A 144,179-nucleotide genomic window follows, 5' to 3' on the forward strand; every position below is an offset into this window, starting at 1 on the left:
GAGTGCAAGAAGTTCTCCAAATCAATCAGAGAGACGGTTGGAAGCCAGAGTGATTTGAGTGAACCAGTTTGATGTTAATTACATATTTTTGCAAAAACACAAAACACAGGAATCTTTCTCAGGTTGCCAAATGTAAAGCAGGCATTAGCCTACATGAATGTGAAATTTACACTTTTATTGTCCCGTTATCCACAGCGTACCAGTGTGTCATTCCAATATTGACTATTCATGACCTACCATGGGCTGACTGCAGGTTCTTCCTTACCGTGGAAATAAAAGCATTTAACTGTTTCCCTCTATATCCTCCCACTCGTTTTGCTGCAGTGCTGTCACCGTGGTGACTGGCCTTCACAGCTATTGTGGTTTTTATTGCTTGTCTGCTTTGCTTTGTCATCCCATCAACTCAGTAGCATCTCTCTGGTGGCCGTGCATTTACAGTGTTTGTATAATCTACTGCAATCGAACCACCATAGTCATAATGGCTTTGTATCCACAAAATCTGAACATAATTATTCCAAGCCACAGTAGCTTCCTTTCCGGAGGAAATAGCTGGCTTCTTTTATTCATCACCACTAAGGTGACAACCCAGCACATTACCTCGGTTACATTCACCCCTACATTCAAGCTCATTTGACCACCTCCTCCTCTCCGCAGCAACCCCAGCAGCTGACCGATATCAGCTCTCTGGAGATACGAGTCACGGCACCACTGTAACCGATTTCCATCAAACCTTGGCTGTCAACGCTGCCACTGTTTTAGGTCCCAGGCAAGGTTGTAAATACTGAGCTATTGCAAAGACTGTCTTTAAAAGGGGCAATCTGCAATGCAAACAACAAAAAAGCAGCCACCCACCACTGCTTTGGGAAACAGCTGAGGGATGGGGCTGTAGACATGTAAACACTCTCAAATGCATATACAGAGCTTCGGATTGAAGGACTGACCATCCATCATCCGAATTGTAGTTTGAACCTGTCACGCCCTGATCTGTTTCACCAGTCCTTGTGCTTGTCTCCACCCCCCAGGTGTTGCTCATCATCCCCCCGGTGTAAATAACCTATGGTTTTCTGTCTCTCTGTGCCAGTTCGTCTTGTTTTTCAAGTCAACCCGAGTTTATCTCCTAGCTTCTATTTTACCCAGTCTCTGTTTTTTCTAGTATTCCTGGTTTTGACCCTTGCCTGTCTTGACACTGACCCCGCCTGCCTGACAATTCTTCCTGCCTTGACCTTGAGCCTGCCTAATGCCTTGTACTGTTTGGACTCTGACCTGGTTCATGAACTCTCGCCTGTATCCGACCTGCCTTTTTTCCCACCCCTTGTGTTATAATAAATATCGGAGCTCAACCATCTGCCTTCTGTGTCTGCATATGGGTCTCGCCTTGTGCCCTTATAGAATCATGTTTTGATGCTATACAATGTAAGTTTACAATTACATTGCTTACAAACAATGAAATAAAACAAGCTCATGGGTTTTAATGGGGTATGTATGGGGTATGTAAGCTTATTTATAAGTTATATGCTTCAAGAATCAATGGATGTATATCATTCATTTAAAAGTCCAACATTGGGTGTACCAATCGCAGATTTCCTCTTAAATGACTTTGAACCTTACTTGCGTCACATGTTGTCGCACAGTCTATTGTTTTTGTATTGTAGTAGGTATTTTTTCCCAAAAGTGTAAACCGGTCTGGAGAGCTGAAGTCTGGCAAAAGCTCCCATGTCTGTATTGTTTTTTGGAAACTTGCCAGCTTTACAGTTGTAACTCGTAGGCTAAAAATGATCCTATAAATTGTTTTCAGAATATAATCCCCCGTCTCCCAACCATCATTAACGTTCCACTCAAGTAACGTATTGCGTGAAAAGGGATCACAAAAAGGCGTCAAATTCAACGATGCATTTGAAGAGCAGGAGGGATAAGGGAATAGACCAATAAAAAGAGCTGCTGATGCAAGTCTTCCTTTCACCGGGTCTATGATCTCTCCGAAAATGGTAGCGGCGCACACCTCTGGCCATTCCTCTGCCTCTGCAGATTGGATTATTTGCCTTGATAAAAGGTAATTCCACATTTCTTTAAAATGTCTTTTGAAACCAACTTCGTACTTTTCACACTACGCTGTGTTTTCGTCTGAATTTGGAGATGACTACTACGTTTTAGGCATTTCCTTGCAATGGGACCAGTGTAGCCTGTTTGCTTGCCTCACAGAAGCAGGTTATCCTCCGCAATGCACTCTTTTTAGGCTACCATATGTTGTCTAACGGGTGAATTTGATACAGTGAATATCGCTAGGTTTATGCCTATATAATATGTCTTCATAAATATGCCATATGAAACACTGCTCTAGCCTACGTATGTTTATATTCTAGATACAGCCCATTTCTAAACACGATATGAACTGATTCAGAGCGTGGATGTGCCATCATTCCTAATTAACATATAATACTACTAACTGATGATTCTGAAAGTAATAGTAGGTTACGCTCTTTAATTACGAGATCGTTTACACCAAATGTCACGAGAAGATGGACAAGAACCAGTGATGTATTTACAAACACACTGCTATGCTATGGTCCCCCACTGTGGGTGCACCCCATGCGGTCTATTGAGTGACTATGGTGTACTACTGTGTAAATTATTAGATGGAAATATCAGTCATTGAGAGTTGAATGTTCATCCTCTATTTATGACTGACAGATACAGAACTCCCCATGATGGTCACGAGTTGGAAACCAAGGGATGATCCTTCTAGAAAATCAATGTTGCTATTTTCCTACTTCTACTGCACTACTCTTCATGCAGAATGTAACCTTAGGTCAGAAATACTCTACACGGACTTATTTGATTCTTATTGTCCAGTGAGAATTTGTAAACACAAGCGAATACTTCTTGGATTATATGTGCTTTCTAACAGCATTTTAAATAGAAAGGGCATGTGTTGAACCACCAAAGACATCTATTAGGTGATACAGGTGGGAGGTTGTGGTCGTTTCACTGTTGATTGCTCTAGTCTAGAGCTTTAAACGTGCCATTCTAGCTTTGCCCCCCGAGGAGCATGATGCAACTTTACCTGTCTGGAAAATGACTTGTAACACAGGGAGGAGATGATGCGGTGGCTGACATGGTTTATTCCCGGGGGTTCTCTGGGCCCACTGCTCTAAATACGGAGCTGTGGATAAGGCTGCAGGAGAAAGGAAAGAAAGAGGCCCCAATGCTCCAGGAAACCTACTTCTCTACAGTCTCTCCATTCTGTACCATCACCTCCATGAGAGAGAGAGAGAGAGAGAGAGAGAGAGAGAGAGAGAGAGAGAGAGAGAGAGAGAGAGAGAGAGAGAGAGAGAGAGAGAGAGAGAGAGAGAGAGAGAGAGAGAGAGAGAGAGAGAGAGAGAGAGAGAGAGAGAGAGAGATACACAACCGTTCTAAGGGCAGGTTCAAAGTGCATTAGCCACACGGCCATCACAGCTTGCCAGATGTGTTTACACAATACATGTCCCTTTGTCACTGTAGAGAGTACTAGGCACTTTAGGCAGTGCAGCTTAAATGAGTTGCTTTTGGTGTGGCTCATTATCCCCCACCGGCAAACATGACTCGCCATATGATATAGACATTTGACATTTACAGTACAGACTTTTGATTTGACTTTGGTTGGTTGTGTCACTTTCCCCACCAAATGTAAGTGCAAATACAATGTGAATGGCTAAATATAGAATTTCATATGTGCATTGTTATACTCGGTCGTGCATTAAACACAACAGGTATCAAAGGGCCTATACCAGCTACCAAGACAGTTGGTAGTCTCTCAAATATGTTTGATCCCATAGTCGGCTAGTAAGGTACAGAACAAGCAGCTATAATATGCCACGAGGAAAATGTTTAACTCACATGATGCAATTTGGGGCTTAAAATATTGCCGGTGTGTAGGAAGGGAACGACAGGAAATAGGAATAGCTGAATATGCAGCTGTGTACCTCACATTTAGGAAGTATCTTCCCAAATCTGCGTCCAGTCATGTTGTTACACTTTATCAGTACTGGGAAGTTATTGCACCACTAGGGAGTTGAAAGTGTGCCAGAAAAATGATATATTTTTCCCGCACTTTACCCCCAGGCTATAGGTCAGTGAAATATGTTGTATTTTATATATATACATTACCTGTGGCAAGTAATTCAACAGTGTAATGTGAATGCAAGATAGTGGATCCAACACGGTCTTGTGAGGGGGTGCGAAGAATCAGGTGCAAAATGGTGGTATTTATTTACAGGGGCAGAAGGAGAGCTGGATCCATTAATATTTACAAGACGTTGACAACACTGACAAATAGACAGATAATTTAAAAATAACAGATAATTTACTGGCTTCTAAGGCAGAGTGCCTATAATTTTGACAGTCAAAAATGTCTTACACCACTGAGGCTGAGAGCCCTGGGACAACATGTCACTCCAGCCCAAGCTCTCCTGAAATAAGCACGGTGTCTCTTCCATGAGATGGTTGAGCTTACGTAGGCTAATGCGATGAGCATGAGGTTGTAAGTAACAAGAACATTTCCCAGGACATAGACATATCTGATATTGGCAGAAAGCTTAAATTCTTGTTAATCGAACTGCACTGACCAATTTACAGTAGCAATTACAGTGAAAGAATACCATGTGATTGTTTGAGGAGAGTGCACAATTTTTAACATGAAAAGTTATTACCAAACAAATTAGGCACATTTGAACATAAATACAATGGTTCATTGGATCAGTCTAGAACATTAGACATACACTGCTGCCAAAATCTACATTGCACCTGCGCTGGAATAATACATATTGGCCTTTCTCTTGCATTTCAAAGATGGTACAAAAAAAAATACAAAAGAATGGTTGTTTTTTTCTTTGTATTATCTTTTACCAGATCTATTGTGTTATTTTCTACTACATTCCTTTCACATTTCCATAAACTTTAAAGTGTTTCCTTTCAAATGGTACCAAGAATATGCATATCCCTGCTTCAGGGCCTGAGCTACAGGCAGTTAGATTTGGGTATGTCATTTTAGGCGAAAATTGAAAAAAAGGGGCTAATCCTTAAGAGGTTTTAAGGAACAAAATATTAAGACTACAGATTATTGTATGGGACAATATACAAACGTTTTTGAGAAAGATAATTTGTAAGATGCAATTTTATTGAGTAAATGTATTTATCGGTTTCTTTTCATTTTGATAAGAGATGAAAATGCAATGAATTGAAGGTTATTTGTTGATGTAAAAATCTAAATTTACCGATTTTAAGGTTGTTAAATTTAGAGTGGGATCGCAAGACATTCTGGGGGGGGGAAAATAGGGTCCTCAGAAATTCTGTCAGGAAGAAAATAGGGTCCCCAGAAATTATGTCGGGAGAAATGGGGTCCCTGCTGAAAGAGTTTGAATGCCACTGACATAGAACATTCTTTCTGGATAACTATGGTCTGGGTCGGCATGTGCTCTCCAAATCAGTACACAAACAATCCGCTGTGGTGAGTAAGCTACAAGTCGTCGATTTTATTTAACTTTAAAGTTTAAATTCGAATAAACAACGTTAACAACTTTTGTATAAAATAGTTTGACATGTTAAGCGATAGAAGTAAGTTTAAAAATGTAACATAAACAGCCATTTTGCAAACATTTTCAATCTGTTTTTGACTCTAATCGAGGGGATATGAATGGAGCTGAATGTCTGACGGGTGGGTGCTCTCCAGGGAGAATTGTCACAAACAATTATTTTCCTAATTCTCTAACGTTGTGCAGAATAACTGACCAATAAGGATATGTCCTCTCCATCTATCTAGACCCGCTGAACGCTCTGGGGAAGATGTGGACATCATCCTGGCCAGGCTGAAATGTGTGAAGGCCTTTGAGCGGTTCCACCCTAGCCTTCTACAGCAGATATGCCTGTGTGGATTCTACGAATGTCTAGAGAAGGGTATCACATGTAAGTCTTGGCTTCATGTTCAAAAGACCTGTATGCTAAAACAAGGCTCTAGAATATGAGAATCTGTTCTCACCTCGTGTATTTTCTTTTACAGTATACCGTCAAGGAGATATTGGTACCAGCTGGTATGCTGTCATCTCTGGCTCACTTGATGTCAAAGTGTCAGAGACAGCAAATCATCAGGTATATTGGGAGGGGGTTATGGTGGAGTTCAAACCAGACGGTGCATTACCTCCACCTGCTGGATTGGGGTATGGTGGAGACTGGAACTAGGTTCTTGTTGTTTATATTCTAGACTTGAAACCACAGGTGGTTAGGAATAATATTAAAGATGCACTACGCAGAAATCCCTTTGCCATTTCCTTGCAAAAAAATTGAATAGTTCACCCCATTTCTGTTTATTTGACAAAACAAGCATGTATAGCGTAGATAATCACTGTATCTAAACTGCTGTGACAAACAATATATTTTACCTAACCCCAATTATTATATTTTCAGTTGTTTAAAGCTGGTGTACAAAACTAAAAATAAAAGACTCAAAAACAAAACTTTTGAACGGGACCCATAGAAATAGTGCACATAGAACAGATCTACCGCATCTTAGACTTTCTTTCAATGAGAATGACAGATCTAGAACTCACATTTTTATGTGCATTTGGCCGGGTCGCCCAAAAAGTTACATATTACTGTTTAAAGCTTTGAGGATATCCTTGTCAGACTGTTGGGAGGAGGGGTTGATAGAGTAGCACAGTATTAGTCATAACACCCTAGCGGTCAAACAGGGAAATTGTTCCAATCGTTTTTCCACCACACATTTTTCCCATTTCCCTCCCAAAATGAAATGCTAATTGGCTATCATAAAGAACTACAAATACCATGATTTTCTGGATGAGACTGCCGAATCAAGGCAAAGGCTCGAATCTTGGATTAACTGTCTAATGTTAGCTAAATGTAGTAACAAATAAATTGGCTACATTTATTTGTGAACTGCCTTGTGCAAGTTTTAAATTGACACAATACCGTTTAGCAAAGGGGTTAGCTAGCGATGACGTACAGGAGCTTGCAGGGATTTGTAGTCTTGTATGATGTCTAAATTCATGCTAATTAGCATTTTCGAATCAAAGAGTAAATAGAGCCAAATATATTGATAAAAGTCAACTTGTCTGAGAGAGATTTACATGGTTATCAAATCTTTACGCCAGGGTTAGCCTACACAAAACACAGCCCTTATTGTTTGAGCTGTATGTTTTATGGGTATTTTGACACTTCCAATATGGGGCTCTATTGCTCTTTGCCGAGGGGGTGACCACCGGGAGATTTGTTTTGTAGAACTACTGAGGTCACTTCTGGTCACTTACAAAAAAAAAGATATTCTCCTCCAAAATGCACGAAACTGTAATTATGTTGACACCATCGGAAATATAACTGATGTGCGCCACAGCACTATAGGTGGCTGTGCACTTGTGTCTCTCATTCGTGCCACTGCTCGCTCTGTTTGCTACAAATAAAAGTTGTGATCTTCACACTGATCTTAAAGGGACAGTGGGAGATTTTGACTTAGCCAAAGTCAGTGTAGTTTGAAGGAAGTTGAAGGTAGTTTCGCAAGCCATCGACTGGAATTCTACAGGAACAGCTAGCATGCTGCTGCTAAATTAATATAGGGGAAACACTGCCTTTAATGAAAAGCGATATACTTTATTGAGTAGATGCTAAAAAACAGTAGATGGCATGAAAAATAGCAAATGAACAAGATTGCAAAATGAAACGGCAGAATGAAATGACCTCCCTTACTTTGAATTACTTTTCTGTGTAATATAAATCACTACCCTGTATTGTATTCAATCCATTCCTTGGTTCCAAAATAAATTGTACTATAGCAACAGTTAATATTTATGCATACAATCATTAAATACCAAATGAGATATATCAGAGGTGTGTCCACTTTCCTACAATAAATACATGATTAATATTCCTTATGGTTTGCCTGTAGTGTTGCAAAATTCCTTGAAGTTTCAATAATTTCTCAGGTTTTTCCTAATTCCCGGTTGGAGGATTCCCGGAATCAGAAGTTAAAAACCAGGAAATTCGGAATTCTCCAACCAGGATTTCTGGGAAACCAGGGAATTTATTGAAAGTTCCCAGAATTTTGCAACCCTAATTGCCTGACATGGGAGAAAATATTTTCAATACCTTCGATTCTATTAGTTAGTTGGTCTCCTCTCACGTCAAAGGATGAACTGCACTGTAACGTGTGCATGAGGAGATCAAGATGTACATTAACCCTGGAGCTCATCTGAAGAGCCAACTAGAAAGGGCACTCTACTTCACAGTGATTTGTATCTTCTGAGATTGGTAACCTTGGGGACACCAGGAGTCTTTTCCTATAATTACCAGCGCCCCATGTGCTCTAGTCTGCCTGGCAGGCCCTCTGTTGATTGGAGTGATTTTAGAAGCCCTCTGTCTAATGCAAGTGTTCAGATCTGCTAGATTGCGTCCCACCTTTTGGAGTGATCTGATCACTGCCAAAGCCAGCATTTTGAGTCCCATTTTTTAAGGCAAGGCCCATTTTTAAGGGGATTAAAAACATTTGATTAGCATAGTCCCCCTACCTCCTCCCTGTCTCTTCCTCTTTTGAAAACAACGAGGAACCATCCAAGCAGAGATCATTTTCAGTGTCTCTTGTAGGATGCTGTCACAATCTGCACTCTGGGTATTGGGACAGCATTTGGGGAGTCGATCCTGGATAACACCCCTCGGCACGCCACCATTGTCACCCGGGAATTCAGTGAACTCCTCCGCATCGACCAGAGGGAGTTCAAGTCTCTGTGGGAGGTAAGCACCTCAGCATTACGCCTTACCTTTGTGGATTCAGCTTTCAATACACCATCCAGTATGACTCACCTCAGATAGTGGCTGTAGCAAAGGAGGCTGCTGAGGGGAGGACAGCTCATAATAATGGCCGCAACGGAGCGAATGGAATGGCATCAAACACATGGTACCATTCCACTTATTCCACTACAGCCATTACCACGAGCCTGTCCTCCCCAATTACGGTGCCACCAACCTCCTGTGGGCTGTAACTATCTGGTAACTATCTGTATCAGTGGACTGATGATACCCACACTGGAAATAATGAGGCTTTGTGGGAGGTCTTGGATTTTCTTTGATATCTGCAAAATAAGCGTGCAGGCCTGCCATTTACATTCTTTGAGGTGTGTCACTGAGGCAGTGGATTTTAAGTTGTGTTTATACAATGTGTTTACATCACATGAGGAGGACATGAAAGTGCAAAGCAGGTTATTTACACCACAAGAAATATCCTTTTTGTAATATGTTAATTGGGATGGTATTTCTCTTCTCGAAACATCTGTTTGAAGTTCCAATGTGAGGCAGTATCATTTAGACATTTTGACCACTAGGGGGAAGTGCAGTGTTATAGACAATCGGTGCACTTCCTGTTGTGTGTGCGCTCACCGATCTCCATGATATGTTTTACAATTGAGGTTAGACCGCTGGCGTCATCACCATCATTTAAGCGGTCATCTAGAGCCATTCTTCCCTTGAATAATTAGTGTAGGAATAATAGTTTACCGCTGGGTAGATTTTTTTCCCCCCATATCTATGACAGATGGATCCTTGTGCTCAGGTCACAAGTAATTCCATGGGGATTTGTTTTGGAAGAGCAGTGTTGATGTTTGTATGTCTATCAGTGTCACCCATGTTGGTTTAAGACTAAAGGAGTAGAGCATGTCATTAGCAGGTTAGAAAATTATATCCCTTGCCAAATTGTCCCTTCCTGCTGCCCTGAGGAGCTCCCCTATCCCTCCACCCCCTCAGCCGTACAGGAAGGCACGAGTGAGCGAGTTGGCCAGGATAGGAGGTGCCACGCTGTCCAAAGGCCCCTGTCTGTCCTGGTGGAGCCACTACACTGGCTTCCTTTCCTCTGAGAGCGGAGGGCAGGCAGGGGGGGGTTGTTAGTTTTAAAGCTATGGACTCTACGTCACTCACTGGTCCTTCACACTGGAACTGGAATCTGAGCCCAGTTTGAATGTATGCTATGCTGCGGACAACCACGTGGAGATACTACACATCTCTAGTCAGAGGATAAGCTCTTCTGAGAGGTCGGTCTGAGGTGAGCCGCTCTTGGTGGGGAGGGGGGGGAGGCTTTTAGCTGCCAGACAGGAGCACCATCATTGTACATTTGCTCATGCTTCATTGATGGAAGATGTGTTTGTCCTGTCTTAAGATAATACTTTCTGCCCACGGTCGTGGTTAGCTTTTTAGAGCGGGGATAAGAGGAGTACTGAGTGATATAATGGCCTTCTATATTGGGGCTTTCCGTTGGATTTGTTGATGGGTTTCAGCTCAGAACCTTGGATGATTGTGTAGTTATGTCCAGCGACTTCTGCAACAGCAACGATTCAACAGTAACATACATTAGTGTCGAGAGAAGCGTCTGCATTTCCCTCACTATGAGGTAAGTGTTTAGTGCCTCATTGACGTGCTCCTATTTCATTACTAACACAGTCAAATCATTGGAGAGACTGTAGCAACTCACAGCCCATTGCTTAATTGCTGTCAATAGTGCTCAGTGAAAGCAATCTCTTTTGCCCCTGCCACTCTAGCCAATGCCCATGACGGCCATTTGGTTCCGCGAAACATCACTCCATCGTGGCGTTGTTGCTTGCCGTGCTGCGTTAGCTATGTCACACAAGCTGTGTGTGACTCAACTGCTATCAAAAGTGAACCCTGTGAACGTGCCCGTCGACAAGCTTTAGATGAATGATGGCGTTAGCGTGTCTCGATTGTGACTTTGGGTTGTATACTGGGCATGCCTGTCACTCGGTGTTTTGCTCATGATCACCGGATTTCGTTGATCCCGTTCAATTCTTTTGAGAATCTCCTCTTTGCTCAGCGTCAAGGTGCTAGACACGACGTGCGATAGGAATATTTAGCCATGCTGGTGCTCACCTGTGGAGCCTTGGTTTGAGACGGTCCAGGGGTGCCCATTTATTTCTGTCAGACATGCCGCAATGCAGAAAGTGCTCCTGATATCCTGTTACTAGCAGCAGAGGGCTTTCGAAATTCTTCATTTTCTCAAATGTTTATTCCCTGCCTGTTTACGATACATCACTTGTACTGTGCCGTAATTGATTGTAAATGCAGCCTAACTCCCTGCGGCATAGACAACTTCACCTTGTGTGTTTTTCTGATTGAGTCAAACGCAAAGCTAATTAAAGGCAAATGATCTCCCTCAGGCCATGACTACAGTAGTATTCAACCATGTATGAGTTGTATATCATTATTTGTCTGAAGAATCAAAGAGTAGTAGTTGCCTTAGGAGCTCCTTTGGGAGTTGATTGAGCACAGACCGATCTGTGAGCGAGAGGTCACCTTGAGGTGATGGTGACCGGAGTCGTCCGAGCCCCAGGTACATCCCCTGAGGAAGAAGATTTTTAGGTTGAGGGAGACCTTGATACACGCGAGCGTGCGCACACACACGCTCACACATGCACACACACACCACAGACCTCCACCCACACAGATCTGAGAAGTGAGCAGAAAGCCTTTGGCTCAACACTCCTACAGAGTGGTGGCAGACTGAGAACAGCTCAACACTCCTACAGAGTGGTGGCAGACTGAGAACAGCTCAACACTTCTTCAGAGTGGTGGCAGACTGAGAACAGCTCAACACTCCTTCAGAGTGGTGGCAGACTGAGAACAGCTCAACACTCCTTCAGAGTGGTGGCAGACTGAGAACAGCTCAACATTCCTTCAGAGTGGTGGCAGACTGAGAACAGCTCAACACTCCTTCAGAGTGGTGGCAGACTGAGAACAGCTCAACACTCCTACAGAGTGGTGGCAGACTGAGAACAGCTCAACACTTCTTCAGAGTGGTGGCAGACTGAGAACAGCTCAACATTCCTTCAGAGTGGTGGCAGACTGAGAACAGCTCAACACTCCTTCAGAGTGGTGGCAGACTGAGAACAGCTCAACATTCCTTCAGAGTGGTGGCAGACTGAGAACAGCTCAACACTCCTACAGAGTGGTGGCAGACTGAGAACAGCTCAACACTCCTACAGAGTGGTGGCAGACTGAGAACAGCTCAACACTCCTACAGAGTGAGAACAGCTCAACACTCCTACAGAGTGGTGGCAGACTGAGAACAGCTCAACACTCCTTCAGAGTGGTGGCAGACAGAGAACAGCTCAACACTCCTTCAGAGTGGTGGCAGACTGAGAACAGCTCAACACTCATTCAAAGTGGTGGCAGACTGAGAACTGCTCAACACTCCTGCAGAGTGGTGGCAGACTGAGAACAACTCAAAACCTACAGAGTGGTGGCAGACTGAGAACAGCTCAACACCTATAGAGTGGTGGCAGACTGAGAACAGCTCAACACCTACAGAGTGGTGGCAGACTGAGAACAGCTCAACACCTATAGAGTGGTGGCAGACTGAGAACAGCTCAAAACCTACAGAGTGGTGGCAGACTGAGAACAGCTCAACACCTATAGAGTGGTGGCAGACTGAGAACAGCTCAACACCTATAGAGTGGTGGCAGACTGAGAACAGCTCAACACCTACAGAGTGGTGGCAGACTGAGAACAGCACTGCCTGTATAAAATGGGAATGATTCTTTATTCATGGCTGCCATGTTAAGTGTTCAGAACATATTCTTCATCCAGTCTCAGCCTTCTCACTTCAAAGCATCATGAAAAAAACAAATGTCCAGACAGTACGTGTATATTCACTGATGGCCTTTGCTCCACGTTTGCTCCCAGTTTTGTGGCTTGCTGAAGTGAATGGGACACAAACTGTTTGTGATTATGGTGTGATATACTGTCGCACTCAGCTTGACATTGACTGTGGCGGAGTCACAGAAATATCTCTGGAACATGCCATGTTCATTGCTCTCTATTCCCCTGACCCCGCCTTCAACAACAATATCAACTGTCACGTCTACACTCTTAGAAAAATGTGTTCCAAAAGGGTTCTTTGGCTGTCCCAATAGGAGAACCCATTTTGGTTCCAGATGGAATGTTTTTTGGGTTCCATGTAGAACATTTTACACAGAGGATTCTACATGGAACTAAAAAGGGTTCCACCTGGAACCAAAAATGGTTCTTCAAAGGGTTCTCCTATGGAGGCAGGTTGTAGACAGCACATTTTTTTTCTAAGAGTGTATCAGGCATGGCTCCCGCTCTGCACATATCAGAGTCTGACTTATGTTATTGAGGCAGGCGGTGTGCTTGTTTGTTTAACAGAGAATACATGGGCTGGGCTCTTCACACACAGGAAAACTGGCTGTGGCCCCAATGACCTGATCATCAATTTCCCATACACTTTTCCTGCTTCCACCGTCCATTGAGATTGGAACAACACAATTGTGATTTGTGCTTTGCTTTTCCCCACTCTTCTTCTTTTCTTGCACGACAGCACAATCTGTATCGGTAGCTTATAACCAGTCTACCGCTGTCTGTTCCCTGTCCTTGATGCACATAGGAATGATTTTCATACCCAGGATTTTATTTGTTGCCCAATTTTCTGTTATTATTACACACTGTATATCTGTATATCTGTGCTGCAGGTTAGTGGAGAGACAGTGTTCAAAGGCGGGCGACCACCTGGGGGCTCAGTTTCTTGCAGGGCAGAGTGGGAGGTTCCTGGTAGAGAGCCAGACGCCACCCCCAGGATGGAACACAGGGGTCTCACTGCTCCTTCTGACGATGGATGGCTCTCGCTGGAGTCTCACGTGCGCATTTTTCCTCATCTATCGCAGGAGCCACGGTCTGCTCCGGGGTCCACGGGGCCCACGGGGCCAGGGCCGGCTGGAAACCCAAAACACACTGGAAGGGGGTCAACCCAGTGGAGGAGTGACGTAGGAAGAAAACGTGCACACTCACCCTGCCGGTCCTGACAGTGACTCCTCAGGAACCTCCCCTAGCTCCTGATTCATCCTCTCCACCTGTCCTTTAGACTGAGGCCTATACCTGGAAGTGAGGCTAACCGTGACCCCGAGCTTCTCCAAGAAGGCCCTCCATTCTTGGGATATGAATTGGGAGCCACAGTCCGAGACAATGTCCTCCGGGATGCCATAATACCAGAAGACCTGTTGGAAGAGTGCCTCAGCGACCTGGAGAGCAGTGGGAAGACAGGAAGGCAGGAAGAGGGATTTATCGACATGTCTTGGATAATCTATCCATGATGAATGGTCAAACCATCAGAAGGGGGAAGATCAGTAACAATGTCAATGGATAGATGGGACCGAGGTCGCTGAGGTACGGGAAGTGGCAGGAGCTTCCCTGCTGGAGCATTCCCGGTGGGACTTGGTTTGAGTACACACAGAACAGGACTTGACGTACCATGTAACATCCTGCACCAAGGTGGGCCACCAGTATTTCTCAGTGATGGAATGGATGGTGTGAGAAATACTTGGATGTCCTGCGACGACAGCTGTGTGTGCCCATGTCAGCAGCCGATCCCTTATCCCTGTGGGAACGTAGATGTGCACGGGAGGACAATTCCGGGGTGCGGGCTCCCTCTTTAGAGCCTGGAGGATGTCCACATCTACGTCCCAAACCCCTGGACCCATGACTCGGGAGTATGGGATTATGGGTGCCCTCTGGACAGGAGCCTCTCCCGAATTGTAGATATGGGACAGGGCATTGGCCTTGATGTTCTTAGAACCTGGGCGATAGTTGAACCTGGTGAAAAAGAGGGCCCACCTGGCTTGGAGCGGATTCAGTCTCCTCGCTGTCCGTGTGTACTCAAGGTTTCGATGGTCGGTGAGGATGATGAATGGTTCCTTGACCAGCCAGTGTCTCCACTCCTCTAATGCCAACTTCACCGCCAAGAGCTCCCGATTGCAGTCGTCGTAATTTCTCTCTGCGGTGGATATTTCTCTGGACAAGAAAGCACAAGGATACAATTTTAGGGTGTCCCCCTGTCTTTGTGACAAAACTGCCCCCACATCCACCTCCGATGCGTCTACCTCAACCACAAAAGGTAGCGTGGGATCTGGGTGTTTTAGCGAGGGGACGGGGGTGAAAGGCCCCTTGAGGAGATGAAAGGCCTCGTCGGCTACTGGAGACCAAAACAACCTACGAGGCCCACCCTTGAGGAGGGAGGTGAGAGGGGTGGTGACGGCGCTGAAGTTCCTGATGAAGCGGCGGGGTAAAATTTGGCAAATCCCAAAAAACTTTGTAATCTCTTGATGGTGATTGGAAATGGCCATGACCTTACCGCATCTACCTTCTTGTCCTCCATCCTCACTCCCCGATTTGGTAGTCCAAGAAGGAGACAGCCCTGTGGTGGATTTGGCACTTCTCCGCCTTGACGAACAGGTGGTTAGCCAAGAGGCGTTCCAGGACTGCTTGAACGTGAGTGATGTGATCTTCCAGGTTGGTCGAGAAGATCAGGATGTCATTGATGTACACAATCACCTGACATCCGAGCATGTCCCTGAACACCTTGTTGACAAATGCCTGGAACCCTGACGGAGCATTGGCTAAGCCAAAGGGCATAACCAAATACTCATATTGACCAGACATCGTGCATAGTCACTTTAACTATACATTCATGTACATACTACCTCAACTGGGCCGACCAACCAGTGCTCCCGTGCATTGGCTAACCGGGCTATCTGCATTGTGTCCCACCACAAACCACCCGCCAACCCCTCTTTTTATGCTATTGCTACTCTCTGTTCATCATATATGCATAGTCACTTTAACCATATCTACATGTACATACTACCTCAATCAGCGTGACTAACCGGTGTCTGTATGTAGCCTCGCTACTTCTATAGCCTTGCTACTGTATATAGCCTGTCTTTTTACTGTTGTTTTATTTCTTTACCTACCTATTTTTCACCTAATAGCTTTTTTGCACTATTGGTTAGAGCCTGTAAGTAAGCATTTCACTGTAAGGTCTACACCTGTTGTATTCAGCACATGCGACAAATAAACTTTGATTTGATTTGATTTGAACACCGTCTTCCACTCATCCCCCTCCCAGAAGCAAATGAGATTGTAGGCACTCCGGGGGCGATGAGGAGGGAGCGCGGGTCTTGGAGAATACCTCCCTTAGATCCTGATATTCCTTTGGGCTGGAGGGCAACCACAGGACTATCAACCGACGTGGAACGACAGGGGACAGGAAAGAAGGTCTTCCGGAATTCAGGTGACCAGTCGGTGATTCTCATCCTCGAACATGAGATGGTAGGGTTATGGCGCTGAAGCCAAGGTAGGCCGAGGATGATCTTGTGAACTGGTGCGCTGGTAATGAAGGCAATGTTTTCCTGGTGATTGGGCTCCACAGTGAGGATGGGTGGTTGGGTGATGTGTGTGATGGTTCCGGATCCTAGAGGCCAACAGTCGCGACCTTGAACCGTAAATGGAGAGGAGAACAGGTAGGTAGTAATATTGAGAGAGGAGGCAAGGGTCTGATCCATAAAGTTCCCCGCGGCGCCAGAATCCACTAAAGCTGTAGACACAGGGCATGAGGGACAGTCAGCCAGAGTGATGGGTACTAAAAAGAGTCTAACAGGAAGAGCAGTAGATGGAATACTCACTCCTGGTCCAGGGGATGTAACATCACGCGACCGTCCCTCTGCTCTAGTGGATCACAGATTCTGAAGTAACAGACACCACTGGCGCTTGTGCCCTCCCTGGCCACAGTACAAACAGAGCCTCAGCTGTATCCGTCTGTGTCATTCCACCGAGGGAAGGCGTGTGACCCCTACCGCCATGGGTTCAGGCTCTGATCCCGAAACACTCGCGGAAGGAGGGAGAGAAGCGATGGGGATGCCGACGCGCCCAGAGGAGGTTATCCAGACGGATGGCCATAGCAATGAGTGAGGTTGTCATCTCGGCAGGCCAGTTCCGTCTGGACCTCCTCGCGCAGACCTCTTCTAAATAACGTGCTCAGCGCCGGCTCATTCCAGCCACTGGAAGCTTATACTGTCCGGAAGGTAAGCACATACTCAGCAGCCGTCTGATTCCCCTGCTGGAGCTGAAGCAGACGCTTACCTCCCTCTCTGCCCTCTGCGGGAGGATTGAAAATACATTTAAACAGAGCCATGAACCCCTCATAAGACTCAAGCTCCTCCTCTCCTCTCTCCCAGACGGCCCATTCCAATGCCCGCCCAGTCAGCAGAGAAATAACCGTGGCAACCTTAGTCCTCTCGGTGGTGGGGGCTCCCATCTGATGTGTGAAATAGAGGGAGCACTGAAGGAGGAAGCCACGGCATTTGGATGGTGTCCCGCCATATTTCTCCGGGAGGGATAGACGGGTATCGATGACCTGAGCGGGTTGCTGGATGGGCTGGTGTGCTGACTCGTCGGGTAGACTGGCTCTAGAATGTCCTCCTCTGTTGAGACGTTGTAGAATCTTCCATGGCCGTCCCCAGTTGAGCCAGCTGATCATGGTGTTGACGAAGAAGGTCACCTTGTTCATTGATCGTCTGGGAGATGTCCGGTTGTCCTGCTGCTTCCATATTTTGAGTTGGTATTCTGTAATAATGTGGCGGTGAGTCAGAAGCACGTGAAACGTTTTATTAAAACAACAAAACCCAGAACACGACACTAACATAAGGCAGTACGCCGATAAACAAGAACAATACCAACCTGGTGAGTGAATATGTGAGAGTGACATGTAAAGGGCAGGAATTTAGGAAGGTAATGGAGTCCAGGTGTGAATCATGATGATTCACAGGTGCACGTAATGATGGCGACGTCGTACGCTGGAGGGGAGGAGCAGGAGCAGACGTGACAGATTGTAAATATGTTACTACCTAACAATATTGTCAAAAACACTTATTGGATGCTGTGTGGCTGTTGGTTACAAGGCCAGAACAGAGATAAAAGCTGCATACCTGTGTGGCTGTAATCAGTAGGAAGGTCAAAGATAAGATTCCATCTGCACACTGTCCTTGATGTAATGCAGAGAGGCTAAGTAATAGAACCAGGGGTACTTAATGTACGGAACGTTTCGGGGTCAGAACTCACGAAATAGAGGAGAAAGGATTCAGGGCCTTAAATAATGCTCTTTGTATGCCACCCTGCCACCCCTGGATAATAGGAGAACAAGAGCGATTCCTGAGTCCAAAAAGCTATTACTGCGGTTGGCTTTCTGCTTTGCTCTGGATGTAATGTCCCTTAATACCCTGCTGCAGGCCCAGTGTGCCTGGACAATACCATACTGTCCGATCAGTTTAGTTTCAACTGTAGGTTTGAACATGCAATTTGGAATAATTTGTCAATTTCACGAATGCCCTGCGTGCGAAATGGCAAGTTGGGTGCTGTAAATGTAATATGCCTTCATTAACCATTGGTACGTTGGAATTTAGACGTCACTCTCAACAAGAGAGATGTACATCTCTCTGGTAAGAAGACGGGGCGGGGGCGTATGTCTTATGGCCAACGTGACATGGTGTGATGAAGGAAACATACAGGAACTCAAATCCTTCTGTTCACCTGATTTAGAATTCCTCACAATCAAATGTAGACCGCATTATCTACCAAGAGAATTCTCTTCGATTATAATCACAGCCGTATATACCCCCAAGCAGACACATCGATGGCTCTGAACGAACTTTATTTAACTCTCTGCAAACTGGAAACGATTTATCCGGAGGCTGCATTCATTGTAGCTGGGGATTTTAACAAGGCTAATCTGAAAACAAGACTCCCTAAATTTTATCAGCATATTGATTGCGCAACCAGGGGTGGAAAGACCCTGGATCATTGTTACTCTAACTTCCGCGACGCATATAAGGCCCTGCCCCGCCCCCTTTCGGAAAAGCTGACCACGACTCCATTTTGTTGATCCCTGCCTACAGACAGAAACTAAAACAAGAAGCTCCCACGCTGAGGTCTGTCCAACGCTGGTCCGACCAAGCTGACTCCACACTCCAAGACTGCTTCCATCACGTGGACTGGGAGATGTTTCGTATTGCGTCAGACAACAACATTGACGAATACGCTGATACGGTGTGCGAGTTCATTAGAACGTGCGTTGAAGATGTCGTTCCCATAGCAACGATTAAAACATTCCCTAACCAGAAACCGTGGATTGATGGCAGCATTCGTGTGAAACTGAAGGCACGAACCACTGCTTTTAATCAGGGCAAGGTGTCTGGTAACATGGCTGAATACAAACAGTGCAGCTATTCCCTCCGCAAGGCTATCAAACAAGCTAAGCGCCAGTACAGAGACAAAGTAGAATCTCAATTCAACGGCTCAGACACAAGAGGTATGTGGCAGGGTCTACAGTCAATCACGGACTACAGGAAGAAACCCAGCCCAGTCACGGACCAGGATGTCTTGCTCCCAGGCAGACTAAATAACTTTTTGCCCGCTTTGAGGACAATACAGTGCCACTGACACGGCCTGCAACGGAATCATGCGGTCTCTCCTTCACTGCAGCCGAAGTGAGTAAGACATTTAAACGTGTTAACCCTCGCAAGGCTGCAGGCCCAGACGGCATCCCCAGCCGCGCCCTCAGAGCATGCGCAGACCAGCTGGCCGGTGTGTTTACGGACATATTCAACCAATCCCTATACCAGTCTGCTGTTCCCACATGCTTCAAGAGGGCCACCATTGTTCCTGTTCCCAAGAAAGCTAAGGTAACTGAGCTAAACGACTACCGCCCCGTAGCACTCACATCCGTCATCATGAAGTGCTTTGAGAGACTAGTCAAGGACCATATCACCTCCACCCTACCTGACACCCTTGACCCACTCCAATTTGCTTACCGCCCAAATAGGTCCACAGACGATGCAATCTCAACCACACTGCACACTGCCCTAACCCATCTGGACAAGAGGAATACCTATGTGAGAATGCTGTTCATCGACTACAGCTCGGCATTCAACACCATAGTACCCTCCAAGCTCGTCATCAAGCTCGAGACCCTGGGTCTCGACCCCGCCCTGTGCAACTGGGTACTGGACTTCCTGACGGGCCGCCCCCAGGTGGTGAGGGTAGGCAACAACATCTCCTCCCCGCTGATCCTCAACACTGGGGCCCCACAAGGGTGCGTTCTGAGCCCCCTCCTGTACTCCCTGTTCACCCACGACTGCGTGGCCATGCACGCCTCCAACTCAATCATCAAGTTTGCGGACGACACAACAGTGGTAGGCTTGATTACCAACAACGACGAGACGGCCTACAGGGAGGAGGTGAGGGCCCTCGGAGTGTGGTGTCAGGAAAATAACCTCACACTCAACGTCAACAAAACTAAGGAGATGATTGTGGACTTCAGGAAACAGCAGAGGGAACACCCCCATCCACATCGATGGAACAGTAGTGGAGAGGGTAGCAAGTTTTAAGTTCCTCGGCATACACATCACAGACAAACTGAATTGGTCCACTCACACAGACAGCATCGTGAGGAAGGCGCAGCAGCGCCTCTTCAACCTCAGGAGGCTGAAGAAATTCGGCTTGTCACCAAAAGCACTCACAAACTTCTACAGATGCACAATCGAGAGCATCCTGGCGGGCTGTATCACCGCCTGGTATGGCAACTGCACCGCCCTCAACCGTAAGGCTCTCCAGAGGGTAGTGAGGTCTGCACAACGCATCACCGGGGGCAAACTACCTGCCCTCCAGGACACCTACACAACCCGATGCTACAGGAAGGCCATAAAGATCATCAAGGACATCAACCACCCGAGCCACTGCCTGTTCACCCCGCTGTCATCCAGAAGGCGAGGTCAGTACAGGTGCATCAAAGCTGGGACCGAGAGACTGAAAAACAGCTTCTATCTCAAGGCCATCAGACTGTTAAACAGCCACCACCAACATTGAGTGGCTACTGCCAACACACTGTCAATGACACTGACTCTACTCCAGCCACTTTAATCATGGGAATTGATGGGAAATTATGTAAATATATCACTAGCCACTTTAAACAATGCTACCTTATATAATGTTACTTACCCTACATTGTTCATCTCATATGCATACGTTGATACTGTACTCTATATCATCGACTGCATCCTTATGTAATACATGTATCACTAGCCACTTTAACTATGCCACTTGGTTTACATACTTATCTCATATGTATATACTGTACTCGATATCATCTACTGTATCTTGCCTATGCTGCTCTGTACCATCACTCATTCATATATCCTTATGTACATATTCTTTATCCCCTTACACTGTGTATAAGACAGTAGTTTTTTTTTGGAATTGTTAGTTAGATTACTTGCTCGTTATTACTGCATTGTCGGAACTAGAAGCACAAGCATTTCGCTACACTCGCATTAACATCTGCTAACCATGTGTATGTGACAAATAAAATTTGATTTGATTTGATTTGACAGTTGTTGCATACAAAGTGGATGAACCACAGCATATAGAACAACAATTCCAATGTCAATATCAAATAATGAAATCTTCAAGTTGAGCAGGTGTCAAATTGAAGGATAACTGCATGAAAAGGTACTATGATCAGTGTTCCAGTCTTATGTGTTCACATTTCAAGGTTAGATGGTACTTAGGGTACACATCTGTATTTTCTGTGTAAGTACGACTTTAACCGGTTAAATAATCGAGTAAAGCTCCCGTTTGTCCCTGCCTTTTGGGACCACGTGAGCAAGTTACAGTAGAACTGTGTCTGCGCTGCATGTGCGTAGTGTACTGTAGCTGTGTGGCGCTGCGATGGACCGAGCGTCCACTCATGAGCGCATGATGATTGGAGGAGTAGAGTAATCGCCTAGCAACTGCTGCGTGGGGGAAGTAAGCTGGCAGGCAGGGAAGCAGGGAGGGAGGGAGGCACTCTGCTGGGCAAAGGGAGGCTGGGCTCAACTCACTCTGCTCTGCTTTGAGAGAGGGATGGAGGCTGGAGCACCAGGACTGGACCACACTAACAACCAGGGGATGTGGGGGGGGCGTTTAGACCAGTTACTGACACAGGGACTTTGAAAGGTTGAGTCTATTACTGGGACTGTGGAAGAAAGGAATCGTGTCTTTTTAAGATAACTATACAGTAACAGTTGTCTGCACATGGGACAGTGTGAACACTTTTAGGTGAGTCTTGCTTTATCAAGCGTCTGTGTAATGCTAATGTGGGGCTTAAAAATGGGATGATCTTCTATACGTTAACACATTGTAATACATAATTTGACAACATCTTATCATTTGTACAGAAACGTATCACAAGGATAATGTGCATAACTATAATGTTTTGGATACTTGAAATGTCCCTGTTTGGTGAGATCCTAAAGCTGAAGAACTTGAACTGAAACTCTTGGGAGGGGCTTCCCCGAATTCTTTTCCAAGCAGCCTGAAGTCTGCCAGTCAGTAGAAGGTATGTACTAGTTTATAAAACGTCTTGAGAGCAGGCAGCAGTTTGTATTATGCATGTTATGTAATCTGACGTGAATTATTCAACATACAAGTGTGCATCCATGCATAATGATGCGCAGAGTGCCAAATGTACTCATGACCTGTGAATTTAGTAATGTGACATGTTATATTTTTGTGTTTCTGGATTTTAAGATCCACTATTGGATCCCATAGCGTTCATTTAGAAATTATTCTGTATAATTTGAACAAATGCATAGTCATTTTTGAAGCATTATAGTATTTTAACACATGTATTTATAGAAAAATGAACATAGACAAGTCATAAGGGTTGGAGAGGTGAAGTGGATCATGTGTGTGTGTTTGTGAACAACAGTGCGCATCAGTTTGTCAGAGTGGATGTGGCAGATCAGATAGTAGTTGCCCAGACCTCCCACTTCTCCCCCCAGAGGGAAAGCACGTGAGAATGGACACATCTGTCATTGCAGACTCCATTGATAAAGCCTTTGTTTGTATGGAGGGTTAAGTGATGGTTATGGCGAGTCACAGAGTTATAGTTTCACTCCTCTTATGAGTGTATTATCACATAGATATGGGGCTTTTTGGGTCTGTGTTTATACTTGACATGTCACTATTTAATTGCGTTGGATAGTTTTTGCACAATATGATACGGTAGTCTGGGTTTGTGGGTTGGATTCACTTCTCCACAGTAATTTGCGTTCCCTTCTCCCAGACTCAAATCCCAGGTAACTAACTAACTTGATCTGGTTCGATCATGTCCTCCTATTCAGAGAACAGCTGTGTTGTTTCCTGTGTATGCCTTTAATTCCTTTCATTAACTCAAAGTAAATCCACTCGAACAATGTTTCTAATCATAACCTCCTAAGCCTACTGCTCTGATGGGATCACAAACGGTTTCATTATTTAAATCAGGCAAAGAGCATTTTGACTATTAAACCTTGGTTTTGGCTGTTGCCTTGTCGTAAAACGGTCTTTAAGGATTTCTGAACAGGGATTGCCCCCAAAGACTGCATTTACTTTGAATGGTGACCGCTAATCCTGTTGACTGCTTTGTTGGAGGTTAAACTGGATTCTGGATTAGACATCAGTGACTGACCCTTCTATAGATCGACTACAGGATTATCTGAACGAACAGCGGAGACGGAAAGCAATATGGAGTTTTATTAAATAGTTTGGGGTATGGCCTCGTTTCCAATGAATGCTCCTCGGAGCCAGATGCTGATTACAGGTAGCCCTTTGCTGGGCAGCTGGCATCAAAACCCCCCGCTGGGGGAAAGGAGTTCCAATGACGGGGCTTAAGGTTGTTATAGCTGGTGGTGGTGGGGAGGAAGATGGTCGTCAACAACTGTTGCTAAAAAAACAGCAAGAGAGAGAACAAGGGTATGTTGACATATAAATATACCCCAAGATATATGCCCATTGGTTGGGAGGAAGGTGATAATTACAAGAGTGAGCCCATGCAGTAGATTGAACAGCAATGATCGTGCCGTGCTTAGAGGTCTATTGGGAAAATAGGTGAATGACCTTCCATACATGGCTAATAGGAAAGAAGAGAAGAAGCAAGATGCTATGCTGATGTATTCATTCCCACTATGCCCATATAATAGGAAACTAAGTGATTGAGGTTGTGCTTACTTGATGAAGTTAAACGAGCGTTCAGAGCGGCCTTCCTGATTGAGCTATCGTAAACGACATTACCCCAACATGACAGTCCTATTTGCGTCTGACGAAAGTCATATTTAACGTGAAAACCATTTAGCATCTTGAAATTCTTATCGTCTTCTGAACGATCATCTGCTGAACCTTGCACCTCGTGTCTGACACTGTGGGAGGTGGGATGGATAGGTTTTTGCATGTGATTCATGCAAACCTTTGACCCCTATCTCCTCAATCTGACCTAGCCGAAATACGGTAGTGCTCCTAATGTACAGCAGAAAGCCTCTTTCAGTGAAGTCATACAGTAGGGCTGGCTAGGTAATCTGACACGGTGATTAGGACACTTCCTTTGATACCGTGGTAGTTGTGTCAGCCAGGCCGTCAATGAAGCTCTGTTGGCCTGTCATGCCCTGTTGCATCAAATCTTTGATGGTTGGCTTGTTGTGTAGTGGCACACACTTTCATATGAATAATGTGGTTTATCTATATGGTGTGAACGAGGCTTGCGGTTTTGACCGGCATGATGTAATGTTGAAAGACGCAAAACTTTACCAGTAGTTCCGTTGTTTTGAACTGGAATGGTCTCGTTTAAATGGACCAACCATTATGTGAAACCATTACCCGCAACAGACAGAGCTGATCATAGTGTCTTTCCAACCCTGATCATTCTGCAGTAGTTGGTATGTGAAAAATGAATTGATACTGTCCATTTAATCCTCTGTGAGTTGATATAATGGAGGCTAATTTGAGAGATCATTCTAATGGATATTGCAGTTGTGAAGAGCTCTTTGTAATTACAGAGCTGGATCTCTGTTGATGGAATTTGGGCTCTAATAAAATGAAGGGGTTAGAGTGACAAGAAAATAGGGAAATGGGCGAGAGTCCATTGCATTGTCGGGAACAGTCTATTTTTCAGTTGGTCCACAACTCCTACTGTGTTACTGTAAGATGAGCTGAGATAGAGTGTCTAAAGGCTTCCTTCCATACGCTTCGGTTCGGCTGGCGCCTAGCCAAACTCATCTAGGGCAACAGATAGAGCGTGCTCGCAGACTCCCTTAAAAGACATTCGCTTGAAAAACGAGAACAAAAACAGTGACAATAGTTTTGTTTATCCACGGTAGCCACTTCCTCACAATAGTCAGAACCAATCTAAGATAACTCAGGAAAGTTATCATTACTTTTTAGCCGCAAAAGTGTACACCTAAGTATTTGGATGCAGTATTTCTCAAGTGAAAAAATGTGCATGAAAATGAGTCGCTGAATGACAACAAACACTTTATTGAAGAATCACTACTGTTGACCAATGACCGATGTAGGGGTGTAGACTTCGGCTACCGAAATTCGCCTGCCTCGAAAACAATGTGTGTGCACGAACAGCTGGAAAAAAACCTTGCCGAAGACTAAAACGATCAAAATGTTGTCATTATACAGTATATGCTGAAACTGTAATGAACTGTTTCGTATGGGAAGCATGCAGATGCCTTTACTGAGCTGATGAATACATTTTCTACCCCCTGTTTTCACAGATGAAGAACAATCAAATATACTGTACATTATATTTGATGTTGTATCTATATTCCTTTTGTCAGGAGAGCATATTTTAAGGCTAACCTGGCAAAATAAATCATTGATCATGTATTTGATTGTTCCTCATCAGCATTGCTAAAAGCTTCCTATAGAAGCAAGTGCAGTAGGTCACAGGGGGAGAGTGTCGCTTTGTGTAAATGTAGTGTTTTCTGACACGCCTCCCACATAACAAAATACTACAGTTTACTATAGAATACTACAGTTCTTACTGTAGAATTCTGTAGTAAACTGTAATATACTGTAGGATACTATACTACACACTGTAGTATCCCTCAATCATGTGTAGTATTTTGTAAATACACTACAGTCCACAACAACACTTTTCTTAACGATAGTAAATACTACAGTATTTAATTTGTATGTAGTACACCCTGCCCATTCCCCTCCTCCATATCCCAATTTGTGCCACCCGTAAGTGAGAAACCTACGTGCGGAGTATAGACCATATATTGTGTTCCCTATGGTTATAGAAAATAGCAGAAGCTCTGAACTCTCCGTTCAGAACCCAGTCCTACTTACAGTAGCTACAGGTTATGGAACATTTGCTCTTTTAGTATTTCTCCAGTAGGTTTCCTCACAGAGAAAGCCCCCCACTTCTATGTCAAAGACAATAAAACAAAAAACACTTGAATAAATACTACAGTAATGTCCCCAAAAACACTACAGTGAATACTTAGCTATGGTATATTGACCATATACCACACGCCCTCGTGCCTTATAATTATACCGCACTACAGTTGGCAAGAACACTATAGTAAATACTACAGTATAACACTGCAGTAATTAAGATAGTATATACTATTTTTTTTACTACAGTATTTATACTAGAGTAAACTGTAAATACTACAGTATACTAAAGAATATTACAGTAAATTATTCAGTATTCACTGTAATGTTTTTGAGAAATACCTACCATAGTATACACTATAGTATTTTTTAAATGTGGGCACTAATCCCCATCTAAAATAACACCCTCACCCACCCTCCAACACCCCGCACTTTCTCCATCAGCCAGTACCTCTGGGGAGAGACTTATTGGTCCAGTAGGGTCATTTAAGTGTTGAAGGCATCTCATGTGCACTGAATGCTTATTTGTTGCTCAGTTTAAGTGCTCCTCTCAAGCCCAAGCCATTTCATTTTCAACAAAGAAAGATGGGCATGTTTACAGTAACTGATCCTGGAGGCTTTTTTTCTATTTACATTGAATAATTGATCGAAAAAGCATGCTGTTATATGCTTTTGCAGACAAATGTGATGATTAGGTCAGTTCTGAGATTGAATACATGCTGACATACAATGTAAGTCTCATGGTTTATGATACAATTTTTGCTCATATCTTGGTAACTCTCAAAGTGCATAGAGTTTTGGATTACAGTAAGGGAAATGCTTTTAAAATCGGAAGTCATTGAGACATTTTCAAAAGGCTTCCTAATTGGGGGGAAAAGCTGTTTGCTTTTTTTTTTTGAGGGGGTCTTGAAGTGATTAGCTCTGGGTAGAATTGAATTTAGAATTGGACCTCTGGGAGCAAACTGACATCTGGTAACAAATGACTGTCGGTTTGGCTTTCATTTGGTCTGTAGTGACCAAAAATACAAAGGATGGCAGGCAGCATTAATATGTTGCTAAATGCTCCTTAACCAGCTTCTACGGAGCCCCACCGTTCATTTAGGCACTTAGCCCATTGTATTATGCGAATGTCCATTGACCTGTTGTTGAAAGCCCTTTACCACATGTTGTTATAGGGTATTGATTTAACAGTGATCCATTCCAGGAATGCTAATGCTCCCACAATAGTATATGCATTGGTTGAAGCTCAATGTGAAATTCAAAATCTCCCTACTATCATACAGTAGCTAAGCCAATGTGACACCAATGATGATGATCATTTGCAAATCAATTTGATTGGAGGTACATAACACACTCCCCTCCTCTCAACATGAGCTGCCCGGGCGTTACTGAGAACCACATACCGAATTTTTAACAGGGTCATTAGCATTAGTAAAAAAAAAAAGAAGCAATTTCTTGCCTGACCTAGCTCGATATATTCGGTTAAGAACAAGACTATAGCGTCTATAAAGTGACCATTAGACTTGCCACCTTTCGGAATCAATAAATTTGTAGGGGCAACAGGTTTGATTACATTTTTAATTTGTCACTCTCATGTGCTCATTTCTGTCCATTAAGAACCAGAGATGTGCTACCCTTTTGTGGCATTTCTGACAATGCTAACATCTTTTCAGCCAAATCTCAGAGTCCTAAAACCGGACCAAAACAATTGGGTTGCACAGCAACAGTGCTAGTAGCTAGTTAACACCAGTCGGATGAGAGGCAAGGCACAAGCAAAGGAAGCTAGCTATATTTTTCACATGGCTGAAGTCACCTGTGTAAACTGTTGGCCTTGACAGTTGTGTGTAATCAGAGCACAAACAAATAAGATAGCAAACATCCTTGGCTGCTAGCCAGTAACGTTAGCTAGCTAGCTACAAGCCTTAAATAAAATAAAACAAGTATTTATTTAACCTTTATTTAACTAGGCAAGTCAGTTAAATAAACTTTCTTCCACAAAGCACAGCTAGCTAGCTAGTAGGTAAAGTTAGTCAACACCATACTTTGGGAAACTGCCATGCTGCTAATGTATAATAGAAGCAATGAGCATTGCTCATCTAACGCTAACGTTACTCCATACACTAGTCAATCTGGCTTGCCTAGCAATGTAGCGAGCTAACATTACAGCCCTTACTTTATGCATTTATTCAGTACTCTCACTCCTCTGTCAGTGCAATTGTCTTCTTGTTATTATAATCCAGATTTGCTCTGACTGATTGACACAGTGTCAAGTTGATTTTCAATGTATTCCTGAAAACCTGAAGTCGCCATCCAAGTAAAAATAGCCAAGGGAGTGCGGGTGCACCCAGGTTAAACAACACAAACATAATTTCTTGCTTGCGTTACCTTTGCGCAATCAAAAGAAAAAGCCATTCTTGCTTACTTGGTTAGCTATGTGACTGTTTTCAACACATCAACTTTTTTAGGATAGGGGGCAGCATTCGGAATTTTGGATGAAAAGCGTTCCCAAAGTAAACTGCCTGCTACTCAGGCCCAGAAGCTAGGATATGCATGTAATGGTAGATTTGGATAGAACACACTCTAAAGTTTCCAAAACTGTTAAAATAATGTATGTGAGTATAACAGATCTGAAATGGCAGGCGAAAACCTGAGGAAAATCCATCCAGGAAGTGCTATTATTTTGAAATGGGTGTTTTTCTATTGAAAGTCTATCCACCATATAAATGGTTATGACCCAGATTGCGTTCCCTATGGCTTCCACTAGCTGTGAACAGTCTTTAGACATTGTTTCAGGCCTTTATTCTGAAAAATGAGAGCGAATGAGCAGTTTCTTTGAGAGGCCAGTGGAAAGTCCCCAACCTGTTTGGTGCGCAATCCCAAGAGCGCGCCTTTCGTTGTTTTTCTTTTATAATGACGACGCTATTGTCCGGTTGAAATATTATCGATTACTTAGGCTAAAAACAACCTGAGAATTGATTCTAAACATCGTTTGACATGTTTCTATGAACTTTACGGATACTATTTGGAATTTTCGTCTGCCTCTTGTGACCGCATTTGAGCCATTGGATTACTGAACAAAACGCGCCAACAAAATGGAGGTTTTTGGATATAAAGAGGGACTTTATCGAACAAAACAAACATTTATTGTGTAACTGGGAGTCTTCTGAGGGCAACCATACAAAGATCATCAAAGGTAAGTGATTAATTTTATTGCTATTTCTGACTTTCGTGACTAGTCTACTTGGCTGGTAACTGTATGTAATGTTTTGTCTGCTGAGCGCTGTCCTCAGACAATCGCATGGTTTGCTTTCGCCGTAAAGCATTTGTGAAATCTGACACAGCGGCTGGATTAACAACAAGTTAAGCTTTATTTTGATGTATTGCACTTGTGATTTCATGTAAGTTAAATATTTATAGTAATTTAATTTGAATTTGGCGCTCTGTAATTTCACCAGAAGTTGTCGAGGTGGGACGCTAGCGTCCTAATACATAAGAAGTTTTAACCAAGCAAGAAAACATTCAATTAGTACTGAGTGAATGAACAACATCAAACACTTCCTGTCATCACCAGACTGTCCATTTAAATAGTGACAAGATAATGCGTTCATGGCAGGGTTTGGAGCGTAACGTTAGCATCTTAAGGTCTTGGGTTCGCCTCTGCGAGGAGACATTTTGACCATTTTCTTTCATGTATAGCTTTGACACCCCCCTCTCCCGATACACACACACTGGCCCGCACGTTGTGTGCTTATTTTCAATTATTAGGTGGCTCTTAAAAGAGCATCGTTGAGTGGCAATGGACAAGGACTGTGGTGTGCGTACTACTGCGCGTTTCTTGCCAATAGTGTGGGACTGCCCCCCCCCCACCATCGTCAACATAACTCCGGGAAAGCAGTGGCCGACAGGCGGGGGCAAAGAACACTGTCTATTGATTTCTTGCTATCGTTAGCTAGCTAGCTACTTATCCCACCTTCTGTGTACTGGAGTACTAGTTAGCTAGCTAACTAGCTAGCACCCAGTGTCTTTCACTGATGCCTGCCGAACACCTGCCCTTGCCGTCGTTAACAGAACTATGGGAAAAGTGCTCTACAGGCGGGGGCCAAGGACACTGTCTACCATTGTCCCTAGCTAGCTACCAGGTTTGTCCCCCCCCCCGCCTCTTCTTCTCTTGGGTCTGTCTGCGGTTCGAATATTAAGCAACCTGCATACACATTGTTTGAAGTACAATAGACCAACATACAGTACCTTCAGGAAGTATTCAAACCCCTTTACTTTTTCCACATTTATTAGGTTACAGCCTTATTGGAAAATGTAATACATTTTTCCCCTCATCAATCTACACACAATACAGGTTTTTAGACATTTTTGCAAACTTATTAAAAATAAAAAACAGAAATATCACATTTACATAAGTATTCAGACCCTTTACTCAGTACTTTGTTGTTCTTCTCTGCAGATCCTCTCAAGCTCTGTCAGGTTGGATGGGGAGCATTGCTGCACAGCTATTTTCAGGTCTCTCCAGAGATGTTCTTTCGGGTTCAAGTCTGGGCTCTGGCTGGACCACTCAAGGACATTCAGAGTCCTGAAGCCACACCTGCGTTGTCTTGGCTGGGTGCTTAGGGTCGTTGTCCTGTTGGAAGGGGAACCTTCACCCCAGTCTGAGGTCCTGAGCGCTCTGGAGCAGGTTTTCATGAATGATCTCTCTGCACTTTGCTCCGTTCATCTTTGCCTCGATCTGGACTAGTCATATTCTGACAGAGAAGCAGAGCTCTACTACACTCTCCTTGATATTGAAGCTCTTCACATATAATTAAACATGCAAATGGTTTCATGCATTTTTTTTGATTATTTAAATGATATACACTGAGTGTACAAAACATTAGCTATGATCCCTTATTGATGTCACTTGTTAAATCCACTTCAATCAGTGTAAATGAAGGGAAGGAGATAGGTTGAAGAAGCATTTTTAAGCCTTGAGACAATTGAGACATGGGTTGTTGTACAGTATGTGTGCCATTCAGAGGATGCAACTCAATATTAGGCCTATACTGCATTGTTTGTTACATAATAGTCATGCTGCATGGCACAGCTACACTATAAGCCACTTATAGCCTTATAGTCATACGCTGATTCCTCCGAGCAGGTATTCCCAAACTGGCGTATGAGTACCCCCAGGGATAAGCGCAATGCAGTCGGGGGTACCCCAAATAAAAATGTAATTCACATTTTTAAACAGTCCATTTATATTTTCCAACGGGGCTATACATTTGGGTAAGGTTTTTTCTCGCCTGAGTAGCCTTGTTTCACTGCCAAAAATAAAATGAAACCATCTAGTTTTCAGTGAAATAACAACACAATGTCAAATACAGGTAGCCTAGTCAAATAATTAACATCCAATCACATTAACCGTTACTCTCTCATGGGAATTCCACCAACGGTCCGTATGTAGCCAAAAATAGCTGCTGCTCATTCTGTTTGCTCGGAAATTGATAAATGGTAAAAAAAATGTAAGTCCATAGAGACACATACCAGCTCTACTGGTAGTACTGCTACTACCAGCAGTACGACACCTGCACCTGTCGACAACACAAGTTGTTCTGCTTCCACGAGCACATCCAGTGCTAGCATCAGTAATTCTAAATTTGTTGTTAGCCCAGCTAGCATGGACACTGACAGTTGTGAATCTGATGCAGCCAAAGAGCTACTGCCCCTTTTACCCGGGAACACACAGACAGGGACATTGGACCATCGAAGAGGTGCAAATATGATGAGAACTATATTGATTTGTGGTTCACTTATATTGTAAGTAGTGCCTTTCCTCAGCCACGGTGTGTTATATGTTCAAAAATATTATCTCACAAGTCTATGAAACCTTCACTCTTTCACAGACATTTAGAAACAAAACATGCCAATTTGGAAAATAAGCCACAGGGGTTTTTTGAGCGAGAATTAAGACAACTTTTGAGTAGTAAGACATGTATAAAAGCAACAGATACCATTAAGAAGAATGGGCTAGAAGCGTCTTACATGGTGAGCTACCGAGTGGCTAGGACAGGCAAGTCCCATACTATTGTGGAGGACTTAATTCTTCCTGCTGCCGCGGATATGGCTGGAACAATGCTGGGGGTAAAGGCCAAAAAAACTATACAGACAATGCCTTCATCAAACAACACTGTTTCACAATACATCAATGACTTGGCAGGAGATGCTTTGAAACAATTACTGCTTCGTATACAAGCCAGTGAATTCTATGCGTTTACAGCCCTCTTTACGGCGGCGGTGCGGGACAGAGACCCCGCTCCACCTCCGGCTTGGCCCACTTAGGTGGTGCCTCTGGAGAAGGGACCCTCGCAGCGGGCCCCGGACAGGAGGGCGACTCTGGAAGCTCCCTCCGGACAGGAGGGCGACTCTGGCAGCTCCGGACAGGAGGGCGACTCTGGCAGCTCCGGACAGGAGGGCGACTCTGGCAGCTCCGGACAGGAGGGCGACTCTGGCAGCTCCGGACAGGAGGGCGACTCTGGCAGCTCCGGACAGGAGGGCGACTCTGGCAGCTCCGGACAGGACACAGGCACAGGACTCACCAGGCTGGGGAGACCTACTGGAGGCCTGGTCCGTGGAGGAGGCACAGGATAGACCGGGCTGTGGGGGAGCACTGGAGATCTGGTGCGTAGCCTTGACATCACTCTTCCACGCTGAATGCCCACTCTAGCCTGGCACGTGCGTGGAGCTGGAACATGCCGCACTGGGATCTCCTGGCGAACTGGGGAAACCGTGCCTAGAGCCGGAGCGGGATATCCTGGCCCGAGGAGATGCACTGGAGGTCTGGAGAGCAGGGCTGGCACCATCCGTCCTGGTTGGATCCTCACCCTAGCCCGGCAGATGCGGGGAGCTGGAATGTAGCGCACCGGGCTAAGAACGCGTACTGGAGATCTGTAGCGCCAAGCTGGCACAAGACGTGCAGGGCTGGGGAGGCGCACAGGAGGCCTGGTGCGTGGGGCTGGCACAGTCTTCACCAGACGGCTAGCATGCACCTCAGGACAAGCATGGAGAGCTGACTCAGATGACATCAAATCGAGGACACGCTCCATCGGGCGGATGTCGTGCCTCATGCACCAACACAGCAACTCTCTCATTACTCTCTCCTCCAATCTCCCCATCAACTCCTTCACTGTCTCTGCTTTGCTTCCTTCGCTCACCTCCAATTTCACCCTGACTGGCTCTGGTTCCATCCTCGGCTCCGCCAACCATCCCGTGTACCTCCCCCAAAATGTTTTTTATTGGGGCTGCCTCCCCTGGCCACGCTGCTTTGTCCTTTGGTGGTGGGTAGTTCTGTAACGATGCTCTTCCTGTGAATGACTGGACCAAGGCGCAGCGTGAGACGTGTTCATGATATTTATTTAAAACCAGAACACTAGAACAAAAAACAACAAAGAGGAAAACTAACAGTTCTGTAAGGAAACTAACTATACAGAAAACAACTACCCACAAAACCCATGTGGGCAAGAGCTACCTAAGTATGGTTCCCAATCAGAGACAACGATAGACAGCCGGTCCCTGATTGAGAACCATACCCGGCCAAAAACAAAGAAATACAAAAACATAGAAAAAGAACATAGAATGCCCACCCTAGTCACACCTTGGCCTAACCAAAATAGAGAATAAAAGCCTCTCTATGGCCAGGGCGTGACACACGACTGGTCTATCTGAGTGATGTTTTTTCTTTCCTGAATGATCTGAATCTAGGATTACTATATTCAATGTGCGGGACAAAATTGAGGCTATGATTAAGAAGTTGGAGCTCTTCTCTGCATTGTCGGAACTAGAAGCACAAGCATTTCGCTACACTCGCATTAACATCTGCTAACCATGTGTATGTGACAAATAAAATTTGATTTGATTTGATTTTGTCTGCATTAACAATGACAACACACAGGTCTTTCCATCATTGCATGATTTTTTAGTGTGATAATGAACTCAAGCTTATGGACAATGTCAAATGTGATATAGCGAAGCACCTGAGTGAGTTGGGTGTGCAATTACGCAGGTGCTTTCCCGAAACGGATGACACAAACAACTGGATTCGTTATCCCTATCATGCCCTGCCTCCAATCCACTTACCTATATTTGAACAAGAGAGCCTCATTGAAATTGCAACAAGCTGTTCTGTGAAAATCAAATTTAATCAGAAGCCACTGCCAGATTTCTGGATTGGGCTGCGCTCAGAGTATCCTGCCTTGGCAAATCGTGCTGCTAAGACACTGATGCCCTTTGCAACCACGTACCTATGTGAGAGTGGATTCTCGGCCCTCACTAGCTAAATAAAGGCACAGAGTGTGGAAAATTATTTAAGACTGAGACTCTCTCCAATACAACCAAATTGCAGAGTTATGTGCATTCTTTCAAGCACACCCTTCTAATTAGCCTGTGGTGAGTTATTAACAATTTTCGATAAACAAATAAGGTTTTATATGAATAATGGTTAAATAAAGAGCAACATTATGGATTATTATTATATTATTATTTGTGGCCTGTGTCATTAAAGCTCTTTGTCACTTCCCACACCCCGGGTTGTGACAGAAACTCACACACATTCTTATGTTTAATAAATGTATCGTGTAGTGTGTGTGTGTGGCAGGCTTACAATGATGTAAAAAAAAAATCTACATTTGAGAGTGTGCTGACCCTGGCGCTAGAGGATTCCAGCAGCTGGAGGTTGAGTGTTTGAAGGGGTGCGGGTCTATAAAAAGTTTGGGACCACTGAGGATCTCTCCACAGGTAGGATGAATGCGCTAATGCTTACAGACAGATATGGGTTGAGGCTAAAGCCAAGTAGTAGGAATCTGTGGAGCGTACATAGATAGGCCTAATCTACAGTACAGACAGAAACCACTTGATCCTAGCTGTGTGTGCCTGTGCTCTGGTGGGAGGGACTACACACTAGAATATCAATGCAGTGTAAAGAGACTTATTTTCAGAGGTTAGGACGCTTCCCTCTTGTGTGTGTGCATGTGTGAGTGTCTGTGTATGCGTTTTGTGTGTGGCTTGTTAAATCTTGGTGTAATCTGTTTGTAATGCCTTCTTATCTGTAAAGACCACAGATTGAGGCGATTTGATCAACTCGTAAGTCAACTACTCTCTGCCACAATCTGCTCATCCCCCAGTAATGCCATCATTAGTCAAATATGGCATGGAAAGCAAGCGTAGATAGTTGAACATTTGCCCCATGTCTCACCATTGATTCCTTACTGTGGTTTTGTAGCCTGTTGTCCTGTATACACGTTAGGCTATTGTGGCCTACAGCAATAGGCTTTTACTTCAAATGAAGCGACATGAAACGTGTATTTTGCTCTGTCCTTTGAAATGCAGTGGGACACTGTGGAGCTTTTTGTGAGATGAAGGCTCATTTAAATGAGTTGTAAAGCTTCTGAATGCTCATAACTGCCAGCTGGAGGTCTCAGCTGTGTATTTACATAGTCCTCAATGGCCCATGTTGATACAGAGAGTACAGGGTCGAGCAGGAGCGGTGCGTGGGTAAAATCACCGGGGAAGCTAAGACAGAAAAAAAAGATGCCGCTGTTTGCGCTGTAACCTGTTAGTTCATTATGCCTTGCCACCATGATATATATGCCTAAGGCAGAGGCAATAAGAAGACACAGTGGCAAAATAAATTCAACCACACTTTTGTTTCATCACAGCAACCTCTGTCCGGTGAAGCCCACTAAGCATATTGCATGTAACAAACAGCACTGCCAAGCAAGTTAATGTTTCCGACATTTTCGGACTACAAAACAACTATTGATTTAGAACCACAGAGACTTACCGCAAGTCGAAAGAACAGAAGCTGCCTCCGCTATTCCAGCACCATTTCAACTTCAACATCATCTAATCACCTCTGCTTAGTCTAATACAGTGGCAACTAAAATATACCAAAAACGATTTAGTCCAGTCAACGTCAGCTAAATATGATGTGGCTGCCCATGGTTCTGATTTCTCTGTGTTTGTGTATGTGCGTGCGTGCAAGTAGATTCACATGTTGATTCACCCTACATGCCAATGTCATCCACCTATTTTTCAAGTTTACGAAACGGTCTTTGACTCTGTCATACAGTACACACTTTTAGTTTTTGTTAGGCCTTTTTGTTTTCCTAGGCTACCTGGCTAAAATGCTTGCTCGCTAGCCTAAATACCTTTCGTCTGCAACGAGTAGCCAGCTGGTAAACATTAGCCTACGACATCTAGCTACATATTAAACTTCCATCAGGGGCACAGTATATGAATTCATTGTTGGATCAGAATCTCAGTTTATAATCATTGGCTAGTACGGAGAGTTAAGTACAACCACAAGTCCAAATACCTATCTCCATCCATGGCTAATTTAGGAAAGGGATCATTTTAGCTAGCTAGCCACCAGAGGACAACAACACAACGAGATGCAACAATTCAAGTTTTGTCTGAGAATTATGTTTTGTCTTTGATGAGCTGTGATGTGGTGTGAAGCCAAATCCAGCCTGGCATCCCTTGACACTTTTTTTGGTGCGCCAGGACCATTCACAGATGAGCTCAGTTTCACTCAGGCCAAATGCTCGAAGGCTTTCCTTGCAACAATGTCATGCTCTTTTTGACCAGACAGCGTCAGATCGATGGGCTACACATACAGAGACAGAGGGACGCTGTTTCGCTCATTCGGATGCTTTTTCCGGTGAAACACATTCAGCCTCTTGTGAATTGAAGGAAAATTATGAAACACAGAGAGAGGAAAGATAGATTATTTTATGTTTTTTGTTTTTTTCTTGGTAAATGTTTTGGGGAAGACTGGCTTCCTTTGGCAGCCATGAATTCACACCAAGAGAGGGAGGGGGTCAAACACAGACACATAACACTACAATCCAAATAATTCTATTGACATCAACAGGTGACAGTAGTTGGCAGTGAACTGCATCTTGAATTGAATTGCATCGACACACTAAAATGAACCTTGTAGTGTTTAGGATTTGGCTTTTGTGGCTGGTTCCACCATGTGTAGTTATAAGACCGTTCTTCTGTCTTCTGTGTCTCTGTAGAAATATCGTCAGTGCATGGCTGGACTGCTTGCCCCACCCTATGGAGTTATGGAAAGTGGTGGACGTAGCACTGACAGTGAGTACAAGAACTACAGTGACATCCGTAATGTTCACCTACCGTACAATGCTCCGTACTGGCCTACCTCTCTCGCCTTTAATATGAAATAAGCAATATCAGCAGTCTTAAAGTCAAGTCTAAGAACAGCCAGGTATCTTCCCCTCAGATAAGGTTTTGAAGTGAAATGACTAATGATGTTTTTCCTGAAGGCTAAAACACACACACACACACACACACTTCTGACTGTACAAATCTCCCTTGGGGACTGTCCGATGATATTATGTAACTCACTCCTCAAGGAGATTCTAGTCCCAACATACTGTATCTACAGTACATTCAACATAGCATCGAGGTTATGTATTGACATCTGCCTAAGTATATTTGTGAACATGCACCAATTGTTGCAGATAAACAAGTGCTGATGTACAGTATGGGATTTATTTTGTCTTGCATGGGCTTTAAACTCAGACTTGACAACAAGTGTCATTTTTCTATTTTCCTATTCAGGAATGTCTGACAAAGAGAACATAAGCAACAACTCTTTTGGATCCATCTCTAAACATCTGAATAAGGTACGGTCGTCTCTCCTGAACACAGAACGGAGACTTCATCATCATATATCATAATGATTTAGTTTCACCATCAAACATTGTCCACTATCATCATCATCATCCAAACAGCACTGTATGATGTGGCAGTAATCATGTAATCTTGGCAGCCCAGAGACAATATCTAGCGTAGACAACCAGCTACTCATCCGTGTACAAGAGATTAGTGACCACTTTATGTCAAGTGAGTATCATCCAGATTGAACACTGTTGCGAATGGCAGAGTGACAGTGGGTGGTAAAGTGTTGGTGGTTTACTCATATGTGCTTGCTGCTGACGTGGATCCTGATCGAACAACATCCTCTTGCAGTTGCCAGAAGCTCGAAATAAGTCTGGAATGTGGAGTTTGTTTAAACTTTGACTAAATATAAACAGGGCTGCTGCTAAGACCTCGCTTCCGGTGGTGTGCATCACGTCCTTCATAGTTCCCGTTCCACCTTCTTAACCCCGTTGGGACTTCCTTACCTCCATGCATATAACATGGTGCTACTCTGGAGGGGATTGCACTATTTATTGCGGCTTGGACTTTGTTCTTTTTCAGACCAGCCAAAACATGTGCACTATAAATAACTACAAGGCCAGTATAATTGAGTGTCTTTTTATTTATTTTTTTGCAAACTCCCCTTTGGTTGTATTGTCTGCAAATTGTTGGCAAAACTCGACGGCTCTACATATTCCAGTCACAGAAGAAAAAAGAAATGCGGTGACGCTGTTTTTGTTGTGTAATTCGTACCTTCAGTTAAAGCTGAGTGCATCCATCTACAGGAATCCGTAGACCAGTGAACCCAAACCCTACAGGCACAGAATGCATACATTCCCACAGTAATACATGATTTAAGGGAACCCAGAGTCCTCGCTGACGTGTACGGTACGTGTGCATACTGTAGCTTATGCATTCTTCACGAGTCCAAATGATCAGTGATGCATATTAGAAAGATCTTGAAACGTCACCTACAGTATATGGACCTCCTTTGAACGGCATCCTTGTGTTCGTCCTCGCTGGTGTCATTTCATGGCCGCCATAAGACGCTGCGGCGAGAAAAGAGCAGCGCTCAGCAACATTTGAATCAAGATTAAAGGGGGCTTTGGCGTTAGTGCATTTCACCCTCATCGTAGGGTGAAAGAGTTGATGATGAATTTGTAGGGTGGTTAAGCATCTATGTAACTGTTGGTCATGGCTGTGAGAATGATGTTCGAAAAGAGGTTATGTAGAGGTTGAACAGCAGTCATTATGTCCGCTCTGTGGTGCATGTTGTGCTGGTTTAGTGCCTAGTCTCTGTTTGATCGTTCTCTGCTCTTGATGTTTTTACCTCATGAATACCACATCCCATACAGGACTAGTTCAAGGTGGTTTCTGTGCTGTGGATCCAAGGGTTCGGGATGTAAGCACCAACACCTGCTTGTGAATCTCGTAAATAACTGCCCATTTAAACTCCTTCAGGATTGGTGGGTCCCCTGCGGGACGTTGAGCTAACGTAGGCTAATGCGATTAGCATGAGGTTGTAAGTAACACGAACATTTCCCAGGACATAGACATATCTGATATTGGCAGAAAGCTTAAATTCTTGTTAATCTAACTGCAATGTCCAATTTACAGTAACTATTACGGTGAAAGAATACCATGCTATTGTTTGAGGAGAGTGCACAGTTTTGAACATGAAAAGTTATTAATAAACTATTTAAGCACATTTGGGCAAACTTTTGAACAGAAATATTATGGTTCATTGGATCAGTCTAAAACTTTGCACATACACTGCTGCCATCTAGTGTCCATAATCTAAATTGCAGCTGGGCTGAAATAATACATGATGGCCTTTCTCTTGCATTTCAAAAATTACAAAACAAATACAAAAGAACGGTTGTTTTTTTCTTTGTATTGTCTTTTACCACATTCCTTTCACATTTCCACAAACTTCAAAGTGTTTCCTTTCAAATGGTACCAAGAATATGCATATCCCTGCTTCAGGGCCTGAGTTACAGGCAGTTAGATTTGGGAATGTCATTTTAGGTGAAAATTGAAAAAAAGGGTCCAATCCTGAAGGGCCATGTTGATAGTGCTTTTGTTTTCCAATCCATGATGTTTCCTTGTGTGTTTTTTTCAGTCATTGTCATGTCATTTTATTTTTCAGAAGTCATTAATTGAAAGCCCAGGCAAACTCCGTCCTAAACCCATTTCTCAGGTAGTAAAGACCATCACATCAGTAAAGGCCAACTCCTCTGTTTCTATTGTAAAGCTCTGCCTCTACTCCATCCTTCTATTTTCTCCCAACAGGTCCCATCTGAGAAGATCTTGCGAGCAGGGAAGGTTCTCCGTGATGCCATCCTCTCCAGAGCTCCCCACATGATCCGTGACAGGAAGTACCACCTGAAGACATACAGGTGGGTTGTAGTATCTCATGTACAGTACCATGTACATGCTACTCTCATGTCAAAGAATTTGTACATCTGTGTGTGCGTGTATTTTTTATGTCAGATTTTTAGCTGTATCAAAACAAATGTTATTTGCCGAATACAACAGGTGTAGTAGACCTTACAGTGAAATGCTTACTTACAAGCCCTTCACCAACAATGCAGTTTTAAGAAAAATAAGTGTTAAAGTATTTACTCAAATAAACTGAAGTAAAAAAACATTTTTTTTAAACACAAGAAAAATAGAAAAATAACAGTTATTTACGAGATTCACAAGCAGGTGTTGGTGCTTACATCCCGAACCCTTGGATCCACAGCACAGAAACCACCTTGAACTAGTCCTGTATGGGATGTGGTATTCATGAGGTAAAAACATCAAGAGCAGAGAACGATCAAACAGAGACTAGGCACTAAACCAGCACAACATGCACCACAGAGCGGACATAATGACTGCTGTTCAACCTCTACATAACCTCTTTTCGAACATCATTACTCTCACAGCCATGACCAACAGTTACATAGATGCTTAACCACCCTACAAATTCATCATCAACTCTTTCACCCTACGATGAGGGTGAAATGCACTAACGCCACAGCCCCCTTTAACATCTTGATTCAAATGTTGCTGAGCGCTGCTCTTTTCTCGCCGCAGCGTCTTATGGCGGCCATGAAATGACACCAGCGAGGACGAACACAAGGATGCCGTTCAAAGGAGGTCCATATACTGTAGGTGACGTTTCAAGATCTTTCTAATATGCATCACTGATCATTTGGACTCGTGAAGAATGCATAAGCTACAGTATGCACACGTACCGTACACGTCAGCGAGGACTCTGGGTTCCCTTAAATCATGTATTACTGTGGGAATGTATGCATTCTGTGCCTGTAGGGTTTGGGTTCACTGGTCTACGGATTCCTGTGGATGGATGCACTCAGCTTTAACTGAAGTTACGAACAGGGGTACCGATACAGGTACCCCTGTATATACCGGTACCCCTGTATATAGCCTCATTACTGTTATTTTATTGTTGCTATTTAATTATTTGTTATTTTTCTATTTTCTTGTGTTTAAAAAAATGTTTTTTTACTTCAGTTTATTTGAGTAAATACTTTAACACTTATTTTTCTTAAAACTGCATTGTTGGTGAAGGGCTTGTAAGTAAGCATTTCACTGTAAGGTCTACTACACCTGTTGTATTCGGCAAATAACATTTGTTTTGATACAGCTAAAAATCTGACATAAAAAATGGGGGCACAGGTTAGTCGAGGTAATTGAGGTAATATGTACATGTAGGTAAAGGGACTATGCATAGATAATAAACAGAGAGTAGTGTAAAATGGGGGTGGGGGGGGTCAATGCAAACAGTCCAGGTAGCCATTTGATTAGCTGTTCAGGAGTCTTATGGCTTCGGGGTAGAAGCTGTTAAGAAGCCTTTTGGACATAGACTTGGCGCTCTGGTACTGCTTGCCGTGTGATAGCAGAGATAACAGTTTATGACTAGGATGGCTGGAGTCTTCGTCAATTTTAGGGCCTTCCGCTGACACCGCCTGGTATAGAGGTCCTGGATGGCAGGAAGCTTGGCTCCAGTGATGTACTGGGCCGTACGCACTACCCTCTGTAGTGCCCTGCGGGTGGAGGCCGAGCAGTTGCCATACCAGGTGGTGATGCAACCAGTCAGGATGCTCTCGATGGTGCAGATGTAGAACTTTTTGAGGGTCTGAGGACCCATTCCAAATCTTTTCAGTCTCCCGAGGTGGAATAGGCATTGACGCGCCCTCTTCACTACTGTCTTGGTGTGTTTGGACCATGATAGTTCGATGGTGATTGTGGACACCAAGGAACTTGAAGCTCTCAACTGGCTCCCATACAGCCCCATCAATGAGAATGGGGGCGTGCTCGGCCCTCCTTTTCCTGTAGTCCACAATCATCTTCGTGGTCTTGATCATGTTGAGGGAGACGTTGTTATCCTGGCACCACACTGCCAGGTCTCTGACCTCCTCCCTAAAGGCTGCCTCATCGTTGTCGGTTGTGTCGTCTGCAAACTTTATGATGGTGTTGGAGTCATGCTTGGCCATGCAGTCATGAGTGAACAGGGAGTACAGGAGGGGACTGAGCACGCACCCCTGAGGGGCACCCTGTGTTGAGGATCAGTGTGGCAGATGGGTTGTTACCTATCCTAACAACTGGGGGTGGCCCGTCGGGAAGTCCAATATCCAGTTGCAGAGGGAGGGGTTTGTCCCAGGGTCCTTAGCTTGGTGATGAGCTTAGAGGGCACTATTGTATTGAATGCTGAGCTGTAGTCAATGAATAGCATTCTCACGTAGGTGTTCCTTTTGTCCAGGTGGGAGAGGGCAGTGTGGACTGCAATAAAGATTGCATCATCTGTGGATCTGTTGGGGCGATATGCGAATTGGAGTGGGTCTAGGGTTTCTGGGATAATGGTGTTGATGTGAGCCATGACCAGCCTTTCAAAGCACTTCATGGCTACAGATGTGAGTGCTACGGTAGTCATTTAGGCAGGTTACTTTGATGTTCTTGGGCACAGGGACTATGGTGGTCTGCTTGAAAAAGGGACAGGTTGAAAATGTCAGTGAAGACACTTGCCAGTTGGACAGTGCATGCTTGGAGTACACATCCTGGTAATCTGTCTGGCACTACGGCCTTATGAATGTTGACCTGTTTAAAGGTCACACTCACATCGGCTACGGAGAGCATGATCACATAGTCGTCCGGAACAGCTGGTGCTCTCATGCATGCTTCAGTGTTGCTTGCCTCAAAGCGCGCATAGAACTAATTTAGTTCATCTGGTGTCACTGAACAGCTCGCGGCTGTGCTTCCCTTTGTAATGCGTAATAGTTTGCAAGCCCTGGCACATCTGACGAGCATCGCAGACAATGTAGTATGATTCATGTATTCATTTCCTGATGTGTATCTCCTACAGGCAATGCTGTGTGGGAACAGAGCTGGTTGACTGGCAGATGCAGCAGAGCTCCTCTGTTTACTCTCGCATTCAAGCAGTGGGCATGTGGCAGGTGCTGTTAGAGGAAGGTGTTCTCAACCACGGTGAGCCACAACAGTACAGTAGACAGTAGCTAAGGATACCCTTTGTGTGTGTGTGTGTGTGTGTGTTGGGGGGGGGCCTTTAGTGCCTTTTGCGACATTTCTCCAAGTTTCACCATCATTGTTAAGCCCTAGATATTTTGTTGCTTTGACAAAAGTCTTCTCTGATCATTGATATCATGTGATTAGTGATTCATTTATGTCTTTCCCCCATTTTAAGGTCAACAATTAAACATGTTTTGTGAAGCTTGCATTCAATTGCCACTCTCTGTTGCACACGACAAGCTTCCATTCCCTCTGTCTCAAGGGGATTTATGGCTGATTTAAGAAGAAATCGTCCAACCTGTTTATGGTCAACTCTGATACTTTATTTGGCACTTCAAATTTCACCTCTTGAGAAAACAACATGTTTTTTATGAAGTTGACAGAATGTTAAAATTAGATGAAAACAAACATTCCCCCCCACCACCAAGTTCTACTTCTCAAAAGGCACCGAATTGGTGGAACGACCTGTGTGTGAGTGCATGTAAAAGAGGCTCCATTTCTAAACCTCTAAACCTGTGGGATCTGTGTTGGTATTGTGCTGCAGTGGACCAGGAGCTGACCTTCCAGGACAAGTATCTTTTCTACCGTTTCCTGGAGGATGAACAGGAAGACGCTCCCCTGCCCACCGAGGAGGAGACCAGGGAGAGCGATGAGGAGCTGCAGGACACCCTCCTCCTCCTCTCCCAGGTCGGCCCTGACGCCCACATGCGCATGGTCCTGAGGAAACAGTAAGGAACAATCACAGAGATCGCCACCTGCTGGTATGATAGATATACAGTACCTGCAGGTCTGGCAGGGTTAGGAAAGATATATAAGATATGTAAGCTAAGTGCAAAGCTGATGCTAGCAAAGCTGATGCTAAAATCCTGTTCAAAGTGAATCGATTAGATTGTAGTCGAAGTCAAATGATTTTTTAATTGGTGCATATTTCCCCTTCCCCAGTCCAGGACAGAGGGCAGCGGATGATTTGGAGATCATTTATGAGGAGCTGCTTCATATAAAGGCCTTATCGCACCTATCCACCACTGTGAGTGCAGATTTGGTTACAATAATAACCCATTGTAGGCCTATATCAGGTGTCGGCAACAGGTTTTGGATGGTTTTTTTTGTGTGTTTTTTTTGGTCCCCAATGATTTTAGTTAAAAAACTTGTGGGGGTAAAAAAAGACAAAAAAAATCACCAGGAATTCAGCAAAAATAAAAATGTATTCAGTAAATCTGTCCCCAAGGATTCCTACAAGTAAAAAGGGAGAAGTATGTGATCGTGTCTCAATCTAATGAGGTGTGAAATTATTGCTATTTTCAAATACAATCAATTTTATTGGTTTACTTGTGGTCAATTTGCAGTGTACAGATGGTTATAATTATGCTCCGAAACCCCTGACCCTCCGCTTGGGCATAAATCGGACCACGGCTGAATCTAGTTGCCTACCCGTGGCCTATATGACGTCACCTCTAACCTTTTCCTCTGCTTCTACAGGTAAAGAAAGAACTAGCCGGCGTCCTGATCTTTGAGTCCCATGCCAAAGCAGGAACAGTCTGTAAGTAGTACAACACTGTCTCCATGACCGGAACTCAATCGATTTAACTTAATCAACGTTGCACGCAAGACGTCATTTTATAAATGCATTATCTACATGGAGGCAGAAAGAAAATCCCAGATTATATACTAAATCCTTTGTTTTGTCTATTTCAGTGGAATTCTTTGAAATGTTTTGGTGGGAAACCTCTTTATGACCTCTTTACATATCATTTTTGTTGTTGTAATCTTTCACTTGTTCAGTGTTCAATCAAGGGGAGGAAGGCACATCGTGGTACATCATTCTAAAGGGCTCTGTAAACGTTGTCATTTATGGAAAGGTAAAAAAATATATATTATTTGAATTTTTCATCTCATACAATTGATCCCCATTTGATCAGTACAGCTCATCACCATAGCTTTTTATAGAATATATGAGTGTGTAAGAGTTATATCATTTAAAAGATGCTTTACATGCTCTCACTCATCTCATTTTCCCTGTTTCACACATACATTCTTTGTTTGCTTGTTTCACAAAGGGGGTTGTTTGCACGCTGCATGAGGGAGACGACTTTGGGAAGCTTGCTCTGGTCAACGATGCCCCCCGTGCCGCCTCCATTGTTCTACGAGAGGATAACTGCCACTTCCTACGTGTGGATAAGGAGGACTTCAACCGGATCCTCAGAGTGAGTTATCTGGGGAAGTTAACATGGTCCTCCTCCACCTCTGCTCAGTGAAGTCCCACTATCCTTTTTCAATGGTATAGTCTCCCTCTATTGGTTGAGGTTCAGCATTGCACAATGATGCCAACATTAAAGGGTATTCTACTATCAACTTTGTGGTTCAATGTCGACAGATGTCTGTAGAAAAGGTACAGTATAAACCCTAAGGCCAAACTATCAGCTGCTAGTCTCTTGTCTCTCTACGTTCTCCCTCCACTGCCTATTGTTAGCCTGGCCCACGTGCAGCCTGCATCAGACTTTGATAGGGCATCAGGGTCTTGATTGTGTCTATTGAAAAGCGGATGGATGGATGATGGTTATCTGTGCAATCCACAGAGGCAGGCTCTCTGTAATAGGCTCACTCAATCCTCTGTAAATCTCCCGTTGGCTCTGGCCTGATGGGCTGCTAGGCCAGACACGGGTTGTGTCCCAAATGGCACCCTATTCCCTATATAGTGCCCTACTTTTGAATAGAGCCCTATGGGCCCTGGTCAAAAGTAGCGCACTACATAGGAAATAGGGTGCCATTTGGGATGATGCCTCAGTCAAACTGCTGACCTCCCAGTCTCTCTGTCAGTACTAGCATACTAATCCACCAGGCATACAGTACCATAGTCCTGATGGGATGATGTAGTCTGGCCTCAGACCAGGGGTCATATTTAAGTCAGATAAATATATCAACTACCCCCCCCCCATATTATTTTGGCTGCATGATGTGTGTACTGTAGGCCTATTCTACAGGATTTCCTTGTACTATATTACTGATATATATTATTATAATATAGAGTACATATAAACACTGTATATACACACCAGTTTATTAGGTACACCCATTTAGTACCAGGTCGGACCCCTTTTTTGCCTCCAGAACAGCGTTCCGAGATGCCGTTCTGCACACCACTGTTGTAGTACACAGTTATTTGCCTGTTTGTGGCCCGCCTGTTACCTTGACATTCTCCTTCGACCACTCAACAATGGGCTGTTTTCACCGCCGTCTGGATTTATTTAGTTTGTCACACCATTCTCGGGAAACCCTGTAGTGCGTGAACAGCCCAGGAGGCTGGCCGTTTCTGAGATACTATAACCGGCGCTCATGGCACTGACGATCACACCGCGAAGTCGCTTAGGTCACTCGTTTTGCCCATTATAACATTTAATCGAACAATAACTGAATGCCTCGATGACTGTCTGGGTGGTGTCCCTAATAAACAGAATGGTGTACCTAATAAACTTTCCAATGTGTGTGCATATGTATATATACTGTATATATATATATATATATATATATATATATATACATACATACATACATACATACATACATACATACATACATACATACATACATCTACAAAAGTATATGGACGCCACTTCAAATTAGTGGATTCAGCTTTTTCAGCCACACCTGTTGCTGACAGGTGTTAAAAATCAAGCACACAGCCATGCAATCCTCATAGACAAACATTGGCAGTAGAATGGCCTTACTGAAGAACTCGGTGACTTTCAACATAGCACCGTCATAGGATGCCACCTTTCCATCAAGTCAGTTTGTCAAATTTCTGCCCTGCTAGAGCTTCCCCGGTAAGTGCTGTTATTGTGAAGTGGAAACGTCTAGGAGCAACAAGCTTCTTGAAACGGATCATATTTCTGATGATATATTGATGAATTTGTGCCTGTGTGTGTGTGTGTGTGTGTCCAGGACGTGGAGGCCAACACGGTGCGTCTGAAGGAACATGATCAGGATGTTCTGGTCCTGGAGAAGAGCCCCAGCAGCATCCAGACCTCTACCCACGGGACCACCACCACCCCCTCCCACTACAAGTAGCCTACTGAGCTAACTCTGTCTGAATCACCTTTTCATCTAAACCACTTACTCTAGCAGCCCTGTTCAATAGAGTTAGATTTATATAGGAAGTTAAAGGGGGCTGTAGGTGTGTAAGATACACTAACCTCACTCCCTTCAGAAAAGAGGAGGAGAAACTCTCCTGCAGGCACAGTTAGGGGAGTGTGGTTTGTGAATTAGATACTCTCTTGAAGAGATTTGTGAGTGGAAGAAGTGGGTGAGTTTGTGAGTTACTCTCTGCTAAAGGGCGTGGAGCTAGAGACTGGGCATCAGTTCTAGGGTAAGCCAAGGCTGTGACTGCGAGGCTGCAGACGTGTGTTATCTAGTAGACTAGACTTAATGGAGGTTGCTGCCAGTGACCGCGGCTGCAGTAATGGAGAGAGACACATTAATGGTAATGACTGAGAGATGTGCTCCCGGGGAGAAGGCAGGCCGCACGGGTTACAATCACTCTGCCAGGGTTGGCCTCTAATCAACTACAGTGCCAGTCACATATGAAGAGTGTGAGGGTGTCAATCACCTCTCCTTCCCCCATGGAGTGCCTGCCACACATTCTGTCCCAAATTCCACCCTATTCCCTATATAGTGCACTATTTTGTTTTCTACCAGGGCCCTATGGAAGAAAAGGGTGCTATTTGGGGAACACACACCTTGTTATCTGTCTCCCCTTAACTAACCAATCACAACAGGCCTGGCTGTGCACTGTGTTGATTCTTAAGGTCAAGTGGTGGTCTCTCCTTCTGTTTACCTATGGAGAGGCTTCCACACCCTCTCTCCCCCAGCCAGCCCCTTATAATCTTAAACAGGGGTCAGGACCTCTTTTGACTGTAGTTTGGATTATTATCTAATGTAGTAATCACAGGCAGGTATTCAGATCACACAGCTCAGTGAAGTGTGGATGGAATAGGAACAGTAGTGAGAACTAGCAAGAACCTGTCTTGTTTAATTTATTAGGTGATTGATTGACACTGCCATTCCAGATACACTGTGATGTCAGGGGCACCAGAGAAGATTCTGGAGCACTTCCTGGAAATGATGCGACTGGACTCTCACCTCAACGAATCAGGTACGGTAGTGCACTCTGTCCCTCCAATAACATCTCTGGCCACTGTGTACCGTTGTATTTCAGTGTAGGGACCGAATTAACATTATTTCAACCCTATGTGATATTGACTAATGTACTGTAGATGGATGTGTTGTGTTCGTCATGGCTGTCGTGTTTAGATTGTCTCCTCTGTACCCTCACAGAGAGAGAGCATCCATCCTCCGTGCTGCTGCTGCTGACCTGTTTGTTCATGTCTATAATTAGCAGCGCACAACAGTGCTTATCTAATTACGCTTGGTTGTGTGGACTCTCCTGGCTGCTTTCATGCCTCAGCCGTCCACGGTGACAGAGCCATGTGTGATCAGGCCTATAATACTGTCAGCATGCAGGCCTGGCGTCGTTTCATCTGACATCACAGGTGCCTCATTCTCTCTCGCGCTCTCGCGCTCTCGCTCTGGCTCTTTCTCGCACTCTCGCTCTGCACAGACCCAGCTCTGGACGACTTTGTGCTCATGCACTGCGTCTTCATCCCTAACAGCCAGTTGTGCCCGGTGCTCATGGCCCAATATCCTTTCAGTCACTGAAAATAGCATTTGAGCGTATATGTTTTTGTGTGGATTTCTACTAATGTGTATCAGTATACATTATGTATCTTGTATGTATTAGGCATCTAAGAGTAGGATCCGAATCAGGATCTAGGATCAGGTCCCCCATGTCCAAATAATCATATTAGTTGTGACTTAAATGGCTAAACTGATCCTGAATCAACCCTGGAGTAAATGGGAGTCAAGCTGTAGCTCCTATGTGTTTCTGTCCTTAACGTCACTGCACCTACCACGCTGAGGCATCCCAGGGCTCAGAACAGGAGCGTCTGGACTACACTTTGAACAACAAGAGGAGGGTGATCAGGCTGGTGCTCCAGTGGGCCTCAGTACATGGAGATCACCTTCAGGAGGAGGATGCCTCACTAGCCTTCCTAGAGGTCAGTATATGCGTCCCAAATGGCACTCTATTCCCTATGTCGTGAACTACTTTTGACCAGAGCCCTAGCCCAAAGGGAATAGGGTGCCATTTTGGCCTTGTCTTCCTCACCCTTTTTTCTTGCGTACTGAATTCAGCTTGTTGTTTAAAAAGATACGGCTTGCTGTGAATTGTAGAGTATTAGGGATCGTCATCTGATAATCCAAATGAGTTTGGGCTCATTTTGAACCTCTCCTCATTGTGAGTGTGTCATGTGTTACAGGAGTTCTTTGTGTCTGTATCTGATGATGCCAGTGTGATTCCTGCTCTGAAAGATCAACTCCCAGAGTTAGAGAAGCTAGTTAAAAACAGGTAAGTGTGTGTAAATGTATTGTTACTGCGTGCACTTGTCTTTAGTGTCCCGGGCTTAAGCATGGTGTAATCTCACTTTCTTTACCCTTTCAGCTCTGACGATGCCAGATCCTCTCCACAAAAGGTATGTGACCCAGCTGTGACCCCGAGCACTGTAGTCGTATTCTGTGCTTTTGCTTTCATTGTCAATCCGTGCTATACATACATTTCTGTCTGTCCTGTTTCAGCACCAAGTCCTGTTGCGGCAGTTCAGCATGGGGGATGAGAAGCTGCAGAAACGACAGGCCATCAAGAGTAATGATGAGAGTAAGTGGGGCGTAGTGAATGTGTGAAATCATGCAGGATATGAGGTAGAAGAGAGCTATACATCTATAGAAAAGCACAGTGTAGTAGTATGAGTCTTTTGGCCTTGCAGCCAGCAGTGACACACAGTGTTTTGAACATCTACAATGGCCTGGACTCTAGTTTGGCTTCCCATCCCTTCATGTTAATGACCCTGAGTTGTGCTCTGTCCCCATGCAGTCCTGTTCAAAGTGTACTGCAGCGACCACACCTACACCACCATCCGGGTCACCGTGGCCGCCTCAGTCAGAGAGGTCATCAGCGCAGTGGCCGACAAGCTGGGGTCAGCGGAGGACCTCCTCCTGGTCAACCTCAGTTCGGCCGGAGGTGAGAAGGGCCACAGCCACATGCTAATCAAACGACGGTGGACGCCACACAGTCTTTCCACGCATAGATATTTGCAGATGCTATGATGCTCATTAGTCAAGGGCTGATTTACTGGGAAATGATTGGCTTTTGGTTCTGGATTATTCTGTTTCAATTACCCGGTATATGCTCAAGATAGTACCGTGACCTGCAGGAGAGCTGCATGGAGAAAAGCTTGGGGCAATATTGCTGTTCTTGCTTCAACTCATAAGATTCTACACCCGCTTGTTGCTGCCATTGGTTGGTACTTGCTGGATGGATGTTCCAGTGTCTCTGCCAGGGCATACTTATCCACCTCTCTCTCTGGCCCATGTTTGATCTGCTCTTTCCCCGTACCAAGTAAGGCCAGAGGCACAGCTGCTCCATGGTCTCTGAGACCCTAATCATATTGCCCATTAATCTAGTTATTTACTGGCATTTGTTTTTGCTGCTAAGAATCTGGGCACAATTCTCTGTTGAGGATTCAGATGAGTAAGGATGCCCCGTTCTGTCATATTCAATGCATGATTGCCAGTTCTAATGCAAACATAATGCAGCCTCTTCAGAGTCTTCTTGACCACTTTCTTTGATGATGAAGTTCAAGGATGACTGAGCTCCATGGCAACCGTAGCCAGTTAAACCCTGTAGCAGTGTAACCGTATCTACTCCTGGGATTAGGGATAACTCAAGTACTGGGGGGCAATACCGGGGGGCATCTTTAGCACCTTGCCCTTGTTGTGTGACTTTTGAACATAGCATAATAATATGTTTATGTTTTGATATGATAATAATAATAATTTATTGAACTTCTATAGCGCTTTTCATAACAGAAAGAAATCTGAAAGCGCTTCAAAAGTAAAAAACAAACAAACAAGCAATACATCATCCTGAGTAGGCTATAAGAATCTAGCTAGGTCAACCAATAGAGGCCATAGATGGAGTGGGACAGTTCATGGTGTGATCAGAGGAAGTTGGACAGAGAGATGGTTGATGAAGAAGTCTGGTGACGATCTTGTAGAGGGCTACTCTGGGAACAAGCTTGAGTTGTGAAGCCACTGGAACTTTTCCTCCTTCAGTCTGCGTAGCCTCAGTAGCTCTGGGCACCAGGAAGCTCACCACACACAGTTCAGAGTAGTAGCCAGTCGTCCTCCTTACGAACCCGCAGCACTGCATTCCTCTACTGCATCTCCCGTTCTCCTCAAATTATGTTTTCAAAAGATCAGGAACCAGCAGCCAGGTGAAACAAAAAAAGCTGGTAGCTGTGTCCAGATGAATAAACAAAACAAAAAATGAATCATCAAAAACATTAGCCAACTAACTTGCTAGCTACAGTAGCAAAGCCAAAAAGAGTTGACCTGCCTGTCAATCTGCAAATTTGTGGGTGAAAACTACCAGATATATGTGACAAAGACTCAATGTTATCAAAAACAAAACAGCTGATAAAAATCATAATAATTCAGTCACTTAAAAATAATGAAATATGTACACATTTACAGGAGCTCTTGGTCTCATGCCATCTCTTGTTTGTTGTTTTCCTTCAGATAAAGTGGTGCTGAAGCCCAACGATATTTCAATCTTCTCCACACTCAGCATCAACGGCCGTCTGTTTGTCTGCCCCAGGGATCAACTGGATTCATTGGTGTGTAAATGCCCCTCAGGAAGAAAAACGCATTCAGACTGACCCGACTGATTCCCAGAGGTTCCCCTACAAGCTGTACATCTCTTGCAGCTGTTACTTCATGTATTTCGCTCACGTAATAGTTTGTTTTAAATCAACAGACATATGTTCACTGGCCCGAGGCTACTGTTGAATTGCGACTTGTTATAGTTGTAGAACTGCCATTGTATCCATCAAAACGGTCCTGTATTTCACATGAGTGTTAAATGTATGATGAAGGATGATATACAGACACATGTAAATTATACTGTATATTAAGTGTGCGCTATATTTCAGACACCCTTGCCAGAGCAGGAAGGGCCCTCCACAGGCTCCCTGGGCAGCTTTGAGTTAATGAGCTCGAAAGACCTGGCCTACCAGATGACTGTCTACGACTGGGAACTCTTCCACTGTGTACACGAGGTGTGTCAAACCACTTAGGGAATGAGGAATTACTTAATTCTACGGTTGCGTCCTAAATGGCACCCTATTCCCGATATAGTGCACTACTTTCAGCCAGAGCCCTATGGGGAATAGGGAGCCATTTGGGGCTCCTGGCGATGAACTCTTCGACCAATATATTGATACATTATTATGGAAACTATCAGGGACACGGTAATTGACCTCCTCTCTTGCCCTGTTCTACAGCATGAGCTGATCTACCATACGTTTGGGAGGCAGAACTTCAAGAAGACCACAGCCAACATGGACCTGTTCCTCAGGAGGTTCAATGAGATCCAGCTGTGGGTGATCACAGAGATCTGTCTGTGTGCTCAGCTCAGCAAGCGCGTTCAGATGCTCAAGAAGTTCATCAAGATCGCTGCCCAGTAAGTGGCCCTTGCCTCGCCCCCTCTCTCTCTCTCTCTCATGCACGCACGCATGCACGTTGGCACACACATACATACCCACACGTGGCCCTGCTATTCTACAGCCTTCGAGGGCGTCAGCCATTGAGGAAATGATTCCTTTGAAAAGAAATGAAAGCTGCTCTACAGCCCTTGTTGTGCTTGCGTTGCGTTGCGTCACGTCCAATGGCAGCGTCCAAGCTCAAGAATGGCTGAGTTTCAGTTCTTGATGGCTGACGCACACTTTCATTATATCTTGTGAATTGAAATAATGAGAAATAGTCAGTTAAATATAATATTTTGATTTAAACGTTCACATGCTTTGCAAGAAGAACGATGTCCCTAATAATCCTGTTTACACGGACACATCTGAAAACAGGCTACCTGATGGGACTTTGATAAATGCAGAAAATTGCAAATCAAAATAAATGTTCGATTACACTTCTACCACAGCCACCGTGTTATTTTTGGGATTTCGGACATATAAAAGTTGTACAGAAAACTATTTTTAAGATGCATACTTTTCATTTTTCCCGAAATCACTTCACTCAAGCAGAAGAAGGAAACACACGCTGCTAGTGTTACGACAGTCGCAGATCTAATACACCGCTGTAACTCGGATTAAGGCCTTCATATGTCCTAGTAATTCAAAAGATTTCTCAGAAAACCAGTTGTTTTAATCGGCGTATGCAGAGTAAGGTGTTGACATGACTAATGCCATACTCGCCATATTGCCATAATCAGTTATAATCGACTCATTAGTGTGCATGTAAATGCACTCACTGACTATGTTCACAATGTAAACAAAAAGCAACTAGTGCAATTAGAGGGTAATTTAGTCCAACCACTAGCGACAATTTAAGGAGTACTTGCGAAAAACTGGACCAAAGCGATTCTACTTCCGCATAATGGATGAATGTGGTACAGTACAGTTGGGGAATAAAAAATAAAGATGCTCTTCCCTCTGGCCCTCTCCACTCTCAAAACAACACGCTTTGTGTAGCAGGTAGAATTTCACATTGACCCGACGCTGATGGGAAAGCAACCAAACGTGTACATACAGTGGAGCTGAAATAACACACACACACACACACACACACACACACACACACACACACACACACACTTAGCTGTAGGGTACAGGTCTATATTTCAAGACGAACAAATGTGTAAATGGCTGAACGTACGTGTACCATGTGTTTCCTCTCCAGACCCCTATGGTGACTTACATTAGTCACATGTAACATGTGACTTGATCCTGATTAATCATTGGACTATTTTCTCTCTGTGACAGCTGTAAGGAGTATAAGAACCTCAACTCCTTCTTCGCTATCATCATGGGCATGAGCAACCCAGCCGTGAGCAGACTGAGTCAGACCTGGGAGGTGGGTCTCTGTCTGTCTGTCTGTCTGTCTGTCTGTCTGTCTGTCTGTCTGTCTGTCTGTCTGTCTGTCTGTCTGTCTGTCTGTCTGTCTGTCTGTCTGTCTGTCTGTCTGTCTGTCTGTCTGTCTGTCTGTCTGTCTGTCTGTCTGTCTGTCTGTCTGTCTGTCACTGTGTCGGTCGGTCTGTCCGTCTGTCCCTCACTGTCTATCTGTCTGTCCAACAACACTCACCTGTGTTTAGCACCTCTGCCCAAGAATATGGAGATTTCAACTGTCTGTTAACCTTCCCTGTTATTTGTGTTGACAGAAACTACCCAGCAAATTCAAGAAATTTTACAGTGAATTTGAAAGCTTAATGGTGAGTAGCATGAACCATTTTAGCCCCATATCAACTATTCATCCACTCACAGTCTCTAGCCTTGCTTTCTATAGCTTCTCTTTATTCAAATATTGAATTGAAACTTTCTTGCACGGTCATTTGTCATCGAGCAATGTATGGATTGAGCAGCACCACCTTTGGCTGTGACTGTGATGTGCCCACTTAACAGGGTTATGGCAGATCTCAGAACAGTGTGAGTGTTTCCACAGGACCCGTCCAGGAACCACCGGGCGTACCGGCTCACTGTGGCCAAGCTGGACCCGCCCATCATTCCCTTCATGCCGCTGCTGATCAAAGGTCAGTGCAACACAACACAGCTCTCTCTCCACTGCCTTCATGACCCTCCATGTTGTTTACACATTATCTCACCCATTGATTGACTATTGAGAGGCTTATCTTCACTGCCTCTTGTGTGAAGAAGTTATGATCGGCGACTTTTGACCTCTTGTTTTGGAGTGTCGACCTGCGACACAGTGTAACTACAGTAGCTTCTATATTGTTTGCTCTGGTCAATTCTACTCCTAGGAACTGGGAAAGGGGGGATACCTAGTCAGTTGTACAACTGAATGCATTCATCTGAAATACGTCTTCTACATTTTTAGATTTTTACCTTGTCAGCTCTGGGATTCGATCCAGCAACCTTTCGGTTACTGGCCCAATGCTCCTACCTGCCAGGCTAAATATGCTCTCTCTATGTGTGTAATCATATTGCAATTATCTTTTCAGACATGACATTCACTCATGATGGAAACAAGACGTTCATTGACAGTTTGGTCAATTTTGAGAAAATGGTAAGGCCCTCCAAGATTAAATATATTTGTACATGATATTATTTTACATTGGGAGTCTACAGTCTTAATGGTACCCTGAAGAAGGCACAGTGATACCGAAACGTTGGTGTTTCACCCAATCAATTACTGGGCGCTTACATATAGTGTGTGACTCTCTATTTGTGTAAATTCACAATGATAACATCTAGTTGTGTTTTTTTTTTTCTTCCAGCGAATGATCGCTAATACAGTGAGGATTGTGAGATACTGCAGAAGTCTACCATTCGGTAAGTCAACATACGGTTCTTCTGTGTAGTCTTCACTTGACTGGCTTCCAACAGGACGTTGTTTTAATAAAAGTGGGTTTTCCTCGTCCTCTCTCAGGTGCAGAGCCGTCGCAGACCAGTAAGAACCACCCGGACGTGCGGAGCTACGTGCGCCAGCTGACTGTTATTGACAACCAGAGAACACTGTCTCAGCTCTCCCACAGACTGGAGCCTCGCAGAACCTGAATCCTCCCTGGACACTGGACAGACACATGTCACATGCGGCTGCTCTACTGCCAAAAAGAAGCTTGCTTTATACAGTATGTTATACCAGTACACACACATACCCACTCTGCTACATGGAACGTCACATTATTACATGTATAGTCAAGTATCATTTTAGATGCTACAGAGTTCATCAGCTCCACCTTCAACTGTATTTCAAATGTCAGTATCATCTATGCTTCTTTGTTTCCTTAAGTGTATTGTTTACATTCTTTTTTTGTAAACAACGGGCAGGCAGCCTGGTTTAAATTTCACAGCATTTTCAAATTCATCTCATTCTTATGTCCCTGAAGGTCTATTTGATACTTTGAAGTCACCTGCCCCATGAAAAGGACACAATGTATAAAGCGAAGGATCTTTTGGAAATAATCATCCATTAGATTGTTGCACAAATCTATGTCGGGTTGATGTTAGTTAGGAAACGTTTTCCGAATGGAAACATTGGCTCTTATTTCACTCCCTGACCTCATCAATTGCAAATCCTGATATTCAGTTGTGGTTTCATATCTTTTTTGTAAATCAGATTATATTTATACATATTTTAGTTTGTGGCTTTTTATTACACCTTGTACAATGTATTCCTCTATTTATTATGACCTCAGCATGCAATGATTTGAGATGTTGGGCTGGATATATGTGAGCACATTCCTCTATAACAATCTGTGAGGTAACTATTGTCAGCAAGATTTTTTCCCCATGTTTATTCTGTAAATATTAAAAACGAATTAGATGTATCTGCTGACGATGCTGTCCATTTGATTGTCCATTGATTCTTTTTTTTTTTTATAACTAATTATGAGCTGATGACATATTTAGAGTAGCCTGGATAATATTTCAAATGCCGTTTCATGCTGCCGTAGTAGTCTTTTGATGATAGGAAAACGAATTAAATTCCCTAAAACTGCAGGTTTTGGTTGTTATAAGCTGCTACGACTGTGTGGTGCTAATATCGTTTGGGGTGTACAGATTTTGTCCATGGAGTGGAGCTGTTGTCATCAGAATTTGTGTGAAAGTACTCGAAATATGTTGGGACCTTCTCTCTTGTGTGCTACAGCGTTTGGTAGCCCGGGTCAAGGAAGTTGGGTAACTCTAGAATTCACCGTATGGGGAAATCATAGACGTCACGCTCGGGTTCCGAAAGTGGGGTCTTTACAGTACTGTATTTGGTTATATGTTTACCTACAGAAGTTACGCTACACCTTGGATCTGTCAGACTGTGATTGGCAGTTTTATTTGTTGGAAAAGTCAAAGGTAGGTAATATCGCATTAGGTTTCATTGTAGCCTAGCCTATGAGATGTTTTCAATTACATAATTTTTTGAAAGCTGTAATAATCATTAATGCGTGATGTAAACATCACGTACAAGACCAATAACCTAAATCTTATGATTTCTATCTTTATTTTACAGTTGTCTTTTTTTTGGCAAACGCTTGGTCTCGTGTGTAAAAGTACTTAGTTATGCGCAACATGGGTGTCATCGAGGAAATGGGCTGTCTTGCCTCAAAAGCCTTAAGTTAATCCTTAGCTGCTGAAGTGTCTTTATCTTGCTAAATTATATTTGACACAATTAAGGGCTCAATTCAATAAAACCCAGATTTGACTAGTCACACATTAGGGATGGTTCTAAATGTACATAATGGGGACCTGACAGAAAATGGGGGAGGGTCATGCTTTTTCCATTTCAGTCAGGGCAACCTTTTAGTATTTTTTAACTCTAGTCCATGGTAGCGTCATTTAATTTGTCCGATACCACATCTCATCTCTGATTCTCTAATGGGTACACAATATCAAGTGCCTACAGGCTATTTAGTGTGGTCTCAATCAAATGATCCATAGCCATATAGGCTATACGAAGTGCTTGGAGAAGCTCAGAGCCAAGTCATATTTCTAAGAAAATGTACTTGCTTCCTGAGTCTTATGCTGCTGCAGAACACTTGTCCATTATGTATTTATTGGAGTTATTGACCTCACAATAAGCCAGATTCAATCAACTTGGTGCTGAAACTTGAAGTGGCAGCCGCTGCACAATCAATCTGAAATGGACAGCTCATGGTGCTGAAATTAGGCAAATTCGAGTAGGCATCATTCATTTAAACCATCTTCGTTTTACTAACAACAAGAGGGGTTTATGTTGGAGCCTATTTCTTCCTATTTAAGATATAAGAGATTAGCCTACCTGCTTGACAGACAGAATATGGCTATAGGCTGCTATCCATCGATTGTTCGACCAATTCCTCCACCCACAATGCACTCTTTAAATAGCCTATCTTCGTGTCAGTGAAGGGTTGTTAAGTTAAAACCAGGACTCGAATTGAGAAGGTATGCCATAGGCCTTCCTTATATTAAAGAAAATGGCAAAAGCATAGGTGTAACGTCTGCTTCCAACTCACACTCTCAAACACATAGATCCCCTGAACACAGCTCACTTTCCAGCCCACTTTCCAGCTCACAATCTCAAACACATAGATCCCCTGAACACAGCTCACTTTCCAGGCCACTTTCCAGCTCACACTCTCAAACACATAGATCCCCTAAACGCAGCTCACTCTCCAGATCCCAATCACCTGAATTCTGATCACCAGTTCACACACCTGTATGTCATTTCCACACACTATTTAGTTCAGTTCATTGCACCCCATCATTGTGAGGTATTGTTTGTTTTTGTACACATTCTATTCGGAGCTCTGTTTATTTCCATTTGACTTCCCTTCGTGTACCATAGTTTTTGGCTATCCTCACGTCCTTGCCTTTACTTTTGCTTATCAGATTTCCTGTTATCTTCCTATTGCCTGGTCTCCCGGACTATGTTATTAGCCTTTTTCCCTGCCTGTACTGTTCCCTTCTTGGATTCCCTGTGTATGACCTGTCCCTGGACCCTGCTAGCTGCCTCCTCCTGTGGTCATTTACTAAATAAACACCTCCTGCACCCTGCGCTTGAAACCAGCAGCCTGTCTCTGATCATACTCATTACAATAGGCCTACCCCTTGTTAGCTTAATTTACTGCAGTAGGCTAAATCAGGGTCACACTCTTGGTCGTCTTAAACAAATGTACTTTGAAACAAAAGTATACACCTTACACACATGTTTATGGGCTTAAAAAACACATCTGTACCATGTCAGATATAAAGTTGAAATGTATTATGTTTTTGAGTTTGCATCCCAATATTACACATTCTATACACTACCGTTCAAAAGTTTGGGGTCACTTAGAAATGTCCTTGATTTTGAAAGAAAAGCACATTTTTTGTCTGTTAAATGTCACGCCCTGATCTGTTTCACCTGTCCACAATCTGGCATACACGGTAAAACGCCTCCTGGGTGTTTCGACTACGAGGCAGGTGTTTCCAGTACCTGGTTGACGGGGAAGGTTACGGCCCGGAGGAGAGGTGCTGGGTTCCCGCTACAGACATCCAGGATCCAGCCCTCATCACCGACTTCCACCGCTGACACCCCGGTCAACCAGGTATGCGCCCAGGTAGGATGCCAGGTGGTGCCCCTAGAGGGGGGGGTACTGTCACACCCTGATCTGTTTCACCTGTCCTTGTGATTGTCTCCACCCCCTCCAGGTGTCGCTTATTTTCCCCGGTGTATTTATCCCTGTGTTTCCTGTCTCTCTATGTCAATTTGTCTTGTTTGTTAAGTCAACCAGTGGTTTTGTTTCCCAGCTCCTGCTTTCCCAGTCTCTCATTTCTCGCCCTCCTGGTTTTGACCCTTGCCTGTCCTGACTCCGAGTCCGCCTGCCTGACCACTCTACCTGACCTTGAGCCTGCCTATCGTCTTGTACCTTTTGGACTCTGACCTGGTTTATGAACTCTCGCCTGTACCCGACCTGCCTTTTGCCTACCCATTGTGTCATAATAAATATCAGAGCTCAACCAGCTGCCTGCCTTCTGTGTCTGCATTTGGGTCTCGCCTTGTGCCCTTATAATTAAAGTAACATCAAATTGATCAGAAATACAGTGTAGACATTGTTATTTTTGAAAATGACTTTTGTAGCTGGAAGCTAATTAAAAGGCTAATTGATCATTGGAAAACCCTTTTTCAATTGTCTTAGCACAGCTGAAAATGGTTGTTCTGATTAAAGAAACAATAAAACTGTCCTTCTTTAGACTAGTTGAGTATCTGGAGCATCCGCATTTGTGGGTTCGATTACAGGCTCAAAATGGCCAGAAACAAAGAACTTTCTTCTGAAACTTGTCAGTCTATTCTTGTTTTGAGAAATGAAGGCGATTCCATGCGAGAAATTGCCAAGAAATTGATGATCCCGTACAACGCTGTGTACTACTCCCTTCACAGAACAGCGAAAACTGTCTCTAACCAGAATAGAAAGAGGAGTGGGAGGCCCCGGTGCACAACTGAGCAAGAGTACAAGGACATTAGAGTGTCTAATTTGAGAAACAGACGCCTCACAAGTCCTCAACTGGAAGCTTCATTAAATGGTACCCGCAAAAGACCAGTCTCAACATCAACAGCAAAGAGGCGACTCCGAGATGCTGGCCTTCTAGGCAGAGTTCCTCTGTCCAGTGTCTGTTCTTTTGCCCATCTTAATCTTTTCTTTTTATTGGCCAGTCTGAGATGGCTTTTTCTTTGCAACTCTGGCTAAAAGGCCAGCATCCTGGAGTCGCCTCTTCACTGTTGATGTTGAGACTGGTGTTTTTGTGGGTAATGAAGCTGCCAGTTGAGGACATGTGAGGCGTCTGTTTTCTCTACATCAGACAACTGAAATATAACAAAAACCGTTTGATATAGAAACATCGGATTTTCAGCGTTGATTTTCTAAATGTATTTGCATCATGAAATGATTAAACATATTAATAACATTCCACCCATTAAGCCACTAGAGGGTGCTAAGGTCATTCGACTGCAGGAAAGGGTTAGATTTTGAAAAAAATAAAGCGGATCTGAATATAAAAAGTGAACCATAACAGCGCTTTGGTCCACGATGCTTTATGCTAGAAAGAAGTTGTGAAATACCTGGATACCATATTCACATTTATAATGATGCCTCAGATTTAATTATTTGCAAACAGGGACAGTTTCCTTGCAAACAAAACACACTGATTTGACATTGGGTAAATATGATAAGATGAACACAGCCTATTTCTCTGTCCATTCTCAGGCTGTAATGTGTGTGGTAATAAAACAGATTATACTAAGGTCTCCATGTAAAATGATGTATAATTGTATGAAATGTTTATAAAAGGGGGCCTCCCGGGTGGCGCAGTGGTCCAAGGCACTGCATCACAGTGCTAGCTGTGCCACCAGAGACTCTGGGTTTGAGCCCAGGCTCTGTCGCAGCCGGCCGCGACCTGGAGGTCCATGTGACAATGCACAATTGGCCCAGCGTCGTCTGGGAGGGAGGGCTTGGCCGGTAGGGATATCCTTGTCTCATCGCGATCTAGCAACTCCTGTGGCGGGCCGGGCGCAGTGCATGCTGACCAGGTCGCTAGGTGCACAGTGTTTCCTCCAACACATTGGTGCGGCTGGCTTCCGGGTTGGATATTTCCATCCCTACTCTTGTCCATGGTGGTCTGCGAACCCACAACCTTTATCTCGCAGCCTTGTGCGCTATCAAAATTCCTGCGTTTCAATGTACTGCTTGCAGGACGAAGAACAATTTCCAAAACTACATATCTAAGTCTCTGGTAAACAGTAGGCATGTTATCTGCTATTCACTTTATGTTTTCATTTTTATTTTGGGCATAGGGGAGAGTCACTTTTTTCAAGCATTTAGGGAGTATTTAGTTCAAATATGCTGAAGGGGGGGTCATCCATTTTCATTTCAGAGAGGTCCGATTTTCTCCCTTATGAAATCAGCAAAAAAATAAATGTCCTCTCACTGTGAACTGCATTTATGTTCAGCAAACTTAACATGTGTAAATATTTGTATGAACATAACAAGATTCAACAACTGAGAAATAAACTGAACAAGTTCCACAGACATGTGACTAACAGAAATTGAATAATGTGTCCATGAACAAAGGGGGGTCAAAATGAAAAGTAACAGTCAGTATCTGGTGTGGCCACCAGCTGCATTAAGTACCACAGTGCATCTCTTCCTCATGGACTGCACCAGATTTTCCAGTTCTTGCTGTGACATGTTACCCCACTCTTCCACCAAGGCACCTGTAAGTTCCCAGATATTTCTTGGGGGAAATGGTCCTAGCCCTCACCCTCCGATTCAACAGGTCCCAGATGTGCTCAATGGGATTGAGATCCGGGCTCTTTGCTGGCCATGGCAGAACACTGACATTCATATCTTGCAGGAAATCATGCACAGAACGAGCCGTATGGCTGGTGGCATTGTCATGCTGGAGGGTCATGTCAGGATGAGCCTGCAGGAATGGTACCACATGAGGGAGGAGGATGTCTGTAACGCACAGCGTTGAGATTGCCTGCAATGACAACAAGCTCAGTCCGGTGATGCAATGACACACCACCGCCCCAGACCATGACTGACCCTCCACCTCCAAATCTAGCCCACTCCAGAGTACAGGCCTCGGTGTAACGCTCATTCCTTCAACTATAAACACAAATCCGACAATCACCCCTGGTGAGACAAAACCACAACTCGTCAGTGAAGAGCACTTTTTGCCAGTCCTGTCTGGTCCAGCGACGGTGGGTTTGTGCCCATAGGCAACGTTGTTGCCGGTGATATCTGGTGAGGATCTGCCTTACAACAGGCCTACAAGCCCTCAGTCCAGCCTCTCTCAGCCTATTGCGGGCAGTCTGAGCACTGATGGAGGAATTGTGCATTCCTGGTGTAACTCGGGCAGTTGTTGTTGCCATCCTGTACCTGTCCCGCAGGTGTGATGTTCGGATGTACCGATCCTGTGCAGGTGTTGTTACACGTGGTCTGCCACTGCGAGGATGATCAGCTGTCCATCCTGTCTCCCTGTAGCACTGTCTTAGGCGTCTCACAGTACGGACATTGCAATTTATTGCCCTGGCCACATCTGCAGTCCTCATGCCTCCTTGCAGCATGCCTAAGGCACGTTCACGCAGATGAGCAGGGACCCTGCGCATCATTCTTTTGGTGTTTTTCAGAGTCAGTAGAAAGGCCTCTTTAGTGTCCTAAGTTTTCATAACTGTGACCTTAATTGCCTACATCTGTAAGCTGTTAGTGTCTTAACGACCGTTCCACATGTGCATGTTCATTAAGTGTTTATGGTTCATTGAACAAGCATGGGAAACAGTGTTTAAACCCTTTACAATGAAGATCTGTGAAGTTATTTGGATTTTTACAAATTATCTTTGAAAGACAGGGTCCTGAAAAAGGGACATTTCTTTTTAGGCTGTGTTTAAATAACCTACATTTCCTTAGGTCTTTTTTCCCATGGTCAAATGAACTCAGACTGGTCTTGGGTATTGTATAAAAAACTACTACCAGGGCGACTCCCCTCGCAGGTTTGCTTTAGCTTTCAGAATTAGAGGTGTGTGGGGACAGGATGAGTATTGTAAAGACACTGCGTAAACATTGCTGTGGCAGGTTGGAATGAATCCCAGCCTTGCACTACGTACTGGCCACAGACGTCATTTCAACAACTAGTTTTGATTTACCTTTGGTTGAGTCGTCAACTGACGTGAATTCAACAAGAAATCAATCAAACATGTCGCCAATGTCACTGAAAAAAAGTTACAATTCCCCGACGTCGATTACTTTTTGCAAATCCAATAAATGTTCCACGTTGTTTCAACATCCTCACGTGACATTTTCTTCTTGAACTGACGTGGAAACAACGTTTCAACCAGTTTTTGCTCAGTGGGTAGCTTATACGTATTTTGGGTGTGGTGCGTGCAGCAGCATAAACACCAATGAGCAATGGTCCCTTCCCATACAGTAGCTCACCCACTGTTTCCCTTGATATGGTGATCTCTCCCAACAGAGCACAGTAGTTGTAACCAGTTCGGTCCTCTTAGTAATATTAGTAATTATAGCGGTTTATGCCACAAATTGCGTATTACATTTTTCTTGAATCAAATGTATTATCTTAGGGTGGTGGAGAATTTGAGGGGAGTGAAGAGGACAATCTTGACCCTCCAACATTTTGTCCACAATACAATGTACTTGATACACGGTAGCCTATTCAGTGTAGTATCACTGTCCCGAACTTCAGCTGATCAAGTTTTGTTTCATCCTTAGTGCCGTTTTGCCCTGGCTGAATTATTGACTGCACATCCCAGGAGTCATTTTTATTACATACGTAATCAAGATGGTAGAGTTTAAACACTGCAGCTTCCCTGGAGCTGAAGTTAGGACTTCCTGATGGGACACTTACAGTGTTTGCTGATGTAGCTGAGTTAAACCTATATCAATATTTACAGTAATGACATCCAACACAGGGATGATATAGATGGGTAAAGCAGATGAGGTAACTCGATACATTTGATTATTTCCCCCCAAAATTGACTATCCGCAGAGTTTATTTCCACGTGGGTATTGGTCCATTATTTCAATGTCTGCAGCAGAGTGTTTACGCTCCAGTGAGGACAGGCAGAAACGAGCCCTAAAGTAGAGTGTGTGTGCTCCAATAACATCCAGCAACCCTGGCGTCTTGAGTGGCCACAGCAAATGTCAGAGCTGCTCATGCACTGGGAAGATTGGTGTGAGGCTAAGTATAGCAGGAATAGCCATAAATTAGCAGAGAGCATTGACTCCCCTCTGTGACAATGGAGGCATTTTCTGCCCGGGTTGGATAGCAATCCTGATTCAGGTCCAAGTAAGAGCCTCTTAAAAGCCATAATTGCTGAGCAGTAAATGGGTAACTTATGAACAACAGCCGAGCTACAATTTCCTGTAATGTAGGGATTGTTTCTTTACAGGATGCATTTAGGTTATGTGCAAACAAAATGTGCTCATTGTCTGTGGGCACAAGTTTGATGCTTTGGTCAGGTGTTCCCTCTCCCTAAAACATTGCAATTGATATGCATTAGGAAAACACAGTCACTGTTCTTTGAATATAGAATTAGAGGTGTGTAGCACCTTCTTTGAGTGTGATTTTTTAAAACAAGCGTGGAGTGATAGTGTGTCGTTCCAGGTTTGCAGTGCTTCATGGGAGACTAGAGGGTGCGATCCCTTTATGAGCTCTGCTGTGTCTAACTCACTCGCCTTACATGTCCAGACCACACTAGACTGTTCTGGAATAGTCTGTGGCTTTGGCCGCGTGTATTTTGTGCAAAGTGATCACAGCAGAGTGGAGAATGCATGCCAGGGATGCCGTAGTCCTTATTCAAGCTGACGGAGGATCCTGGGCCACTCATTCAGTGCTTACTGGTAGTGGTGACTGTGTGACGTAGGTCTGGGGCAGGCAGGCACGTTGAATGTCCCGTAAATCACTGGCTGAGATATCACGGTGCCACTCCGGGCAGGCATAGCCAATGGCACAGAGGCCTCCCTGGGGTACTGTTAGCAGCACATCCAGTCACACACTCTCTAATGGTGTGCTCTAGTGTACAGCTGTTCTTTTAGTGTGCCACCGGCGCAGGACTTTTACTTGAGGAATCAGAGGGGTCTTTTTTTGGGGAACAAACCTGAGACAGATTTGAGCGTTGGTTCTAAAAGAAAAAGTGTTTTAGTGAACTGTGCCTCTTCTTCTTCCTGCTCCACTGTCTCCTTCCCTGTGGTCCTCCAGACAGACAGACGTCGAGTTGGGTCCGAGTGTCATTATGAGATGTCGTCTCTCAGTGCCTCCTTCGTGCAAATCAGGTTTGATGACATCCACTTCTACGAGAACTGCGGCGGCGGCAGCTTCGGGAGCGTGTACCGAGCCAGGTGGATCTCTCAGGACAAAGAGGTGGCGGTGAAAAAGCTCCTCAAGATCGAAAATGAGGTAGGAGTCGTAATTGCAGAGGCTTTTCATATACTTTTTAATTGTCGGTGTAGCAATCATTGTAATTGCTCCCGTTTAGTGGGTTGTGGTGACGTTTGGGACGCATCAGTCATAGTCATTATGCTCCTCCTCGCCTTGTGCACAGAATTGGCACATACTGTATGCTTTAAAGAAAGATTATTGCCAAATGAGAGATCATATTAAGACCAATTAAAGCAAGTGTTTCTTAGTCTGGAGATTTCGTGTAAGTGATGGCCTCATTGTCTTAAGACAAAAAAACACATCTGATATACCTATTCATGCATATTCTATTTGATCTCCAGGCCTATGGCGGGGTGTGCATAACTTTGAGCCTTTACTTTAAGAAAGAGTTCACTGATAGCCATTGATCTTCAGCGGCTTAACATAATGCATAGCCAAGCCAATTCATTTTGAACGGAAATGCAACAGTCCCGTTTTGCAACAACATTTGCCACGCTGTTATGCCGTCTGTATCTTTTGCTTTCCGTCTTTTTTTTGTTCAGGCTGAAATCCTCAGTGTGCTCAGCCATCGCAACATCATTCAGTTCTATGGGGCGATCCTTGAAGCACCCAACTATGGAATCGTCACCGGTAAGTCCATGCAACCCTTATCGGGTTAGTTTGTCATCCAATAGTAACCACAGCTATTATCTCCACAGCAGCTTCAGACCACGTTTACATCCGCCGCGTTAATGGGAAACCAGGAATCACCATCTGTTCATGCTTGTTTCACAGCTATTTTGTTTGCTTAGAACTGAATGGGGCTGTGGTCTATATTAACAGTATTGGTAGATGACTTTAGGGGTCAGTAAGATAACATGCTGCTGGCTTTTTGTTCATGTTGAATGTTTCTGAAGTTCATGCCATGTGACAGTCCTCTCCCTGCTCATGCTCAGAATATCTTATCACATGGCAGTCATTGGCAGACTGAACGCTCCCATGATTAGGATGTTAGCTATGAACTTCTCTCAGCCAGTGAGTGGTGAATAACACTGCTGTTGATAGGAATAGGACAGTGCTCACTGTTCACTGTTCACTGTTCACTGTTCACTGTTCACTGTTCACTGTTCACTGTTCACTGTTCACTGTTCACTGTTCACTGTTTACTGTTTACTGTTTACTGTTTACTGTTCACTGCTTACTGTTCACTGATCACTCCTTACTGATCACTGCTTACTGATCACTGCTTACTGTTCACTGTTCACTGCTCACTCCTTACTGATCACTGCTTACTGTTCACTGCTCACTGCTCACTGCTCACTGCTTACTGCTTACTGTTCACTGTTCACTGTTCACTGTTCACTGCTTACTGCTCACTGCTCACTGCTCACTGCTCACTGTTCACTGTTCACTGTTCACTGTTCACTGTTCACTGTTCACTGTTCACTGCTCACTGCTCACTGCTCACTGCTTACTGTTCACTGCTCACTCCTTACTGCTCACTGCTTACTGTTCACTGCTCACTCCTTACTGATCACTGCTCACTGATCACTGCTCACTACTCACTGCTCACTGCTCACTACTCACTGCTCACTGCTCACTCTAGATATTTATTTACTATTGACTTGAATTTTCTACCTTCTTTTACCTACTCCATTTCCTCCCTAATCTCTTCCTTAGGGGGTTTTAAGCATGCTCTACACTCTCATTTTATGGTACTTTCTGGTATGCTTCAGACTTGATTCTATCTTTGTTCCCTATAACTCCTTGTTTGGGCAAGCTTAAGTCTTTGTGCTTTTGCTTGTGATCTCCTCTCACGTTCTGGCTTAACAGTGACCTAAGCAATCAGGTCATTTTGGAAGTGCTTTTAGAATGATTTAGACAAATGACATTTAACTATGACATGTAATTCCTTCCCATTCTACCCACCCACACTCACACGCTTACTCTGCCGGCTCCTGCTCTACTTTCATAGATCATGGAAGGCTGTTGTATGGAAACGTCCTGTCCTAGTTGGGAAAACCCTAAATCCCATTGCATAAATGTTGGGTGCTACTTCATGGATTGAGGAATTGGAAAATACCCTCATATCTTTGCAATCAGGAGACGTTGCTAGATGGAAAAAGATGCTCCTTTGATGTTTCTGCTTGCTTCCCTCTGTTGATGTCTTAAAATACAGTCTTATATTAGCCCTGTACTGTTATAGTCGGTTACAAGGCAGTAATGTTGAAATCTTTCACAAGAGTTCTCAGACTTGACATTTCACTCCTCCGGCCAGTGTTATGTGAGTGCGAGAGAAGGGGTTGGCTGGTTGTCAAGGAGCTGCTGTCTATATTTATCAAAGCAGAATCTAATTAGAAAGAGATAAAGGAAAAAATGTTAAAGACCATTCTGACCATGCCATATCCACATTCATCAGCTCTGTTATAAATGTCCCCTGTCTGCTCATATATCAGGGACTGTTGTCTCAGCAATCTAACAAACATTATAAACTGGGTGGCTTGAGCCCTGAATTCTGATTGGCTGAAGGTCTTGGTATATCAGACCGTATACCACGGGTATGACAAAACATTTGTTTTTCCTGCTCTAATTATGTTGGTAACCAGTTTGTAATAGCAATAAGGGGGTTTGTGGTGTATGGCCGCTTTGCGTCGTGCCTAACAACAGCCCTTAGCCTTGGTATATTGGCCATATACCACACCCCCTTGGGCCTTATTGTTTAAATATCTATCAGGTGAAGACATTTGTCTCTGCTGACCCACGTGGCAGAGAGTTTGTCAATAACTACCCACATTTACTAGAGAAAAGCTCACTTTTTAATGTCATAGCAGGTTATATCATTCCTTTCAGTTAACTCATGCTTCAATACTCACTTTGAGAGGCTAAACTGTGACTGATCGAAAAATGTTGTATGATGAAAGCAGTTCAGGGAGATGCATTATCTATGGAATTTGCCAGTCTTGTAAAAAAAGTACAAAGTACAGAGCCAAATGATAAAAAGTGAGCCTATCTAAGAGATATTATATTGAGATGGCTCAGTATTTGTTTTCCGGACCTAATCATGCAATACCATTACAATTAACCACTTTCACAGAACTGTTTTTTGTAGTTACAGCCTTCATCGGTCATTACCATTTAGAAGGAAAAAAATCCGTAGCAAGCCCTGGTGTTCGCTTCTAAAACACACACTGTAAATGACTAGTTCAATAACCAACATCTTTCCTGGATTCATAATAGGGCATAACATGGTCAGGTCAATGAATATTATTAATGACAAGTATAGGCCTGGTTCCTTCCCTCAAGGTTGATTCTTGTTTGCACTATTTTATGAGGTGACGCAGACGTTTTGGTCGCGCGAACATCCGACTCCCACCAGTCTAGCTGGTATCAGATAATATCAGTTTCAGCCATTTGTCTTTGCCAGGCCATTTTATAGTTCATGGAGCGACTGGAACGCCGTGTGTCTGTCTCTCTGTCTCCCCGGTACTGAAGTGTCTCAGTGATTTAACAATGTTTATTGGCAGGCTTTCTTTTTCTTTTTTGGAAGGAGGTGTTGCATTGAGTAGCAAAGCATTCAAGTCCACATAATGCTTCTATTTGTTCGTGTGTTTCCCTTCACCACTGGTCTGGGGAAACTATTGCATTTGAGTAATACGATTGGCCTGATCCTTCTTGAACATTATATCAACATTGTTTTACAGGGATGTTCTTAACAGTGCCATGTACCTGTCTGTAATCATGTACGGTATATGAGGACTTTGTGTGGCCGTACACCTTGGCTTCATTTGGATATGGCGAGTTACAGCTGGAATCACAATGACAGGAGAACTGTGCACAAGAGCGTAGGCCGCAGGTGTTTGAACCGTGAGTGTGAGTGAGGTTGATAGAGTAGTACCCCTTTCCGGCAGTCCAATGTCCAAAGTGTGACCGGGATTTTAGTCTTTTTTTTTTTTTTTTTTTTTTTGAATTTCATAATTAATCAACATGATTTATTTTTAAAACCTGGATGCTTTTTGTTATATTTTAGTCTTCTGTGATGTATGTAAAGTGTAATATTGGGATGCAAACTCAAAATGGAACACGCTTTAAGTCTATCTCTGACATGGTACAGGCGTCTTCCTGTTTTCAAGCCCATAGCCATGTGTGTGAGGTATATACTTTTGTTTCAAAGTAGATTTGTTTAAGACCAAGAATCACTCTGTGTGACCCTGATTTAGCCCGCCGCAGTTGAATGTTAAAGAGTATGTGGTGAAGGAACCGAGGAACAGAGACACACAGGGTGCTAAGCTGAGTCAGTAGCGTTTCCACAATGCATTGTGATCTCTTCTGACAGGTCAATGACAGAACAGAGGACAGGACTGTAAACCGGACTTCAACTGCTCTCTTAACTACTGTATAAAACCAAATGGTCTATTCACAAATAGAGGACATATTGTCTCACATATTTTTATTAACTCATGATTTCTGAACGAGATACGGTTGAAATGATACAGATATATTTGATATTGCACACTCTTAGAAAAAAGGTGCTATCTAGAACCTTGAAGGATTCTTTGGCTGTCCCCATAGGATAACCCTTTGAAGAACCCTTTTTGGTTGGAGGTAGAACCCTTTTGGTTTCAGGTAGAACTCTTTCGGGTTCCACCCTTTCTACAGAGGGTTCTACATGTAACCCAACATGGTTCTACCTGGAACCAAACAGGGTTCTCCTATGGGGACACCTGAAGAACCCTTTTGGAACCCTTTTCTCTACGGGTGCAGTGCAATGTAAGTGTAGATTTGGGAGTCTTAGGACTGTATGTGTTTCCCACAGAATATGCCGGTGGAGGGTCCCTGTATGACTATCTGTCCAGTGCAGAGAGTGAGGAGATGGACCTGGGACAGGTTATGACTTGGGCCATGGAGATTGCCAAAGGTACAGTCACGATTCATTGTAGGATCTACTTTAAACCAGGCAATGCTACATGTTGTTTAGGAATTTTTGCTTAGCCATTTGACTTAACTAAACCACCCGCTGAGATTCCACATTTGTTTTAGCTCATTACCAACTTAACAATAGAATATAATTCAGATTTGTCTGCTTATGGTCTGTTCCAACTCATTGTTATTCTAGGCATATTTGTTATAGAATTCGGGTCTCACTGAGAACAAGTGAAGTCAAAACATGTAGGCCTAAATGTGATTAATCTATGTCCTTAGTTTGCATAATAAATTAGCATTGAGAGGGAGGCATGGAGGAGAGCACAGACAAACACAGCCTTGTTTACCTCTGCTGGTTGCACATTGACCTCAGTCAGATGAAATGTGCTTTATTTCTCAATTAGGCATGCACTATTTACACTCAGAGGCCCCGGTCAAGGTTATCCACAGGGATCTGAAGTCCAGGAATGGTAAGGTTTCAGATCCATCTGCATGATATCTGTGTCTGTTTCAGTCTGTACAAAAGATATCTGGTCAAACTGATTATGTCTTTAGCCAGAGGCAAATATTACATAAGCTGAATTAGAAGAAAACTAAAAATACACATTCTCCTGTTTTCTATTGCAGTGGTTGTGACGGCAGACAAAGTTCTTAAGGTACATTTGTTTGCACATGCAAGTGATCTGATATTTGCATACTGGCTTCACCCAAAACGGTTTAATCCCCAACCCTTGCTAAATCCCGGGACCACCTGTTTCCCCCCCTGTGTAGATCTGTGATTTTGGGGCATCCCGGTTTCACTCCCACACCACACACATGTCCCTGGTAGGCACGTTCCCCTGGATGGCCCCGGAAGTCATCCAGAGCCTGCCCGTGTCTGAGACCTGTGACACCTACTCCTACGGTGTGGTAAGTGACCAACACATAGGACACACACTGACCAGCTGTTGGATAGTCAGTACAATAGTTGTGTAACCTTTATTTAACTAAGCAAGTCAGTTAAGAACAAATTCTTATTTACGATGACGGCCTACCCCGGCCAAACCCGGATGACGCTGGGCCAATTGTGTGCCGCCCAATCATGGCCAGATGTGATACACCCTGGATTCGAACCAGGGACTAGTGTCGCCTCTTGCACCGAGGTGCAGTGCCTTAGACGGCTACACCACTCGGGAGTCCATAGTTACTTAGACTGGGCTATTTTTATTCTCAAACTGATGCTGCAAGACAATCTGCATGGGATGTCCATATGTATCAACTTATAGGTGGAATTTTATTTACAGTAGTATACTGTAATTTAACTACAGAAACCATCAGAGGAGATTTAGGGACTGAACCAGCTTGGGAAAGAAATAGCTCTAATGTCACTGTTGCAACTTCATGGTCGAGATAGTAAACTGTCAATCAAACAGTACCTAGCACTTGAAAGAACAGACTTTTCAGAGATGACATTTTCATGCCTGCATTACATCCACTTGAAAAGTAGACGTGAGTGGCATTATTGACCTTTGTAGAAGTACTAACAGCAATTCCATATGTTTTCTGCCTCATTCTTGTCATCATCAGAAAATGTAATCTGTCACCCCTGAGTAGAGAGAGAGTATGAAGCCTTGGTATATGTTAGTGTGTGTGTGGGTGTTGGTGTGTGTTTGTGTGTGTGCTACTGCTCATGGCTGTGCGCGCGTGTGTGTACAGAAAGTATTCATATCCCTTGACTCATAATTATTTTCTCACCCATCTACACACAATACCCCATAATGACAAAGTGCCGGCATGTTTTTAGAAATGTTGGCACGTGAAATACAGAAATATGTATTTCACACCTCGGAGTCAATACTTTGTAGAAGCACATTTGGCGGTGATTACGGCTGAGCTGAGTCTTTTGGGGTAAGTATCTTAAGAGATTTGCACACCTGGATGGGACAATATTTGCCCATTATTCTTTTGAAAATTCTTCAGGTTCTGTCAAGTTGATTGTGGATCATTGCTAGACAGCCATTTCCAAGTCTTGCCATAGATTTTCAAGCCGATTTAAGTCAAAACTGTAACTAGTCCGCTCAAGACCAATCAATGTCATCTTGGTAAGCAACTCCAGTTTAGATTTTGCTGAAAGGTGAATTCGTGTCCCAGTGTCTGGTAGAAAGCAGACTGAACCAGATTTTCCTCTAGGATTTTGCCTGTTCTTTTAGCTGTATTCCATTTCTTTTTATCACAACAAAACTCAGTAGTCCTTGCCGATGACAAGCATACCCATAACATGACGCGGGCACCACTATGCTTGAGAATATGGAGAGTGGTACTCAGTGATATAGTGTAGACATTTAATTCTGTACAGGCTTCCTTCTTTTCACTCTGTCATTTAGGTCAGTATTGTGGAGTAACTACAATGTTGTTGATCCATCCTCAGTTTTCTCATATCACAACCATTAGATTCTGTAACTGTCTTAATATCACCATTGGCCTCATAGTGCAATCCATGAACAGTGTTATTCCTCTCCGGCAACTGAGTTAGGAAGGACGCCTGTAACTTTGTAGTGACTGGGTGTACTGATACACCATCCAAAGCCTAATGAATAATTTCACCATGCTCAAAGCGTCGGATATCGGTGCCCTTCTTTGAAAAACCTCCCTGGTCTTAGTGGTGGAATCTGTGCTTGAAATTCACTACTCGATTAAGTGACCTTACAGAGATGACGTAGTCATTAAAAAATCATGTTAAACCCTTTTATTAAACATGGAATGAGTCCATGAACTTATTACAAGATTTGTTAAGCACATTTTTACCACTGAGCTTATTTAGGCTTGCCACAACAAAAGGGTTGAATACTTAGTGGCTCAAGATATTTCAGCTTTACATTTTGTATTCATTTCTAAAATTCCAAACAAAAATCCAGTTTGATATTATGGGGTGTTGTGTGTAGATCAGTGACACAAAATCTCAATTTAATACATTCTAAATTCAGGCTGTAACACAGCAAAATGTGGAAAAAGTAAAGGGGTGTGAATAAATCAAATCAAATGTATTTATATAGCCCTTCTTATATCAGCTGATATATCAAAGTGCTGTACAGAAACCCAGCCTAAAACCCCAAACAGCAAGCAATGCAGGTGTGGAAGCACGGTGGCTAGGAAAAACAATAGTGGTCCTAAAACAGAACCCCGAAATTTATAGTTGATTTGCCAGAGGACAAACCATTCACAGAGACAAATTGATAGCTGTCCGACAGATAAGATCTAAACCAAGCCAGAACTTGTCCGTGTAGACCAATTTGGGTTTCCAATCTCTCCAAAAGAATGTGGTGATCGATGGTTTCAAAAGCAGCACTAAGGTCTAGGAGCACGAGGACAGATGCAGAGCCTCGGTCTGACGCCATTAAAAGGTAATTTACCACCTTCACAAGTGCAGTCTCAGTGCTATGATGGGGTCTAAAACCAGACTGAAGCATTTCGTATACATTGTTTGTCTTCAGGAAGGCAGTGAGTTGCTGCGCAACAGATTTTTCAAATATTTTAGAGAGGAATGGAAGATTCGATATAGGCCGATAGTTTTTTATATTTTCTGGGTCCAGGTTTGGCTTTTTCAAGAGAGGCTTTATTACTGCCACTTTTAGTGAGTTTGGTACACATCCGGTGGATAGAGAGCCATTTATTATGATCAACATAGGAGGGCCAAGCACAGGAAGCAGCTCTTTCAGTAGTTTAGTTGGAATAGGGTCCAGTATGCAGCTTGAAGGTTTAGAGGCCATGATTATTTTCATCATTGTGTCAAGAGATAAAGTACTAAAACACTTGCGTGTCTCCCTTGATCCTAGGTCCTGGCAGAGTTGTGCAGACTCAGGATAACTGAGCTTTGGAGGAATACGCAGATTTAAAGAGGAGTCCGTAATTTGCTTTCTAATGATCATGATCTTTTCCTCAAAGAAGTTCATGAATTTATTACTGCTGAAGTGAAAGCCATCCTCACTTGAGGAATGATGCTTTTTAATTAGCTTTGCGACAGTATCAAAAAGACATTTCGGATTGTTCTTATTTTCCTCAATTAAGTTGGAAAAATAGGATGATCGAGCAGCAGTGAGGGCTCTTCGATACTGCATGGTACTGTCTTTCCAGCTAGTCGGAAGACTTCCAGTTTGGTATGGCGCCATTTCCATTCCAATTTTCTGGAAGCTTGCTTCAGAGCTTGGGTGTTTTCTGTATACCAGGGAGCTAGTTTCTTATGACAAATGTTTTTAGTTTTTAGGGGTGGAACTGCATCTAGGGTATTGCGCAAGGTTAAATTGAGTTCCTCAGTTAGGTGATTGTTGTCCTCTGACGTCCTTGGGTAGGCAGAGGGAGTCTGGAAGGGCATCAAGGAATCTTTGGGTTGTCTGAGTATTTATAGCACGACTTTCGATGCTCCTTGGTTGGGGTCTGAGCAGATTATTTGTTGCGATTGCAAACGTAATAAAATGGTGGTCTGATAGTCCAGGGTTATGAGGAAAAACATTAAGATGCACAACATTTATTCCATGGGACAAAACTAGGTCCAGAGTATGACTGTGACAGTGAGTAGGTCCAGAGACATGTTGGACAAAACCCACTGAGTCGATGATGGCTCCGAAAGCCTTTTGGAGTGGGTCTGTGGACTTTTCCATGTGAATATTAAAGTCACCAAAAATTAGAATAGTATCTGCTATGACTACAAGGTCCGATAGGAATTCAGGGAACTCAGTGAGGAACGCTGTATATGGCCCAGGAGGCCTGTAAACAGTAGCTATAAAAAGTGATTGGGTACGCTGCATAGATTTCATGACAAGAAGCTCAAAAGACGAAAACTTCTGGGGTTTTTTGTAAATTGAAATTTGCTATCGTAAATGTTAGCAACACCTCTGCCTTTGCGGGATGCACGGGGGATATGGTCACTAGTGTAACCAGGAGGTGAGGCCTCATTTAACACAGTAAATTCATCAGGCTTAAGCCATGTTTCAGTCAGGCCAATCACATCAAGGTTATGATCAGTGATTAGTTAATTGACTATAACTGCCTTTGAAGTGAGGGATCTAACATTAAGTAGCCCTATTTTGAGATGTGAGGTATCACGATCTCTTTCAATAATGGCAGGAATGGAGGAGGTCTTTATTCTAGTGAGATTGCTAAGGTTTTGCCCAACCTAGGTCGAGGCACAGACACGGTCTCAATGGGGATAGCTGAGCTGACTACACTGACTGTGCTAGTGGCAGACTCCACTATGCTGGCAGGCTGGCTAACAGCCTGCTGCCTGGCCTGCACGCTATTTCATTGTGGAGCTAGGGGAGTTAGAGCCCTGTCTATGTTCATAGATAAGATGAGAGCACCCCTACAGCTAGGATGGAGTCCATCACTCCTCAACAGGCCAGGCTTGGTCCTGTTTGTGGGTGAGTCCCAGAAAGAGGGCCAATTATCTACAAATTCTATATTTTGGGAGGGACAGAAAACAGTTTTCAACCAGCGATTGAGTTGTGAGACTCTGCTGTAGAGCTCATCACTCCCCAGAATACTTTCTGAAGGCACTGTATCTGCCAGCCTGTGTATATGACTGCTTGGCCACATTCCTGCGTGGTGACGGAGAAGGTGTGAAGTGTGGAGTGACAGAGCATATGAGGCGCGTTCTGTGTCACCCAGCCAGCCAAGGGCTTAACTCCTGAGTGTCATAAACAGTCAGTGTACAAACAGAGCCGGACCTGGGTTCAGGCCAGGAAAGCGTCTGGGTCAACACTCTGTTCTATCACAATCACCTGGCTTTCACTTACACGAGGGTTTACTTACATAGAGAACAATGATATTTACTCGTCTTATAAATGATGTGATGTGTATAATAAAATGAGTCATGTGTATCAATTAGCATTTTCAAACAAACACTCCATTTCATATCATGCAAGGTTTCCGTTCTCCTAATATGGTATCTGATATGTAAAGTCTGTGTTGTGTCTCAGTTCAGTGGAAGACCCTGAGCAGACCATGCAGTCTGTGGGCTAGACGCGTTATGCTCATTGACTGACCACGACGTCTCTCCCTGTGTCAGGTTCTGTGGGAGATGCTCACCCGGGAGATTCCCTTTAAAGGCCTGGAGGGATTACAAGTCGCCTGGCTGGTGGTGGAGAAGAGTGAGGTAATGTACAGCTATGCTTGTTTTGACCCTTTTACTCGTTATGCAGTTAGGAACAGCTGCTGCTTCCTTTATCTATGCTAATGGGTTTTTGTGAAGAGACACATACCTGACAGTCTTTCGTAATGAGCTAGTGCATCTGTACAGGAATCATGTCAGTCATCACAAACCAGCATAGCTAGTAGGGAGATCGTCATATGGGCCGGAGCCAATTGATCCCAATTCGTGCACTGTCCGCATTCACAGTCTCCAGTCACATGAGTCATCAGTGTTTTTGACCGGCCTCCTGACATGAATGCTCTACCAATATCCCGACCTCAGAACTGAAAGCTGAAACTACTGCAATCCTTTCAGGGAAACGGGAACAGTGAGTGTGTGTGTGACTGTGATCCTGTCTGTCTGTTCCAGAGATTAACCATTCCCAGCAGCTGCCCAACTAGTTTCGCTGAGCTGATGAGGAAGTGCTGGGTGACTGAGCCAAAGGTACGACATCCTCACACACACAGATCATTTTAAATGACACACACTACCGTTCAAAGGTTTGGGGTAGAAATGTTCTTGTTTTTTAAAGAATAGCACATTTTTTGTCCATTAAAATAACACCAAATTGATCAGAAATACAGTGTAGACATTGTTATTGTAGCTGGAAATGGCAGATTTTATATGGAATATCTACATAGGCATACAGAGGCCCATTATCAGCAACCATCACTCCTGTGTTCCAATGGCACGTTATGTTAGCTAATCCAAGTTTATCATTTTAAAAGGCTAATTGATCATTAGAAAACCCTTTTGCAATTATGTTAGCACAGCTGAAAACTGTTGTTCTGATTAAAGAAGCAATAAAACTGGCCTTCTTTAGACTAGTTGAGTATCTGGAGCATCAGCATTTGTTGGTTCGATTACAGGCTCAAAATGTCCAGAAACAAAGAACTTTCTTCTGAAACTCGTCAGTCTATTCTTATTCTGAGAAATGAAGGCTATTCCATGCGAGAAATTGCTAAGAAACTGAAGATCTTGTACAACGCTGTGTACTACTCCCTTCACAGAACAGCGAAAAACTGTCTCTAACCAGAATAGAAAGAGGAGTGGGAGGCCCCAGTGCACAACTGAGCAAGAGGACAAGTACATTAGAGTGTCTAGTTTTAAGAAACAAACACCTCACAAACCTTCAACTGGCAGCTTCAATAAATAGTACCTGCAAAAGACCAGTCTCAACGTCAACAACGAAGAGGCGACTCCAAGATGCTGGACTTCTAGGCAGAGTTCTTCTGTCCAGTGTCTGTTCTTTTGCCCATCTTAATCTTTTCTTTTTATTGGCCAGTCTGAGATGGCTTTTTCTTTGCAACTCTGCCTAGAAGGCCAGCATCCTGGAGTCGCCTCTTCACTGTTGACGTTGAGACTGGTGCTTTGCGGGTACTTTTCTTTTAAAATGATAAACATGGATTAGCTAACACAACGTGCCATTGGAACACAGGAGTGATGGTTGCTAATAATGGGCCTCTGTACGCTGTCATGACGTTGGCCTCTTTGAGTATCCTCCTCTCCCTGCCTCCGCCTTGCCTCCTTCAACTAGGTTGCTGTGGTCAGAAGGACGTCGTAAATTCCTGAGGATCTCCTCATGGACACACAGTATAGAGAGAGTAGATTTTCATGGAGAACAAAGGAATTCCTTCCACCTCACAGAACTTGAGGTACAAACAAATTTCATGTTCCGGAGAAAGTATAAAAGATTGGTGAAGAATCCAGCTACGAACTGGTCCGTTTGTCACAACTTGGGGAAGCTCATGGGAGACGGTGTGGCCACATTACCCTGACGCTGTTTATATAATAGCCTCAGATATGAGGTTTACATCTAATTGTTGTATAAGATGAATGAGTGAGTATGATACTGTTTGTATAATTGTGTCATATGATTTTGGGCTGTTTAATGAAGAAAAATACAATTCCCTTTTGATTTGAACTAAATCAGAGGACCGCCCCTGAGCCCAGTTATGGTCAGACATCCTGGGACAGCCCTTTTCGGCCCTTCCGAATAAAACCCCCACTCTGGTTTTCGATCAGCAGACCGAGCTTACCTCAACTACGAGATGGCTAAAGGTTGCAGACCATGTTTTTCTCCATTAGGGGAGACAAAGGCTGTAGACCATTGCTGAATCTTTTAACCATACCACGTGGTTAAACTCTTAGACTATCGATACCGACAGAATAAGAACAAGTCTTTGATATTAATTACTAGTCTGCAGCTAGGAATTCGGTATCATTGAACGCGAAGAACGACAACAGCCGAAACACCCATTCTATAACGAAACGAATGAATGTCACTCTGAACTATCCCCTCTAACCACGAGAGAGAGAGGGAGAATTCTACTAACTTTTCACCAGCGATCAAGACGACACACTGAGCGTAAATATATATATTTGATTGCAATTGGTCCCGAACGAGTGAGCGTTCATGTGCAAGGGATTAACATTTCAATTGTTATAATTATCACTCTGTAGTGACTTCTTAGTCGACCCCCACTTCCCCTTTTGTCTAACAAGCCTCCATGCCGGTTTAGCCCACTAGGGCACATTCTCCTATCATTTCTTGTAACCACATTTACCTTGTTTGTTTGTTTGTTTATGCATTTCTGTGAATTACTTAGTTAGTTAATAAATCAATTATTTAAGACAATTGATGTATGGATGACTCATAGTGAAGACTGGGTTTGTGCAGATAAACAACAATTTACTACGTTTGGAATGAGACTAACGTTAGGTAAATAATTAATTAATCAGAAGATTTTTGATCAGATATGAAAATATATGAAAGGTTATATTAGGAAATTATAACCTTGTAATCTGAATATTTTTCCTTGGTGCCCCGACTTCCTAGTTAATTACATTTACATGATCAATCAGTTGATCGCGTAATACTAATTACAGAGAATCTTTGATAAAAACTATGTCTTCAAATTAATGATAGTAAAGACACGACCACGCCTATGTAGATATTCCATTACAAATCTGCCGTTTCCAGCTACAATAGTCCTTTACAGCATTAACAATGTCTACACTGCATTTCTGATCTATTTGAGGTTATTTTAATGGACAAGAAATGTGCTTTTCTTTCAAAAACAATGACATTTCTAAGTGATCCCAAATGTTTTAATGGTAGTGTAGGTAATTCTATGCTCGCTCATTACCTCCACACCCACACATATCCACTGTGCACAACAGACTCGGCACACAAGTCCGTACTACAATGGATAATACTAAACATTCATTTTATGTCACATACGGAGACCCGTCGAATTGTCATGAATAGATACCCTACATGTCTGCTTACGGATTATTACACTATGTTTTTGCTTTTGTTTCCATGCAGGAAAGACCCATGTTCAAACATATCCTTACAACCCTGGAGTCCATGTCCAATGACAGCAAGCTTCCTGAAGAGTGCAACTCCTTCCTACACAACAAGGCTGAATGGAGGTACTGGGATCATACTGTATCAGACTGCATCCTCCTATCTCTTCTCGGCCAACACACTGCTAGAGCCTAAGGAGATGCCGGACGTGTTTCTACACTGGGTGAACAAAACATTAGGAACACCTTCCTAATATTGAGTTACACTCACTTTTGTAGGGGCATGGACTCTACAAGTTGTCGAAAGCGTTCCACAGGGATGCTGGCCCCATGTTGACTTCAATGCTTCCCACAGTTGTGTCATGTTGGCTGGATGTCCTTTGGGTGGTGGACCGTTCTTGATACACACGGGAAACTGTTGAGCATGAAAAACCCAGCAGCGTTGCAGTTCTTGACACACTCAACCTGGTGCCCCTGGAACCTGCTACCATGCCCCGTTCAAAGGCACTTCAATCTTTTGACTTGCCAATTCACCCTCAATGGCACACACACGATCCATTTAAAAATCCTCCTTTAACCCGTCTCCTCCCCTTCATCCACACTGATTGAAGTGGATTTAACAAGCGACATCAATAAGGGATCACAGCTTTCACCTGAATTCACCTGGTCGGTCTATGTCATGGAAAGAGCAGGTGTTCCTAATGTTTTGTACACTCAGTGCTGCTTTTGTGGGCCGCTAAACGCCTGAAGGGACATTGCAGTGTGCATATAGATATTTATAATTGCACTGATAACGTAAAGGCATCAAATATCTAAAGAATCGCCCGTCTGTATATTCTTCCTCTCTATACCCATAAGGTCTATAAGATAATCAAGGTCTTTTTCAAGTCCAAGTGTTTAATTGGCCGGTATGAGCAGCTGGAGGATTAGTGATGTTCAGCACAGCCTGGGTGTCAGCTGCTACTGCTTACTCTCTCTTTGGGCTTTTCTACGCTGACAACTCTTCATAAAGTCATGTCCAAGCCTGCACCTGCAGGTGTGCTGCTCGAGAGCGAGAGTCGATAAGAGCATGTGTGATAGAAAGAGGCATGTGTTGCACGTCAAGCACCGGGGTAGCTAGCTTTCCAAGGCTGTCTGTCATCCTTGAGAAGAAGGAGAAGAAACAGGAGAAGAGTGGAGTAGTGCTTCAGAGGCAAACAGGTGTTGCAGGTGCATGGCGCTGTGGTTTCTCATCACCCTGGTCAGGGGGGAGTCCCTGTGCAGACAGATGCTATGTGCTGATTGGGTTGGACCGCCACAGTTTGGGTTACACACAGACAGATCTCCTGGGTACTATGTAATAGTCTGCCAGGGCCAACAGCTGTGTATTTATCCATGCTTCTACTACGAGGTAATATGTGTTGTGTCTTTGGCTAGGCCGGATTAAGTGGCATGACATGCTATTCTATAAAATCCTTTCTCTGCCATTAATATTACCTGATTGAGCTAATCATGTAAATGTAATTAACTAGAAAGTCGGGGCACCACGAAATAATGTTTATAGAGCGGTTATCTTCCGAATAAACTCTTAAAGACCTAGTAATATTTTACATCATCTGAAAGTCAATTCTTGGTTATCTTCACGAACGCTGGCTAACAAGTTCAATCAGCAATACAAAATTGGGTTTAATTATTTATTTACTAAATACCTAACTAAGCACACAGAATCACATGTACACAGAATGAATCATACCTTGATTACAAATTACGTCATAAAGGAAAACGTCCCTGGCGGACGGAACAGATATGACAGCTGGTTACACAAAAGAAAAGGGGCTGGGTTTGAGTGAAAGAGCTGGAAGACTGAGGAACAAAGGGAGAAGCCATGCTATCGTAAATACAGTATCTTATGCATACTAAATTACCGCCCATTTGGAAAAGGGAAATGCAATCAATATTTACTCTGAGCTGCGCTTCGGTAGGTTGGTGGTAGATGGAAGGCCGTGCCCAACAGAGTCCTTTGTCCTTTGAAGAATGTCTCTGCTGGTTAATTGGATACGTTGTAGTAACGTCGTTGTGTGGTAGACGGGATACTCTGTCTGTTCTTTCCTAGCCCACGTTTGCAGCTGCTGTTGCTAACTCAATGGCTAGGAGGTATCACTTCTGTAGTGAATAAGAGTTCAAAGTTCATACCATTCGCAACAAAAGGTCACACTGAGGTTGGCTTCGTCCGTAGTTATTATCTGAACCCTTCTGACATTGGATCGTCATCCAAATGTACCCGGAACAGGAGGTTATATTTTCATCAAGGGCTTATATAGTGGAGGGAGAAGGGTGTGTTTTCATAGTTTTATAACCCATGTCTCTTCACAGGGGCGGGCCACTGATTGAGCAGAGCCCTAACCTTATGAAAACCCAAATCTCTCATTTGGAAGCTAAAATTACATTTAATCTTTTCACCAATAATTTTATATTCAAACATTTAAATTGAACAACAATTCCATGTGAATCCGATAACTACAATGTGCAGACTTTCCACTGTAGAGTTTATGTCATCCTATCATTGATGAGAATGTCTCAGATGACAACCGAACTGACATCATATTCATTAAGTATCAAGGCATATGTTCAACTGGTCGGATTACCAAAATATAGTTCATTTCCCCCAACCTTCTGATGTTCTCAGAATCTCTCTGTTAACCAAGGGATTTTCAAATGTCACAGCAGTTGGGTAGAGAGAGGAAAAGGGGGAGAGGTATTTATGACTGTCATAAACCTACCCCCAGGCCAACGTCATGACATATGCCACTGTCCCACTGATGAAGGCTCAATGGCTATATGAGAAAGTTTGACATTAATGTGGATGCTACCATGATTACGGATAGTCCTGAATGAATCGTGAATAATGATGAGTGAGAAAGCTACAGACACACAAATATCATACCCCCAAGACATACAAACCTCTCACCATTACCAGGGAGCTTATCATTTGGGGGTAAATGATTTCTGTGCATCTGTAACTTTCTCACTCATCATTATTTACGATTCATTCAGGACTCTCCGTAATCATGGTAGCATCCACATTAATGTAGTAGTGTTTAGAAACATATTCTATGCTAATTTAGAATAAAAGTGACTCCAAAATGACACAACACATTATTTACCATTCATTTCTATTGGGCAAAAAAATGATCTAGAATACAACCAAAACAAACAGAAAGTGCATCCAACAAGTTTGTAGAGTCACAAGCTTGATGTAATCATTGCATGCTAGGAATATGGGACCAAATCCTAAACTTTTTGACTACTTTAATACACATATACAGTGGCAAAAAAGTATGTGAACCCTTTGGAATTACCTGGATTTCTGCATAAATTGGTCATAAACCTTGATCTGATCTTCATCTACAGTTGAAGTCAGAAGTTTACATACACCTTAGCCAAATACATTTAAACTCATTTTCACAATTCCTGACATTTAATCCTAGTAAACATTCCCTGTCTTAGGTCAGTTATGATCACCACTTTATTTTAAGAATGAAATGTCAGAATAATATTAGCAAGTGATTTATTTCAGCTTTTATTTCTTTCATCACATACCCAGTGGGTCAGAAGTTTACATGCACTCAATTAGTATTTGGTAGCATTGCCTTTAAATTGCTTAACTTGGGTCAAACACTTCAGGTAGCCTTCCACAAGCTTCCCACAATAAGTTGGGTGAAATGTGGCCCATTCCTCCTGACAGAGTTGGTGTAACTGAGTCAGGTTTGTAGGCCTCCGTGCTCGCACATGCTTTTTCAGTTCTGCCCAAAAGTTTTCTATAGGATTGAGGTCGGGCTTTGTGATGGCCACTTTGGTGTTCTTAAGCCATTTTGACACAATTTTGGAAGTATGCTTGGGGTCATTGTCCATTTTGAAGAACCATTTGCGACCAAGCTTTAACTTCCTGACTGATGTCTTGAGATGTTGCTTCAATATATCCACATAATTTTCCTCCCTCATGATGCTATCTATTTTGTGACGTGCACCAGTCCCTCCTGCAGCAAAGCACCCCCACAACATGATGCTGCCACTCCCGTGCTTCACGGTTGAGATGGTGTTCTTCGGCTTGCAAGCATCCCTCTTTTTCCTCCAAAAATAATAAACAGTTCTATTTTTGTTTCATCAGACCAGAGGCCATTTCTCCAAAAAGTAAGATCTTTGTCCTCATGTGCAGTTGCAAACCGTAGTCTGGATTTTTTATGGTGGTTTTGGAGCAGTGGCTTCTTCCTTGATGAGCCGCCTTTCAAGTTATGTCGATATAGGACTCATTTTACTGTAGATATAGATACTTTTGTACCTGTTTCCTCCAGCATCTTCACAAGGTCCTTAGTTGTTGTTCTGGGATTGATTTGCACTTTTCGCACCAAAGTACATTCATCTCTAGGAGACAGAACGGGTCTCCATCCTGAGCGCTATGACGGCTGTGTGGTCCCATGGTGTTTATACTTGCGTAATATTGTTTGTACAGATTAACGTGGTACCTTCAGGCGCTTGGAAATTACTCCCAAGATTGAACAGACTAGTGGAGGTCTACAATGTTTTTTCTGAGGTCTCGTCTGATTTCTTTTGATTTTCCCATGATGTCAAGCAAAGTTGCACTGAGTTTGAAGGTAGGCCTTGAAATACATCCTCAGGTACACCTCCAATTGACTCAAATGATGTCAATTAGCCTATCTGAACCTTCTAAAACCATGACATAATTTTCTGGAATTTTCCAAGCTGTTTAAAGGCACAGTCAACTTAGTGTACGTAAACTTCTGACCCACTGGAATTGTGATACAGTGAATGATAAGTGAAATAATCTGTCTGTAAACAATTGTTGGAAAAATTACTTGTGTCATGCACAAAGTAGATGTCCTAACCGACTTGCCAAAACTATAGTTTGTTAACAAGAAATTTGTGGAGTGGTTGAAAAACGAGTTTTAGTGACAACAACCTAAGTGTATGTTAACTTCCGACTTCAATTGAAAGTCACAGCAACAGACAAACACAGTCTGCTTAAACTAATAACACTCAAACAATTATACAGGGGGGGGGGATAGGCTTTGTCGTGCCCTCTTCACGACTGTCTTGGTGTGTTTGGACCAATCTAGTTTGTTGTTGATGTGGACACCAAGGAATTTTAAGCTCTCAACCTGCTCCACTATACTTTACAGTTGGGATGAGGTTTTGATGTTGGTGTGCTGTGTCTTTTTTTCTCCACACATAGTGTTGTGTGTTCCTTCCAAACTCAACCTTAGTTTAGTCTGTCCGCAAAATATTTTGCCAGAAGCACTGTGGAACATCCAGGTGCTCTTTTGCAAACTTCAGATGTGCAGCAATGTTTTTTTTGGACAGCAGTGGCTTCTTCCATTGTCCTCCCATGAACGCCATTTTTGTTTAGTGTTTTACGTACCGTAGACTTGTCAACAGAGATGTTAGCATGTTCCAGAGATTTCTGTATGTCTTTAGCTGACACTCTAGGATTCTTCTTAACCTCATTGAGCATTCTGCACTGTGCTCTTGCAGTCATCTTTGCAGGACGGCCACTCATAGGGAGAGTAGCAACAGTGCTGAACTTTCTCCCTTCATAGACAATTTGTCTTACCGTGGACTGATGAACATCAAGGCTTTTAGAGATACTTTTGTGACCCTTTCCAGCTTTATGCAAGTCAACAATTCTTAATCAGGTCTTCTGAGATCTCTTTTGTTCGAGGCATGGTTCACATCAGGCAATGCTTCTTGTGAATAGCAAACTCAAATTTTGTGAGTGTTTTTTATTGGGCAGGGCAGCTCTAACTAACATCTCCAATCTCATCACATTGATTGGACTCCACACTGTGAATGTTTAAATGATGTATTCAATATAGACAAGAAAAATACAATAATTTGTGTGTTATTAGTTTAAGCACACTGTGTTTGTCTATTGTTGTGACTAAGATGAAGATCAGATCAAATGTTATGACTAATTTATGCAGAAATCCAGGTAATTACAAAGGGTTCACATACTTTTTTACTTCACTAGATTCCTAAATAAAATAATGAACGTTTTACTCCATACATTTTCCCTGACTTGTGTGTGCGTGTGCGTGTGTGTGTGTGTGTGTGTGCGCATGGGAGTGATCCATGCTCAATCAAGCACAATCATTAGGTGAGACAAAAATGTTCAGCTGCCCCTTGTCTGTGATGAAAGAAATCCCAGACTGTGATGTCTTCATAGCAGCAGACCAGTGCAACAAACTCAAACTAACATTGAAAAACAACCTAGCGTGTATACAAAACGATATAACTGGCCAAGAAACATGAGGACAAAGTCACACTTTAGTAGCTTTTCTTGTCAATTCAACCAACTTCTACAGGTTGCGTTTGGATAAAAATGTAAAAAACAGTTCCCAAATGCTCTGTGTGACCCTTTTGTGTGTGACCACCCGCCAACGTGGCTGGTGAAACAGACATTCTTACCCGCCCAATGACAAAATCTACCCGCAGTTGGCGGGTGGTGGGTGTTCATTTCTAACCCTGTTTGCATAGCCCCTGTTGTCGGCTATATTAGATCTGGCATGGTGGTACAGTATGTTTCTTCTCTCTTAACGGACTGTTAGTCCAGTGAACAGTGTCTTCTGTCTCATTAGGCTATCAATGCACTCATTTGTGTAAATGTGACAGTCAAAAGCTGCTCACAGTTCTGCAACGATGGCTCAGAGGGCAGTCTTGTTGCAGTCTATTAAGGCAGTTTGGACATAGTCCAGAGCAGCATGAAAATACTGTTTTCCCTGTTTCTCTGGCAGCTGTCTGGCTCAGAGAGGACGAGCAGACAGGGGGAATTAGTTGGTGAGGGAAAGAAAGGGTGAGTTGGAGTGCTGGGGTAGGAAATGTGAGAGGTATTTTTTTATTTTTATGATAGAACCCTTATTGAAAATACACATGATTTCACGTTTTGCACATTTTTTGGAGCACTTCACATGTGTTGATACACTATATATACAAAAATGTGTGGACACGCCTTGAAATTAGTGGATTTGGCTATTTCAGCCACACCCGTTGCTGACAGGTGTATAAAATAGAGCACACAGCCATGCAATCTCCATAGACAAACATTGACGGTAAAATGTCATTACTGAAGAGCTCAGTGACTTTCAACGTGGCACCATCAGAGGATGCCACCTTTTCAACTAGTCAGTTCGTCAAATTTCTCCCCTGATAGAGCTGTTCTGGTCAACTGAAAGTGCTGTTATTGTGAAGTGGAAATGTCTAGGAGCAGCCAATGGCTCAGCCGTGAAGTGGTAGGCCACACAAGCTCACAGAATGGGACCGCTGAGTGCTGAAGCGTGTAGCACGTAAAAATTTGTCTGTCCTCGGTTGCAACACTCATGACCGAGTCCCAAACTGCCTCTGGAAGCAACGTCAGCACAAGAACTGTTAGTCGGGAGCTTCATGATTGGGTTTCCATGGCCGAGCATCCGCACCCAAGCCTAAGATTACCATGCGCAATGCCAAGCGTCGGATGGAGTAATGTGAAGCTCGCCGCCATTGGGACTCTGGAGCAGTGGTAACACGTTCTTTGGAGTGATGAATCACGCTTCACCATCTGGAAGTCTGACGGCCAAATCTGGGTTTGGCGGGTGCCAAGAGAACGCTACATGCCCAAATGCATGGTGCCAACTGTAAAGTTTGGTGGAGGAGGAATAATGGTCTGGGGCTGTTTTTCATGGTTCAGACTAAGTCTCTTAGTTCCAGTGAAGGGAAATCTTAACGCTACAGCATACAATGACATTCTAGATGATTCTGTGCTTCCAACTTTGTGGCAACAGTTTGGGGAAGGCCCTTCCCTGTTTCAGGATGACAATTCCCCCATGCACAAAGCAAGGTCGATACAGAAATGGTTTGTCGAGATCAGTGTGGAAGAACTTGACTGGCCTGCACAGACCCCTGACCTCAACCCCATCGGACCCATCAGGTGTCCGTATACTTTTGGTCATGTACTGTATTTCACATGGAGTTTCACATGTGGATTTACATGTGATCACATAACCTTTCACATAATGAAATTGTGTGAAACCATGTGGTTTTGGGACACTTCACATGTGGATTCACATTTTCACATGATGCCCCGCAAACAAAAGTGAGTTGTTAGGATGTCCCCAGAATAGCCACAGTGTTTTCAACTTACAAATTTGACATTGACATACAGTGCATTCGGAAAGTATTCAGACCCCTTGATATTTTCCACATTTTGTTACTCTAAAATTGATTCAATAGTTTTTTCTCATCACTCTACACACAATACCCCATAATGACAAAGCAAAAACAGGTTTTTAGAAATAAAATAAACGAAAAAATGAAAAAATTAAATATCACCTTTACATAAATATTCTGACCCTTTACTCAGTACTTTGTTGAAGCACCTTTGGCAGCGATGACAGCCTCGACTCTACTTGGGTTTGACGCTACAAGCTTGGCACACCTGTATTTGGGGAATTTCTCCAATTCTTCTCTGCAGATCCTCCCAAGCTCTGTCAGGTTGGATGGGGAGCTGCACAGCTATTTTCAGGTCTCTCCAGAGATGTTCGATTGGGTTCAAAGTCCGGGCTCTGGCTGAGCCAATCAAGGACATTCACTGAAGGACAGAAGCCACTCCTGCGTCGTCTTGGCTGTGTGCTTAGGGTCGTTGTCCTGTGCGCTCAGTCTGTGCGCTCAGTCTGTGGTCCTGAGCGCTCTGGAGCAGGTTTTCATCAAGGATCTTTCTATACTTTGCTCCGTTCATCTTTCCCTCAATCCTAGTCTCCCAGTCCCTGCCGCTGAAATACATCCCCACAGCATGATACTGCCACCACCATGTTTCACTGTAGAGATGGTGCCAGATTTCCTCCAGATGTGACGCTTGGCATTCAGGCCAAATAGTTCAATCTTGATTTCATCAGACCAGAGAATCTTGTTTTTTATGTCATTTAAGTGCCTTTTGGCAAACTCCAAGCAGGCTGTCATGTGCCTTTTACAGAGGAGTAGCTTCTGTCTGGCCACTCTACCATAAAGGCCTGATTGGTGGTGTGCTGCAGAGATCGTTGTCTTTCTGGATTGTTCTCCCATCTCCACAGAGGAACTCTGGAGCTCTGTCAGAGTGACCAAGGGCCTTCAATGCTGCAGAAATGTTTTGGTACCCTTCCCCAGATCTGTGCCTCAACACAATCCTGTCTCTGAGATCTATGGACATTTCCTTCGACCTCATGGCTCATTTTGGTCTGACATGCACTGTCAACTGTGAGACCTTATAGAGACAGGTGTGTACCTTTCCATATCATGTCCAATGAATTTAATTTACCACAGGTGGACTCCAATCAAGTTGTAGAAACATCTCAAGGATGATCAATGGAAACAGGGTGCACCTGAGCTCAATTTCGAGTCTCATAGCAAAAGGTCTGAATACTTATATAAATAAGGTATTTCTGTTTTTCTAAAAAACTTTTTTTGCGTGTCAATTTTAGAATAAGGCTGTATGTCAAGAGGTCTGAATACTTTCCGAATGTGCTGTAGAGGATGTAATTATATGTATACAGTAATGAATTATTCAACATGCCCCCACAACCTCTTGGTTCACTGCATTCCAATCTTCCTGCTACGCCACCATATCTGTGTCAATGACTGATTTCACCTGTATTCCTACACTTTGGACTTCAAAGTAAATCTCAGCTTTGTTAAAAATACACTCAAGAAAAACGACCATAGTTATCATAGTGATTCAGGTGTAAACAGAAAATCGTAATATTTGGAATTTGGACTTTCACGTGTAATAAAAGTTGTAGTTTCATGGTGTCACTTTTATTTCACGAGATCATGTTTTTACATGCTTCGTTTGTTATCCCATGTTGGTTTTACATGTTGTCACATGTTATTACATTACATTCACATAAGATCACTTGTGATCACATGAGATCTCATTCTATTGCATGTGAAATACCTGTGATCACGTGAGATCTCATTCTATTGCATGTGAAATACCTGTGATCACATGAGATCTCATTCTATTGCATGTGAAATACCTGTGATCACGTGTGAAATTCATGGGGTTTTTCCATAAGGGAAGAGCAGGGTAGGAGGACGAGAAATACCAAGAGTGTTGGTCAGGAAAGCGACAAGCAAGAGAATCAATTACGAGGAAAGTTTCGAGCATGAGTGGAAAGTCTTTGAGGTAGAGACGGGAGGAGGGACGGGAGGAGTGGGAGGGTGCAGGGACGGGCGGGAGTTTCTGTCTGCTTCACATGCCTGACATTGCCTGTTTATAAATAGTTTCTGTGGGAGCAGATTGTGTTGGCCCCTGACAGCATGGCTACCAGTGGTACACCACACAGCCCCACCTGCTGGGCAAAGCAGACCAGACCACTCTCAGTGGCTGAACCCCATTAGCAAAGACCGTGGACTGTAAGTGTTCCTCTACTGTCTGAGGCCGTGGGGCTATCGCTAAAAAGGCAGAATCCAAACTTGAGAAATACATTCATAACTCCAAACTTTTGTGTATAATGCATTGATGTCAAGGAGTTTAGCACAAGTGTCTCAAGTCAATGGTTTGACACCGGTATTGTAAGTTGCGGAGTTGGATGTGATGAGGTGGATGATGCTTGATTCTAAATACATCTCTATGCTGTCTGTACTGTAGCTGTGAGATTGAGGCCACACTGGAGAGACTGAAGAAGTTGGAGCGGGATCTGAGCAGCAAAGAGCAGGAACTGAAGGAGAGAGAACGTCGCCTGAAGATGTGGGAGCGCAAGCTCATTGAGCAGTCCAACACCCCGGTAAGTTCCTCAGTAGCCTATACCCACTGCACAACCACAACCGCCACACACTGTGTCGAGTCACTGAACATGAACAGCACCCCAGCTTAGCTCCACCTTCCCCCGTGTTGGCCACCTTCACCATGTGTCACGGTCCACATCCTGTCCACATTGTCACAAGGAGAAGCAAAGAATTCACTTTGCTTCAGACTGTCTGGAATGAAGGGGAATGGAATGCAATGGAATGGAGGGGAAATCTAAGGCTCTGGTTCACTGAGTCTCGCTGATGGGCGTTTGAGTTGAGTCGAGGTATTAGCTCATCGTGCTACTCTGTGCGTGACTGTCACTGAGCTCCTATTGGCGATCAGTGATAATTAGAGGCCAGCGTAATTGCAACGCTGGTCAGGCCAATGGTGTCACGCTGACATGGGGTGAAATGGGAGTCTTTGCTGCTTGTGTGTCTGTGTCTGTACTGCCCTTTCCTTGTGTGTCTGTGCCTGTACTGCCCTTTCCTTGTGTGTCTGTGCCTGTACTGCCCTTTCCTTGTGCTGCTTCCAAAACGACACCTCGCTAGAGCTTGGCCACATGTTTCTGTAGTTGCTTTTACCTGATTTGATTGAATTTGATTTAACACATCTAACCAGCATATGACCTTTCTAGTTGGTTTTATTGGTTGGATTTGGTTTCCAAACGTCCCACATCACTAATACGTTCTATGCTAGATTCTTTGTTTTGTCCGTTGTGCTGTGTAAATTGCCTGCTACAGCCATGCATTGGTATTGTCTAAACAGTGTTTTGCCTGGGTATCAATTTGACACGAGTTGAAATTGATACACGTACTGTAGTGTCTGAGAACCAGCACCGTCATCCTGAGAGAGAGCCATGCTGGCTCTCCAATTGTCTAGCTCTCTTTATTCTTTGTTTTCTCCCTTAATCTGTCCTGTAGACCAATCATTTCAGTCCAACCTTCTCTGATAACCCAATTGACTGCATCTCTGAACTCTACTCTTCTAGTTTTTGACAATCACCTTTTATATTGGGTAAAAAAAGATTTCACATTTCATCATTCCTCTTGGTGTATGCGGTCTAATTTCCTTCCCTCCTTTTCTTTCCCGTCCTCTTTTCTTCCCTCTTCTTCCCTTCCTATCCTCCCCCATCTTTCCCTCTCAGCTGTTCCTACCCGTGGCGGCTCAGATTAGCGCTGAGTCGTTCTATGAGTCTAAGACGGAGGAGTCGAACAGTTCGGAGATGACGTGTCAGATCACATCCTCCAGTAACGGGGAGGTGGAGGGGATGAGTCTGCAGGCCATGATGAAGGGCTTTGGGGACATGTTTGCCTTGGACATGGGGGGCCCCGTCCTGCACTCTGGCATGCAGGTCAACATGCAGGCCAAGCAGAACTCTTCCAAGTCCAGCAGTGTCAGAGAGGGCCGCAAAATCCACACGGCCTTGGGGATGTCAGACTTCAACTGGTCAGACGACAGTGATTAGAGCGAACTGATTGGTCCAGCTATGTATGGGCCACTCAGTAGCGTCTGTCAATCAATCCTTTTGAACTGTGATCTTGCGGCAAGCTCCCATGCATATTCCTTCTCACGTCACTGGTGTTAGGGACACAAGCCACATTAGATAATTAATTACTAATAGTTTTTGTAGCGATCCATTTTCTTTTACATACATTCTTTTTCTAAACGCTGTATGAACATAATGTATTAGAAGCCTTTCGCCTACATGGCCCTTACGGGTGTCATTTATGCCTAATGTACTGGATGTATAGTGCCATGCTGTGAAGAAAGAGCCATGTGAGCAAGTTGCAAGGAGGAGGCAAAGCTTTTATGATGAAGTGACATTTTGCTGACATTAAGAGTGGCCAATTTTGTTCTGTATGTGGTGGAGCGTAGTTGCTGTGATTAAGTGTCTCACCAGGATGAGAAAGAACATGTTTCCTCCAGCTGACCCAGACTGGTGTCAGCAGGGGAGAGAGAGAGAGAGAGAGAGAGAGAGAAAGAGAAAGTTTCCTGATAGCACTGTTCAACTACGGACTTCCCGTGCCTTTTCCCTCTATACACTGTCAGGAATCTTTGGATTTCAGGCCCACATACTATGGCTTAGTGGTGTAAAGTGCACTTTAGGTGTCTGTGTCTATCTATGTGGGGCCCCAGTAAAGTCTTGGTTCATGTGCTGGTTGAAAGAAGCACGTTACAGATGCATATCATCAAGATGTTTGTGAGGTGTGCCGTAGACCTTAGACTTCCACACCTTGACAGGACTAAGTTCTCACAGACAAGGGCAACTGTATACGACCTTCAGTCACTTAATTCAGTGGCTAAAGCGCTGCCGTGTGCTGGAATCATTTCGTTAAATCAAATGATATGTGAAGTAAAAAATAAAATAAAAAGTATTTCATTGGAGAGAGGATGTGAAATACTGTTTTAGAGGGCTTCTCTAAGCTAAAGGTGATCTACCAGCTCAATATGTTTGCATCTGCACCAACGGTTTTGACCACAGGCAAACGTGTGTTTAACAACCCCCAAAGTGAGCCTATTAAAGCTCACCTAACGAGTGTCATCACCAAATGCCCTGTAAATTATGCTAGGAGCTCTTCTCTTCTAAACATAGCCAATATGAAGGATCTTTCTGTTTGACTCCCAAGAGCTTGGACCTAGGCCCTGCAGCTTGGACTTCTTTCTACTTAGTTGATGTATGTTTTTTATATACTGTTGTGTAGTTATTTAACCTAGACTGAAGCATCATCCATTAACAGGCTATAACCAACCGATACACTAGCTTGTGTGAAAGTCAACCACTTTGTAAGGTATTTTCTAGACATCTAATGCCCAGAGTTGCAATATGATCTATGCAAACTACATCACCTTGGATTAGTTAAATTCCTTGGATTAGTCAAATTCCTTGGATTAGTCAAATTCCTTGGATTAGTCAAATCACTTGGATTAGTCGAATAGTGTCTCTTCAATGGCGTGCCATAACTCTATCAGACCGACCACTTTTTGATGTGAACCTATTTTGCTGCAGAATTTCTCTACTGTTCCTTGTTTCTCAATAAACATTTTCTCATTAAACATTGAACTTCCTGCTTTGGTTCTTCACTCTTCCTGTTTTCTCAAATTTCCTCTTGGTTTTCCCAGTTTTGTTTACCTCGAAGTAGGAAAGAGCCATGTGAGCAAGTTGCATTGAGGAGGCGAAGCTTTTGACGATGACGTGACATTTCGCTGACACAAGAGTGGCCAAAATCGAACAACTAATTCAATAATGTCATAATAATGTCACAAATCAAAGGTTTGTCAACCTCAAAATTCCAAAAGTGGCCCCAAAAAAATAAGAGTGAAAATATTTATGCCAGGAGAAGATTAATAAAATGTGACTGGTGTTAGAAATATAACTTCAGATGAAAAGCTTTTTTTTTTTTTACATGTAAAACCTGAAATCATCCTCATATTATATTAATTGATTTGCATCAGACCCATGTTAACTGTAGTCCTCAAGGATTCAAATACACATATAATCAATGGCAGAATTTCTATAATTAGCTAATTAACAATACATTTGTATTGTATATGTTACACTTGCTGACAATGCCTGCTTAATTGCCCCTGCGGGGAGTGAAAATCGTATTGGATTTGAGTTTGTGGTGTAGCCACTGGCATACTAGCCAATAGGTTTCCAATGCTCTATAGGATAATCAACTTGCTACAGTATACTCCCATTCCACATGGGGGCAGAGTGGTGTGAACTACTGAACTCTTCCCTGTCAAGGGAATTCCAATGGCTGAGCAATTTCTGCTGACTTCCCCCCCCTTTCCCCTCCTCTCATCAATTAAGATCTGTTTCCCTTTGTCAACAATATGCTTTGGATTTTAATAAACGATGCAAGTCATTTGTGAAATACAATATGGCTGCTCGAAATGTGATATTATGTCACTTTAATTAGGCAATATCTGTAATGGAACTTTGGCAGTAGGGCAAGGGAGGGTTTTTGAATGTGTTTACTTCCGAACCATACCACTGGAGTAGACGGAAAATGCAGCTGGGGGTGAGGGAGTTTAGGAGGCTGCAAAGAAATGTATCGCACTGATTCTGAAATGGCCCTCTTTGAATGTGATCTGTTGAGATTGCCATTCAGCTCAGTCTCTGGGCTGTTATCAGATGCCGTGGGAAGCAAATATTGAATGCTCAGATTAGTCATTCATTTTGTCATCTATCCCCCGGTGCATTGCTTTTATCCCCACATAGCAGCCTCATGATCATCATGATGAAATCTTTATTTTAGCTGGCTACTTTCTGCTCGATTACACTTAATGAACAGTAAATGATTTATCATTGAAATGCATCATGAAAGAGCAGTCAGATGGACATTGGACACATTTTGGTTTGAGTTAGACCATTAGGACGCAATCATCTTGATTGCAGACCACAATAGCTACAAAAAGCATTGTTGTAATGCAGGGTAAACTTGACTTGGAATGAGGCATTTTGTATTTTGCCACGTATGCTGTATGTAAATGTACTGATTTTGTACTTGCACACATGAATGCTAAACGCAAGATTTGTGTTAGACTCCAAACATCAAGAATAGGCAGCACACGTCTTTCTTTGAGCGGTACACATCTGTATGATATGACCACTGGAGCAGTATTCCCTGGTACTATTTCAGTTCTCTCTTTTTTTCCCACGCAGCTCCTTTCCAACCTTCATATTCATTCCTGGACAGAGGAACATGTGGTCAGTATCAACAAATCGTCCACTTCCCTTTGTCTAATTAGCCATTAAGCAACCACCACGGCTCCGGATGAACGGCTCCATTTTAATACGAATGCTTTTCCAATTCCATCCCTGCAGTACTTTTGGATACAGCAGATATTTGGGGCGGGTATGTTCACCTTCTAGATTTCTCGTACTGTAGGTATGGTCAAATGAATGAACCCGTCATTTTGGCGTGTATGTCTTTGTGCTTTCATTTGCATTTTGTTTTCCATGTTCTCAGGGGAGGGGGCAAGTGGCATACAGCTGTATGGTGACCTGTTTAAGGAGAACCACATTACAGGCAAGAGGCTGCTGCTGCTCACGGAAACGGACATGCGAGACCTGGGGGTCAAGTCCAAAGGTCACATCATGCACCTCAAGGTACCATTCTACCTTTCAAACTAACGTGAACTAGCCAGTCATTTAACAAGGTGTCCAAATGGTATAATTATTTAAATTGAGCTATATGGTCAAATGTTTAAGACCTATGTATAAGACTATGTCTAACTTGCTTTCTCCAACAGAGGGAGATTGAGAAGCTAACCAATGATTACATGGTGCTCTTCCACTTCCCTCCACTAATGAAGGTACTGCGTGTCCTTTCTCTTTGTTATATAATGGTTGGCATTGTTTACTGTTGCAATATGCTTTCCTGAAAATCTCTGTTCCACAGGATGAGTGTGCAGAGGAGGAGGAGGAGGAGAGGAGGAAGATTGTTCATCTGGAGCTGGTGTTTGGGTACCACTGGAAAGCGGGAACAGGTCACTCGGTAGGTTTTCAATGGACACTGAAAATATTCTAGGACAAATAACCAAGATGTCTTGGATGAAAACGCATACCGATTCCCTCCAAATACAGTCATTTTGTAAAATATTTTGTCAACTTTAGTCTCAGCTCTGGTCTGGTTCAAATGCATATAGGAATAGCTAACTAGCGGTATTTAAAAAAAAAATCATTCTTACTCTTTTAAATTTTGTCAGGGTTAATACCTGCCTGGCACCCAAACAAAATCGTAATCTTTACTACTCTCTAACAATACCGCTACAACTGGTGTTGTCAGATGCGATTTAAAACTGGTATGTCAAGATGGAAATATTCCTTCAAGATGCTATTTCTCTAGGTAAAGATGCATATTATGGTCCCCATCAAACTCAATCAAACACTGACCACTGTTACACTGAGCATGCTTTGCCTTCAAGACATATCCTTGCAAGAGAAACAGATGAATAAATATTTCATCTAAAGCCATGCATCCCATCCACCCCCACTTGCTCACCGTCCTTTGTTAGAGTCTCCAACGGTGGAGAAAGGCTGCTTCTCCACTTGCTGTTTGAATTTAATCAAAAACAGCCAATTTAGTCAGAAGTCGTTTTCTTTTTAGAAAGGCAAATGTTATTTAATCTTTCAGCTGTTCATTGTCCCATCATAAATAGTCCCCTTTCAGTGCGTTCGGCGGGGCTGAAACGAGCCTGCTAATTGCCTCCCATTTCTTCTGACATGTGGTGGTTTAGTGTGTAGAAAACACAGCAGGGAGAAGGAAACAGGAGGCTGAGAAAATGAGAGCTAATTATTTTCCCCCTGCCTGGTGTCAGGTTCCATGTCAGCCTTGTTTTTACAAACTGGAAGGTTTTTGCACTAAATAAAACAAACCCGCACTGCGTTTCTTTCCCGCCCCTCTTTGCTGGCGGTGTCATGGAAGCAGCTGCACTTCTCAAAGACAAAACGAGGGCCTGCGATTGAGCGGCCACCATCTGACAACCACTGAGGGTCCCCCACTAATGAGGATATCACCGCGCAGCCAAGAGAAAGGTGCTGAATTATGTATGAGTTGCCATTAGACCAGACGCACTCCGGTCTTGGGCATCATTACCAGACATTGTTTCTGCTGGAGTGATTAGACCAACAAGTGGACCTGGGGGCCCTGGTGCGACTGGCCGTGGCCGACAAGGGGCCGCTGCCTGGTGTGTCTTGGAACCCGAGCCTTCCTCACGCTAGCTCCCCCTTTGAGCCCCGGCCCAGCCCCTGGGGACAGTGTAGGAGTGGGCTGAGACTCCTCAGATGAGTGTGTTAGTGGCCCTTCTTTGATGTCTTCTTCTGTGATCCCCACACAATAGATTGGCCCACACCGTGAACCGTGTGTGGTTAAGCAGTGACCTGTGGCTTCATGGCTGGCTTTTGGGGATGGCAAAATCATTACTGCTTTGTCAGCATGCAATTTTCAGCAGGAGTATGGGGTTTGTTCAGATTTGTATTGCCTGGTGAGGATTTGATCCCTTATGTGCCTTGTGCAACAGTGATCGAACTACAGAGTTTATTTTCACCTAACTGGAATAACATTAGCATTACTCAAATGTGTATTTCACCAACAATAGCACCAGGTGTTAAGGTACTGCAAATCATATCCCCTACAGGAAATAATACAAGCTATCCACCATAGCAACTTATATTTACCCCTGAAGTAAAACAAATGTCTCTGCAAAGATTGATGGGTTGTTCACATTCTCATTTACCACTTATGTCATCCTTCATGCTATGATCATTCAAGAGACGTGCTATCCTTTCTGTGATTCTGAGAGCACATCAAAAAGAGTGTGGGGAAAGCAATCAATCGCCAAACAAAATGATACATTTGTCTCAATTGAAGGCAACTCACAGTGGATACTAGGAGAAAGCAGGATTCAAATCTAAATGCACAACATAACTTGTGCTTCTGTCCTGTTTGATGATGATTTATTCATAGAAATTCATGTTTACATTCCCGGAAATGTTCAATTCCAAGGAACTACCTCTAGGCTGTGCTGTTGGTTTAGGAAAAAATGCAGTTAGGTTCTCAACTGACAGCAGTTATTTCATGTTTTTTAAGACCTACAATCTGTCATTTTTAGGACTGCAAATGGAAAATGTACATTGAACTTGACGGAGATGAAGTTGCAACAACGTACATCAAGGATGTGACCTTTAATGCCAACAGACAGGATGTGGATGTCCTGAAGATGACCAAGGTGTGATCATAAGCATTACTCCAGGCCATGCACTGAAAGAGCATCAGGACTTAAAAACAGTCCCTTGTTCATTACATTTATTTGTTCAAGTTTTTTTTTAGGATCGTTGAAAGAGTGTACCTTTTTGCTAAATGTTATGATGTTAAAAATCCCTTTCTGTATCTTCAGATGAGTTGAATTATTCCTTACATGAATGTCATTGTCGTGTTGAAGAGGCCGTATTGAAGTAGCTAACATGTATGACGATTAATAACCAACGTCAAACTATTTCCTTGCAGCCTCCATTTGTGATGGACAAATGGGTAGTTGGACTATGGGAGAATGAGGTTGTTGACTGCATTGTAAATTATGAGGTGAGTCAGCCCAAACACTGCTATAGGAGCAGGGCCCTAGGGCACCTACCTCCAGGGGGTCCACAAAAGGGGGAAAGGGAACTCTCTGGGAACTGTGGGGGGGATCTTGGAGGGTTGGTGGCTGGGAGCTTGGGACAGTGGCCGATAGGTCGCTGGTTCGGGTCACCGTTGTGAGACCTGTCGACGTTGACCCTGGTTGCTCCTGTGTGTCACTCTGGATGGGAGTCTGTTACATGACTGAATGTAATGTAAATGTTGAGTGGCTTCACTGCAGGTAGATTGTATGTTTTAATATTAAATAAACATTTTAATAAATAATACAAATACATAAAACATTTGCAGTTTTATAGCTTCTCTCATGCTATTTTACACATTTTGCAATGAGGTTGAGAGAAAAGTTTGATGTTTTAAAGCTAATTTCCTGCAATTCTACACATTTTGCCATGGGGCAGAGAGAAAAATGTGCAGCTTTAAAGCTAATCTCATGCTATCCTACACATTTGCCATGAGGCTGAGAGAACATTTTCTCATTTTTAAACAACATTTCTGCAATTCTACACATTTTGTCATGGCTTCATCTGTACTGTGTGGTGTGCCTTTAAAAATGTAATACATTGAAAAGTCAATTTGACATGTAGCTAGATGTGTTCAATGTTTAAAATCCCCTACAGTAATCGTTGTGTCCCTATACTAGAATGATGTGAGATCACCCAGGTGTACGAGACATAGCCATGCAGTGAGGTGGAACCCCACCGGTGGACGAGATGAGATCAAGACTGTGGAGCTGCTGATAGAAACAGCTCAGTTAAACATTGAAGGAAACCCCAGAAGCAGATCAAACTCAAAAGGTCACTTTTTATGGTGTTTTGGATGCAGATTTTATTGACAAATGATCCATTTAGAGCTGTCTTAAATACAGAATGCACAAAATGTATGCACACATCTATGTAGCCAACCCTACCAGTGGATGTTCTTTCTGCTTCCAGATGTGGATCCCAGATGGTTGTACAACCTGAGACAGAGGCAGCTGAAGAGCCAGTCAGCAGCACAGCAGCATGGTGCCCAGACCCCCACCGGAGGCTCAGAAACCCGCACCCTGTCTCAGTTCCTGTCTGCATATGGAGATCAGGCCTCTTCCTACGCTGCAGCAGTGCGGAGGTCTCCCAACAGCCCCCTCTCTCCCTGGTGCTCCCGCAGCTCGTCCCCTACCGCAGGCCTGTCCACCACCGCAGGCCTGTCCGCCATGCTCTCCCCCCTCTACCTAGGGTCAAAGGGCAGCAGCCCCTCCAGCACCACCTCAGAGAGTCCCTTGGAGCGCGAACGCCTGCTCAGTGCCGGGGAAGTGCAAGGTTACCACAGGCACAGAAGCTACATTGACAACTCATTGAGTGCAACAAGGGGCCACAACAGAGACACGTGGTCCCATACAAGGGGCAACTTCACACAGAATAAGTCAAACAGAACCTCACAGCAAATGGGGAGGCCCCGGACCAATAATTACAGTGTAGCAGGTCAGAACCGAGCCAGGGTGATACCGGGCATATCGGCGGTGGTGGAAAACCTCAGTACAGAGCAAGAGGGAGCTAAAGTCAGTGAGGGGGGATGGATCAAAGTGGAGCGCCAAAAAAGGTTACCTCGACAGGACAATAAACAGGCCAGAGGAAGACAGAGGAGAGGGTGTAGAGGTGGCCGTGGTGGACGAAGCGGAGAATCATTTGCTGTTTGAAAGTGTTAACATCTCTTAACAGACTGGACATCAGGTTTCCTTTGAACATTAACCTTCACACAACTTCTATATATACACATTTTCTCTCTGGGGGGGGGATCTTTCTATATTATTTGAGCTAGGGAGAATTGTGTTTTAGGGAATGCACCCAATTCAGTCTTTTAGGGCAGATTTCTGAAATGTACTGTACGCACTCAAATATTTTTGGGATTTAGCATCTACATATCATTTGTAGTTGTATATTGTGAACTATTGTACATAAGCCTATTGTAAATTGTATAGCCTACATTGTCCTAATCTTTTTATATATGAGATATACTGTATAGCTAGATAATTATTTTAATCTATTAAGTTAATCTACCTATGGATTCATAAATGGAATAGTTTTTTTTTTTTTTTTTAATAGTCTATAACTATATGTTGGGTAAAAAAAAAAAAAAGATAAACATTACATGAAAGTTCAAAGTATTATTTCATTCAACAAGGACGCGACGACAACACCAGATGGAAAGGACGCGGGAGTTTTTCTATAAACCCGCCCATTTAGGCAAATGTGGACCTTGGGATATCGCGCCACTGCTTAGTACTTGGAAGGTTAGATGTTGGTGGATCCGTATATGACATAATGTTTCAAAAAAGGTGCACAAAAATAAAGATGTCCACCAGCAGTATTTTCTAAAGACTTTTTTAAAATTTTATGTGGCGTATATTTGTGGATTATATTTTTCTTTTAGACCGTCTTTTGAAACAAAAGTTTATACACCTTTCAGGACACTTTCCTGGCGCGGGAAATTTCTCAGCCAACATCTGCTAGTCCGAATTTTGGTGGGGTTTCTCTGTATTCATAAAAGGACTGCAGAAACGTGTACTTGAGTTTTGACTGAATTTCTTTGCAGAAAACTTTATAGAAAACAAAATGCGTCCATCTGGCTCTAAGGTAATGAATGTTTTTAGAGTATAATATATTTATCTTAATATATCAAACAATAACAGGGTAATTTATTTATCTGATTTTATAGCTGCAGAGAATGCAATACTAAGTAGCTAGCAAAAATTCTGCTGTGGTGAACTTAACGTTTGGCTCTTATTTTCTTGCTCACATTTTAGTAAACCTGCCTTCGTTTACTTTAAGCAAAAGCTGCTACAGACTGCCTAGATCTTATTGGAGTTGCAATGCAATCATTGCTTTGCTTCAAATCCAGTATCCTAAGGCTTAACGTCACCTAGTTACCATGTAGTTGTCAATTGAATCTAGCCAGTTTGGATGTTATAACAATTTCAGTGGCTACTATCTAACAGTAGTTATACCACATAGTTTTGGCTACACAGATTTTAGATTTTATCCTGGCAAAAGTTTTGCCATTTAAAATGTCGTTTTTGGCCACCATCACAGTAAGTAAATCGTACCTGGCTAATCACACTCGTTTGTATAGCCACCTAACGTTAACTAGCTAGCTTCAATAAATTATACATTTGTGTCAATGTAGCCTTGATATGGCTTAACTATGCTAGCTTCCATTGTTGAATCTTGCAGTCGCATCTCTATCACCGTAGGTATTGCTGCTTCTCTCCTTGTCCAGAAGGGCGGCAGTGTGTAGGCAGTTTCTAAAACTACTAGTACTCACATTGTTCACGTATCTATGGTCTGAGCTTCCAGTTGATCCATTCAATTTCTCCTGACTTGCTCATCTTGTCTCTCCAGCGTCTGCAGGCCCCCCAGCCTCCCTCCACCAGGATGGGTTTGCGGAGTTTCCGTAATGTACCTCTGGTGCCCATGGAGACATCCTCTTCATCAGATGACAGTTGTGACAGCTTTGGCTCTGACGGTGGCTTTGCTAACACGGTAAGGCAAATAGCCGCATTTCACCCCGATTACAATCAGTGTTTGACCATATTCACTCGTCGAATTAGTTATTTGTTGATGAAGCTAACCGAAGGTTGTGCTTTCACTTTCCACAGAAAAGTAGCTTCAGAGAAGCTAAGAAGGTGGCGGAGAGAGCGAAGGTGTTTGAGGCCAGCTCGGAGGAAGAGTCTCTCAGTGGATTTGAGAATGCCTTCAGCAGTGAAATGAGTGCCATGGTGTGTTTTTTTGTATTGATATTACGAGCTTAATGTTACTATGCAATGGTGGCTACTATACACACAAAAACACATTTCAGAATGTGTGCTCAGACAAATGCACTGTGTACTTCAGAGAGTGGACTCTGACTCTGAGGAGTCGGTGACGCCGCGGAAGAGGGGCCGTCGGTCACAAACTCTGAAAGTGGCCATGAAATTCCCCACCAGGAGGGCCAGCCAGAAGAAGAGTATTGCAGCAGAGCCCCCTAAACAGCCCAAAGTCGCTCCCAAACAGATCACTGGGGAGGGAGACAACTTCATGGACAAGAGAGCGCTTAACATCAGGGAGAACAAAGCCATGGTACGACACAATCATTCAGAGAAGTCGTTGTGGCTGTAGCTTGCCGAGGGACATTTGAGTGCTAATTATGTTATTTCCATTTATTTTGTTTAGCTTGCAAAGCTGATGGCAGAACTCGACAAAATACCTGGCTTCCCTAGAAGAACGTCCCTGCCCATGACTAATGCGGTGAGTGAGACTAGATGGAGGATTTGGCTGTCCTATAAAACACGTATTCGGGAAAGATTTTAGTAGTGATGAAATATTCTACAACGAATTACATTTTTGGGCTGTAGTTAATGCGTGCTTGTTTCTTCTGTAGCCCTGTCGCACCCCTCGCCGGTCTCAGGGAGCCCCTGGACCCCGCAGGAGGAACCCTGAGCGTACCTCTCGGCCCCACACTCGCTCCCGCTCCCTGGTGGACGGCCCCCCATCAGAGGAGGAGGAGGAAGAGGAGGACAAATTCAGCCTGGTGCGCAGGAGCTGCTACTACGAGGAGGTGAGTGACGCCCACACCCTTGTTGACCTCGGCGTTCGTTTGGTAACGTCAAGTAAAGCGGCATTTATTTTTTATTTTTTTCTCCCACCGTTTCCCGATCTGTCCTTTCAGAAATGGTGAATACCGAACTCCGGGAATTGTCAGTTTGATTTATACATTTGTGTGTTTACAGAAAGCGCCCCGTCGGCGCAGCTACAACGGGGTGCAGGCCTTTCCTCATGTGGTGCGGCCTGTGAAGGACATCTCCCAGAGGGAGCTGGATCTGATCGCAGACAACGTGCGGGAGAAGGTCTACAACAGCTCCACTGTAAGTTCCCGTTCTCCTACAGTGGTTCTCAAACGGCTGTCTTCAGAGTTTGATTTCTGTTAAAGTCACGTTCATACAGCCACGTTCACCGAATTCACCCCTCTAATGTTCTTGCTGTAGGGGTCCACTTGCCATCAGTGCCGGCAGAAAACGGTCGACACCAAGACCAACTGCCGTAACCCAGAGTGTGTGGGGGTGAGGGGTCAATTCTGTGGCCCGTGTCTCCGTAACCGCTACGGAGAGGAGGTCCGAGATGCCCTGCTGGATCCTGTAAGTGCTGCACTCTTCCTATCCGAGCCCTCAGACAGTCCATCTGATTATTTGACTGTTTTGTCAAGAGAATGCCGCCTTGGTTGACATCGCCCTGATCTCTTGCAGGAGTGGGAGTGTCCGTCGTGCAGAGGGATCTGCAACTGCAGCTTCTGTAGAGCCAGAGAGGGTCGCTGTGCCACTGGGGTTCTGGTCTACCTGGCTAAATACCACGGCTACGACAACGTCCATTCTTATCTCAAGAGGTAAGGCTCTTTCTACTTATGATCTAAAACCTTTGTCTTGTAGTCGTCTTAGTACTTTGACTGCTACTGTGTTGGGAATTAAAAATGTCTGTCTCTCTGCAGTCTGAAGAAGGAAATGGAAGAGGGCCAGTAAACTGTGGAGAATGTAACCGGATTCGGAACCTGACTGACGATGTTGTGATGTGGCTTTTATATTCCATAATGCAAAACAGTAGATTTTTCTATTGCTCCTGATTCTGAAAATGTTTACATTGTTTTAAATGTGTACAGTTTTACTGTCAATTACGTGAGTGGTATGTTTATACTGTGATGTTTGCCTGTGACATTCACACTTTTAACCTGTAAGTTTGGATAAAAACTATATGTATAAATTGGTTGTCCTCTGTTAATTGTACTTGAGGAGTCCATTTCTTTGCATAAGAAAATTAGCTTTAAACTTCAAGGTTTATTTGATGATTTTAATAAGTCTCAGCTAGCCTGGGAGTGTTTGTAACATTCCACAATGTTTGGCATCTGACACGTAGTACAAGGAGTGGAATGTTGGCGGCAAACCGGTCTGGATTTCAGGCTAACTAAGCTGTTGGTGTATGTTCTCTCTTCCCCAATGTCACGTGGTTACTTTTGACTCTGCTCAGTAGTCCACCATTGTACCCCTGAGGTGGTGAGGGCTATTTCCTCCTGAGCAGAGACAAACTGATATACTACAGCGCCTGGTTAAATCCTTCATTAGATAACTGTCACTAATGGTGTGGAAACAATTAGCAGTCTGTAATGGGAATCTCAAACCTGTAAATCATTTGTCCTATCTCTTTGTTGCTCTGGTCTTTTTCTCTCTCCTTTCATTTCCCAACGATGTTTTACAGTGCAAATGGTAATGTTTTCAGGTGTCAATCGAGTGGCAATGGGGTTATTGCCGGTATTTTCTGTTCAGTGTGTGTGGTACTACACAGGAAATGCGGTGAGGTAAAGCTTGGGTGGTTCGTTGCTATTAAGCCTTTGAGAATGTACTTAATTTGACCTGCACCATTTCCTGTGAACATGCTCTCATTGACACTGACACCTTTTGAAATTACAGTCCACATGCGTTTTTGCTAGTTTGGTAGGAGACTTTCTCTCTTATTACAAGAGTTGCTACTCTTAATTTGGAGTGCACTGCTTTGTTCTCTTTTTGGAAATGTTGCCCTCTTGCCCAGCAGGGTTTAAAGAAAGATGCATGTTTGGTCAACACAGTTTGTCGTAAGTAGTCCATTGCGTTCTGTCATATGCAGTAGAAAATGGCTTTGGCATGCAGTGAGGCTGTAGAAAACATTTGAGAGACCTTTTCACACAAGCTGATCAATCTTCCAATTTTGTCTGAATGGCATATTAGAAAAGTAGCTTTTTTTGATCTGAAGATGAGCAAAGAAAAGAACAGAGTGCTCTAATTCTTAACTATTCTCCACAAAGCCATTCATTATACAGTGACACTGTTCTTAGGTCCTCATCTCCATTCCTTACAAATTTCCATCACATCAAATGTGTAAAATATGTGTAGAAATATTTTTCTCCCCCAGAAACACATTTTTCAAAATCTATTATTAGCATAATAAAGATGCACTTGAAAATACTGGTATTAAATACCAATGATCATCCACTTTGGGGGTGATGAATATTTAGGGAAATAATTGTTTACGACGCTCAAGCATTGAGCTGATCTGGTAATCAGGCTATGAAATACAATATTTATTCATTAGAGCGGATTTAATGAGGCCTTGCGGCGCTAATTATGAAAACCAGTGTAGCAGTAAATGAGTAGCGCACGGTGGCGGGCTGTCGGGTACCTGTAAGGAGGGAAATGGGGGTTGAAGTGCCCTGAGTGCCATGCAACACTGAGCAACACAGAGCCACAGCCCTTCCCTGGGCCTGTCAGTCCAGCCCCCAGCACTACATCACTGGACCTGGAGACAGCACACAGATGGGCCCTCAGCCCACTATGCCTTGTTCTGCTTGGGCTGGAGGAATCAGAGCGGTAATGATGACAACCTTGTTACATTAATAGCGATAGTGATATGTGGTGGTTGAACTGTGAGCAGTGGTGCTGGGAGTAACTTTATAGAGAATCATCACGCAGCTTTTCAGATTACATAGAATGAGTTTGCATGCTGGGCTTTTTTCCGTTGTTTGATTGATTGATATTTTCATTTTGGCTGCAGGGTTGCGAAATTGCTGTTAATTTCCTAGTGTCCTGTAGGTTTCTAGTGATCGTTGTGTAGTCAGAGGAAGAACAGCTGACGAAATGGAACACACGGGGCATTATCGCAATGGGATCTGTAGGTCAAAATCAACAGATTAATTACAATGTAGAATACATCTGTCAGGCCTCCGCAATAAACACCCCTTTTCAGCTCGGTGCCTAATAACTAGATTGACATGTTCTATGTTAGGAGCTACAGTAAGGCCTGGGTCACACAAGCACAACAGTAAAGCCAGAAGAGTACATTAAGGGGGACAAAGATATCCTCAGTACTCTTTTCTGTGATTTCTTTAGCAGGCAGACGGGAGTTTCTAGACAATAATATCCCCCCCGACCACCGTGTCCTGTAAAGTGGAGCGAGAGTCTGCTGCTGTTGAGTCACAGCGGCGAATGACTCCGGGTGTCTGGAGGCTTATGACGTGTTTCTTACCTCCGGCTCCAGAATGTGCGCTGATAGAAAAAAAAACGTTTGGTCCAGGTGTCACAGGGAAATTATCAAAGAAAAAAAGCTGCCTGCTCCATCTTGGAGGAAATTGCAAACACACCTTTACCAAAGGAAGGCATAAGTGCATTCGCTGCCGCCTTCAAAGGGAGCGTGATAAGATGACATTATAAATAGACAATTCTTCACAGAGGGGGAAAAACACATCAGGCAGCTAAACAATTGTGTTATTTCTGCTTCCTTAAAGCTAACTTGTTGTTTACCCATGGAGCATTTAAAGCAAATGTTCAATGTCACGAATAGTGCCATTTGGATATGTCTGATATAAGTGATGCATCTATAAGGGAATTTCTGATGAGTGACAAGGTTGTCCATCTCACAGCTAGGCTATATTACTATATACTACACTCACCTTTGACCCTCTCCTCACCAAAGCCACCCTAGCAGCTCTATCTGTGATCGCGCACATGTAACACAAATGATCCTTGGATGTCATTGCTCCACATTCTTAACCCTACATACCTGCTTTTTCGTTTCTTTTTCAGTTTCGACAGACATAGCATGGCTTCTCACACCATCGCCGGGTTTTCGACTGTTTGATTTCTATCGATTCACCTCATCTGATGGAAGTTACCCAATACATTGTTCCCTTCACTTCCTAAAGGGGGAGCTCTAATGCAGGCAACTCTGGAGACAGCCTGACATCTTCAGACGGCTTCAACTTTCAGTGACTCTTCCACAGAGTTGGTGGAGGAACAAGCATCTTACCATTGAGTTTGTGGTAATGATTTTTACCTGCAAGTACAGACAAATGACAGATTCATTTGTCTTTAGTCAATGAAAGAAAACACTTTCACGGAGGTGTTGTCGGCCATGTACATAGCAAAGTGTATTCCATACTGATTCCTTCAGACAACCGTTTAATTGCTATAGCTGATACCCTCAATACACAATGGAATAGAGCTGAGGAGGAGAATGACTAGTCTGGGGTGTTTGTCCCTCACGGTCTGTCATCCTGGTGAGGGCTTCACATAGACAAACGGGCTATAGCCAGGGCCCGAGAGAATGTGATGACATTGTCAGTGTTCCCGTTAAATTCTTGAGGAGCAATAGGGCGATAATGGAAGTCCAGCCTGCCACTATGACCTGGCAGAGGGAGGGGCTAATTATGATGCGGGGGAAGTGCAGGGCCATAATGTGTAAATCTAATCTTACCTTAAGTGAGAACTGGTACATTTGATTGATTTTATTGAGATCATATAATATGAAGAGGAGCTTACAGCCATGAGTTTGTGGTGCTCATGTGCTTCATTAATTTTTACTTCATTAACTCTCTCCTCTAGAGCCGGCAACACAATTCATTGCTGGTCATGAATCCAGAGCACAGGCAAATGGACAGCAGCGTTAGACACAGACAACAGTGCAATGGATACACTGACTAACAGTGCATTTTTACATTTAACACGATTAGGGGCGATGAAACAATGGAGCCCCGTTCATTTTCAATAGAAGGGAAGGGTGCGGGGGACCTTTCGGGCGATGGGAGCGTGAACCAGGGCGGGACCAAAGTTGGGGAAAGTGCAACTTTATGTAAATACTCTGCGATATCGCAACGCTATTGACCAATCGAAGCTCACTATAGCTTCCAGACCGTACTGCATTGGCTGTTGATACCTAGAACTCCCTAGCCTGCTTGCTAGCATGCGAGCACCAACATGAGGGCGAAGCTAGAGCGGCTATCCGAATGATCGTGTTATGTGGAAATCCCCTCTAAGCGTGGATTCAATCCGTATTGCGGAAGTAATGCGGAGGATCCACGTTAAAATGTAAAGGTCATTTCCAATTGAGTTGACATTTATAGCTTTTACCCTGAACGCAGTCTCCGCAAACAGGGGAACATTTCCTTTCCATTTCAACCCTGCTTTAACGTGGCTCTTCCACGATACAGCTTAAATCCAGCTCACAGTCCAATCAAAACACAAACACGTGTAAAATATAGAACCTCAGAGGCATTTTGTATTTCTGCCTTGCTTGCACTACAATTCATCCATGTCTTCGCATTAGGAAAACATGTCCAACAAACAAAGCCTTCTTTACTCTAGCTCGTCAAAGGAACCATTTTCTATTCAACTGTAGAAATGATATGATGCCTCTAGGTTATTTTGGAGGTTTTTGAATAACTTTCTTTAAACTTTCACTGAATGTCTCAAGACTTTTAATAACACCGCTAGCTTATTATGGGTTATTCATGCAAAAAAAACATTGTTTTATTGTGACGCGGCATTAGTGAGAGTTGAACCTATAATCTTTTGTTCTCTACCCATTGAATTAGTCCTTTTTGCCACCAGGATGAAGCCAACGTGCCATGTTTTTTTTTTACGCATACAAAGCTGTTCATTTTAGTCTATTTAAACAGACCCCATCGCAAAGGAAACAAGCACAAGATCACACCTGAACATACTTAACAAGATAAGAGGACAGAGCGCATTTTGTTGATGCTGAGAACAGAATGTATGTTTTTTAAATAACATTCTAAAGCGGTGTTTTTTAAAAGAAAGTTTCGCTCTCTCTGAACCATTTGAGAACATGACTTTAAAATACAACCACGAGGAAACCTGTAGGAAACGTTTTCAGTACTGAAATCCCACAGAAGAACCTTGTTTCTTAACACTCTCTGAACCATTTGAGAACATTCCCAATGTCAAACCAGTTGGAGCACGTTCTCAGGATCCAAAAATTGAAGTGAAATGTAGCCGCGTTTGAACTTTTAGGAAACGTTCTGTTAACGTAATGAAATTCCAAGAAAATAAAAAATGTTCCAAAGCCAAGGAGCTATCCTGCACCATTCCCAGAAAGTTGTGGGAAGGTTGCATGACAAATAACCATAGGACAACCACTTTCTCACCAAGAGCTAAGAAACATATGGTTCTCAGGACATCATGTGCTAGCTGGATCTTGTCTTGCCTGAAGAAAAGCAGACCATAAATGAATGAATCACGTATGAACCATCAATCATTCAAGGTTGTGGATGCACGGAGCTGAAAAGACAAAACAAAGTCACGTTTCTTATGAGTTCTCTTTGGTTTACTCAACATCTATTTTGACATCCAGCTGTCCCTTTACCCTGGGCAAGGATTTCAACCATTCTCATGGCATCCCCTCCTTTTCAATGGACCGTTTGTTTAATATTATAGTCTTAAACCCAGCAGTATAAATCAGTCACGAAAGCACCTGTGCACGCTTCTCTGCCCTGTCATATCCACTCTCTCTATTAACCCATGGCGGTTGACTATACTGGTTTTACAGGGGAGAAGACAGGAGAGAGGGTGTTAGAGAGTGACTTTTAGATCGGTCCATTGTGACCTTGTAGATTGACTAGCAAAGCACAACTGGACGTGCAAGTCTTGAGTCCTGGATCTGATACTGATACTTGACCTGGAATATGGTATAATACAGGAGAACGGATGCATTTTCCCTGAAGAACATGACACTGGAGAGAATAGTGGGGTGGAGTGGGGGGTGGTAAGATGAGCAAATAGAGAGTATTGGCTGTGTCGGGCGTACGGTCGGAGCACTTCTGCAGGGGCAATGCGGCTTCCAAAGTTTCTGCTTTTCAAATTAGCTCTAGAACTGCCGTCCGCCAAGAGCGTCATGTGACATGTGTTTGACCGCACGCGCCAAAATAATGTTTCGGTCATGGTTGTTAGCCGACTTTCAAGCAATGTTGCCACGATCAGTTGACAAAGTAAACAGTGAAAACGTTTGAGGTAGCCACTCTAAAGTAGAATTCATGGGAGAGAAATAAAAGAGCTCTTAAGACAATTAGCACCAGAGACCACTCTATAATCTAAAGATTGTTCTCACCATTTAAAAGCAGCACAGATGGTTTATATTACCGTTGCGAAACAGAATGAACAAACACTCGAACTGGATATGATTTGGTTCCCTCAGTGTGCATTTCCTTTAACATGTCTTTCATTTGGTCCTACGTGTCAGTATTGTTCTGACCCAGCTGGGCCTAACAAACCTCCTGTGTCATCATCCCACAGTACACGTCCAAGGATTGTTCCCATGAACCAGCGTGAGAGATTTGGTGTCCATTTAACAATGTTGCAACCAAGCTCTCGAAAACTCTTCTCCGTATGCAGGGTTTTCAGCCATTACATTCGCCCACATTTTCATACTTGAGTAAAAGTAAAGATGCCTTAAAAAAGGAAATTACTCAAGTAAAAGTCACCTAGGAATACTACTTGAAGTAGAAGTATTTGGTTTTAAATGTACTTAAGTATCAAAAGTACAATTATAAGTCATTTAAAATGTCTTATATTAAGCAAACCAGATGACACAATTCTCTTGTTTTGTTCATTTACGGATAGCCAGGGGAACAGTTCAACACTCAGACATAATTTACAAACAATGTATTTGTTTAGTGAGTCTGCCAGATCAGAGGCAGTAAGGATGACCAGGGATGTTCTCTTGATACCGTAAGGAGTAAAATGGAGTAAAAAAGTACATTATTTTCTTTAGGAATGTAGTGGAGTAAAAGTAAATGTTGTCACAAATATAAATAGTAAAGTAAAATACAGATACCCCAAAAAACTACTTAAGTAGTACTTTAAAGTATTTTTACAGAAGTACTTTACACCACTGCATTTGGCTCTGTGTAAACGACAATTCTGACACGGCGTTTTAACATTTAGAAAACTCAATAATCATCGCTTTCAAAGCGGTTTTCTAAAAACATATGTTGGTTATGTTTCCGAAACAGTGCCACAAGCGATGCATGTTAACTTTCAGACCAAGCGTCAGGGCTCTTAACAAAAAGCCCTCATAAAGGGAGATTCACCGTCACACATCCATTTGTTTTGTACCACATGCTGCAGCAACAACATAGGGTTTGGCACCATACCAAGGGGCTTTCTCCAACACAAACGTCTAAATAAATGAATAATTACATTGACATGGTTATACATCCATTAGCCAGTAGCCTATTTCACGGATTCACATATTGACTGTTTAAGCTCCCTAATATAACTTCCTGGAAGCATGATCCCAGAAACATCCCAAAGCTATGATCATTTAAATAATGCATTACATAAAAAAATGAACCCTGTAATTGCAAAATCTGAAATTTAACCCTTGAGCTTGGTTGCTTAACCAAACATGTTTTGGCTGGTTAGGCTTCGTCGCTGAGGAAATGTCTGGCTCACAGATTACATTTGTTCTCTCCAGAGTCAAGAAAGGCACAAAAAAAACAATTAAGTGTCTGCATCACATTTCACTGTATGCCACTTAACACAGTTTACACATCATCGGGGCAATTGTCTGCAGAGGGCTATGAGACGACAGTCATTACTTCCCAATGTCTCAGAAAGATGGCATTGTCATTTTCCTGATTTCGAAACATTTCAATTAAGCTGCAGATACACATAGTGGTGTGAGACTTCTGGTGTTGTCTTTTGTCCTGTCCCTGTCGGGAATAAGGAAGGTAACTGCTGTTGGGCCAGAGGTGGGAGTAATCGCTGGCACCCAATGGGTTTCTCCTCCCAACCTTCCCTTTTCAAAACAAGGTGAGGTTCAAAAAAAGTTTCTCTACAGCAATGATCAAACAGAGTCACATCACTTATGGAGCTGGGTGACGGGGGCCAGTGAATACAGACCAGCTTTAATTGTAGCAGGTCTTACTGCCACTGTCTGTCAATCAAAGCCTTTTGAATTGGGGACAATTTGCTCTGTTCATTCTGTTAAATGATGTGTCCAATTAGACGTGGTAGAATTCATGATCTTCAGTCAAGGTTAAATGAAAGCAGTTACTCCTGTCAGTAAGGTGATTAAAGGCTGCCTTCATCAAGCACATTTTGTGCAAAATTTTAATTTGGGTCTAAAGCATGAATCTTTATGAATCATCTTGCAGTCCTGCTATATAAATGCCAAGGCACATTTGCTCTTAATCACCACGTTCATTTTAAATCTTCGCTTTAGTCTCTTTATTAAAAGGAGGCTCAATCCCCAAATTACACATTCAGAGAGGAATTATGGCCAGGTCGACTGATGTTCAAAGACCTCTTTTAACAGCAAAAAGGAATCTTTGACTTGAGTTTATGCCTATAAGTTTACTTACTTGGTAGCAAAAAAGGTTTGATTTCCTTATAAGTCATACCTCAAGGATAATGATTTTCTGAGGTAGGAGCACAGAATATTGGGCAAAATCACACAAAAAAAAGGTGGGGGGGGGGTTGTAGACTAGTGACAAAATGAAGAATTACTCAATGGGAAGGAAATTAATTTTGCTTCTGTAAGATGAATTGTCTGTGGCGTTATTAATGTGCACATGCACGTTGCGAGTACGTTTTCTGCGTCCCTGTGATGAATGTGATGATGCTGGAGAGGAGCATGATGACTAATGACCAAAGTCATGGGGTCTAGTCTGGTGTCCTCTGGGGGAGAAGGGCCTTGCTCCGAGTTTGGGTGTTTCATACATCCCCATCTCAACATATACCGCGTGAGTATAGCTCTATCTATTCATTATAGTTAAGCAGGGAAAGTGTTACCAAACTGAAAAGGGTTAAACGTTGACAATGGGATAGCATGGCTCACCAGATGATACTGATGACAGAGTCTGCGTTCTGTTGAGGTTTGTCTGTCAGCGGAGATGGATGGTGCTCACCCTTATCTTAGAGAGGGGAATACTATCAACAATATCGATCAACATAAAAAGAGGAAGGGGAGAACAATTCCCCTCCGTGTATTCGGGACAGAAGTTCCACACACTTACTTTGCAATTTCAAGGTAGAGCGGGTCAAACAGAGAAATTAAAAGGCCTAATGGATGCTTCAACACCTCAAGCCAATTCGTACAGCAGCTTTATGGGACATTTGACAATGGCCTTACTATCTTTGAGTGATTGCCAAACGCTTGAGATAAGTCTTTCTCGGGGGTCTAACATGAATAAATAAGACTGGATTCCGCGGAGCCTGTGCTCTAGCCACTGCTACCTACCAATCCCAGTGTAGAGACCCTTTAGACTCTAGAAGGGACCAAACAGCAGCAGTTGGTCTCATTTAGACAAGTCTAAGAAAAGTAGAAAATAAATAAAGCCCCCGGCGCTCTCCTTTAATGTATTCAATTAACTGGGGTCCCTCTAGAGAACTCCAGCACACACTTGGATAAAGAGAGAGGATATCGCCTGGAGATGAATACGGTGAATGCACTCATTCTGAAAACCATGATTGGAAATTTTCCTCAACAGGTTCTTACTTAATTAAACTTCCCTTCATCTGACTTTCTGTCGCTTTCAAAGGAAAATTGGGAGAGGCATATTCAACAGCGGTGAAAAACTTTTTATGCTATCGCATTTTGTTTACAGGGTCATTCAGGAATTGGTAGAGTCTGTAATCATTTCCACCGGTATTGTGTAAGGGAAAGTGAGCTTATATGAACTGTATATACCATTTCTCACCCACTCATAGTCAATTATCAGGTGGAATGAAAGGAATCCTACAGCTTTCACAACTGTGTGTGGGTGAGATAATTACCTGACAGTCATCAGCACATCCATAACAGCAGAATGATATATTCATATGGGAACCTTCACTTGTTCTGTCAAGACAAATATGTGCGTTCAAAAATCATCAACCCATGGACATACTATGAAATGCAATGTTGAATGTTGAAAAATAACACCTGAAAGCATAACACAGTCAATGTGCGCTCGGTTAAATGAGATATGATTTTCATTTTTTTTGTAATTATCTCAAATATGTCTGGTAAAGAATTAATTTAGCATCCCTTTGTACCTTCCACTAATTTCCCCTCCAGTCCCATTGTGTTTCAAAGCCCTACAGAATTTGCTATCTATTAAAATGAATCTCTCATTTACATCGCCTACATCCACCCTTTGCTACTTCATTTTTTCCCATAACAAATCAACTTAATCAAGCTCATTAAGTGTCATTATTAGCCATTTATTGTTATCTTTCCCAATGCACTCCTGACAGGCATATCCCGCCCACCCGTGTCCTCCTGACACCGGGGCCCTCGCTTGTCCCCAGCACCTCACGCCGCCCGCCACTGCCACGACACCGGCTTTTAATTGGCCCTCATTGTGTTGGGCTCTCATCAGAGAAAATAAATATGACATCGCACAGCTCAGAAAGTTGCCTGTCTACTTCTCACCAAAACTAAACACACTTGATAAAAAAAAACTACCCCTAGAAGAAATACCAGGCATTTACATCTGTCAACATCCTGTGGAATAAAAACTAACTACCAAACATCAACACCCTCTCTAATATTTTAAATGCTGGAGAATCCGTCGGCAAAACTCTTAAATAGGACACTTGCATAGTTGCCCCAAGGGCAGTTTGAATGATCGGTTCCTTTTGTGCTTAAAGTGCTGTTGAACACAGCGGATGCTTTTAAATACCGCATGGAGAATGTATTTCCACAGTTGTCAGAATGATGGACAGAGGGGCTGGGAATACCAGTAGCTGCATGCTCCTACCTGCACACAGTAACCCTGCGGGACACACCAGCGTGTGTGGAGCTGGCTGAGGGAGGAGGGAAGTGGGGAGGTGAAGTTAGTAGGAGGTGAGGTTTGCAGCAGTTCTTAAGTTTGTCTCTACTAGGACACACTTGGTTTCACCGGGATGCTCGTCCCTCATTCATAATAGATGCTAATTTGTTCAGGGCTGACAGATGACAGAACTTCCTGCCCTTCACCGAATTAGTCCTCAGCTTTACCAAAGGACCCAAAATGCCTGCTAATCACACTAATTTCCCCCCTCATTAATTATTTATTTCCATTGTAACTGAGCTTATATGGGTGATGGTAACTAATGCATCCTGCTGCTCCCAGGTTTCACAGAGATGCATGCACATGCCAACACAAGTTAATAAACTCTCGCTGCATGCCACAGAGTTCACTGTGCTACGGGATGCGAGAGGAGACCTGTGTTTTTCGAACTGAGTGCATTTTTTTTTCTCATTGAGTATTCCCACTTACACAAAACACAAAAATAGTTCATACAATAAGTGGTGTGTTTTGGTCCCAACTAGTCTCTAGCGACAGCCTTAACATCGAGTAGATGATTTGGTTCAGGGTGCTGAGATTAGATCACAACACAATGTTAATGAAACAATAGAAAACAACGCAGTCCAAGCTCTCTCAAAATGACTCATCTTGGGCTTAACCAACCACTTAGAAATAGTGTACCATATATGCTGTGGTGCCTTTTGTGACAAGCCGTGAGGTTGACTCAACCATGGGAATTAAACCAACAGTTTAAGTAGACAACAGACAACCGAGTTCTCCCACATTAACTCAGAATCGCTCAAGCCTTTCGCATAGCTGGTGAAAAACTCGGTTGACCATTTAAAAAATAGATACTTCTTCTACAAATCAACATTAGCATGGTGTCCATAACATTATGCATTAAAACTACCATACACAATACACTGTTCCAGGAGTAAAGATTTCATGAAAACATGTCTATTTTCTAATGTGGGGATTCTACATTATAGAAATGTATGGCTATATTCTTTAAGTTCTGTTCCCCTCATCACTGCATGTACTCGCTAATTACATCTACTTAAGCAATTCAGCAGTGGGGGAAAAAAATGCTGTGCCTAATTGCATCACTATCTGGAAGGCAGAAATATGCAGAGCGAAACAACGTATAGCAACGTGAGGGAATTGCTAATTAGACTGATATTTCCTTGGCATTACTAAATAGCACAACCAGACCAAAACAGATAGCAGCATGCTGAAGAGTTTGGGCTCCATATATTATTTCCTGTCAACAAATGAAACTAAGACAAACACAGATGCACAGACAAACACCTCAGGTGGCTAATTGGCTTAGAATCCGGGTTATACTTGGAAGTCTAAAGTATATCCCATCATAATAAGAGTATCAGCGGCAGCTTGAAGCCTACCCAGAGTTGTTCTTCCTGCCAGACATATCAATATAGAATATATATAGATCATTTGTAGGTCACTGTTGTTATCCTCAGCGCCAAAGATGAAATATGCAAATCATCTACAGCTATCAAAGGATTACAATGTAACCATAAGATGCAAAACATTTAAATATTCAGGAGCTTGTACAGTACAATATTTCAAAAGCTTACAGTATTTGTCAAAACTCTGGAGACACCTACTCATTCCAGGGTTTTTCTTTATTTGTACTATTTTCTACATTGTAGAATAATTGTGAAGACAAACTATGACATAACACACAAGGAATCATGTGGTAACCAAACAAAGTGTTAAACAAACCAAAATATATTTTATATTTGAGATTCTTTAAAGTAGCCACCATTTGCCTCCTTGATGACAGCTTTGCACACTCTTGGCATTCTCTCAACCAGCTTCATGAGGTAATCACCTGGAATGCATTTCAGGTGAAAGCTAATTAGTGTTGAAAGCTAATTTGTGTCATTTCTTTCCTTCTTAATGTGTTTGAGCCAATCAGTTGTCTTGTGACAAGGTATGGGGGGGTATACGAAGATAGCACTATTTGGTAAAAGACCAAGTCCATATTATGGCAAGCTCAAATAAGCAAAGAGAAACGACAGTCCATCATTACTTTAAGACATGAAGGTCAGTCAATGTGGAACATTTCAAGAACTTTGAAAGATTCTTCAAGTGCAGTTGCAAAAACCATCAAGCGCTATGATGAAACTGGCTCTCATGAGGACCACCACAGGAAAGGAAGTCCCAGAGTAACCTCTGCTGCAGAGGATAAGTTCATTGGAGTTACCAGCCTCAGAGATTGCAGCCCAAATAAATGCTTCACAGAGTTCAAGTAACAGACACATCAACATCAACTGTTCAGAGGAGACTACGTGAATCAGGCCTTTGTGGTCGAATTGCTGCAAAGAAACCACTACTAAAGGACGCCAATAAGAAGAAGAGACTTGCTTGGGCCAAGAAACACGAGCAATGGACATTAGACCGGTGAAAATCTGTCCTTTGGTCTGATGAGTCCATGTCTTTGTGTAGACGCAGAGTAGGTGAACGGATGATCTCTGCATGTGTGGTTCCCACCGTGCAAGCATGGAGAAGAAGGTGTGATGGTGCTTTGCTGTTGACACTGTCTGTGATTTATTTAGAATTCAAGGCAAACTTAACCAGCATGGCTACCACAGCATTCTGCAGCGATACACCATCCCATCTGGTTTGCTCTTAGTAGGATTATCATTTGTTTTTCATCAGGACAATGAGCACACACACCTCCAGGCTGTGCAAGGGCTATTTGACCAAGAAGGAGAGTGATGGAGTGCTGCATCAGATGACCTGGCCTCCACAATCACTTGACCTCAACCTAATTGAGATGGTTTGGGATGAGTTGGACCGAAGAGTGAAGAACTCCTTCAAGACTGTTGGAAAAGCATTCCAGGTGAAACTGGTTGAGAGAATGCCAAGAGTGTGCAAAGCTGTCAAGACAAACGGTGACTTTATGATGAATATCAAATATATTTTGACTTGTTTAACACTTTTTTTGGTTGCTACATGATTCCATGTGTGTTATTTCATAGTTTTGATGTCTTCACTATTATTTTACAATGTAGAAAGTAGTCAAAATAAAGAAAAATCCTTGAATGAGTGTGTCTGTCCAAACTTTTGACTGGTACCCTGTATTAACAAATCAGCCCAGTAGAAAAGGTGCACAAGAAGCCTGCCATTTTTTTCTCTCAGCAAGGGTCAGTGCATAATTAGAATAAATTCCAGCTCACAATTTGAAAGTTTAATCACACTTTCAAAGCTGCAATGTTTCTTAATTACATTATTTAACTTTTAGACGTGTGGGTATTGTTGTGAATTGTTAGATATTACTGCACTGTTGGAGCTAGAAACACAAGCATTTCACAGACATTTGATTTGTCTTAAACAGAGGCCCTGCTCTGCACAATGGCACTTAAAACTGTTCTTTTGTGTGGCTTTTTTACACGAACAATAGCAAATTATGTCAGGGTACAAAATCTTTTATAATGAATCCCACATTTGCTGATTGCAAATAATTGCATTTAGCGGTTTATTTTCCTTGGGTCGCTGAGGGTGACTCCAGTGTAACTAATATGAGGATCTGATCCCTCACCCTCGCTGATGAGGCCTATTCACAGCTCCACTGACCTGCGCCCCACCCCACCCCCTCCTGGCTCCCCACACTTCACTGTGATGAGGTGTGTTTGGTAAAGTTTTGAAGCGAGTTGCGATTATACCAGAGCCCCCTTCTCCTTCTCAACCCTTCACTCTCTCCCCCCTTAACTGAAGCTGGCTTTATAGTACCCTGGACTCAGGGGTAGACCTAGTAAACAAAAATCCGGGACACTCAAATTATATGTTACGTTTGTTATGGTGTGTATTCATTTGTGGATGTCCATCATCCATTTCGTATGATATGTTACGAATTACAATTTGTATGAAATGTTATGAGCAAAACATTTTAGACGTCCCTCTCGTGACAACAAACTGAACATTTTAAAGTTCATTTCCTGCAAATCTAGAGAGATCATTTAGCAATTGTATAACTCATTTCATGCAATTGTACTCATTTTGCCATGGCACGGAGAGAATAATGTGCAGTCTTACAGCTAATATCATGCAGTTTGACACATTTTGCCGTAGGGTGGAAGCAAATGTTTGACATAACTGATGATCAAATGGGCCCCACCCCAGTCGATAATTCGACCATGCTTACTACAAGTTTAGATAGCTGGGCGCTAGGCTAGCCAATCTATTATTATTATTGTTTTCTTTTTTTGACTAACCAATCTATACATTTTAATTTTTTTATTTTATTGTCCATTGGCCGCAAGTTTCCCATCCCTGACTTAGAATGTTAGCCAACCCTTCCCCTAACATTTACCATTTAGCCTAATTCCTAACCTTAACCTAAACCCTCGATCATGTTAGCCAACTAGCTAACATTAGCGTTAGCCACAACAAATTGGTACAATACGAAACATAACATATTAGACCCAGTGTATGTAGGCTATTGTGCATTAATTTTAGACAGCTGTTATTATTTTGGATGTGCGTAAAAACCCATCCATCTATATGCCCATCATGGAATTTGAGATGAGAATCCGGTGACACTCGTATTTAGGAACATGTAAGTTATTTTCCTGTAACAATTGCTTGTTGTCCGTTTCGTTTGATTTTTTTTTTAAAAACAAGCCCTTAGTGGGCTTGCCTTACCCTACTATAATGAATGCTGGTTCAACTGCAATGCGTCTGTTGTCGTTCTTATCCTGGCTATACAGTAGCCAAGTAGCCGATCCATAGGTTTCTAAATGGTCTACTCGTGTGGCTTTAGCCTTCATGGTGTTGCATTATTCACAAATCACATAGGCCTACCTGCAGTACATACTCCATTTGGCTTGTATGCATCTTCATTTCCAAAGAACACCCTTTGTCCGGTTACCAAAGATGCGTTCCTCCAAACACACTCCACATTTTTCAGTTGTTAAAAACACCATAACGACAGTAGGCCTAGGCTATATCTTGCTTATTGAGAACATGCACACATACAATACAATTTACGGGAGACTAGTATTTTTTTAACTGAGGAGAAGTGCGATGCGCAAAGGCCTATACTCGTTGAAGCCAATTACAACAATGGTCTTCTTCTTCTATGATATAATGGCGATCCGCAAACACGTTTTTAAGGTGCATGACACACACACTGCTGGGGATGTGTGGTCAATCACAGCTCCACATTTCAAAATTCTCCTACCGAGCTCAATACTAAAGAAAAACAAGTAAATAAAAATACCCTACTCAGGCTCTGGTGTAAAATCTTTTAATCCCAGAAAAAGTTCAGCTGCATAAACAATATCGATTTTCTTGACTTCCTTTCAACTTGTGCAGTTCTGTTTTTTAATGATTTTTTATACCATTGCTATAAATTACACGAAGTCCACTTTCTTCACACTTTCTTCTTCGCAGGATTTTGGGGTCCTGCCGTTGATTATCAGGCTGTGGTGAAGGCTCCGACGTAGGCACACCATTCTTCATTACCACTGGACCTCTGAAGATACTCACTCTTTCCACCCTTTTGACAACCTCCGCATATGGGACTCTCTCAAACTTCCCTGATTTTAGCAACCTCAGTCTCATTCACCCTACTCGGGCACTCCAAGGACTGCGATTCATGCTCACCACCACAGTTGCAACATTTTGCTCCTTGTCCATTCTCTTCTGCTAGACCTTTAAAATCTCCTTCATAGTGGTCTTTCCCATACATCCCACATCTCGGCTTCTCCCCTGTCAGCAGACACTACTTAAAATGTCCCAAAATTTGACAGAAAGAACATTGTAAATGAATATTTACAAAGCTCAAACAGGATAGGACACATTTCCCAGCTGCACTCGAGTAGGGAGAGACTCCATATAAAAAAAAACACTTGAACAGACAAAGTCTTCCTGCCATTAACCATACGATTCATTCCACATGCACTGACCACTCCTGGAATTTTCTTCAATAAAGCAACGTCAACATCCTCCGATACTCCAGAAATGAGTAATTTGACAGGTGCCCTGCTCCGTAGCTCAAAGCACGATACATCATATCCCATCAACTTGTTTGATATCCAACACACATTTTTTTCTTGATCCTCAGAAACACAATAAATCAGAACTAACCCACTTCTCGTGACCTTCCCTAATTTGACTTTGCCCATTGCTTTTTCCATCCTTTTGGATGTTTTGAACGAGTTCCACAAGTCAGGCACATCCCTCTCTTTCAAAAAAAAAAACGTATTCCCACCAGATACGGTGGGTTATTATCAAAACTATAACAAGTCCCACAAGTTTGCTTCTTTTTTCCATTCGTCTGGGCCGAAATCTATTCATCCTTATTTCCATCGCCTGCCATCTCTAGCCTTAGCCGGCCTTACAACAATGTTGACTGTCAACACTCCAAACATATACTGAGTGTACAAAACATTAGGAACAACTGCTTTTTCCATGACATAGAGTGACAAGGGGAATCCAGGTGAAAGCTATGATCTCTTATTGATGTCACCTCTTAAATACACTTTTTTAAGCCTGGAGACGATTGAGACATGGATTGTGTATGTCTGCTATTCAGTGGGTAAATGGGCAAGACAAAAGATGGAAGTGCCTTTGAACAGGGTATGGTAGTGGGTGCCAGGTGTCGCCGGTTTGAGTGTGTCAAGAACTGCATCGCTGTTGGGTTTTTCACGCTCAACAGTTTCCTGTGTGTATCAAGAATGGTCTTACCACCCAATGGACATCCAGCCAACTTGACACAACTGTGGGAAGCTTTGGAGTCACCGTGGGTCAGCATCCCTGTGGAACGCTTTTGACACCTTGTAGAGTCCATGCCCCGATGAATTGATGCTGTTCTGAGGACAAAAGGGGGTGCAACTCGATATTGGTGTTCCTTAATGTTTTGTACACGCAGTGTATCGAGCATACACTAGATGGGTTTTTTTGTTATCTTGCTATCACTCGCTACTGTAGCCTATGCTATTTAATAAACTGTAGTATCAATCCACAGTGGACTAGGACTAGAATATTTCGTGCCTCCAGCCGCATTGGAGTTGATGACAACGCAAAGACTGTCAATAACCTACAGAACTTGAGACAAACGCATGCCGTATTAATCCATGGAAAGCCTTGATTGTCCAGTGAGTGGCCAAGCCTTCCTCACACCTACAAATCGTTAATTCATCAAAACAAAGCCTTTTCACAACACCGCCAGCTACAGTATTGCGCTCATAATTCCGGCTATGAAAATAGATAAACTATTTCTGATCTATAGCACTACTGCCAGCAATTAGATCTACCATTGCGATAGGTTTGTTAAAATAGAGCCCTAAATTATTAATGTAACTAAATTGCCTTAATTAACATAAATGACCACGATGGGTTGAGTAACATCAGCAAAAACCGAAAACCACTTTGGAAAGGGTCTGTTCATCCTGCATTTATAATATACACTAATCTGCACATGATGCATTGATTGTTGTAGCTTCCATTAACCACCATCGGTTTATCATTCTAGGCAATTTGCTAAATAAACGTGAAGTGTTTGTTTGAAATGTTGACCTGGTCATTTGACTGTGTCCAGTTACAGTTAACCATTCAGAAATGGGCACGTTTAAAAAAAAACTGCATTCTGAATGATGATGGAAAAACAAACCAATAATTGTACACATTGTCCTGGATTTGAAAAAGGAAATCACATAAACAAAAAAATCATCACAATAAAGAAAAAACATATTTCAGATGGATGCTAAACCATAATTAAATTAGGGGTTGGGTACAGTGGATTAGTGATAAGGTTCCTTCTATTAAAGATTGGCAATATTGAACCTGAGGTATCAGCTATTATGCTGCAAGGATTCATGGATCTATGTATTTCAGAACTACACTGTCGTTCCATGTGTGGAACCTAACCTCTTGGTTTACACTGAGCTTTTTTTGTTTAATTTCTGTTTGTAAGTTTGTTTAAAATGTATGTATTGAGAGACGCAATGATGGTGATGGGGTGAGAGAAGCACCGAGCGGGAAGAGGAAAATGGTGTACGTATGTATGGGTGTGTATATGTGTGTGTGTGCGTGCGTGTATGTATGCGTATGTGTGTGTATATGCATGGGTATATGTATGGAATATCTGTGAGTCCGCCATGTCTGGGATCTGACCTGAATGTGCTGAGAAATCCACAGAAGAAACATGACAAAATAAACACCTCCTCTTGTGGGCTGACATATTGTCCCCTTGAGAGACGACTACCACACACAGACTCACCACTAAGTGTTCAACAGAGGTCTCCTACGTCCCCAGCAAGCTATTGCCTATTCGGGATAATCACAGCTTTATAGACATATGCAGAGGAGCGGGTGACCACTAAATGGTTAACGCTCTGAGAACACCTACTCTAAAGCAGTATGAAACACCTTATCTTTTCAAGTAACATGGCCATCTGCTAAATATATGTCATGAGGCACAGCATTTTACCTTGGATGTCTAACTTTAAACAATAAACACAAGTACAAAAAAACAATTACACTGGAAATACATCTTTAGTCTTGTTATTCTTTTAAAACCATACATAAAAATAAAAAAAAATTCCCCAGTTTGATTGCACATCCAGATTCATACATTTCCGAAAACTGAAATTAAGTCATTACTGATTATTTGTAAACCATTTAACATTACACTTAATGGAATAATTTATGAAGAAGGAACGATTTCATATTTCATTCTTATTTGTAAAGTTACACAAGACACACACATTTTCAGACGTGGGTTTAATTCAGAGAGCATCATTTCTGAGGTGATTAAAATAATGAGCGGAACTGAGAGGAGTGAAAAAGAGGGAAAGTTTTACAGTTCATATGCAGTTCATGCATAGTCTCCTCAGGAACCAGCGCTTATTAGTTACCCCATGGAGGACTGGCACCCACGGTACCATGCAATTAAGTGTCTCCATGCAGAATGAGCGCTCAGGTCAGGTTTAATGGGCACATAGCTAATAAAGGTTGGCCAAGGCGAGAGAGGAGGTGAGTTGCCCATACAGTAGCACTGCAAAGGTGTTGTACAGGCAGAAAGGGACCATGGCCATCATGCAGTCCTTCTCACAGTTCAGGCACCTCATCATCTCCCATCGCGGTACCAGGTCTTTGGAGGAAAAGACCCCAGGTCCTCATACAGCTGCTCTGAAATTATAAAGATCTTTCCATTGTGGAGGTCTGGAAATTACATGAGCAAAATCTATTAAAAAGGTCCATTACTAGCTAAACAACTGGAGGAAGCTGCATGATAGTGCCAAGTTTAACTTGTCATATTGGCTATCAACAATGCATCACCTAAGCATGCTACTCTTCTTACGACGTGCACTTAGAAATGGGATTTGTTAATGCACAAATAAATGGAGGTTGGTCTTGACGTGACCTACAGGACCATCACCAAGTACGCAGAGATATGGATTTGTGGGTTTATGATTAAAATTCTCTCAGTAAATCGACGGTAGGACACCGACGCACTGTTGACAACCTTTTGATCTCTTAGTCAATGTTATTTTACGAACAGAAAAATTGAAAATAATCGACAGAAAGTTCTGTGTCAAATGACTTATTGCTAATTGAACATAAGAGAGTTGTTTCCATCTTGAACAACAGCCTGTATCCTAGGAGTCAGCAGGACTACTTCAAACCCTATTTCCGGAGAAAGCGTGAGGCAAGTAAGTAGAATAAATCCTCTGGTAAATGTTATTATAGAGAATAGGACTCGGCCATGAAAAATCAACACCACAAGAGCAATCTGCAAAAAGACCTCTCTGCAAACCGTTTATCAGCTTGAAATGCTATTTCATGCATTAATACTCCACAAACTGCCTTACCCCCAACGTTTGCAGAGCAAAAAGCCCCCTGACTTATGATTACCAGTCAACTAAACAATCCCCTCTCACCCCCGTCGACACCACTTCCACTACCCTCACCCCGAGCCTGTCGCCGGTGCCCCTGCAGGTTTGGGGACAGGGCTGTCAAGAGTAATGTGATGAAGGTGGACTCAGGCCGAGAGGAGCTAAATCGTAGGCGAAGGATGACGGTTCTTAGATTTTTAACCATTACAGAGTTTTCATAGAGCTGCAGTCAATTCATTTTATTTATTCTAATGAAGAGCATTAGGAGTGCCGTAGTGTGCCGCGGCGCACATTGATCGCCTCGTTAATCACACTTTGCAGACACTCGCAAATCAAGTTCTAACAGCAAGCACTGAATCAAGGGCAATGAAGCATAAGCTCCTTCACAATTTATGATCTTTCAAATTGCATCTTTTCAACCATTAAATTGCAAGATACCATGAATTTGAATCCTAGCTACTTCAGTCCTGGTATTGATTGTCCCGTGTGAAAAAATAGAATAGTAGTAAATTCAGGTAGATCGACCAAATGTAAGACTTGTCTTCAAAAAAGAAACTGAATGGCACAAGTAAGGCTGTTAATTAGCCACTGAGAACAAATACCAGGAGTGATAAAATGTAAAAGCCCAACAGGGGTTTAAAAAGAGCCGGCTCGGATGGGCTGCAGTCCTCTGCAACCTTGACTTTTTTCTGTCTTACTTCAGTAGTTCTGAAATGCCAAAGCACCTTCGAGGTCTTTGACTTGCCATTTTTAAAGATTAGGTACCTGATGTGCTGCGGAATTAGAATGAACTTCACATTCTGGAGATGATGGTGGATTGGATGGTGGTAGAGGAAGTGGTGTCAGTCAAGTAACGGCAGACTACGGAGTGGGTGATACAACAACATGACATCTCTCACGAGTGAGTCAACATGAGCCCGATCAGATCACTTGTTCACAGATTGGATCCATGGATACAAATGATCAATGATCCTAGAATATCAACAAGCTCCCCAACAGGACGGGTGAGGAAATATAGGAAATGGTCACACAGTAGCCATCAGTCTCCAGAACTGCAGTGACTAATGGATTCCATCCACTCCAAACCAATGTGAACAACTTGCTTGAAATTCACCAACTTTGAACAGGCACAACCCTTATTCGCAAACTAAGAAGTTCAACTCTTGTAGAGGGCTCGATTGAGGCCATTACATTTAACCTTAAGAAAGCTGAAAGGCTTCTTACCTGCCCCATACTGTTCTCAGGAACTGGCATAATTGTTTTTAGATTACATATCAGTCACTCCAAGCTGTAAGGAACACACTTGTCAAACAATATAGTTAGATTAGCTCTTTCTGATTGAGAGTGTTGAGTATCTATCCAGCTCCTTACATACCTAACAAAAGAAACAAAAGCACGCTTAAAGTGACTCAATTACTGGCATAAAGCAGGAGTTACAAAGCCAGCCTGTGGGTTCTAGGAGTGAAGTATTAACCCCGTCACGTCTGTAAGGAGAACAACACTTATGCTATGATTTCAGAAGGACGCATGCTGGTACAGGTGCCGGGAACAAACACTGCCTAGAAGATATGCCAGTCTCTGCCTCTCAGTGATCAACTCAAGTCAAACTCTGCTCTCCGCCTTCTCCTGTATAGTTAGACACCTGTAGGGTTCATATGTGAATATGAAGGAGGACCATATCTCATATCGAGGGAGGCTGTCTGTCTGTCTGTCTGTGAAACATCAGCCCACATCAGCACATCTGAATGGCACATCAGATTCTGCTGCAGTGTCCCCATAACATACACAAGACCATAGTCATAAAGGGATATCTGAGTACTCTGCAACATTAAATTCCTAACACAGGAGTTGGGGCTCCAAGCCAGTCTGTGTCTCACAACATTTGCATCAGGGACGGAGCGCCTGACTTCCGAACAAAAAAAGTGACCGAAAAAACAACAACTTGCTGCTTCAGAGAGAGGGGACATTAGCCATATGCTGCTGGAGTTTGTTCTCCGTGGTGGGCATTAAAACTGCAGCAGCATGGAGGTCCAGTCAGAGAAAGCCAGAGCCAGCCCAGGGGGGGGGGGTCACGGTCCAAGCCCTGGCAGAGGCATCGATGGCCGGGCAGATTAACTCTCTGGCCCTCCCCAGGGGCAGACAAATCACCAGAGGAAATTACACGTAAAGAAAACAAACCATAATAAAAGGCATAAAAGCCCACAAACATTGGATTGATCAAACGATTACAACCCATCTGGCTTGTTAAACTCAATCTGCTATCGTACCTGTGCACACAGTTTGTTTTTAGTGGTTGCTATTGACGCTGAGCACTTTTGCATTTGCAGGAAACTGACGACAAAGAGGACTAAAGAAATACTGAAGCTTGTGCGAGAGTTGCTGTCTTAACCAAGTGAATCAGCAGAGTCTCACCTGGTAACCTCGACCAAAAGATACCAAAAACTTCACCAAGTGAGCGACTGACAATAACCAAGCAAGACCTCATCCAGCAACTTCCAGTGCACTGACACCAATTCAGGAAAGTGCACTGACACCTTGCGTTGTGATTTACAGTGTACCTCACTATGGTTACTGTACTGCACACATCGTGTTCCTCCGAATGAATGAAATAGATAAGTGGTCACAGACACAGCAGCATAGGGCTTACTCCTGTCCTGGCTGTACAACCACATCAGAAAGCAACACAATAGCACACTCAAAAAACAAACATGTACACAGGGCCAACAAAAGGTGATGTTTCAAGGTTTGACAACTTCAAGCCAACAACAAAATGCAGCCTGACAAGCTTTCAGGGGCTGGTTGAGCTCCAGCAGATTACAGAGATCTTTATCTTTCCATGAAACGGAGTGCAGCATTTAAGTGCCAATGACTGAGAATACAATCTGAATTGTAAAGCGTGTCACCGCCGTTGCATGGAGCTGTAGGGCAGTAATGGTGAGAGTAATTGTGTGATGACAGTTTCAATGCACAGTGGTGTTCTCTGGGGCATTGTGATCATCCCTGACAGGTGATACAGCACCGTTGGGAATAGGTATATCTTACAGCAGGAATCCTCCCTTCATAAACACACTCCCTATCATATCTGCAGCTCTGTCAACTCCCCTCCACACATGCTATGGCTTTTCAATACAGCACGTCTGTATAAGTTAATTAGGTATACTTCTCCACAGCAGCTATGTGAAATACGCGAGCATCGGGGGGCAGATACATAGGGAGAAAGACTGAGACAGACAAAGACAGGACGTCTCTCAGAGTGAAGGGCACAATTGCTAAAAATCTAAACATGCTGTCAGTGGCTCACCTAAGCAGCAGAAAATGCCCCGACTGTAGAATACATTAGTCAGGTAATTGCTCTGACAAAATTACCTTCTGTGTGATGAGCTTGGCCACACGTCTCTGAAGCGTGGACGTCGATAGTCTCAATGTCGTGATCCTCTGCTGGGCTCAAATCAAGGGCTCTGCATTCAGAGAATAATATGATGTTAATGGGGGAAATCGACAATAAACATGACATGCCAGACAGTGGTGTCTCAAAACATATCCCTGGTAAGACACAAGTCCAGTGGTTTATCTATCTGGCTGCCTAATCACTTTACACCTACCTGTACGTACCATACCGAGGTAAAATATGTTTTATACTGGATATTCAGTGGATATTCGGTTCTCTCGTCTATAGCTCTTACACAAAGCGTGCCATTACTATGAAAATTATATATTCTGAATCAGGGGAAGATAATAAAAAATGCTGTGTATTTTTCTCTAACATTCAAAAAATTGCCTTTTAATCTTCAACAGCTTTACACAAAGCGTGACACTAACCACCTTTCCATCCACAGTTTTTATGCAAGTAAAGTCACAGCGAATAAAAAATAATCAGGACAGCTGTGATGGAACAAGAAATGTCGGTACAATTTTAGGAATACTGACAGATAATTTATTCATTCGACATGGTGGGATTGTTTTATATCTGTTAAATGAATTATGCGAGAAATGGCAGGGGAAACGCCTTTATGTGCAAATATTGATATAAAAACCATAATATCGATGTAAACTTGGAGTCACGCGATGGTATGGTGTGTGGTCCTCCCACTACGACTCGGGAAACCATGCAGTTTATTAGGCTACAGATTAAATAACTTCACAGGGTGGTGAACGTGCACAGTGATCTTGATGGTCCTTTCCAATAAATATTGAGGGTCTGATTCCGGTGACATGATGACCGATGCTTGACTGCAGTGTGACAAATAAAAATATTCTCGCTACCTACACAGCCTTCCTGCACTGTTTCCTGCACAAACTGTTGCCTAGAGCAGACGTGACAAGACCAGAATTGGCATATTTGCTATTTAACACAACAGTTCTTGTGACAGAACTATCAGTAGAGTTGAAAATGCAATGGAAACACATTGAACTTTAGATTTTTTATTTGGCAGGCCTACATTAAAACTTAACTGAAAAAAGTACATTGTGTGTGTACTACTTTATCATGCACAGGTCCGTTTGGTGGAAACACACCACTGGTGGGGAAATGCACATCTTTTCACTGCCAGACTGTGGTGTCTCTAAACATATCCCTGGTAAGACATACGTCCAGTGGTTTATCTATCTTGTTGAGTATTCACTTTACACCTACTTACAGTATACAGTGCATTCGGAAAGAATTCAGACCCCTTGCCTTTTTCCATATTTTGTTACGTTACAGCCTTAATCTAAAATGGATTAAATAAAAACAGCTCCTCATCAATCTACACACAATGCCCCATAATGACAAAGCGAAAACAAAAGAGAAATACCTTATCTGAATACATTTTCAGACCTTTGCTGTGAGACTCGAAATGGAGCTCAGATGCACCCTGTTTCCATTGATCATCCTTGAGATGTTTCTACAACTTGATTGGAGTCCACCTGTGGTAAATTCAATTGATTGGATATCAATTAAATAATGCGTTCTACTTTGTTCGTTTTTCACATTGTTTGTAACTTATTTCCGTACATAAAGTTGCTGCTACCATCTCTAATGACCGAAAAGAGCTTCTGGACATCAGAACAGGGATTACTCACCTCGAACTGAACAAATACTTTTTATTTAACGCAAAGGTAACTGTGCCATAGCACTCAGGTCGGTAGCTATGAAGTGCTTTGAAAGGCTGGACATGGCTCACATCAACACCATCATCCCGGAAACCCTAGACCCACTCCAATTCTCATACTGCCCCAACAGATCCACAGATGATCCACCTATGTGAGAATGTTGTTCATTGACTAAAGCTCAGCGTTCAACACCATAGTGCCCACAAAGGTCATCATTAAGCTAAGGACCCGGGGACTAAACACCTCCCTCTGCAACTGGATCCTGGACTTCCTGACGGGCCGCCCCCAGGTGTTAAGGGTAGGCAACAACACATCTGCCACGCTGATCCTCAACACCGGGGCCCCTCAGGGGTGTGTGATTACTCCCTTCCTGTACTCCCTATTCACCCATTACTGCGTGGCCAAGCACGACTCCAAAACCATAATTAAGTTTGCCCAATGAAACAACAGTGGTAGGCCTGATCACCGACAACGATGAGAAAGCCAAAAGGGAGAAGGTCAGAGACCTGGCAGTGTGGTGTGAGGACAACAACCTCTCCCTCAATTTGAGCAAGACAAAGGAGCTGATCGTGGACCTTGGTGTCCACATCACCAACAAACTATCATGGTCCAAACACACCAAGACAGTCGTGAAGAGGGCACAACACCTTTCCCCCTCAGGAGACTGAAAATATTTGGCATTGGTTTCCAGATCCTCAAAAGGTTCTACAGTTGCACCAACGAGAGCATCCTGACTGGTTACATCACCACCTGGTATGGCAACTGCTTGGCATCCGCCCGAATGGCGCTACATAGGGTAGTGCGTACAGCCCAAGATATCACTGGGGACAAGCTTCCTGCCATCCATGACTCACAATACCAGTCAAAAGTTTGAACACACCTACTCATTGAAGGGTGTTTCTTTATTTTGACTATTTTCTACATTGTAGAATAATAGTGAAGACATCACAACTATGAAATAACACATATGGAATCATGTAGTAACCAGAAAAGTGTTAAACAAATCAAAATATATTTTAGATTCTACAAAATTGAATGTGCAAAGCTGTCATCAAGGCAAAGGGTGGCTACTTTGAAGAATCTCAAATATAAAATATATTTTGATTTGTTTAACATGTTTTTGGTTACTATATGATTCCATATGTGTTCTTTCATAGTTTTGATGGCTTCACTATTATTCTACAATGTAGAAAATAGTAAAAATAAAGAAAAACTCTTGAATACGAGTAGGTGTGTCCACACTTTTGAATAGTACCTTATATACTTGAGGGTGTCAGAGGAAGGCCCAAGACTCCAGTCACCCAAGTCATAGAATGCTCTCTCTGCTACCGCATGGCAAGCGGCACCGGAGTGCCAAGTCTAGGTCCAGAAGGCTCCTTAACAATTTATGATTCCACAATTTATATCCCCAAGCCATAAGATCGCTAACAATTAATCAAATGGCCACCTAGACTATTTACATTGAACCCCCCCCTTTTTGTTTTTACACTGCTGCCATTCACTGTTAATTATCTACGCATAGTCACTTTACCCCTACCTTCCTTATTATGTTACTTTTTATTTTATTTTTTACTTTACTTGATTTAGTAAATACTTAAACTCTATTTCTTAAACTGCATTGTTGGTTAAGGGCTTGTAAGTAAGCATTTCACATTAAGGTCTACGTACACCTGTTGTATTCCCTTATAGAGGTCTACACTGTAAGGTCTACGTACACCTGTTGTATTCCCTTATAGAGATCTACACTGTAAGGTCTACGTACACCTGTTGTATTCCCTTATAGAGGTCTACACTGTAAGGTCTACGTACACCTGTTGTATTTGGCGACGGTTACAATTAAAATTGGGTTTGATTTCATGATTTGAAAAGGCACAGACCTGTCTATATAAATGCCCCATAGTTTACAGTGCATGTCAGAGCAAAAACAAAGCCATGAGGTTGAAGGAATTGTCTGTAAAGCTCCAAGACAGAATTGTGTCGAGGCACAGATCTGAGAAAGGGTAGCAAAAAATGTCTGCAGCACCGAAGGTTTCCAAGAACACAGTGACCTCCATCATTCTTAATTGGAAGAAGTTTGGAACCACCAAACTGAGCAATCAGGGGAGAAGGGCCTTGGTCAGGGAGGTGACCAGGATCCCCGTTGGTCACTCTGACAGAGCACCAGAGTTCCTCTGTGGAGATGGGAGAACCTTCCAGAAGGAAAACCATCTCTGCAGCACTCCAACAATCAGGCCAGACAGAAGCCACTCCTTTTCCAAAAGGCACCTAAAGGACACTCAGACCATGAGAAACAAGATTCTCTGGTCTGAATAAACCAAGGCAGCAGTTACTCTTCCTGAGGTCCAAACATATTACAGCACTTACATTAAATATAAAACAAAGGATAAAACAGTACATCATATAACATTATTACACCACTACGTACAGTTGAATTCGGAAGTTTACATACACCTTAGCCAAATACATTTAAACTCAGGTTTTCACAATTACTGACATTTAATCCTAGTAAGAATTTCCTGTCTTTAGTCAGTTAGGGTCACCACTTTATTTTAAGAATGTGAAATGTCAGAATAATAGTAGATAGAATGAATAATTCCAGCTTTTTTTCTTTCATCACATTTCCAGTGGGTCAGAAGTTTACATACACTCATTTAGTATTTGGTAGCTTTGCCTTTCAATTGTTTAACTTCGGTCAAAGGTTTTGGGTAGCCTTCCACAAGCTTCCCACAATAAGTTGAGTGAATTTTGGCCAATTCCTCCTGACAGAGCTGGTGTAACTGAGTCATTTTGGTAGGCCTCCTTGCTCGCACACACTTTTTCAGTTCTGCCCACAGATTTTCTATAGGATTGAGGTCAGGGCTTTGTGATGGCCACTCCAATACCTTGACTTTGTTGTCCTTAAGCCATTTTGCCACAACTTTGGAAGTATGCTTGGGGTCATTGACCATTTGGAAGACCCATATGCGACCAAGCTTTAACTTCCTGACTGATGTCTTGAGATGTTATTTCAATATATCCACATAATTTTCCTACCTCATGATGCCATCTATTTTGTGAAGTGCACCAGTCCCTCCTGGAGCAATGCACCCTCACAACATGATTCTGCCACCCCCGTGCTTAATGGTTGAGATGGTATTCTTTGGCTTGCAAGCCTCCCCCTTTTTCCTCCAAACATAACAATGGTCATTATGGCCAAACTGTTCTATTTTTGTTTCATCAGACCAGAGGACATTTCTCCAAAAAGTACGATCTTTGTTCCCAAGTACAGTTGCAAACCGTAGGCTGGCGATTTTGGAGCAGTGGCTTCTTCCTTGCTTATGTTGATATAGGACTCGTTTTGCTGTGGATATAGATACTTTTGTACCCATTTCCTCCAGCATCTTCACAAGGTCCTTTGCTGCTGTTCTGGGATTGATTTGCACTCTCTAGGAGACAGAACGTGTCTCCTTCCTGAGCGATATGACGGCTGCGTGGTGTTTATACTTGCGTACTATTGTTTGTACAGATGAAGGTGATACCTTCAGGCGTTTTGAAATTGCTCCAAAGGATGAACCAGACTTGTGGAGGTCTACAATTTATTTTCTGAGTTCTTGTCTGATTTCTTTTGATTTTCCCATGATATCAAGCAAAGAGGCACTGAGTTTGAAGGTAGGCCTTGAAATACATCCACAGGTACACCTCTAATTGACTCAAATTATGTCAATTAGCCTATCAGAAGCTTCTAAAGCCATGACATCATTTTCTGGAATTTTCCAAGCTGTTTAAAGGCACAGTCAACTTAGTGTATGTAAACTTCTGACCCACTGGAATTGTGATAGAGTCAATTATAATTTAAATAATCTGTCTGTAAACAATTGTTGGAAAAATTACTTGTGTCATGCACAACGTAGATGTCCTAACCGACTTGCCAAAACTATAGTTTGTTAAGACATTTGTGGCGTGGTTAAAAAACTAGTTTTAATGACTCCAACCTAAGTGTATGTAAACTTCTGACTTCAACTGTATCTACAATGCAAAATATTTAATACCACCATACAACAATATCACAATGTGTGCGTATGCATGTGTCTGTACCTTTGTGTTTGTCTCTTCACAGTCCCTGTAGTTCCATAAGGTGTATTTTTACCATTTATTTATCTGATTCTACTGTTAGCATCAGTCTCCTGATGTGGAATGGAGTTCCATTGTTACGGTTCTCTTTTGGTGAAGGAGAGTCGGACCAAAATGCAGCGTGTAGATTGCGATCCATGTTTAATCAACAAACGTAAAACACGAATCGATACAAAAACTACAAAAAACAACAAACGTGGAAACGTAACGAAAACCGAAACAGCCCTATCTGGTGAAAACACAGCGACAGGAACAACGACACTAAGGACAATCACCCTCGACAAACTGAAAGAATATGGCTGCCTAAATATGGTTCCCAATCAGAGACAACGATAAACACCTGCCTCTGATTGAGAACCACTCCAGACACCCATAGAACTTGCTAGATAACCCCACTAGCTACAATCCCAATACATACACACCAAAACCCCAAGACAAAACACACCCCAATACAAAAACCCCATGCCACACCCTGGCCTGACCCAATACATGAAGAAAAACACAAAATACTAGACCAGGGCGTGACAGAACCCCCCTAAGGTGCGGACTCCCGAACGCACCTCAAAACAATAGGGAGGGTCCGGGTGGGCGTCTGTCCATGGTGGCAGCTCCGGCGCGGGACGTGGAACCCACTCAGTCAATGTCTTAGTCCCCTCTCCTTGCGTCCCTGGATAGTCCACCCTCGCCGCCGACCATGGCCTAGTAGTCCTCACCCAGAAACCCACTGGACTGAGGAGCAGATCGGGACTGAAGGACAGCTCGGGACTGAGACAGCTCGGGACTGAGGGAAGCTCGGGAGTGAGAGAAAGCTCGGGAGTGAGAGAAAGCTCAGGAGTGAGAGGAAGCTCAGGCAGGTAGGTAGATCTACCAGATCCTGGCTGGCTGGTGGTTTCAGCAGATCCTGGCTGACTGGCAGATCCTGGCTGACTGGCGGATCTGGCGGATCCTGGCTGACTGGCGGATCCTGGCCGACTGGCGGATCCTGGCCGACTGGCGGATCCTGGCCGACTGGCGGATCCTGGCCGACTGGCAGATCCTGGCCGACTGGCAGTTCTGGCAGATCCCGGCTGACTGGCGGATCTGGAAGAGTGTGGTTGACTGGCAGATCTGGAAGAGTCTGGTTGACTGGCAGATCTGGAAGAGTCTGGTTGACTGGCAGATCTGGAAGAGTCTGGTTGACTGGCAGATCTGGAAGAGTCTGGCTGACTGGCGGATCTGGAAGAGTCTGGCTGACTTGCGGATCTGGAAGAGTCTGGCTGACTGGCGGATCTGGAAGAGTCTGGCTGACTGGTGGATCTGGAAGAGTCTGGCTGACTGGCGGATCTGGAAGAGTCTGGCTGACTGGCGGATCTGGAAGAGTCTGGCTGACTGGCGGATCTGGAAGAGTCTGGCGGATCTGGAAGAGTCTGGCCGACTGGCGGATCCTGGCAGACTGAAAGATCTGGCTGCTCCATGCTGACTGGCGGCTCTGGCTGCTCCACGCTGACTGGCGGCTCTGGCTGCTCCATGTAGGCTGACAGCTCTGGCGGCTTCTTACAGACTGGCAGCTCTGGCGGCTCCGTGCAGACTGGCAGCTCCTTGCAGACTGGCAGCTCCTTGCAGACTGGCAGCTCCTTACAGACTGGCAGCTCCTTGCAGACTGACAGCTCCGTGCAGACTGACAGCTCCGTGCAGACTGGCAGCTCCTTGCAGACTGGCAGCTCCTTACAGACTGGCAGCTCCGTGCAGACTGACAGCTCCGTGCAGACTGGCAGCTCCTTGCAGACTGACAGCTCTGGCTGCTCCATGCAGACCTACAGCTCTGGCTGCTCCATGCAGGCTGGCAGCTCTGGCTTCTCCATGCAGGCTGGCAGCTCTGGCTGCTCCATGCAGGCTGGCAGCTCTGGCTGCGCTGAACAGGCGGGAGACTCCAGCAGCGCAGGAGAGAAGAGAGGCTCTGGCTGCGCTGAACAGGCGGGAGACTCCAGCAGCACTGTAGAGGAGAAAGGCTCTGGCTGCGCTGAACAGGCGGGAGACTCCAGGAGCGCTGTAGAGGAGAAAGGCTCTGGCTGCGCTGAACAGGCGGGAGACTCCAGCAGCGCTGTAGAGGAGAAAGGCTCTGGCTGCGATGAACAGGCGGGAGACTCCAGCAGCGCTGTAGAGGAGAAAGGCTCCGGCAGCGCTGAACAGACGGGAGACTCCGGCAGCGCAGGAGAGGAGAAAGTCTCCGGCAGCGCTGGAGAGGCGAGGCGCACTGTAGGCCTGATGCGTGGTGCTGGTACTGGTGGTACTGAACCGAGAACATGCACAGGAAGCCTGGTGCGGGGAGCTGCTACCGGAGGGCTGGAGTGTGGAGGTGGCACAGGATGGGCTAGACCGTGAAGGCGTACTGGAGATCTTGAGAGCAGTGCTGGCACAGGACGTGCAAGGCTAGGGATGTGCACAGGAGGCCTGGTGCGTGAGGCTGGCACCAACTTCACCAGCCGACTAACACGCACCTCAGGACGAGTATGGAGCGCTAACCCAGGTGCCATCAAATCCCCGACACGTTCCGTCGGGCGAATTCCATGCAAAAAGCACCAACACAGCAACTCCCTCATTTCTCTCTCCTCCAATTTCCCCATGAACTCCTTCACAGTCTCTGTTTCGCTCACCTCCAACACCGGCTCTGGTTCTGGTCTCCTCCTTGGCTCCTCACGATAAACAGGGAGAGTTGGCTCAGGTCTGACTCCTGACTCTGCCACACTCTCCCTGAGCCCCCCCCCCCAATAAATTTTTGGGGCTGACTCTCAGGCTTCCTTCCGAGTCGCCGTGCTGCCTCCTCATACCGGCGCCTCTCCGCTTTCGCCGCCTCCAGTTCTTCTTTGGGGCGGCGATATTCTCCAGGCTGAGCCCAGGGTCCTTCTCCGTTTAGGATTTCCTCCCATGTCCAGAAATCCTTATAGCGCATCTCCTCTTTGGGCTGCTCCTGCCTGTTGACACGCTGCTTGGTCCGTTGGTGGTGGGTGATTCTGTTATGGTTTTCTAGGTGTGAAGGAGAGTCGGACCAAAATGCGGCGTGTAGATTGCGATCCATGTTTAATCAACAAACGTAAAACACGAATCAATACAAAAACTACAAAAAACAACAAACGTGGAAACGTAACGAAAACTGGTGAAAACACAGCGACAGGAACAACGACACTAAGGACAATCACCCACGACAAACTCAAAGAATATGGCTGCCTAAATATGGTTCCCAATCAGAGACAACGATAAACACCTGTCTCTGATTGAGAACCACTCCAGACAGCCATAGACCTTGCTAGATAACCCCACTAGCTACAATCCCAATACATACACACCAAAACCCCAAGACAAAACACACCACAATACAAAAACCCCATGCCACACCCTGGCCTGACCCAATACATGAAGAAAAACACAAAATACTAGACCAGGGCATGACATCCATATAATCATGGCTCTATGTAGTACTGTGCGCCTCCCATAGTCTGTTCTGGACTTGGGGACTGTGAAGAGCTCTGATGTCATGTCTTGTGGGGTATACATGGGTGCATACTGTGTGCTAGTATTTTAAACAGACAGCTCGGTACATTCAGCTTGTCAACACCTATTACAAAAACAAGTTGTGATGAAGTCAATCTCTCTTTCACTTTTAGCCATTAGAGATTGGCAGGCATGTCATTAATGTTAGCTTTCTGTGTACTTTTAAGGTCCAGTCGTGCTGCCCTGTTCTGAGCCAACTGCTGAACAGTAGTCTAGGTGTGACAAAACTAGAGCCTGTAGGACCTGTCTTGTTGATAGTGTTGATAAGAAGGCAGAGCAGTGCTTTATTATGGACAAACTTCTCCCCATCTTAGTTACTGTTGTATCATTATGTTTTCACCATGACAGTTTACAATCCAGGGTTACTCCAAAAAGTTTAGTCACCTTAACTTGCTCAATTTCCACATTATTCATTGCAAGATGTAGTTGAGGTTTAGGGTTTAGTGAACGATTTCTCCCAAATACAATGCTTTTAGTTTTAGAAATATATAGGACTAACGTATTCTTTGCTACCTATTCTGTAACTGACTGCAGCTCTTTGTTAAGTGTTGCAGTCATTTCAATTGCTGTAGTAGCTGAAAGCTAGTGGCATGTCGTTAGTGAAGATTGAAAAAAGTAAGGGGCCTAAGCAGCTACCCTGGGGAATTCCTGATTTTACCTGGGTTATGTTTTAGAGACTTCCATTAAAGAACACCATCTGTGTTCTCTTAGACAAGTGACTCTTTATCCACATTATAGCAGGGGGTGTAAAGCTATAACACACAAGTTTTTCCAGCAGCAGACTATTATCGATAACGTCAAAAGCTGCACTGAAGTTTAACAAGATAGCCCCCACATTCATTTTATCATCAATTTCACTCAGCCAATCATCAGTCATTTGTGTAAGTGCTGTGCTTGTTGAGTGTCCTTCCCTATAAGCATGCTGAAAGTCTGTTGTCAATTTGTTTTTGTGAAATAGCATTGTATGTGGTCAAACATAACTTTTTCCAGAAGTTTACTAAGGGTTGGTAATAGGCTGTTTGGTCGGCTATTTGAGCCAGTAAAGGGGGCTTTACTACTCTTGGTTAGAGGAATTACTTTTGCTTCCCTCCAGGCATGAGGGCAAACACTTTCTAATACTGTAGGCTTAAATAGAAGATGTGGCAAATAGGAGTGGTAATATTGTCCGCTATTATCCTCAGTAATTTTCCATCCGGATTGTCAGACCATGGTGGCTTGTCATTGTTGATAGACAACAATAATTTTTTCACCTCTTCCACACTGACTTTACGTAATTCAAAAGTACGGTTCTTGTCTTTCATAATTTGGTCAGATATACTTGGATGTGTAGTGTCAGCGTTTGTTGCTGGCATGTCATACCTACGTTTGCTTACCTTTCCAATGAAAAAGTCATTAAAATTGTTGCCATTATCAGTGGATTTTGATTCAATGAATGATGGAGCTGAGTTTGCAATTTTTCCCAAAATGTAATTTAAGGTGCTCCAAAGCTTTTTACTATCAATCTTTATATAATGTATTTTTTTTCATAGTATAGTTTATTTTTTATTTAGTTTAGTCACATGATTTCTTAATTTGCAGTATGTTTGCCAATCAGTTGAGCTGTCAGACCTATTTGCCATACCTTTTGCCTCATCCCTCTCAACCATACAATTTTGCAATTCTTCATCAATCCAAGGGGATTTAACAGTTTTTACAGGCATTTTCTTAAATCGGTGCATGCTTATTCGTTTCTGGAATAAGCAATTTCATAAATGTGTCAAGTGCAGCGTCTGGTTGCTCCTCATTACACACCACAGACCAGCAAATATTCTTTACATCATCATCCTTTTAATCACTACAAAACTACTCTAGTCTTCCGGCGCCGACAGAGATGGCCGCCTCGCTTCGCGTTCCTAGGAAACTATGCAGTTTTTTGTTTTTTTACGTGTTATTTCTTACACTAGTACCCCAGGTCATCTTAGGTTTCTTTACATACAGCCGACAAGAACTACTGAATATAAGATCAGCGTCAACTCACCATCAGTACGACCAAGAATATGTTTTTCGCGACGCGGATCCTGTGTTCTGCCTTACAACCAGTGTAACCGAGTGGATCACATGCAGCGACAAAAAAAAAACGACTCAGAAAAAGAGGGAAACGAAGCGGTCTTCTGGTCAGACTCCGGAGACGGGCACATCGTGCACCACTCCCTAGCATTCTTCTTGCCAATGTCCAGTCTCTTGACAACAAGGTTGATGAAATCCGAGCAAGGGTAGCATTCCAGAGGGACATCAGAGACTGTAACGTTCTCTGCTTCACGGAAACATGGCTAACTGGAGAGACGCAATCCGAAGCGGTGCAGCCAGCGGGCTTCTCCACGCATCGCGCCGACAGAAACAAACATCTTTCTGGTAAGAAGAGGGGCGGGGGCGTATGTCTTATGGCCAACGTGACATGGTGTGATGAAAGAAACATACAGGAACTCAAATCCTTCTGTTCACCTGATTTAGAATTCCTCACAATCAAATGTAGACCGCATTATCTACCAAGAGAATTCTCTTCGATTATAATCACAGCCGTATATATCCCCCCCAAGCAGACACATCGATGGCTCTGAACGAACTTTATTTAACTCTCTGCAAACTGGAAACGATTTATCCGGAGGCTGCATTCATTGTAGCTGGGGATTTTAACAAGGCTAATCTGAAAACAAGACTCCCTAAATTTTATCAGCATATCGATTGCGCAACCAGGGGTGGAAAGACCCTGGATCATTGTTACTCTAACTTCCGCGACGCATATAAGGCCCTGCCCCGCCCCCTTTCGGAAAAGCTGACCACGACTCCATTTTGTTGATCCCTGCCTACAGACAGAAACTAAAACAAGAAGCTCCCACGCTGAGGTCTGTCCAACGCTGGTCCGACCAAGCTGACTCCACACTCCAAGACTGCTTCCATCACGTGGACTGGGAGATGTTTCGTATTGCGTCAGACAACAACATTGACGAATACGCTGATACGGTGTGCGAGTTCATTAGAATGTGCGTTGAAGATGTCGTTCCCATAGCAACGATTAAAACATTCCCTAACCAGAAACCGTGGATTGATGGCAGCATTCGTGTGAAACTGAAGGCACGAACCACTGCTTTTAATCAGGGCAAGGTGTCTGGTAACATGGCTGAATACAAACAGTGCAGCTATTCCCTCCGCAAGGCTATCAAACAAGCTAAGCGCCAGTACAGAGACAAAGTAGAATCTCAATTCAACGGCTCAGACACAAGAGGTATGTGGCAGGGTCTACAGTCAATCACGGACTACAGGAAGAAACCCAGCCCAGTCACGGACCAGGATGTCTTGCTCCCAGGCAGACTAAATAACTTTTTGCCCGCTTTGAGGACAATACAGTGCCACTGACACGGCCTGCAACGGAAACATGCGGTCTCTCCTTCACTGCAGCCGAAGTGAGTAAGACATTTAAACGTGTTAACCCTCGCAAGGCTGCAGGCCCAGACGGCATCCCCAGCCGCGCCCTCAGAGCATGCGCAGACCAGCTGGCCGGTGTGTTTACGGACATATTCAATCAATCCCTATACCAGTCTGCTGTTCCCACATGCTTCAAGAGGGCCACCATTGTTCCTGTTCCCAAGAAAGCTAAGGTAACTGAGCTAAACGACTACCGCCCGTAGCACTCACATCCGTCATCATGAAGTGCTTTGAGAGACTAGTCAAGGACCATATCACCTCCACCCTACCTGACACCCTTGACCCACTCCAATTTGCTTACCGCCCAAATAGGTCCACAGACGATGCAATCTCAACCACACTGCACACTGCCCTAACCCATCTGGACAAGAGGAATACCTATGTGAGAATGCTGTTCATCGACTACAGCTCGGCATTCAACCCCATAGTACCCTCCAAGCTCGTCATCAAGCTCGAGACCCTGGGTCTCGACCCCGCCCTGTGCAACTGGGTACTGGACTTCCTGACGGGCCGCCCCCAGGTGGTGAGGGTAGGCAACAACATCTCCTCCCCGCTGATCCTCAACACTGGGGCCCCACAAGGGTGCGTTCTGAGCCCTCTCCTGTACTCCCTGTTCACCCACGACTGCGTGGCCATGCACGCCTCCAACTCAATCATCAAGTTTGCGGACGACACAACAGTGGTAGGCTTGATTACCAACAACGACGAGACGGCCTACAGGGAGGAGGTGAGGGCCCTCGGAGTGTGGTGTCAGGAAAATAACCTCACACTCAACGTCAACAAAACTAAGGAGATGATTGTGGACTTCAGGAAACAGCAGAGGGAACACCCCCATCCACATCGATGGAACAGTAGTGGAGAGGGTAGCAAGTTTTAAGTTCCTCGGCATACACATCACAGACAAACTGAATTGGTCCACTCACACAGACAGCATCGTGAGGAAGGCGCAGCAGCGCCTCTTCAACCTCAGGAGGCTGAAGAAATTCGGCTTGTCACCAAAAGCACTCACAAACTTCTACAGATGCACAATCGAGAGCATCCTGGCGGGCTGTATCACCGCCTGGTATGGCAACTGCACCGCCCTCAACCGTAAGGCTCTCCAGAGGGTAGTGAGGTCTGCACAACGCATCACCGGGGCAAACTACCTGCCCTCCAGGACACCTACACCACCCGATGCTACAGGAAGGCCATAAAGATCATCAAGGACATCAACCACCCGAGCCACTGCCTGTTCACCCCGCTGCCATCCAGAAGGCGAGGTCAGTACAGGTGCATCAAAGCTGGGACCGAGAGACTGAAAAACAGCTTCTATCTCAAGGCCATCAGACTGTTAAACAGCCACCACTAACATTGAGTGGCTACTGCCAACACACTGTCAATGACACTGACTCTACTCCAGCCACTTTAATCATGGGAATTGATGGGAAATGATGTAAATATATCACTAGCCACTTTAAACAATGCTACCTTATATAATGTTACTTACCCTACATTGTTCATCTCATATGCATACGTTGATACTGTACTCTATATCATCGACTGCATCCTTATGTAATACATGTATCACTAGCCACTTTAACTATGCCACTTGGTTTACATACTTATCTCATATGTATATACTGTACTCAATATCATCTACTGTATCTTGCCTATGCTGCTCTGTACCATCACTCATTCATATATCCTTATGTACATATTCTTTATCCCCTTACACTGTGTATGACAGTAGTTTTTTTTGGAATTGTTAGTTAGATTACTTGCTCGTTATTACTGCATTGTCGGAACTAGAAGCACAAGCATTTCGCTACACTCGCATTAACATCTGCTAACCATGTGTATGTGACAAATAAAATTTGATTTGATTTGATTTGAAACGTATTGTATGACCTCTTATACACTCTATTAGGCCTAGCCTTTAGAACTATGGTTTTCCCAGATATGGCTACTATACTGGGATCACTACATCCTATGGATTTGGATGCTGCTTTAAAGAACATTTCTGCAGCATTAGTAAAGATGGGGCGGCAGGTAGCCTAGTGATTAGAGCGTTGGGCTGGTAACCGAAAGGTTGCAAGATCGAATCCTCGAACTGACAAGGTAAAAATCTGTCATTTTGTCCCTGAACAAGGCAGTTAACCCACTGTTCCTAGGCTGTCATTGAAAAAAATTATTTGTTCTTAACTGACTTGCCTAGTTAAATAAAGGTAAAAAATAAAATAAAAAGATGTGATCTAGAGATCAAAATAAACTTTATTTGCCACATGGGCCGAATACAACAAGTGTAGACTTTACCGTGAAATGCTTACTTACAAGCCCTTAGCCAACAGTGCAGTTCAAGAA

The 144,179-nt window shown here is 43.5% G+C and overlaps 4 protein-coding genes and 1 non-coding gene across 10 annotated transcripts; all 5 read left to right on the top strand.

Annotated features, from left to right (window-relative positions):
• Positions 1–1,910: 1,910 nt before the first annotated feature.
• Positions 1,911–56,791, top strand: LOC112225240 (rap guanine nucleotide exchange factor 4). 5 transcript variants are annotated; one of them, XR_002949551.2, is made up of 32 exons: positions 1,911–2,050; positions 5,795–5,937; positions 6,032–6,120; positions 8,623–8,769; positions 37,146–37,221; positions 37,711–37,775; positions 39,941–39,991; positions 40,084–40,190; positions 43,163–43,284; positions 43,871–44,054; positions 44,269–44,353; positions 44,806–44,866; positions 45,109–45,185; positions 45,384–45,530; positions 47,266–47,387; positions 48,390–48,475; positions 48,941–49,019; positions 49,286–49,436; positions 49,698–49,786; positions 49,880–49,910; positions 50,014–50,092; positions 50,309–50,455; positions 52,015–52,112; positions 52,428–52,553; positions 52,779–52,957; positions 54,270–54,360; positions 54,665–54,715; positions 54,946–55,033; positions 55,463–55,527; positions 55,739–55,793; positions 55,891–56,092; positions 56,351–56,791. XR_002949551.2 is itself a non-coding variant. In XM_024388997.2 (31 exons), the coding sequence occupies exons 1-31, from the start codon at positions 1,968–1,970 to the stop codon at positions 56,016–56,018; spliced, it is 3,102 nt and encodes a 1,033-aa protein (XP_024244765.1). In that variant the 5' UTR covers positions 1,912–1,967; the 3' UTR covers positions 56,019–56,791. The 5 variants fall into 5 exon arrangements, 4 of the variants coding, with proteins under 4 accessions (XP_024244765.1, XP_024244766.1, XP_024244768.1 ...); XM_024388997.2 differs by having other exon boundaries at positions 1,912–2,050; positions 55,891–56,791; XM_024388998.2 differs by lacking the exon at positions 39,941–39,991 and having other exon boundaries at positions 1,912–2,050; positions 55,891–56,791.
• On the top strand, positions 26,055–26,109 carry LOC112225698. Its single transcript, XR_002949642.1, has one exon. It is a non-coding gene; the product is annotated as a U7 small nuclear RNA (small nuclear RNA).
• A 305-nt stretch (positions 56,792–57,096) lies between the features above and the next one.
• LOC112225242 (mitogen-activated protein kinase kinase kinase 20) lies at positions 57,097–95,824 on the top strand. Of its 2 annotated transcripts, none has more exons than XM_042307008.1 (13): positions 57,097–57,308; positions 59,393–59,533; positions 65,691–65,888; positions 66,413–66,500; positions 70,663–70,764; positions 71,174–71,239; positions 71,397–71,425; positions 71,541–71,678; positions 76,810–76,896; positions 77,302–77,376; positions 80,264–80,370; positions 90,896–91,031; positions 95,706–95,824. In XM_042307008.1, exons 3-13 carry the CDS (start codon positions 65,730–65,732, stop codon positions 95,796–95,798), a joined length of 1,080 nt encoding a protein of 359 aa, XP_042162942.1. In that variant the 5' UTR covers positions 57,097–57,308; positions 59,393–59,533; positions 65,691–65,729; the 3' UTR covers positions 95,799–95,824. The 2 variants fall into 2 exon arrangements, with proteins under 2 accessions (XP_042162942.1, XP_024244775.1); XM_024389007.2 differs by lacking the exon at positions 95,706–95,824 and adding an exon at positions 92,181–94,094.
• LOC121838689 (mitogen-activated protein kinase kinase kinase 20-like) lies at positions 95,799–100,944 on the top strand (the record flags this gene model as incomplete). The annotated part of the gene is made up of 8 exons (XM_042306943.1): positions 95,799–95,898; positions 96,013–96,152; positions 96,296–96,358; positions 96,445–96,540; positions 98,657–98,773; positions 99,052–99,126; positions 99,821–99,974; positions 100,113–100,944. Coding segments are annotated over 8 exons (1,485 nt in total), but the record flags the coding sequence as incomplete, so codon positions are not given.
• A 3-nt stretch (positions 100,945–100,947) lies between these two features.
• On the top strand, positions 100,948–104,942 carry LOC112225243 (cell division cycle-associated protein 7). The gene is made up of 10 exons (XM_024389008.2): positions 100,948–101,789; positions 102,555–102,695; positions 102,812–102,931; positions 103,047–103,271; positions 103,365–103,439; positions 103,573–103,749; positions 103,922–104,056; positions 104,177–104,326; positions 104,435–104,571; positions 104,674–104,942. Exons 1-10 carry the CDS (start codon positions 101,769–101,771, stop codon positions 104,702–104,704), a joined length of 1,212 nt encoding a protein of 403 aa, XP_024244776.1. The 5' UTR covers positions 100,948–101,768; the 3' UTR covers positions 104,705–104,942.
• Positions 104,943–144,179: the final 39,237 nt, after the last annotated feature.

This window comes from Oncorhynchus tshawytscha, linkage group LG26 (genome assembly GCF_018296145.1).
Source record: "Oncorhynchus tshawytscha isolate Ot180627B linkage group LG26, Otsh_v2.0, whole genome shotgun sequence".
In the NCBI taxonomy this organism is placed as follows: domain Eukaryota; kingdom Metazoa; phylum Chordata; class Actinopteri; order Salmoniformes; family Salmonidae; genus Oncorhynchus; species Oncorhynchus tshawytscha.

Bases quoted from the DNA above. Each gene is read 5' to 3' on its own strand.
- LOC112225240 (XM_024388997.2), top strand. From the start codon at position 1,968: ATGATCTCTCCGAAAATGGTAGCGGCGCACACCTCTGGCCATTCCTCT. The intron at 37,222-37,710 runs GTGAGTACAAGA...TTTCCTATTCAG, and splicing joins TGGTGGACGTAGCACTGACA to GAATGTCTGACAAAGAGAAC. The intron at 44,354-44,805 runs GTGAGTGCAGAT...CTGCTTCTACAG, and splicing joins TATCGCACCTATCCACCACT to GTAAAGAAAGAACTAGCCGG.
- LOC112225242 (XM_024389007.2), top strand. From the start codon at position 65,730: ATGTCGTCTCTCAGTGCCTCCTTCGTGCAAATCAGGTTTGATGACATC. The intron at 65,889-66,412 runs GTAGGAGTCGTA...TTTTTTGTTCAG, and splicing joins TCCTCAAGATCGAAAATGAG to GCTGAAATCCTCAGTGTGCT. The intron at 80,371-90,895 runs GTACTGGGATCA...TCTGTACTGTAG, and splicing joins CACAACAAGGCTGAATGGAG to CTGTGAGATTGAGGCCACAC.
- LOC112225243 (XM_024389008.2), top strand. From the start codon at position 101,769: ATGCGTCCATCTGGCTCTAAG. The intron at 102,696-102,811 runs GTAAGGCAAATA...CACTTTCCACAG, and splicing joins ACGGTGGCTTTGCTAACACG to AAAAGTAGCTTCAGAGAAGC. The intron at 104,057-104,176 runs GTAAGTTCCCGT...TTCTTGCTGTAG, and splicing joins AGGTCTACAACAGCTCCACT to GGGTCCACTTGCCATCAGTG.